Source organism: Xylocopa sonorina, chromosome 10, assembly GCF_050948175.1.
Source record: "Xylocopa sonorina isolate GNS202 chromosome 10, iyXylSono1_principal, whole genome shotgun sequence".
NCBI lineage: Eukaryota > Metazoa > Arthropoda > Insecta > Hymenoptera > Apidae > Xylocopa > Xylocopa sonorina.
Window position 1 is genome coordinate 5,447,059 of NC_135202.1, and position 142,066 is coordinate 5,589,124.

The 142,066-nt window shown below is 44.3% G+C and overlaps 10 protein-coding genes, 1 long non-coding RNA gene and 1 other non-coding gene across 17 annotated transcripts; 6 read left to right on the forward strand and 6 right to left on the reverse strand.

Moving 5' to 3' along the window:
- Positions 1-2,349: 2,349 nt before the first annotated feature.
- On the forward strand, positions 2,350-4,889 carry Hlc (putative ATP-dependent RNA helicase DDX56). Its single transcript, XM_076902542.1, has 6 exons — positions 2,350-2,486; positions 2,621-3,064; positions 3,135-3,394; positions 3,479-3,671; positions 3,771-4,075; positions 4,205-4,889. The coding sequence occupies exons 1-6, from the start codon at positions 2,412-2,414 to the stop codon at positions 4,566-4,568; spliced, it is 1,641 nt and encodes a 546-aa protein (XP_076758657.1). The 5' UTR covers positions 2,350-2,411; the 3' UTR covers positions 4,569-4,889.
- Positions 4,885-6,123, reverse strand: LOC143427996 (protein PBDC1). Its single transcript, XM_076902543.1, has 4 exons — positions 5,910-6,123; positions 5,570-5,635; positions 5,330-5,389; positions 4,885-5,246 (listed from the first exon to the last, which is right to left on the reverse strand). Exons 1-4 carry the CDS (start codon positions 5,928-5,930, stop codon positions 4,887-4,889), a joined length of 507 nt encoding a protein of 168 aa, XP_076758658.1. The 5' UTR covers positions 5,931-6,123; the 3' UTR covers positions 4,885-4,886.
- Positions 6,124-6,891: 768 nt separating this feature from the next.
- Eif2bbeta (eukaryotic translation initiation factor 2B subunit beta) lies at positions 6,892-8,466 on the forward strand. The gene is made up of 6 exons (XM_076903231.1): positions 6,892-7,055; positions 7,118-7,207; positions 7,309-7,590; positions 7,657-7,813; positions 7,889-8,283; positions 8,358-8,466. The coding sequence occupies exons 1-6, from the start codon at positions 6,988-6,990 to the stop codon at positions 8,428-8,430; spliced, it is 1,065 nt and encodes a 354-aa protein (XP_076759346.1). The 5' UTR covers positions 6,892-6,987; the 3' UTR covers positions 8,431-8,466.
- A 427-nt stretch (positions 8,467-8,893) lies between these two features.
- Amrt (TM2 domain-containing protein 2 amaretto) lies at positions 8,894-9,989 on the reverse strand. Its single transcript, XM_076902411.1, has 3 exons — positions 9,818-9,989; positions 9,357-9,444; positions 8,894-9,286 (listed from the first exon to the last, which is right to left on the reverse strand). The coding sequence occupies exons 1-3, from the start codon at positions 9,958-9,960 to the stop codon at positions 8,957-8,959; spliced, it is 561 nt and encodes a 186-aa protein (XP_076758526.1). The 5' UTR covers positions 9,961-9,989; the 3' UTR covers positions 8,894-8,956.
- A 195-nt stretch (positions 9,990-10,184) lies between these two features.
- On the forward strand, positions 10,185-15,054 carry Su(fu) (suppressor of fused). Of its 2 annotated transcripts, XM_076902279.1 has the most exons (8): positions 10,185-10,568; positions 11,319-11,411; positions 12,627-12,936; positions 13,053-13,288; positions 13,366-13,587; positions 13,665-13,872; positions 13,940-14,042; positions 14,918-15,054. In XM_076902279.1, the coding sequence occupies exons 1-7, from the start codon at positions 10,396-10,398 to the stop codon at positions 14,003-14,005; spliced, it is 1,308 nt and encodes a 435-aa protein (XP_076758394.1). In that variant the 5' UTR covers positions 10,185-10,395; the 3' UTR covers positions 14,006-14,042; positions 14,918-15,054. The 2 variants fall into 2 exon arrangements, with proteins under 2 accessions (XP_076758394.1, XP_076758393.1); XM_076902278.1 differs by lacking the exon at positions 14,918-15,054 and having other exon boundaries at positions 10,188-10,568; positions 13,940-14,498.
- Positions 14,457-16,041, reverse strand: LOC143427821 (uncharacterized). The gene is made up of 3 exons (XM_076902287.1): positions 15,700-16,041; positions 14,897-15,090; positions 14,457-14,563 (listed from the first exon to the last, which is right to left on the reverse strand). The coding sequence occupies exons 1-2, from the start codon at positions 16,039-16,041 to the stop codon at positions 14,914-14,916; spliced, it is 519 nt and encodes a 172-aa protein (XP_076758402.1). The 3' UTR covers positions 14,457-14,563; positions 14,897-14,913.
- On the forward strand, positions 15,026-100,137 carry Neur (E3 ubiquitin-protein ligase neur). 5 transcript variants are annotated; one of them, XM_076902267.1, is made up of 5 exons: positions 15,026-15,148; positions 15,234-15,333; positions 95,573-95,739; positions 98,134-98,702; positions 98,892-100,137. In XM_076902267.1, the coding sequence occupies exons 2-5, from the start codon at positions 15,261-15,263 to the stop codon at positions 100,012-100,014; spliced, it is 1,932 nt and encodes a 643-aa protein (XP_076758382.1). In that variant the 5' UTR covers positions 15,026-15,148; positions 15,234-15,260; the 3' UTR covers positions 100,015-100,137. The 5 variants fall into 5 exon arrangements, with proteins under 5 accessions (XP_076758382.1, XP_076758383.1, XP_076758379.1 ...); XM_076902268.1 differs by lacking the exons at positions 15,026-15,148; positions 15,234-15,333 and adding an exon at positions 20,445-20,693; XM_076902264.1 differs by lacking the exons at positions 15,026-15,148; positions 15,234-15,333 and adding an exon at positions 60,799-61,184.
- Positions 16,388-19,414, reverse strand: LOC143427919 (uncharacterized). The gene is made up of 4 exons (XM_076902431.1): positions 19,116-19,414; positions 18,534-18,710; positions 17,770-17,884; positions 16,388-16,960 (listed from the first exon to the last, which is right to left on the reverse strand). Exons 1-4 carry the CDS (start codon positions 19,174-19,176, stop codon positions 16,840-16,842), a joined length of 474 nt encoding a protein of 157 aa, XP_076758546.1. The 5' UTR covers positions 19,177-19,414; the 3' UTR covers positions 16,388-16,839.
- A 3,858-nt stretch (positions 100,138-103,995) lies between the features above and the next one.
- On the forward strand, positions 103,996-105,077 carry LOC143427878 (uncharacterized). The gene is made up of 2 exons (XR_013102375.1): positions 103,996-104,950; positions 105,034-105,077. It is a non-coding gene; the product is annotated as an uncharacterized LOC143427878 (long non-coding RNA).
- Positions 105,078-105,495: 418 nt separating this feature from the next.
- LOC143427812 (tubulin alpha-1 chain) lies at positions 105,496-107,435 on the reverse strand. The gene is made up of 5 exons (XM_076902276.1): positions 107,400-107,435; positions 106,997-107,213; positions 105,953-106,782; positions 105,725-105,888; positions 105,496-105,625 (listed from the first exon to the last, which is right to left on the reverse strand). Exons 1-5 carry the CDS (start codon positions 107,400-107,402, stop codon positions 105,496-105,498), a joined length of 1,344 nt encoding a protein of 447 aa, XP_076758391.1. The 5' UTR covers positions 107,403-107,435.
- Positions 107,436-109,544: 2,109 nt separating this feature from the next.
- Trnas-gcu (transfer RNA serine (anticodon GCU)) lies at positions 109,545-109,626 on the forward strand. The gene has a single exon. It is a non-coding gene; the product is annotated as a tRNA-Ser (tRNA).
- A 493-nt stretch (positions 109,627-110,119) lies between these two features.
- Positions 110,120-113,060, reverse strand: Ics (ras suppressor protein 1). The gene is made up of 8 exons (XM_076902280.1): positions 112,832-113,060; positions 112,270-112,320; positions 112,060-112,180; positions 111,886-112,004; positions 111,720-111,802; positions 111,533-111,647; positions 111,293-111,425; positions 110,120-110,363 (listed from the first exon to the last, which is right to left on the reverse strand). The coding sequence occupies exons 1-8, from the start codon at positions 112,974-112,976 to the stop codon at positions 110,279-110,281; spliced, it is 852 nt and encodes a 283-aa protein (XP_076758395.1). The 5' UTR covers positions 112,977-113,060; the 3' UTR covers positions 110,120-110,278.
- Between the last annotated feature and the right edge of the window lie 29,006 nt (positions 113,061-142,066).

Genomic DNA, 142,066 nt, shown 5'->3' on the forward strand with positions numbered 1-142,066 from the left:
AACCCTTATTGGTACGACTGTATTCTTCCATCTTGCGAACTACGCTACGAAGCAATGCTCTCTCATAGCAATCTCTGTGTTGTTACGTATTAGTGTAATAATTTTGCGTGAATACGATGGATTTTATGTAAATTATACGTTGTTGATTAGTTGCTACACGCGAAGAAACGATAAATCATCGTGCGACATCCGCACGATACATTTGGCAAGTGTTCCAGAGCGGCGGACACTCGCGCGAGTGAATTAAAAAACGAGACAGACTGTGCATCGAACTGCAATGCGTAGACGTCCGGAGAGCACGTTAATTTTCCACGATGTTCTTCGTTTCGTTTATTGATTTCTTTCGATAAGCTTCAGTTGCTCAAAGATTCCCTCTCCGCCACGCTACGGAGACTGTTCTTTCTCTTTTGTTATTACAACGTAGTAATCGAAAAATTTGCCGATCGATCGGTTACTGGTTTAAACGCGCGACGAAGTGAACAGCGGAGTACGCGTGGGGTTCGCGTTTAAACCACCACCCGCGAGTATTGTATACGTATGCGAATTTCGATCACCGTTTTCATCGTAATGGCGGCGCGAAAGGTAAAAGGAGGAAGAAAAGAGAAACGATCGATTCAGGACGATTTCCCGCGTGCAATCGTCGCAACGCGCGTCGTATTTTGCGTTAACGTTTTGTCTTTTGCACGTTCGGTCATGTGTCGGCGGTTGTACATAAATTCTATATGATACGTGCACGCACGAAACTGTAATTTGTCGTCGGTGTTTAAAGAAAAGAAAAGAAAGGAGAGAAGAAGAAAAGAAGTCGAGCGTCAACTAGGACTGCCGAGCGACGAAGGCTACTCGTTCTGACAGATTATACTTGCGGAATATATAATACACGTATTATAACGTATACATATAATATGTATATTATGTATCGTATAAAGGGTTATATAGATATATACCCGCACAGTTAACCACCGACCAAAAAGTGCCGAAACATTGGCGAGAAATCGAGAACGAAACGGGAAGAATATAAGGAGCAGAGAAAATCCATTATATTGTTCCATATCGTGAAATGCACGCACGATCGAGATCGATTAGGTGTCTGCGATCACGCGTGAGCAGAGACACGATGCGTACACCGCGTGTATATGGACAGTACTCGTGTACGCGTACACACAGACACACATAGCCCACAGCCACACACACATAGACACGAATGCATATACATAAAGAAGAAAAGAAAATGAAAGAAAAACACGACAGTTTTCGCATCACTACCAGCAGCAGCTGCACCTCTTTTTTGATTCTCACACGCGCACTCACACACGATCTTGAATCAAATATTCTTTTTTAGCGGTCAGAGAGAGGGATCGCGGATTTACCACCACTCGAATAGAGATTTAATGTTTGTAAGGGCAATAACGATTGTAAATTTTTCGAGTACACTGTATTTGAATGTGTAAGTTGCATAAAAAAGACAGATTTTTTAGATATTGCACTATAATATTTATTATTCTAAGGTAACGAGAGACAGGGTCGCGATTCGCCGCGCTCGCGATACCTCGCTCCCCGTAACCCCCAACCCCCTTATTATTACCCTTGTGAACCCTGGTATGGCCTCGATCGCATCGTGAATCGATGCCCCGGGATCAACAGCGACAAACTATCGATCGCTTTCAGCGATAATTTAGTTTCCCCAACCCTCGCGAAAGTGTTCCGTGCGAGAGATTATGTGTAATTTCATCAGTCGCGATCGACGCCGAGGCGCAAGCGCGGCTGCTTCGCGACGATCATGAATTAATATTAATTAATAAAGAGGCAAAGCGAACGCATTGTTCTTTCCAATAAAAGAAGAAACAAGATTTTTAGTGTTTACACTACAATTGATAAACGATTCTATTATTACATAATATTATATTAATAACAATATTATTACTGTAATGTTTGTTTTTGGTTATTAAAGTGTGTATATAGCAATATATTCTAGAAATGGTCTCCATTGTCGAGTCTCTTTCGCACCTACCTAAAACATTTAGTTTTTAATTAACAAGCCGCACAATTCGCGAGAAAATATTCCTTTTTCCGTATGCTTTATTTATTGGTAATGAAAATATTCTTTTTCCATATGTTTACATTGATTGGTAATAATGTATTTGAAAAGTCCGATTGCGTATATAAATAATTATAAGTCTCAGAGTAATTTTTGTCAAGTTAGAAGTAAAAGATACATTTCGCAAAGTGTTTGCGCGCGAAACAAGTTTTGAAGATCGCGTACAGATCGATAGGTATCCGAGCTTGATCGACTTCTCCCGAGTCGATCCGATTTACGACGACCATCTAACCTCGCGTAAACAGTGTAACCTACGTTGACAGATGCACACGTGCTCTCGAATTTCAACTATATATGCAATATAACTTTGATTAAAATGGATGTGGATGAAGAAAATGATACGAAACCATTAAATTTTCACGAATTAGACTTAGACGACAGAATTTTAAAGGTAACAATCTAAATGTTTGTCATCTTGAAATAAAGAGGTTATATTTCCAACACAAATTTCATTGTTTGTTATCAATGTGTGTGTGCTTTCTCGCATCCTCTTTTTACATTTACTTATATAATTGAATATTCTAGGCTGTTGCGAAATTAGGTTGGTTAGAACCTACATTGGTACAAGAGAAAGCAATACCGTTGATGATGGAAGGAAAGGATATCTTAATTCGGGCTCGGACAGGGTCTGGCAAAACAGCTGCATTTGCTATACCGCTGATTCAAAAAATTTTATTAAATAAACGAACCCAAAGCAAGCAAGAAATCAAAGGTCTAATTGTAGCTCCGAGTAAAGAGCTTTGCAAGCAAATACATGACGTTATAATCAGCTTAACGATCAAGTGTAGCAGGGAAGTAAAGGCTGTTAATGTTAGTCCGCAAGTAGATCTTAGCGCACAAAAACCATTGTTAGCAGAAAACCCTGATATCGTTATTGGCACCCCAAGCAGATTATTGCAACATTTAAAGGCAAAAAATATGAAATTGAAACATTCTCTTGAAACATTAATAATCGACGAAGCTGACTTGGTTAGTGATTTTTATTTAGTTTAATTACTACTGTTATAACATAATGTAATTTTGATATTTCATAATTCAGATATTTTCCTTTGGATACGAGACTGAAGTGAAGAATTTATTGAGTTATTTACCAACAGTATATCAAGCAGCTTTAGCTTCTGCAACATTATCCGAAGATGTGGTAACGCTTAAAAAATTGGTGCTTCGCAATCCAGCAATTTTAAAACTAGAAGAACCTCCGTTAGCTCCATTGTCACAGTTATCGCATTACAGTCTTTCGGCGGAAGAAAATGACAAAGCTGCTATTTTATATGCTCTATTAAAGTTGATGTTAATTAGGTAAGCGTATATATATGTAGTATCATAGAATACGATTAAAAAGAATTAAAATCTAGTAATAATTTATTCGTTACTATTTTTTAGGGGAAAAACTATTATATTTGTAAATACAGTAGATAGATGTTATAAGTTAAAATTGTTTTTAGAGCAGTTTGGTATACCTACCTGTGTATTAAATTCCGAGTTGCCAGCAGTTTCGCGATGTAGAGCAGTCACTCAATTCAATTCAGGAACATATGATATCATAATAGCGTCAGACGAAAAAGCATTAGAAGAAGTAAATATTATGTGTTTCTATCGTTTAGATCTAATATCTAATGCATTCACGACAGTGTTGCGATCTAATATTATCGTAAAACTTATAATTCTATTACAGCCTCATATAATGAAAGTTAAACAAGGAAAACGGAAAAAAGATAAGGAATCCGGTGTAGCGCGTGGCATTGATTTTCAATTTGTGTCTAATGTGATTAATTTCGACTTTCCCCCGGATGTAAATTCTTACATCCACAGAGCTGGACGTACCGCCCGTGGTAAAAATGAAGGAACAGCATTAAGCTTTGTATCAATAAGGGAAAGGCCTCTTCTTGAAGAAATCGAAGCAGAATTAAAACACTGTTACAATCGCAGTGCGTTATTTAAAACTTATCAGTTTAAGTTAGAAGAAGTCGAAGGTTTTCGGTATGTTGAACAAAAATTTTATACCTCGCAGTGATTTTATCTTTAGTTTTAAGGAAGTTTCATTGAAAAGGAAGGTACACAATTTAAGAGTGAAATTTGAACAAATACTACAGCACTTTTTATTTTCAGGTATCGAGCAAAAGACGCTTGGAAAGCGGTAACAAGAATCGCCGTTCGCGAGGCTCGTTTGAAAGAAATAAAACAAGAAGTACTTAATTGCGAGAAATTAAAAAGTTACTTCGAGGATAATCCAAGAGATCTGCAATCGTTGAGGCAAGATAAAGCATTACACATTGTTAAATTACAACCTCACTTAAAAGATGTGCCTGATTATATAGTACCACCGTCGTTGAAAAGACTTGTTAACATCGGAAAGAAAAAACGAAAGTTCGACAAGGAAGCTGTACGATCAAAACCTACTGCTACGCGTTCAAAGTATCGAGCGCGTGCATCAAATCCTTTAGTCAGTTTACAAATACAGAATTCGAAATAAAACTTTTGTACCAACGTTTTTTTAAACTGATTTATTTCATGTTATTGCTCGTTATAAATAACATATTAGATTTTATATATATTGTAAAAAATTGTAGATGAAAAATTACACACTATCCGTATAATTAAAATATCGTTCATTTGTTGCAAAAATAACGTAACCTGCCATTTTTTAATTATTGGTATAGAAAGAACAATTCTCGAGATTTCATCGCGATATTTTTACATAATTAGTTTCTTAAAGTATAATGATTTTTTAATTGTATCATTTTTGCAGCAAATGAAAGATATAACATTAAAATATTATAATTATTGTAACTTATGATTTTTCTGCAGCCTTCTTTGGTTTATATTTTTGTCTAATACCATCGTTGAATCCTTCTCTGTTTCTAGCCAGCTCAATAGCATGAAATTGTATTCTAGCTATGAGTATACTGTTCTCTGCTGAGTAATCACCCTCGCAGTCTGCTCTCAATAGCGTACCAAAACTGTAATCCTCTACAATGTCTTTAAATTGTTCGCAAAATGCTCTCCATTTTATCTTTCCCTCGGGTGATTTCAACTCGTCTTCATTTATTTTATCCACTTTAAGATCAGGAAAAGTGTCTCTAAAGGTTTTGTATATTTGATTGTCATGAGGAGTGAGCTTCAAAAACTTGGGATCAACTGAACATAAAATCTGAAATAGAAACAAAATTTTAAGCTTCGACTATTTTGATGTAGATTTAAAATTGAATCCATAATGTACAAAATTTCTCTTACATTGAAGTAAACTTCGGCATGCTCCATTGCTTTCATCGCCCATACAGCTTCGATAGAAGGCTAGTGAAGAAAAATTGCTAGAATCATTTTTGTAAAATCAATTGATTGAATTAGTAGTTTGACAAAGACCTGTATATCTTAATAATTTTATTTCATCCCAAAAACACAACCACGTTTCGTTTCCCTTTTCAAACTACCAGTTCAATCCAGTTGATTCATTAATTTTCATTTGCAACTTACATCATTTTCGAATTCTTCTGCAGGCCTTGACAATACACTGGTACCAGCCATTAACTGATCTGCAGTCTTAGAATCGTAACAAACCACATCGAATTAATAAATATATAAACGTTTTAATAGAAAGTAAGAGCACCACAAAAATTATCAGAAAAACTACAAGTCAGAATTAAGAACTCTTCAGTTTGGCGATGCAAAGTAATTATTAAGTATATATTCATCGCAAATCAATTATTATAATTTCGATTGAATTGTCCATAAATTTTGCGCGAAAGAATATGCATGACAGGTTAAGGTACATTTCGAGGAAACCATACAAGATCAGAGAATTCACTGGACTTACCACGTTCCCGATGTGTGCCATTTTTCTACCGTTTGAAAAATATATCGGTAACAGTAGATCGACCGCACATACGCACGCAGAAAAATGCTCTCGCTGTCGTCGAGTAATTCGTAACGTAGAGTAAAATGTTAAAAGCTGGAAATTGAACGTAAAGTAATGCACATGTCACGCGAACAAGGTACACGTGCAACGCAACAGACTGAATTTGACAAGGAGAGACAAGTGGAGCCAATCCCTCTAACAACACAACTTTCTCGCAGCAAGAGCACTGTGATGTTACCCGCGCCGCGTGACATCACTTCCATAGCCATCTACATTCGCACTCGTCGATGGTTGTGATGGCACGCGGTAACACCACGCTCTGGGGCACCAGCGTAGTGCCACTAGCGTATCACGCCTGTTAGATGTTCAATCAGGAATTTTTTAATTTTTTAAATTCTTTCTTTATCCTTTTTTAACATGTATTATTTATAAATAATATAAATATATAATGTCACGCGGCGCAAGTGACATCACAGTGCTCTTACTTTGACAAAGTTGTGTTGTTGGCGTGTATATTTCAGTAATTTTATCGTAATTTATTTTATATTTCCCTCTTTAGAGGTAAGAGAGAGAAGGATATATGAAAAAGCTATAAGAAAGAGTGAGACAGATGATATCTACTCTATTCGAGAACTCCTGGCACTATCTCTGCGAAAAGTGCTCAAACTGGTCGCACAGCGATATCGACAGCGAAGTGAACTGCTCAGAACTACTAGCATCATCTCTGCAGAAAGTACTGAAGCTAATACTCAACCAGTTTCAGCGTTATTCCAAGGGATGGTGTCAGTAGTTGTTGAGTACTTTACTTCGTGTCGATAATTGCGTGCGATCCTGATACGCTGATGATTTTTGAAGTGTTAAGTGATTTACTGTGTTGTGTGGGTCGTTGCTCTTGTTTTTGAGCAGATGGTTTATAGTTCGATCTTGTATAATTGCGTCAGTATTGCTTTGTAAGGAATGTCTCAATCTTTTACACCTGCCTGTTAAGAGAAAGTAATATTTAAGAAGAGGAAAGTACGTAATAATTGTTGTTAAAATGGTTAGCACGAAGGAAGAAGATATTAACGAAGGAGTATTAAAATTAATTGATGATATTCATTATGGGTGAGGATTTGGAACTTCTTAACCTTCAACGGGATCGAATTCTTATTTATCTTGTGTTTTAGTGATATCAAAGGTACATACAGAATTGTAGTGGCTACTATATCGGTTTTGAAGGAAATCATAAATAATGATGCAGAATGGACCACTGCTGAGTAAGAGTTGCATTTTTTTTTTCTTCAGATATATCTTATAGAACAGTGAGATTCAGTTAAGAATACGTTGTGTTAATCGTGTACATGTTTCATTTTGAAAGGAACTTGATAAGCATTATAACCAAGAATGGAAAATATTTAGTCGAATCGGTTCCCCTTGAATTTTCCATTGGGAACATGGTCCGTAGGATATTGCAAATAATTAGAGAGGAATACACTTCCGAATTGAAGAATAAAACCGATGAAACGGACACACAAGAGTCATTGCACAAAATCCTCACTGCTGAAGCCGATCAACAAGTTGATTTTAACACTTCCGTGCCTTCTCTGAAGTCAGCTGTTATAGAACATATTAATGAATTCGAGGCAGAGTTAGAAACTTGGTTAGTTCTAATGTGTAAAGAGTTTAATTTATTATCACATTGTAATGATTGTAAATTTTTTTTTAGTGCAGAAAATATTACACGGCAAGCTTCTGAGCATATCCATTCGAATGAAATTATCATGACATTTGGTAAATCAACGTTAGTAGAAGAATTTTTCAAGACAGCTGCGGCAACAAGAGCTTTTGAAGTTATAGTAGCCGAAGGGGGACCATTTCTGAGTGTGTGTAGAAATTTCATATCGTGTTATTAATTTTGACAGATCATATAATTAAACGTTTATGCGTATCAATTTTAGGGCCACGAAATGGCAATAAATCTTGCAAAAGCAAAAATTAAAACTACTTTAATATCGGATGTAGCAATTTTTGCAATGATGTCACGTGTAAACAAAGTGATAATCGGTACGCATACCGTTATGGCAAATGGAGGTTTGAGAGCAATATCAGGATCGCACATAGTTGCCCAAGCTGCGAAACACTACTCTGTTCCAGTAATGGTTTTATTACCACTTTATAAACTTTCTCCATTGTATCTGTACTCGCATGAACAAGAGGGTTTTAACAAATATGTTTCACCATTGAAAGGTGTAATCCACAGTGCAAATGCATCTTTGTTGGAAAGAATTCATGCGTATAATCCAGTGTTTGATTATGTACCACCAGAATTGGTTACGTTATTTATTTCTAACACGTAAGACCAATAGTATTAAGAAATTGTTATTTTATTTAATGAATTAATTACTTAATAATACATTTTTATTTCAGGGGTGGAAACGCACCATCATATGTTTATAGATTGCTTAGCGAGTTGTATCATCCAGATGATTATGAATTATAATGGATAAACAATGGAGAGTATTTATACTTGTATGTTCATAGTCTAACAAATTTTTAAGTAATTTACTGTTCGTTCATTCTTTCCTTTTATAAAAAAAAGAAAACAAACAAAAACAAAATAGTATGACCTAGGAATATTTAAAACCAAATTTTCTTAACAGGAATATTTATTTACACGTTATAATATATACAAGTAAATACAAAATTATTTTACAAAAATCTCGATAATCTCGTAAAACCGAAATTATTAAACGCTGATTTAAAAACGGGTAGTGCGTAAAATATTGAACATTTGTTTAGTATCAAAATTCAGAAGAAAAAACAACAGTCCAGTGAATAGTTGAAGGAAATAATATTGCGCAAAATAAAATTGAGCAATATTATAATTTGTATGGTAAATGAATCAACACGTCAAGAATATTTCCACTGTAAAAGCTTCCGCCTTGCCTATCTTTGGACAGTGTTGTTCTTTCTGCACAGTATAACTGTTTTTATGCAATTTTAACAATCATTTTGTTTTTAGTACACTATACATAAGGATTCCAGTTGCTACCATCTTCGGGTTGTAAAAAACCTGTGACTAACAGAATCACATCAAAAACCCACCACACACCTATCCCGCCTAATGTTAACAACTTGCCAACAGCTGTGCCGTTCTGTCCTAAACAAAACCGGTCCATACCCACGAACCCTAGCAATATGCTATACAGTAAAGTAGTAGTGAAATAATGATCGCTATATTTTATACAAGGAACACCATCGCGACTAAATGTTCTGGGACCGAAGCACTCGATATATGGTAACACAGTGCACGATACTTTAGCCTTTTCCACATCTTCGTACCTGGAGCCTCCAAACTATAAATGAAACTTCCAAAAAATTGCTGCTAGGTTTATAGTATTACAATAATTATAAGTGTAATGTTACCTTTGCGCAACCAAAGCCAATTTCTTCCTTAGCAGTTTTATTACCAAAGAGATCAATTGGTTCGTCACATTCTATAAATTCTTTTGGTCTGCGAAGTGTACATTTAGATTGTAGAAATTGGCAATTTGATATAATGAAATACAGTAGAACTACGTTTATTTGAGCAATAGAATCGTCACATAAATATAATAGAAGCATACTACTAATAAAGTTCAATATAAATTAGTTATTTAACGAAACTATCACAGTAAATGAAGAACGATTAAATGGAATTCTACTGTATTTATATACTGAACCGAGCGTTACTTTTATTCAGATAAGTTGTATAAAGAAATACTTTCTGACGATTATTCCTTCGAGACAAGCACAGTATACAATTCTTTTTATAACGTAAGCAATTTACGAGAAGTTTCGCTTCGCTAGGACCAACAACTGTCAAATCGTGTTAAGCGGATACTCACAGAAATTTGCACATCACTAATGGACCTTCTGGCCTGTACTCCTGCTGAAAGTCTGTGGTATTGTTTATTAATGCGATACCCGAGCATACTTCCAAATCCCACGAGAGGTAAAACAAAAGCAGAACTAAGTATCGTAACCTCATACTGTCGAACTTGCTACGTTTAAAACCCACTTGCGTGGTTCGAAATTAATTAGACAACACGAGTAAAGTGCATTTTCAATCGTGCACGGAAGGCAATGAATGCAGTTGTGTGTACGAGCCATTCCATTGGATGTACCATTCCGTGTCTCCACCGGAAGGACGCAATAGGGGAACACTGTAAACGGCATCGACCAATGAGAGAACGTTTCCTCTCGTTGCTTATTGTGATTTTCTGAGACGCGCAGTGATTTCGGAATCACTCGGTCGTCGGCACTGAAAGAATTTTAGTTTTGTCAAGGATCGTAGGAGACGTATGTTACGTGCTCGACGGAAGGTGAACACAGTGGTTGCGCGATAGTAAACAAAGTGATCGTGCGTCGCATATTCGCAATTATTATCGAGGGAAGACAGTTCGTGGCTGATAGCCCCACGTATATGTACGGAAATATGCGCGAGAGGGAAGAATTTTGTCGAAGTTTTCCACCAGGACAACCTATCCAGGCACCCACGGCACGGGCCCTGGGTCTTGACGCTTTGCACAACCTCTGCAAAGAGATTTATCCGGACCAGAGCAATCCGCTCACTGTCACCGCGGTCGTCAAATACTGGTAAGAATTTTTTTACTCCAACGTGACGACAAAAGCCGATCCCTCTGCGTTAGAGAATTCCGTAAGGTTTAAATACCTTTTCGTGGCTGGTGTTTATGCCAGAGTATAGAAATGCGTTGCATTGTTATTGTATCGAGCGTTTACTTTCTGTTTCTTCTTAGTGTTCTCGAAATATCATTTTTTGCAGGTAGAAAGTATAAATATATTGAAAATAATTGTTATCGTTAATAATTATATTAATTTCTAGTATATTTACGCTTCCTTCGTTCGCAAAAAGGCACGATTATTGGTGTAATTCTTAATATAACAAAGCATTGGAATTTTAAGTAGGTGATACTTTAAGAAATCGATATTTTATTGTATTTCGATCACGTCGAATTGATCTCGCGCTATAATATTCTCCCATAATGTTCGTACAGGTGATGCATACAGCTATCATATTTATAATCCGTTGCAGCAATACAAATGAACCCATTAAATATTTAATATTCGATAATGTTTTATTTATAAGTACTCAATAACAGTTTCGATTAAATATGTTCAATTTTTTTGTTACCTAATCTCCGTATTTTTCGATCGATAAAAAACTATGCAGCTCTTTATCAGAAAGGTGGTTTCTATCGAGTTTGGATACGAAGCTCTTGCTCTTGAAGGGAGAACGACTTATATTTAGCCACCCTTAGTCGTACGTGCATTTAACCGGATGTAAAACCAAATAACTGAGATTTTCTCTGTTCACCTTTTGCCTAGGTTGGGTGGTCCGGATCCTCTCGACTACATAAGCATGTACGAAAATCCTGGCTATCCTGAATTAGGCGTACCACCACATTGGCACTACATCAGGTGAGTCTCGCCATTTTATTATTTATTTAAAGAGATCTCTATCCGTTCGTTCAGGACAAATCGCACCGTATGTCGAAAAGTATATAGATGTTCAGCATCTATTCCATAAATTCGCTTCGGAAAGCGATATTTTTGGTAACGATCTGTCAACGATTATTTTCGCTGCGCACGCGATCGCCCAAGTGGCATTCTGCGGCGCATCGTTCATTCAGAAAAGACAGGCCACGTTTTTTCCTTCCCTTCCGTGGCATGGAAAAGAGGGAAGAATCTGGAGTGTTAGAAAAAGAAGAGGAAAAAAAAACGGGAAGTCGGGTGTACGTCAGTGTCATCCTGTTGAATAGCAGGAGTGTGCCTCCGTTTGATGTGGGCGAATGTTGTTTTTTCAACACACCCTCGATGACACGTGTATAAGCGGCACCCATTTCTGTCACTCGTGAATTTCATTTACCGTTTTGATACATTAAAGCCAGGCACGAACACTTGGACGCGTATTACAGTTAGATTTTCTGACATCGTTCCTTGCATTTCCTGTTCTGTCTAGCGTTATGAGGAATTCTTTTCCCCTCTTTTCTCTGTACACCGTATACTTTATTTTGCAATAACACGGGAAAACATATGGCCGAAGGCTCTCCTCGTTCCACTTAATCGTTATTTCCTGCGTGTATCCTTTATATTATTCGAGCCGTAGAAGAGATCGAATTCTTTCGTTGAATTGGAATATATGGTTAATATAGCAATGCGAGTTGCACACCAGCGGTCGTTTTAAACGATTCACGTTGTCGAAAGACAAATGGACGCTCGTTTCAGGAATTCCTCATTAAAAACTAGGCGCCGAATGACGGATGGTCTACCGCGAAAGGGTGTTCGCCTTTTTTTCTTCTCATTTTGAATGGGTGACCCTTCCTTCTGGAGCAGCTGTTCGAATAGTTCCCTCTTTTTTTCTATATATAGAAAGTATGGGGTACAGGAAGATAAAGTCGTTTGAAGCGCGACGCGTCGGAAATAGCCGCGCGGCTCTTCCCCTTTTCCGTCTGTTCTATCTAAATACGTGCCGCACACCATTGACTGAATCTAGTTTGTTTTTTCCGGATTAAGTCTAGGGCTATTTTAGGGTCCGCGAATGATCCTTGAACGTTCTCCTGTTACTTTCTATTTTGATCTTTCACGTTAACGATACGTCGCCTTTCTTATCATGGAAAAATGTGTTGCTTAAAGTTTTGGCTTGTCGGATCTGCACGGGGACGGAAGGATACATCCGAAGAGCGGTCCAGGCCGTCCAAGCGGCTTTGGGTTTGAATTGACCTTCAGATTAGTCAAGGAGAGGAATGAGATGACTCCACCAACTTGGCCAGCGAATGTGATGCAACAGTTAGCAAAATATGTTTTTAATTCTGGTAACATGTTGCTGCCCGGTGACCATGTCTCATGGCACGCACCTTTGAATAATGGAAACGGTCGTATCACACAGATTTTAATGGGCAGGGATCCACAGTTACCAGCATCTATATCTACGCCACATGGTGATGTACGTACAGCATAATTTATTTTTGGAGAGAGAAAGATTTTGTTTAAATTTAACTCAATTTAATATTTGAATTTGAAGTAAAATATTTTTAACAATGTTCGTGTACAATGTTACAGGTTTCATTTGTTCAAATTGTAGGAGTTACCTCTGAAGAATTACAAGCTGCGCAGCATTGGAACGGCCTGGGTCTTGTAAATTTATTGAAATCTAGTCGGGGTTGTGGGCCGTGGTTGGTAACAGACATGAGAAGAATTCGTTCTGTTATGGAAGACGATCCGTCCATAGCAGAGAAAATACAAACTGGTATAGAGAAGGAGGGTTCTAACTTAAGCGGTGTATCCGCAAAGTGTTGGTAAATGTCTCACACTGATTACTAACGAATTAAACCAAATGTAGAATATCTATTATATTAATATACAACTTGTGTAGGTGGGTCCAAGTTAATAGCGATAAAAGTACAGAGAAATATAGAGAGACAAAAAATGAATCGGATGAAGAAGATGAAGATGTAAAGCCTATCATAAAATCAGAAAGACTGTCCCCTTGTGAGCAAGATACAAGTTTCTCAAATGAAAATTTTATCAAAGTACTACCCGGGCTTCACTTGACTTTTAATCTTGAAGCTGGATCTCTGTTACCATTGGCGATCAAGTAAATACCCTTGAACACTATGTTTGCGTAATCTCTGTTTTAAGAATTGGTATTATTGCATATTTTTATATTTGCAGGGGTCGTGTCATGCACGGAAGGCATTTTACATTTAAATCTATATTGAGTCACACAGCAATTACAATAGTTGCACCTTCGGTTACCGGTACTCTAGTTTCAAGGGAGAAACCATACGTAGTTCAAGGGCCATGGTTACAAGTTTTACTTCCAGAAGATTTGTCAGAAAGGATGGCACAAGAATTTCAAATTTTAAATTCACCTCATCAGGTAAGTTAGATGTATATAATTAATAATATATATAATGAAATTTATTTTTTCCTCGTGCGCGTTACAGATTCAATTGCCAAAGACATTTTCTTGGCCCGAACATAAACTGGTTATTACCGTCGTGAATGACTGAAAGAACGGGCGTAATACTAATTAGGATAAATCGAGACGTAAGCAAAGTATTATCTAATCTTGTTATAAAGCGAGTTTCGGCGGAATTATTTATGATCGAATTGCGCATTGTCGAGCCAACGGCAAAACCATGAGACTTTCCGTATCAATGCGTAAAAGATGAGGCAAGAATTATAACGAATATATTTCTATTTAACAGGGACGAATAAAGCATAGAAATATATTTAGCAAGGGAAAATTTTTGCATGCCTCCCTCTTACAAATTGATACCTGTTAACGATTAATATTTAATTATGTACATAATAGGACACGAATTATAAAGTGTAATTTTGTATTTGATATACGAGTTTACACATTGTTGCTTTGTACGAAACATTTTTGTAAATAGACCTAATCCTAAAATTCTGACATTATCCGTCAGGATTCTGTACCAATTTTTACGAACAAACGAAGAAGAAATCATATTTATAAGTAAATATATTTTATTTTCCATAGTTCTCTTCGTATATAGATTTTACACATTGCATGTGTCATATGTGCAATCATCTCCTTTTTGAATCTGTGAAACAAACAATTTATGAACAATTTTACACAGCAATATTTCGACATCAAATTTGTTTATTAGCGTAATATAACAAAATTAAGTTTATTAAGATGACGATAGATATTAATGTACATTTTTTTTAAAGGAAAGATGTAAAGGTTTTTATTGTACTCTACTATAAACCTTTCCATTATCTACTAATCCTTTAGCTACATGACGGCTCCTAGCGATCACTTAATAGTATCGCTGGAGCATGTTATACATTTGAGTAATGCTCGTTAAAATGGTTTGCTGGTGATAGTAGCTAAAGAATTGGTTTCGCCTTCTTCTCTTGCCAAAGTATTTTACCTCTTTTGTTCTCTTTTCTAGTCGTCAAATTCTTCCTTGACATCAGCACGAGGTCGTTTCCTATTACGTCGATTCATCCTTCTCCCCGTCCTCCTCTGCGGCGGACAAACTCCCAGCCTGAGTTTTTCCAACTTGTTACTGTTTACATTCGAAGCAGCGTCTCGCGGATAAAGGAACGCAGCTAGCCGAGAGTTCTGGGAGATACGTATGACATTGGAACTATCGCACGGATCACAACAACAGCTCTGATTAGTATGCGAATCGCCGCGGTTCTAGAGCTTTTAATTCGTCGATACGATTGCGATTAGTAATTAGCGTTACGCGTTTGGAATCGAAGTGGAGCAGAGAAGCGGATGGACAAAGCATGGTGGCGGAGGTATGGCTGTGTACGAGAGATGGACTTCCGGGAGTCAAAGAAAACAACGCATTTCCCACAGGTATGTTTATATTTAATCTGCCAACATGTATACGTTGCTTTGAGTAATTAGCAAACCGTTAGTTCGAATAATTTCACTTCAATATCTCTATGTTTTAATTGATTATATTAATTAATTCATATAATCAATTATACACATGATTCTTCAATTATCTTAAATACTGTATCGGTATATAAGCAGTTAGATGAAAGTCTGATGTTAGATCAAAAGTCAGATAATATTAAGATTTAGCAAATTTACAATTAGAAAAAAAAACAAAATGAACAACAAATCTTCTAATGTATGAAGTTTCCTGTGTCGAGTGATTTTTCGAGAAGCTTAAATGAACGTTGAAATAAAAAGTCTCGAACACACGATACTTCTTACTTGGAACAAGTTTCTGGCAAGCTTAAATGCCACGAACCAAAGCAGAACTACGATACAAGCGGAGGCGAAATCCTCGACCTCCTCGCAGCTGATATTGCTGACGACGTTAACGATTCCCCGGAAGACGTTCGCGAACGTTTGCATGGCCTCGATCCAGAGGTCCCTTAGGAAACAGATCACCTGGAAAATCAGGTTCATCACCGCTAATATCAGCTCGATTATCCTCGCCAAGAAATCGAGAACGATATCGAGTAACTTTTCGATGGTCTCCCATAGCCAACAGGCGACTCGCGAGAAGAACTCTACGAACTTCTTGGACGCGCTCGACATACGATTTTTCATCGTTAATCGTTCCTCGATTCCTGTCTCGTTTACATAGCTTCTATTTAACCCCTTCGATTTATCCGTCCTTTCATAGCGTATGACAAGATTATCGACCGTTCGATTACAAACAGATTCATGAATTTAATATCGCAAAGCTTTTGTTTTTAATACCTTTAAGACAATTTTCAATACGGAGAACGTTGGATGGGTGAATTGGTCGTGGAATTAATTCTTTTTGAATTAGGAAAGGAAAATACGAAATTGTTTCTTGGTGTTATTTTGAGTTTTATAGCAGGCTTTTTTATCTTAAAATTTCTTTTATTTATTCTTCTACACAGTCTGTGATCTCACGAGTGTGAATCTCACGAGTACACGTTATACATCACTATAATCTCAAGCAATAATTATACTTGACAACAAAAGGAAAATGCTACGCGTAAATATCGGTAAAACGGTAATGGATTACGTTTAATAATTGTAATTATAATGGCAGTTGTTGCTCCCTCTATTCTGCAAACTATCAAATAGTATCAAATAGCGATTCTGTATATACTTCTTCATAATATACCGTCATAAGAAATTCGTTTGGTTAGTCTATTAAAATTCGTTTGATTATTCTAAATTGCTTTGGTATACTGCGATAAATGTCAGAGATCAACTTCTCCTTATGGTACTACTATTTCTTCTTTTCATCTTCTTTGGTCCACTGCTAAATTGGTCAAGTTACTGTTTTAAATTCGAACTGGTCCATTACGTGAGAGGCAATCGTTATTTTTTTCTTTTCTTGATATATATGTACAATGATTACGATTTTAATTAACGCAAATTTAATCCGGCCAAGATCGATAAAGTTAAAAGTAGGAGCGATGGAGCTCGTTGCGTGGATCCATTGCAGGCGTCCGCGTCGTTGCATGATTGTACGCAACCCCGAACGTACCTACGAATTGCAACTTTTAATTGCCAGTCCGTCGTATTTCGATCGAAACGATAATTACATGCTAGGTGAGTTACGTTATCTGAAATTGAAATTTTAGATGGTAAGTGTATCTCGTACACGAAGAATATTTTAGAAGAAAAGAAATTATTATCGTTCAATCGGTATTCAGAAGAAGACAATTTTCTTCGATAAAAGATTTATAAGAAGGGGTGTATCGAATTTACTAAACATTATTAGCAGAGTACTGTATTAAAGTTTAATTGAAATTGTTCAGATGCTTTGTGGGAAAGTGGGTCATATAGTTCCAGGAGCTTTCTCATAAGGGTAGAGCTGGGTTATGGGTTCCCTTGAGAACATTTATAATAGAATTTTTAATCCTTCCTGCGCCTCCCTGTTTTTACGACACTTTAATAATGCACACAGAGCCATTTGGGTCCAATATGCTTATCTTTGATTAAAAATTAATGCGATGTCTAGAAAAGAAACTCACGTAGCTTACTTCAAGTTATAACATAGTACTCATTTAATTATTTAAAAAAAAACGTACGAGTATTTCATATGATATGATTACTTTCCGGTAAATAAAAGAAGTAAAATTGATAATGCGAGCAGATTTAGCCAAGAAGCAAAGTATTGATTAAAATTAACAGAGCAGATTTTTTCTTTCTCTCTCCATCCTTTCTCGCATCTGCAATCGCGACAGAGCTCGCGGCAATTATCGCGAGGGTCAATTTCAGACAGCGTAACTCTAGCAATTAGTGCGCTGCATAAAGTGAGAAGCAAGCCAACTTATGTTCCTTCGCACTCACTTGTCGTCGAAGTAGAATCCTCCGCAGTGAGACATTCTTATGATTTCGGAGTCGGTCGTTAGAGTACCGCTGTCCAGCGCGCAGCTCCTCACCGTCAATGAGATCCCGGACTCGTCTAATTAATCACACGATCTCGTTTTAATTATACGAAATATAGAATTTTCGCTTCTTTTTACTGCGTCAAAAAATCGAGAGCTACAAAAAAGTAAAGGGGTTTCAGTTTCGTCAGTTCGTTCAGTTTCGTTCAGTTCAGACGTCCCGGTTTAGTCGAGGGTGACATTCTTTTTTCTGTTTCGATATCATTAGTTTGTCTGGATAGACTTTAGAGATTCAAATTTCGTCTTCTACATTTGCATGAAATTTTTGCAGCGAAATAAAAAAGTAGGTTAACTCGAGAGAAGGTTTACGACTTCGTTCCCTTCTCGAGCAGGCAGTAATCGAATATCGATTGAAATGATTTAAAAAAAATTCTTAGACATAACGCGTACACAAAATTCTATTGCTCATCGACAAGCATAATTACGATATATCTGACGTTACACAACGAACACAATAAGAAAACGAAAGGGGACAAAGAAAAGAATTGCAGTACGGTAGAACGAATGAAAATTGCTAATTATTTCGAGCAATGCGTCAACTTTTCCACCGCTAAAATCACCGTCAACAAGAGCGAGTGTAGTGTCGGGGGCGTGCTGTGTTCGTTGAACAGACAGCGTCGAAAGGGGTTAAGGGCCACTCGTGATTACAAAAGAGGAAAGTTTTACCATATATGCCCGCTATTTTGATGCACGCTGTCGCGGGGAAAAGACCATCGCGCCCCTTGCGTCCTCCTAAGCAGGGTGACTCCAGGAAGGCGAGGCTTCCGTTGTTGTGGAACGGGTCGTCGCATGGCTTATTGTTACCGTCGATCGACACGCACTTGAAACAATCGATGGCCCAGCCTGGCGGCGATAAAATCGAATTAAAAAGCGGGAAGTTGATCAGGAATCGGGGCTAGAATTCAATATCATGCTTCAGGAGGCCTCTACCAATATAGAAAGCCATAAGTCTACTAGATACGCCACTTGCCACAACTTATATTAAAATTCAAAGCACACAAGAACACGTCGTTCCATTTCGACAAAAGTACTTGTATATTACAAAACTTATAAACAAAGAAAACTGTGTTTTAACTATCTACACAATTCTACATAACCAAACGTGTACAATCACATCGTACCTCTTTAATTAAACAAATTCGCGAATGACAAGACTCGATAACGAAACGAAAACGATCTAGCGTTCCATTGGTACCATCTAAAAGTTAAATAACTACATACTCTATCCATATTTCCATTAAAACTGACCTTTGGACGCGACGAGCGCGATCAAGCCGAGAGCGACGATCCAGGCGAACCTGGCATCCATCTTTGCCCGAGCGTTGAGCGGCTTTCTGCGGATGGAACGATCGCCTGCTCGCCGTCAGCTGCTGATTGCCCCGGGCCTACAGTCGAGCTCCTCCAGAACTGTCATGTCAGACAGAAGAGAAATGAACCGACGTCGGGTTCCACCGGTTATCAACGTCTTCCTGGACGTGAATCGAATCGGACCGAAAAATCCATATATGTAGGCAGAGGAAGGCTGATCCGCGTTACTCGTCCGCTTATATCCCGCCTCGACGCGACGCGGTGTGTTTTGCCTGCTGGTTACCAAGGCGATCGCTCCTCGAAGTCGTCGATTCCGGACACTCTTCCGCGAGGGATCGCCAGGCGATATTTCACGTTGTCCACGCGTTTGCAGAAGCGCCGCGAAGGGACGCCTCAGAGCGTGCTCGTCCGTTTTTCTTTCATCGAGCCGCTTTGGCGACTGAGCTGACCTAGCTGGGACACGGACGGGTGCTCCATGAGCTGGAACAGTTCGTAATTGCGTGATTCTGTTCGTCGTGCGACCAACGATGAAACGCGAGCCCCGGACACGCGAATTCTGGGCGCAGTTAAGGTGATTTGTCTACGCTTATGTAGATGACGCGTTGAATTTGCAACGTGGTTCCACGTGTGCGTGAACTTTCTGTGCGACCCGTGCACTTTTCTCGCGAGATTTTGGTGCCCCGTTTGAGAAGGACAGGTGCGTTATTCGGATACTTGGGAACATCGCTGGTGACCGTGGTAATTGTAACTCGGTTAGACGTGCAGATCGTAATCGCATAATGTGCATCATGGGAACTAGGTACGTACAATATGATTTTGACTTAGGATTCGATCGAATCATTCGTAGAATAGAACACAAAACGTGGAAATCGATGGAAATTGTAATTAATGCACTGAATACGGAAAATATACGAACATAATTGTCCACGTACCAGTTAGATCATTGATACAACGCATGCATGCTGATATTGGATACTTCCATGCAAGGTGCGCTCGAATATAAACGCTACTACGTTTACCAATCACTGTATCGATAAATTTCGTTGGATCTTAAAGTACTTACGCGAACAGAGAAAGGAAGAAATAAGAGTCAGTACGGTTGTGCGTTTAGAGGAAGCTTTTATTTAAATATTCGTTGCGTTACCTTATTTAACAACACGCACCGTGAATAGCAGTGACGATGTATCCGCGAACGGCCCCCAGCGCAGACGATTCGAGTCCGTGGGAACGGGACGATTACGGTGGCGCATTCAAAATTCCGCGGGTCGCGCATGTGCAGTGGCTCGCGGGCCAATCACCTCGCCGCTACGGAGCGGCCGTCCGTCTCTGTCGTAGCGACACTGCGGGTACACACGATGTGATAGTATTTTTCGAAAAATGTGTCGGTCCTTGGCGCACTCATGCGTCCGGTTTTTCACGTGAGCCCGCCGCGATCACCGAGCGTGTTTCATCCCGTGCCTGGCATCGCCGTCGGCTAGATAATAATGGGCCAGTCGTCGAGCAACACCGGACACAGCGGTGAGTGTCGATTTTTACAGCCGTAACCCCGCGAGATCCCGTCCCCTTTGCCTTAGCGACGTTTTTTCGAGCCGCACCGCACCGCTTGACATGTGTCAACTGCGGGGGCTCCTCGACTTCGCTGCTGGCCAGCTCCTGCGCAAGTTTCGCTGACTTTTCCCGTGGCATTGCGTCGTCCGCGACGAGAACCTCCTCGACGTGCTCCTGTTTTCGTCGAGACAACGGTACTCCTCGTCGAGATGCCTCGATCACGCTTTGTTTTGAGGTTATGTTGGTGGTTTGCATCGGTGGAAACGGTGATCGTTGGAATGGTCTCCTTGGTTCGTTTACCGTGTCATCGTGTTGGCCGACGTTTTGTCGTTTGGTAGCGTCTGGTTTCGTTCGTCTTCAGGTCTTCTCGCTCTTTGGATGGTCCCGTTTGGCCATCATCGATTGTCAGTTTGACCGTTGCAGTGGTCGAATCTGCGCAAAACGATCGTTATCGCGATTGCGTGTTCTTTCGAATTCAACCAATCGGTTGATAGTTTGCTCGCCTTCTAAAGACGAACGCATGGCAGCGAAGAATTGTTGGGCGATTGTTTTGTCATTTACGATCTCGCGTTACGCGAGTAAACAGTCACGACGCTTAAAGTGCGTGTGATTTAACAACGAGAGATTGTTTCTGTTGCCTTTGTAACTGCAATGCTCTGTGCACTTGTAGGTAAAGAAAGGAGAGGGAGAAGGAATGTTTGAGACACTCGATGTTAATTGATTCGATAAGTAAAGCAGATTCGTCTTTAGCTTGTTGCTAAGCTTTCGAAATAAAAAAGATACTGCGGCTGCGTCGTCTAATGCGCAGAGTTTCACGTGAACCAATGGATTTTTTTATGTACCAGAAACTGTGGCGCCACAAATGGTCTTTAACGCGCGCCTAGCCTTATCGCTGGACCAATTCTGAAAGTGTGCGTACACGTATCCGTGTCGATGATACGGATTCTGCATCTGTAGTTATTTTCTTCGACATGCTAAAATCGTTCTATTTACGGTGAATTATCTAAATTTGTACGTAATTTTCCATAGATACCGAGTCGTTCGAAGACGATCGAAAACAACGATCAATTCGTTCGTGACTGCTGGTCGTGAATGAATTTTATAATTTTCAAGTCTCTTGCTTTATTCTTAAATAGTAATGTTAGATAATAGAAATTGTAGAACAGAGATATTCTCTGTTAATAACTTGAAAGGTATTAATTCCTCATTTAATATAAGAGGTATTAACATTTGTTCTGCTCTAATGTTATTAATAAGAACGCTATGCTAAGAATAGAAATCCCCTTTGATGTTACTCCAAGTAATTGCGCAACAGCTGATTTTTTAAAGTTCGCACATCATTCTTATAGTTTGGTCGCTACTGCGCTTTCCTTTTTTATCGACGTGTTCATTTGAAACGCTGGATGTAGGCGACATCTGTGGCAAAATGACAGACCCAAATCATCTTGTCGGTAATAATGGTAGCATACATTTTGCCTTAATAAAAGATTTAAATTTATTATATACAGTATGAAAACGTAATATATATTATTATTTTAATAAAATAAATTTCACTATTAGGAAAGAATTATTTGGTTAAATAGAAGTACGTAATCTTTCATTTTTCATGAATAATTTGGCTCCATTAACGAATACATTTAATGATTTTTTAATCTAAAATTACAAGTGAATTTGGTCATCTCATTAACATTAAATTTACTTTTTTTTTATTCAGCATAAGACATTTCTTAGAAAGAAAAAAAAGAACGAACGTTAACATTTACTTGATTTCACGACACGTAGAAGCAACTTCCTGTTCAACTAATTCCTTTTCTCTCTCTCTGTTACTAACTCGATAATTGAATAATTAAGCTTCCTTTATTTGCACGGCACCAGCGACTGTTTGCAAAAAGCTAGCTATCCAAATGTTTACATCGCCCCCAGTAAAGCATTCGTTGAAAAATCAACAACGCGTTGCATCGCTGCTCACTTATCCCAATACCCGTAATGGAACAGATAAACAGTGAAGAACATGTGGTCAAACAAGAAATCGAATAATTCTTTCCACTATACTGCACTTTAGACAGATACGTGTCAAGTAATAAACGCTGCGAAAGTAATCATTAAATAATAATATTATATATACAGAAGACTAAAACCCATCATACATAACTACAATAAAATTATAGAACAACAATGAGAATTAATTAAATTGTAGAATAACATTTAAATTATTCTAACAATAATTTCCTATATTTGTAAACTATTGTAGAATACTTTCATATTTAATTAATATTATTAATAGTCTTACACACGCGTACACAAAAGACAAACGGAAGAGCGGCAAGCATCGAAGCAAAACCTCAAGAGAAGAAGAGACAGGATCGCAGAAAATTAAAAACCGACCAATTTGTGGCGATTTCGGTGATTAAATCGAGTCGTCCCGTCGTTCCGGCTCGCGTGACGACGATTAGATAATGGAACGACGCGCCTGGCCACCGCAACAGGATTTCTGTGGACCTGCAGTCGCGGTTTTACGGCTACGAATCCCGAGGGCCGTGTGTCTGCCATATGACAATAACATCTGTGGCCCACGCCAAGGTACGCGTACCTGCGCTACCACGTACACCATCTTGCAAGCCCGCAACACCGTACGAAATGAAATCGAAAGGTGTTCTCCACGGCGCTTGGGCGGTGTTGCAAAGAAACGCAGCTGGCAAAATATTTGTACGGAAAGGAAACGTCTCGTTTCGCGGTTCTTGATTAATTAGCACGGCTGCTTGATCCCTTTCAGTGGATGATTCGCGAGGATAAGGGCGAGTTTCACCCGTGGGTTGGGCAAAAATTCCCCTGGAGTTCCAGCGGTAGCTTCGACGAGAGTGAATCTTGTTTGCGAAGGACCATGCTTCGGCTTTCCATTCTTTCGCCTCCTTTTTATTACTTTACGGCAGCCTCATATTTTTCGGAACTGTTACCTGTATTGCTTACTTAAGAAATTCTAGTTTCCATAACAAAGTCATTATTATAAATCTTCATATGTGAAACTATGGTAAATTCTTTTTACCATTTTGTTAGTTAAACATCAAACCCACGTTGGTGATTCTTCTCACCACTTCTCTTCGCGAGGTGACAACCATTTAAATAGCAATAATTTCCTGTTTCTCTAATCGCAACACACGTCAGCGTACAGTAAAAGAATAGAAAGGAAATCCTAGAAGACAAGGGAGGAATTCGAACCGCTCCACTCGCCTAGTTACCATAATCGATATCGCGCTCGCGATGGAAAAGGCAGTCGGCTAATTAGCAACGGAAACGTCGGACGTGCACGAGGTCAGAGGTAAGACTTCCGGGGTGCGACGTAGGAAGGCTCGCAGACGATGCAGCGAGTGTGTGGTTCAGGGCAGCGACCCAGTTCTCATATGTATTTATACCAGAAGACGCTATGCCGACTGCGTGTGGCCATTTTGAAGTGGCCAAGACGAAAAGAGACGAGGCGATCTGTCGAAGAGGGACAGGTCGGAAAGAGAACCGTCTCGTGCGTCACGAGACGCGCCACGGGGGCTAATGAATCTGGAAATTTAATTCCGACCGTGCGCGCGTTAAAACCGATCCGACCGAGGGCAGCGACGGTACCGGAAAGTCTCCACCAAGTAATTCCGTCATTTTCGGGTCATTTATTGGTGCTCGGTTTAGCAGTGGGCGAGACGATTTTCAAGGGTTTGGTTGAAACCATGGAAATTTTCATTTCTGCTGTAACAACACCATTTCAGTAATAATTTTCTTGTTTCAGTTATCGCATAATAGAATTTTTCTTTCTCTTTATACAGCGGAAACAATCTTTTTATTGAAAGACTTATTGAGAGTTTTCTTTTGCTTCTCTAAAAGATCTTTCTTAGTGTGGACTTCGAAATGAAGTCCTTTTCTCGTGTCTTCCAAGTTTAATTTTGGAATATCAATATTATTAGATATTCCACATTTCTTGATTATTAATCAGCGATAGGTTCGAGTGATCACGTTGCAAGTGAGTTGGAATTGTATTAGCTAGAATCATTCGTGAGTGCTACTTGGAAAAAGAGGAGGGATAGTTTGGTATTCATGAATTCGGAGTTCCTTATTCCTCGTAGGACTGGTTGTTTTGCTTTTATCGGTTCCCACGTTAATATTCGAGCCATCTTCTCGTTATTCAGCCATTCGCATGCATAAGTCACCAGCGGGACATCAATTTTTCATATCTTCTCGAGCGAACGACCACGGGAGCTCGAAAACTTTCCGAAGGGAAATTAAATGCGCGTCGAAGTTTCGGAAACTTGGTTATTAACCTTGACGAAAAGTTTTCCAGTCGGACGGTAAAGTCGAGGAAACAAACTTTACTCCAGATTCGTGATCGATGGTAGCGCCCTCTCATTCGTGTCGAAATTACTCGTCCACCCTTTCAGAAAATTGGAACGATGCACAGTTCTTCTTAAAATTCCTCTCAAAAATTTCGTCACAAACTTCTTCGTGCATCAGAAAATACGAAACAGCCTTTCATTCCTAGGCTGCGTTAATCCCCTCGTGGTCGACGATTTCGTCGTCACCACGACTCGAGAATGCGTCCATCACAAGTTTTCTACGGTTGCGTTGCACGCGTCAGCAGAAGAAAGAAGATCCATAGATCTCAGGGAGGGACACTCCCACGCTTCTGCCTCGGGACCAGCTGATCTCTCGTCGCAGCTTCGACAACGCGCGAACCGTCTTTAGAGCAGCCCCGCTTTAAACCACCCCTTTGTGCAACGTGGGCAAAGGAGACGTCTGAAAACGGTGCACTCGCGATTTAAAGCCAGGTTGCGTCGAACGCGAAAATGCAGGAAGATCTGTTGTTGCGTGAGAGTCACCTGAGCGACGTCCTTTGTCCAGCTGAGTCGAAGGACAGGATCAGGTAGGGCGTTGCGTAGACCTTGCTGGATGCGATGAAGAATTGAATGTTGCTAGTGACGTGTGCAAATAGTTGAATGAACTGGATGGAAACTCGAGTTGGATGCAACTTTTGCTACAACTGATCGATGTACTCGTTTAAAGTAAAAAAAGGGAAGTAAGTGGGACCTTTAAAAAATTGAAATTCGATGCAATTTACAGGAGCTTTAATTGCGGAAGTATATCAGATAAAAAATAAATTGCTACACTTATCCAAGATAAGAAATTATCTCTGTACTACAAAGGACTTGCGCCACGCTCGAGAGCATCGAATCGAATCGCAATCGTTAAAGATTACGCGAGGACTTAACGATCCCAGACCTCCCTCTGGCCAGCCGGAAGCGTTCTAAATTAACCCCGCGATCGTAAATAAATAAGTCTAGCGGCAGCTCGCGAATGACAGAAGTCGAACCCATAATCGTCCCAGCGGCGTACTCGATTTATTTCTGGTGTGTACGCGCGGCGAGGCGCCGCTCGATCGCGGAGTCATCCGTCAATAAGCTTCACCTGCCTCGCGTGCGCTCGATCCGCGTCAAATGCGCTCCGTTCCTCGATCCTCGAGGCATATAAGATCCGTCGTTTTACGAGACCCAGCAATCCGTTCGCCGCGTTTTACTACCCTTCTCGATGTTCGTTATCGTCACGTCCGCGCGCGCATCTGTCTCTTCCTTTTTTTATTTACGATTCTCGACGATTATAAATTCACCGTCAAAGTGGGTCGCGGTCTTTGGGCTCGCCAGTCGCTGTATTATACTTTTTCGAGGAAGTTGCGTCCTCTTTGTTGCTTCTCCATTCTTGGAGCTGCACACGTTGGCGTAGTCAGCGCTTTCATCTTCGATCGTAAACTTGGGCGTTTCACGCAATGCATACATCTGATTGTCGATTCATAGCTTCGTACGATGCTCGATCGAAGTGCCTCGCGAAGTAAGGGTTAAAACGCGGATGTATTGTCGGTAAGAAAGGTGTCTCGCGTTACCACGTTACGCGAGGAATATCTGTTAGATTAGATAGGCGTACACGTGAGCCAGTCTTTCGTCTAGGAAACCAGACACGTGTGTACGAGACGCGTGCTTCGATAGTCGATGCATATGCCAGCGCGACAGTATTTCCGTGTTCATATGGGCCATCGTCCTCCCAGCTGTTCGCCACTTCCGTCTGCCATCCGCTTTCTTTAACGCGAGTGCTAACATCCTCCGATAACGCGATACGGATGCGGCTACTTGTGAGGCGAGTCGACGACGAAGCAATTAATCAATTTCACGTTCAAAATGCAGTTTAAAAGAGAGTATTTTGATTCGTATCCTTTTATCTTACGAACGGGGGTGGAATCGATGCATTTTGTTACATTGGTCGACATTGAGAACACAACTGCAGACCACTCACTTTTATCTCTGTCTCTGGTTAATTAAATGGAGCGACGGATAAAGTGATTACGCTTCGAGCGAAATTAGGTTGAGTGGTAGAAACTTTTTAGCGAATTGCACGGGAGCGAGGTCGATAATGTCTCTGAGGGCGGGATCGTAACTTCAGAGTCAGCTTCCGTGCGTCGAACAAAAATCGAGGCTACCCTCGCAAAAAAGAAGATCTCACCTCGATATTACCTGCATTTTTTAAAACTGGGAGCAAAGTAAAATTTTCATCTCCCAATGGCCTTTAATTCAAACATGCTCCACTAAAACTTTAACTCCGAGATTTCACCCTTAAAATGCCCTCTAAACAGTGATCGAACACCCACGTGATAAATCTTTTCCCAAAAAGGAATCACCCCGTCGAGTGAAATTTTCGGATATCGTAGAAACGAAACGAAAGGCGGACGAACAAGAGAAAACCTTAAAAGCCAACCCTTAGACGAACGCGCGGCGACAAATAAAAATGAAAGAAATCGTCGCGTCGCGCGTTCAGTCTGGGAACGGGTGGCTGTAAAGAATCCCAGTGGCGTTAGAGTTCTGCTGTACGTCGTCCCGTCGAGGCGTACCGCAAAACACGGATATATAGTCACGATAGCGGGCCGTTAATTCAGCCCTGGCCACCGGCTATTCCTAGTGCAGAACGTTGCAACACACGGGCCGAAAGTAATCCCGCCACGCTGTATTCTTAACCCGTTGCACCGCCGTTGGCGGAGCCAGCGCGGACGAAAGGGGAAGGAAAAAAGGGCAAAAGAGTGCGTCTATGACGTCAATTGGAAAAGGTTCCTCTCGTGCCACGGGGCGCGAACCGCGTCTACTCTGATCGGGGCCCCCCCGTGTTCGGTGACGGCTGCCGTCGATTCGTAGCCAGTTTCCGTTTTACACACCGCGGACACTGGCATGGGATCAGCTTTTAATCGGCTATCGTTCGCCCGTCTCGATTTGTTTCGTTTATTAGGCGGGGTTGGGCTTCGTTTTCGACGCGCGCAACATGGAGATCCGCGAATACGCGGATGACAAATGTAAAATGAAATAACGATGAAATGGTACTTTCTACGTAGGTAGATTTAAGGGATCGTTTCTGTGAACTGATACTTTGAATGATCTTGTATGATTTGGTATCGATTTGTAGTGGCGGCGTTAGAGTGTGAGGAAGAGGGTGGTTTTCGATGTTCCTTCGTATTCAGTGGAGTAATTGGCATGGGTTATACATTAGCGAGATGAGATTTCGTGGAGCTTTATTAGAAGTTGATCTTTTGCGAAGAATGGTCAACATTTGCCAACTTGTTGTGACCTTTATTTTGCTTCAACTCGCTTTCTTATGTAACTTTTTTCTGGTGAATTTTCTTGTCTATTCAATAATAGTTGTAGAGTAATTAAAAGGTTTTATTAATTTGTGACGTTTCAAGTCATCCTTTAATCAGGCCATTGAGTGGAGAATTAGCGTGGTAATAATTATAGAATAATATATAATCTCATCGTTAAGACGGTCACAATAAATGTGTAATTAAAACATCAATCAAATCGATTCATTAATCATTTGTATGATACGAAATTCGATGGATCCTACTGGGGGAAACAAAGTGTCTGGTGAAAGTTATTTGAATTGTTCTCAGTAATTTTCTGGGCTATTTAAAACCGGACTATGCTTCAAATTCTTAGCCAGCACGTTCTCCACGTACCGCCTTCGCATTTCTCACCTTGTGTACTTTATCTCTTTGATTGTTGCTTCAACTTTGTTACATTTACTTCTCAACCACGATCGTTTTATTTCATCCGTGACAATAATCCATCAAACCCACTGTCCACATATGAAATATTTTAATTACAAAAAACAATTTCTACGACATTACTCTTTTTCGTATAATATTGCAATACAAAATAAAAAATGTTGTATAATATACATTAATACCTAAAGAGAGAAATATTGTCAATTAATAAAAAATTGAAATAGCGCTAGCAAGGATAACTCACGTATCCCCTTCGCGGTCAGTTTTCGATCAATCAAATTTGCCAGCGTGTAATTACGCGAAATAAATTCTGCGAAGAAATTGGAGGAACGAGGAGAAAGACACTTGCAAGAGAAAATTCGTTTCTATACCACTGGCCGCCCTGTCTGTCTGCGTTTCTTTCTTCTCGTTTCCTCTTCTCCGTCTTCTCCTCGTTAGAATAGGCGAAAGTACGCAGGGAGTGGCATCCACGCGATTCGCGCGAGAGAATTGGCCGCTAGTCAAAGAGGCTATTTGCAACCCTCGCGGATTAATTTTAAGAGGGAACGACGGTTTGGGAACCTCCCCCTCCCCGTGGCTGGCCGCCGTTTCGCGGCTGTCTACGTTCGCGGTTTCCGTTTTTAATGGTCGCGGGAACGCGCCACCCTGGACCAACCGGGTATTCCGGAATTCTGTTTCAATTATTCCACGATAATCACTGTCGAGGATATCTCAACCCTGATGCGCGAAGATTCCTCGTTCTTTCTCTCGAGTTGTTCAAAAAGAATCTCCACGAGCATTTCGTAAATTTTTGCTCTAATTATTTAATTCCAGAGAATTTAATTGCCATTGGATTTTGGAGGATGGGTCTCAATAAATGCTCGTTTATTTATGAACAGAATCGAAGTTGGAGAAGGTTAGCTATACGGTTAAATTCCATAAGAAGAATGTTAAAGTTCATCCCTCTTAATCCATATTTCATCTACCACAGCTTTATTAAATTGCTCGGTCTTGACCTCGGAATACTAATGGGCGTAATATTCACGCGTATAAGTGACGCTCTCATAAAACCCAAAATAAGATTTCTATCAAATTTAACCGAATTTTAATTCTACATTAAAGCTAGAAAGAGTCAGGCACATGCACCCTTTAAATGTCGATAAAAAAAAATATAAGTAAATATATTCCAGAAGAGTGCTATATAATTAAAACAACCTACCCTTTATCGAGTTACCATCTGAACACAGTGTATACGAGATAAAAACAAGTCTCGTTACGTAATCAGAAAGGAAATTTATTAAAACATTCAGCGAGTCCTTGGAATCCCCGCAGCTCCTTTGAAACGGATCGATCCAGCGCGCCCCCGAAGTTCGAGGCGAGCCAACCGGGTCCTTTATTCCAGCCTGCGATTAATTATGCGGGGGACCACCCTTTGGCGCAATTAAGCCGCCAGTTTCCACCGTTCGGCTGACGCGTAAATGTCAAGGCCCGACGCACATTCTCGTCCTCGAAAGGAAGCGAAACACACCCGCGTCGTCGGAGAGACTTTTATCCCTCGTTAAGGGAGGACGATGGGTAACCCTCGCAATTATAGAAACCACCCTTCGACAAACTTGACGGGGGGGTTAGTCAGCCGCGGAGCCCTCGCTGGGACGTTCAGGGGCGGGGAATTAAGCTTTACCGCGTTATCAAAGGATTCAGACGCGTGGGTCTCGTCTGAACGGGGCTGTGGTTCCTCTCCATGCGGTATTCACCCCGGAAGACGCACCGCGAACCTGCATTCGACGGACTCCTGTATGCGATCGTTGTTTCGCTCGATTTTATGGACGAAGTTTCGATTGTGCGGAGAATTCTTTCTTCTCTTTGATTTGGTGCGCTTGGATCCCTTTGGGTGGTTGTTTGTCGTTCCTTTTTCTAACGTTGATATCTCTTCGTGTGATGTATATGATACTAGGGGTGGTTTTTTGAGAGTAACTCTGTTGCAGAGGAATTTATGAGCGAGATTGTCGCATGATTGTGTGGTTTTTTGATAAATTACGTCTTCGAGCTGTTTTCTTGAAATTATTTTTATCGTTGTATATTTTCTTTTAAGAAGGAAATGGACATTGGTTAATTATTGGAGTAAATTGATTATATAATATGGACAAGAAGAATAAAGGTAGAAATGTAAAGGATTGTGGATACATCTTTCCACATCGCGCTTCATCCAGTTATTACCATATTGTAAGACAACTCTATATAGAATTAGGATTTTATCTCTACGTAATTACTTGTGACACTTCCATTAAGCTTACAAGTGTATTACACAGTTATTGATCCTCGTCTTCGCTGAGAACCGCACCCAGATGTCCACGGTGTACTTAGGGCGCAACGTTCACTTCTCATACGTTTTTTGCCACCATTTTTTGCGAAAGTATCACCCTTCGGGAAGGGTTGCAACTCGGCTGAATGCGTCGGCGCATTCGAAACGTCATAACTCATCGAGTCAGCAAAGTTCGCCGGAACAAACAGTGGGAAATTTAGCACTTGCCCCTCGGACAAGTACTAATGGCTCGAATTAACCCCTTGATCGTTGTCGCCGCGTACGTTTCCACCCCAGACGACACTCCCACTCGATGAGCGAAGTATAATCGCGAATTCCGTTTCACTCCTTCGCGCAGGATTAAACACCAATACCTGTACTAAAATAACGTTACACAGATGCAAACTCTCAACTTTTACTCGAGCAAAATATCCATCGCAAACAATTTAATGGCGATCATTAATTACATACTATTGTTCGATCATTTTCTTTTACCTTTAGTAACAAGAATAATTTTTATAGATAATATTGTATTGTAATAGCGTATCAGTTAACTGCAACGTCACTGGTACATCAGAATCGCTGTTTATTACTGACAATTCGATCCATCACAGCCAGTTTCCACATTTTATCCGCACGGTACAAGCCAACGCTCGATCGTTTCCAGTATTGTTCGTTGCGGAAGCGAAGCATGGGACAAGGGGTGCGCGGAGCCCGGTGGACGTCCGCTTATTGTCCCGCGAAAGGGTGCATCGGCCCAGATCGCGTCGAATTTCGCATTCATCCGCAATAATAAGGATTCGCCGGCGTTTTCTTTTTCTTTCTTCAGGAAGAAACCGCGCCAGGGTCCCCTCGCTAAGGCCAGACGGCTTCTGCGCCACGAACGAGCTCTCCGGAACAGTTCGCAGGCGGATAGATATCAGATGGCAATTTGCCATTTCTAGTTCTTCAAATGTCCACGATTATCGTTAGAACGATCCCTCGCAAATTGGCGTCGAGGATTTGAGACTGGCACAGTTAAGAGGCTCGCTTTGGGTAGAGGGTTGTTAGATGAAGGGAATGGTTCGTGTTTGGGGTTAGACTTTGCGAGATAATTTGAAATTTAGTGGTCGGTTCGAATTGATTTTGTTGATCTTCTGTTCTCGAAAACTAGTATAAGTCGACGTGGAAGTGTCTTACTTTTCTTGTTGCATCCGCAATCTACCAAAAATCGTTTTATATCAATCCTTTTACGTAAGGTAGTCAAGCCAGTGTTCGACGAAGTAACTATCAGTATAGTTGCTTGTACCAATTCTTTAGTTAATTACAAAAGTGATAAGAAATAATCCAATAAGTGTCTCTCGACGAGCACTTCCTATCCTGGAAAACGCACGTCCTTCGACGCGCAGGTGAACGCGCGCAGTTAATTATAATCGCGTTTAAAAATGCCATCGGAGGACAGGCGGCGGCGCGACGTGTCATTTTCGACGCGTGCGCTGACATAATTTCCGGCTGGTGCAATCGATGCATCGATAATTTACGAGGATCGTAATTTCGTCCTCAGCTAGCATCATCGCGGAAAGCGAGCGGTCCTCGATATTGGACCATCGTTGGCCAAGGACTGTGAAATCGATCGGCACCTGCTTCGTTGCGAACACACAAGCCCCGTTGCTTCGCGAGCCTCTTCTCTCTATCATCTCTCTCTCTCTCTCTCGTTGCATCGCCTGCATACCTCGAATGACTCGTGGTGAAACGTTTTTTCCAACCACCTGTTCACTGTCCAATGTGTAATAACAAAGTATCTGCGCTTAATTCGCTCGGGGTTGCGACATGCGATACAAAGTCGCTTATCGATCGATGCCACTGTATCTGGGCTGTGATTAGTGTTATCGCGATGATCGGGACGAGATTCGTCATTGATTTTTGGGACCAGCGATCGTTGGGGCGATTATTCCGGGAGTTTTTAATAAGCAGAGTGATTGAAGGGACAGAAAGGAGCCTTTTAAAAGCGAGATAGAGCGATCTGATTGAGCAATTATCTTTATAATCATACAAGCCTGATTCAGCTGATCTTAGATTTTCCACGTTACAAGATTTAACAATAAAAATATTGTGATATCTGTTTTGCAATATTCTGTCAATTTCTACGCTCTTTCGACACCCCGATGGAATACTAAAAATTCCTATGCTAGTTACACAAAAACTTATCGATACTCTCTCATATTTACGATCGATACTTCGCGTTTGAACGATCGCGAGTCACCCACCCAGGGTACGTCCAGCGTGCGCCAGCCGCCGCTGGTCCCAGCCGACGAGGAGACGTCTGGCCGCGGCTGGGGTAATTTAAATGATTGATAATTACAAGCCGCGGCGTCCTTTCGATCGTTTTGCACGGCACACGACATCTCGTCCATGGCGTGATGGGAACGGTGACGCGCGGCTGCTCGCGGTATTGTCGCGTGGCCCGTCCGCTTAAACGCGGCCCGCCGTCCAGACCGAAAGCTGCCGCGACGAAGAAGGGAAACGGGGTCGCGCGCGACGAGACGAACGAGGACGCGGCGAGGCATCGCCACGATCGCGAGCGAGAGAACACCGCCTGAGCAGGAGAGGAGCGGATAAGTCGCCACCTGCCACGAGCGGGCAGATGTGCCGCGACCATCGTCCTCGAATCGCCTCCTGGTCCCGGCCAGGGATCAAGCGAGAGGTCCACGCGGAAGAGGAACACCTATCCTGCCAATTAAGTGATAGTACCGGGAAAAGTCGCGGGTTGGACGTCTTGAAAAGAGCTCGCGAGATGGTTAGATGTTTCCGTAGGGGTGAATGACGAGATCGGAGTCGCTTGGGTGGTTATGGAATTTGTTGGCGAACGTTGGAGAGTTTGGAGGGTTGAAGAGTCCTTGCGATTCAGAAGTCGAGGAATTATTTGTTTTTAATACTTACATTGGTCATTTTTACAGTATCTTAAATATTAGAGTGTGTAGATTTAATGTTTAGTTCGTTTTCACGTGCTACCAGAGGATATCGATCTACGACAATCTTCGATAAAAATATCGAGGAACGAGAGGTGTTCGATATGCGGGCACCCTTAGGCTAGACACTGACTTGCAATTTTCAGTTATACAACAGTTTAATTGACTGAGTAACCGTCGAGGAAAGGACACATATTCGACCAATATGCAGCCGCGTGTACGCACCTAAAACACCTGCTAGTCGTATAAACGAGTGAACTTATTGCAAAGCGGACAGGTTAACGTTTAACCGTGCAATTATATCGGAATACAGTATTTCGACCCGGTTTCTAAATCTCCCGCAGAATCTGTCGCATCTGGCGACGTTGCTTAGAGCCTCGAATCACGACGCGAGCGACGCTCGAGCATCGTTTCCCCAGCTTCCTATTTCTCAATGTGTCGCGATGCATAATTCAGGAGTCCAGCGAACTATCCGACGAGCTGACATACGAATTCTCGGTCGAGCGAGAGCGAGACTGGCAGACACTGATCCTTTATACACCAGACACCGATTCCTGTGCAACCAGGAATGGTAGCGGACTTACAAACGTACGAAGTCCGCGCGACTAATTGAAAATCGTCAAAGATAAACAGAATGGAGTCTCAAGTACTCTAATACGTTTCTAGACTCAGACGCACATTAATTTCTCACACGGGGTGAAGGTATAAGACTCTCTAGCCCCCAATGCAATGTCCGTGGAGTGGTTTTAAAGATACTTAAGCGTGTTTCTCGCACGACTGGCCGTACGCAGCACTGACTTCAATGCAACGTCTGCAAGGTGCTTTTCAAATTACTCAAATACTCGCTACTTGCTTTCAAACTCGAATACGCGCTACTTTCTCACATGGACTAGGCGCGCAAGACCCTAACTCCAGTGCAGTGTCTATAGAATGCTTCTGAAAGTATACGCTTAAACGCGTTCCTAGATTTCTTGTAAATACTACTATTTCCTTACGCGAACTGAACATACAAGATGGTCCAACCCCAATAAAGTGTCTACAGGGTGTTTCTGAGAAGCTCACCGTACTTTATCATATGTTACAACAGCACTCAAGACGTGATTTGAGCAATGCAAGCGATCGTGTCGAAATACAGTTGCTTGAATTACAAATTGTTCGCGAAGACAATAGTTCAGGGGTATTAACGCGTCTAGAATAAACTCGTCCATGTTGCTGCCCCTTTTTGACCGTCCTCCGTATCCATAGCCAGAGGATCCTGGGATCTCGGGATCACAGGAAGCAGCCGAGGAACGGGGATGCCGTTGTTACCAAGTGAACGTATTAAGGGGTGGAAGGAGGCACGACAGATGTTGAAAATTTCAGCCTCAGAGAGAAGGACCGCGGAGCGAAAGAAAGAGGATGATGACTGGGGAGCATAGAAGGGAGAAAGAGAGAGGGATGAAGAGAAGAACGAAGAGGGAGAGACTGTTGGTGAGAAGACAATGGGGCATGGTGGCGCGTGGCTGTCCAGTCGCCGTGGTGGGGATAAATACGGGGTGTAGGAGACACTTAAGACGATGATGACGATGACGGGAGGAAGAAGAGAGAGATTGAGGCGAGCTTTTGAAACCGGGGAGCATTGAACTGCGCGTTACCCCTTATCTTTCGCGGAGTATCATTTCAGAAATGAGGAAAAGTCGCCCACCGTTTTCTGTTTACGTCCACTCGCGTAATCGAGGAAATATTGCCTCCCTTGAGAGGATGAATGTTTTGCAATCACGTTTTTATTCAGTGCTCGGTTTGGTCAAGTTTGTTAACTCGACATATCCAAGTAATTTTTACGTAATTTTGCGAATTTTATTATCTTATTCGAAAAGACGATTCTACGTACAAAATACTTCACCAGTGTTTTTTGTTGAGGATAGAAAAATTCTGAAAGCAATTGTTCAATTGTATCATGGGTTTCGAAACGTGAACAAAACTCGAAGAGATCGTATAGAACACGAAACACCCTATTCCGCACGCGTTTCCAAGGTGTAACCAGACATCGATGCTCTCGATCTCCTTTCGGTGCTCGGAATCCCTTTCACCGCTCGGTAGTCGCCAACAACGTTTTCGAAATACCACGAGATATTGTCTCGAGATAAAAAGCTGTCGAACGCGTATGGGTACCGTTCGCCGATGATCATCACCAGCTGACTCGGTTTTGGCGCGTGCCGTGTTCCGGGCCAGCGGTACGACCAAGTCGCCTCGCCTCCTTTCCACTTTATTAAACGGAGCCATGCTACGCGACCACGTGTTCTCCGCGACGCGATAAAAATCGTAATCGACCTGCGCGGAGCGGTGGAAAAAGGGAATGGGAAAAAAAAAAATGGGAGAAAAAGCGTGCGGGCTCCTCGTGAACGCAATTTGCCCGGCGATAGATCGAGTCGACGCTCGGATGATCCGCCATTGTATCCTGGCCCAGGCAAGACAATGGGGGTTGCTCGTTCAGAGGTACCAAGTGTCCGTTGACCAATGTCCATTGTAGCGATCTGTTTGCTCCCAAAGTCGTAAACATTCGGCACAATCGATCTTAACGATCCGCTGATTTTATGGTCCCGCGGCAATCGTTGATACACCGTTCGAATTGGCCGACGCGAGTGGACGCTGCGACCGGGAGATCGTAGATGGCACGGTTCCTGGGATCGTTCGGTTAGATTTGTGGACGTCGTTGCAGGGTAAAGCGAGACGAGAGGTCAGCCTGGCTCTATGGATGGGTGGGATTTGTCGAGATCTGTTGCAATGGGAGGTCGTGGTGCACGGCGCTTTTATCGTGGTATCAAACGGATATCGAGTTACACTTTTTCTCTCTCGTACACCGCGTATAAATATCGTCCGCGTTTATCTCTTCCATCGTATCCAGGTCGATACATGAAACGCGACGATTTGTCGGAGTGTAATTAATTGAAAGGAAAAATGGTCAGAACGTCAGGGTACCTCGACGACGAGGAGCTGGAGAAAGAGAAAGCAGGTAGTAGATCGCCATTGAACCTGCGACGTATACCTGGAGCGTCTTGTAGGTGGCTTGCACCGGCTCCGTCCTCTCTTCAGAGATCTGAGAGCGTGTCTAGCGTCCGCAAGCTTTTTGTTCGACAGAAGGAGCCGAAATCTGTGCACCACGTGTCTCGAAGATCTTCGAGTCAATGAAGCGAGAGGAGCCGAGGGCACGATCCTGACATTTTTCAGGTAACGAGAGAGCCGGTGCTTTTACACGTTGTCTGGGAACCGCGAAGGCTGTTGCGTAGCTTCTGCTCTCTTTAGAATTCAGCCCTTATGGGATCCTTGCTTCCACGATTCATAGTCTTTGTCTGTAGCTTGTGCGTATCTTTCTTGGACCTTCTTGCGGATGGTAAGAGTGGATTTAGTCGATTGCATCGCTGAATAAAAAATAGTGTCTTTGCTCTTTTGTCGTATCGAAAGAATTTACCCTTCACCCCTGTTCTTGATTATGAAGATTTTTTGGGGTTCGTTCATTCATTGAAGGAGAACAAAAATTTCGCATATTTCCGTGCTCCAGCCGCGAATGAGGGAAAAAAAGGATGGAGAGAGAGAAAAGGAGAAGGGGTTTGCCGAAGAGGGTGACGGCTTCTTCCGCAGAGCGAACGGACACGCCGTTTTCTTCATCCTCCTCGGTTGACCCCTGTTCTCTTCCTCCGCCCTCCCCCTTTATCCGCCGCGGGGGTGGGCAACGGGGGTAATATAAAGTGGGTGGATGAAATGAATGGGATATGTTGTGAGCGGTTCGGTTCAGTATTGTTGATCGAACAATGCCGTCTGGCTTGTACACGCCGGGAGAGACCCCAGGAGGCAGCTGACATTCTCTGACTGCGAGGAAGAGCACCTCCGCCTGGCAACAACCGCTTAATACAATTATCTTGGACGGATGGAGCGATTCCTGATGGCTCTTTGCGATGTTTCCTGCGACTCGCTGCCGCGGTTTCGTCAACTTCTGCCTGTGATAGTAATTGGGAATGCGCGATGCGCGCTCGAAGGGTAATCAAACGAAAGGGAACACGGGTGGAGTCTCTTTGTGGTTGTTTAGTAAGGCGTTGGTCGATTTAGCGAACATTTAAGCTGTTCAAACTTTGTATCGGGTTTGTAAGAGTTAATAGGGAATTATTCGTGTTAATCGATCGCTTAGATTTTATCTTTACTTATCTCCATGGCTGAGTAATTAAGGGTGTCAAAAAAAGCGTAAAAATAATAAACCCTATATGGAGCGTTTCTAATGAAAGAAAAAGAACTTCGCTTAAACGAGGAGGTAAAATGATTCCTGGCGACACGAAGCCCTAAAAGAATAGCCGACTTGTCGAACTGGGTTATCGCCTTAATTACACGATTATGCAAATTGCACGAGCAGGGTTGGAACTGGGCGAGAAGAGTGGAAGAGAGAGAGAGAGAAAAGAAAAAGGCTAGACACCCTTCGCTCGAATTAAGGATCCTCCCTCGAAGGAGAACCCTCGAACTTCTTAATTATGTATTACCAACGGCGCTCTGGTCGTATCCTCTGCAACCTGTTACTCCTGTGCAACCTTTTACCAGCTATCGTCTGACAAAGGAGACGTGCCACGCAGCATGGCCCTCTTTAAAAATTAAATAGAAGGCGGGGTCGTCGACTGTTTCACCGCGCCTCGTGTCTGCCAATGAAATCCGCAATTTAGCGGACGTCGATCCTATAATGATGATGCATCGCACCTAGGGCTTTGTGTTCAGGGTTCATCGATCGGGTTTTGCTCGATTTTTAATAGACCCTCGGTAGATTCTGCTAATTTAGAGACGGTTTCTTCCATTTTTTTACTCGACGATTCGACAGATTAACTCTGCGCTATTGTCCTCGGAATTATTTTTTGTTGGTGGGAATTTTTGCGAAATTTATGAAAACCTTTGTTTATTAGCACGCGAGACGAACTCGTTTCCCATTTTTCGCAATTTATTCCTCGAGGTTTGCTCGATAGAGAAACCATTTTCCCCCCGTGGCCCTCTCAGCTGTCCATCGAACCCCCGTTTCCTCGCACAGAGCAACTGCTACCAAAGAGTTTGCAGAGTAACCGAGTAGCCACGTGGCGTATCAACAGGAAATAGGGCTTTTTACGGACCATCCTGCATGACGAAGTTCCGAAATTCGATACATTAACGGGCGCTTAAACATTTCGAGATGATCGATAGATCCGTCTCTTGTGATACGCTTTTTGGGACGTTTGAGGGTGGAACATATGGAGAAGAAGAACGATTGCAGTAGTAGTTAATGTGTTCTTTTAATATTTTTCAATTTTTTTATGAAACGTTTAGCAAATTCCGCAGAATTCGATCAGCAAATCGATTTAAAAGAGAGAACGTCGAATTTATTAGAAAGACACGTGCGAAATCAGTACGCAAAAGTATTCGCCCCGTTTGCCTCCCGAGTTTGTCCACGTCCGACTTCTGGCACGCAGCTGTGTTCCTCCTGTGTGATCAACGCTCGCCAAAATCAATGGGTTTCGATCCTGGATCTATTGAAACCACGCTCGGGCATCGACGGACGTCCTCAAGCACCTGGGTTTTTCACGGGTAGCTTCTAAGGCTAAATTGGCACCTGGGTGCCACATGCTGAAATCCCGATGCATGGACACGAGCCCTTTTCATTTTCCTGTTTACGACTACCGTCCATTTTCTTAGTTACTGGAAAGCCTTCAATTTCTCCGTCGATTTTTAGAAAAAATATTCTTCATTCGTTAACCTACAGATAAATTTCCTTGTGTTTCATCGCCATAATATTTTTATCTCTTCAGCCATGCAAATTGTCTGCATAAGTTCACGAGTTCATCGAATCGACAAAACATAATACCACGCTATTGATTCTTCTTCGCACCTTTGTCGCAGCCCTTCAAATCACCTCCCCATTCATTATCTTCCTAAAAATCCCCAAATCCTCGATCCTCGCCCACCTCGAAACAAAAGAACCCCATCGCGTGGTGTTCAGTCGAAAGAAGAAGGACAGATGAAAACTCCAACGCGATACACCACCACTTCTATTATCGCGAGCGCGCGAAGAGGAGCGTAAACCCATCGACCCTCCTCGCCAGCCCCATCATTAACGCGAGCGAAAAATAATGACGAATCAGTCGTGAATCCGGTATTCATCCGACCAGTCGAGGGATGACCCACCCTGGTTTCGTCTGCGAATTACAATCGATCGTGCGCCCATTGTACTCGGATCGAGAGCATCGAGTTGGTATCCTGTGACGTCCGTGGGGTGGCTGGGGTGAACAGGAGGGTTTCAGCTGGTCTCCTCTACTTAGGGGAGGATGCAGAAATTGTAAGGGGGACGCGACGCGCGCGTTCCGCCACACCTTTGGTTTTATTCAAATATGTATCTCGCAGCATTCACCCTCTCCCGTACGGGATTCCGATACAGTGCGCGCGGAGCCACCCTTGGCGCCAGATGTGTTTCCACCTTTTCAAACCGGTACATCGCCTGTTGCACGTGGATTTTTTGATCGCGCAGGGCTCGCGTGTCCCCCCGCGAAAATTGCCTGCGCTTCAGGTTCGAACTCGGCGTTGTTTCGAGGGGGTTGGAGCTGGATACGTGCGAACGAGGAACGACGGGGTCCTGTTGGAACGTTTCGAGGGGTTGTAGAGAAGTCGAGCTGGTTTCTCGAATAATTTTCTATCTAATTCGAAAGAAAATACATTCTTAATTTTATGTTATATATTTTACTGTACTAATCTGAGTATTTCTTTTTTCTGTTTCAGGTGAGTGCTGCGATTTTTACTTTATATATGAGTGAGATACTCTGCGAGGATGTAAATGATGATTTGCATTATCGTCATTGAAAATAAAATACATCCTCCGATGCTGTAAGTTACTTGTAATTTGATATTGGCAATAGAATGAATTTTCAAGAACCCACCCCCAAGGCGCACCGAATTAATCACCACGAAACTTCCTCACCAGCTTCCTTTGAAAGTTCGATATCGAATTAAAGGACGTCGGATAATCCTGTGCCAAGCAGAAGGGAGCACATTGAAGGGCGCTTAACGAAAGAAAAACTCAAATCCCTCCTCCTCACCCCTTGCTTTTCTCTGTGCGCGCCTACATTTTTTTTTCATCTGGTCCCACTCGAAACTTCGTTTCACCTCTTCGATCCACTCGATGAAACGTCTGCGAAGCGTAGGTACCCACGCATTGAAACAGTTTCACTTTGATCTGCGGCCTGTGGAAATCGCGCGTTTCCCAGCGCGCTCGAAGCCTGTTGCGTCGGCTGGCGCAGGGTGTTCGCGGCCAAACGATCCGTGTTTAGGCGAACTTGACAGCTTTCCCTCAATTTCTGTGGAAATTCGGTTCTCATTGCGAAGCTTGTGCCTCGTTTTCAAGGACTCGCGAATTAAGAAATCATTTTTATCCCTGTGCGGTGGGGATCAGAATACACCCACAGTATCCCCTGCTTGTCGTAAGAGGCGACTAATAGGGGCAAGAAAGGGTTAACGAAGATATAGAAAAGAGTAACGAATTTTAGTTAAGAGAAAGAATAACGTATGCAAAGATATTAAATGCGAAAAGTATGCAAAAAGAACCCATGGACTGAGTATTAAATCGTGAACCGTAAGAATTATTTCTTTAACCTAAATTAATACTTCTGCTATTTTATTCTGAATCATCGAAGGGGTTGAAAAGTGGTCATTGCTACTAAATTCGTAATAGAAAACGAAACATATCCTTTCTTCTAAAATAGTATTCATTGCTTCAAATATGATTACAATTTGAAGTTCAATGACAAAGTGGGACGAGTAGATCGTTTCTGATCAGCGAACAACGAGAGGGTTGAAAGATCGAAAACTGTCCGAATGAATCACGCGGATTTCCTCTCGCGATTCCTCCGGTTTTCCGCGCGCACGCGTCCCGCTCCACTCCCGATACTCTCTAATAATACGCCTCGCGTTCACGGTCGTTTTTCCCTCCCGTTCGGCCACGTTCCTTCCGTGGAAGCCCGATTAAATGCTGGTCTTGCCGGCTTACCGTGAATACTACAGGTTCGCCACCCCGTGAATACGAAACGAGCCGCTCGTTTAGGAGCTGGGAACGACCGTGCGCGACACAGACGTGACTCAACCGACTCCTTTGTGGATGAGCATCCACCACCTCGGCTACGGAGGTAATGAACTTTGCTTAAAACGGCCGCCACGTTCGGCGAAGCTGGCACGGAGGCAACCGGCACGTGCCCACGTTCTTCCTCCTTTCGTTGTTTGTTATCGAGCACTGCGAGATACTCTCACCTCCTCCAGTGTAATCGCGTCGTTTTTCGAGCTGAGCTTGCTTCGCGAATCGCAAAGCTCGCATCTCGCTTCGCGTTGTTTTTTAACGTCTCGATTAATCGTTGATATAGCTTGATATAGGGTGTCTCTATATATGTGATCGTTGATTAAAATGACCAAGTGTAAGAGTAATCGAGCTAGTCTTCCATTGCGTTTATGATTGCAACGATTCGATAATTGGTATTTTATGAACACTGCTGGTTAATTAAATTTTTGTTTCTCTTATCTCGACAAGTCAGTAGTTGAATTTTACATATACCAGTTTGTTGTCCAATTAAGCGTTTCTGACTTACGCACGTTCGTACCGATTTCCTCAATTAAAGGATTGAAATTGCAACATGTTAGCCGTTGCTCGCGTGCAAACGTACGTATTATCGGGGACAGTGTGGGTAATTTATTTAAATTGCAAGAAAAAAACGCGGGACCACCAGATGCCCCGATAAATTTCGTCGCTGGCCGATTCTTCCTCGGCTACCCTCTCGAGTCTATAATTTTTTGCCGTTGCACCTCGCCCCGTTGCTTCCTGTCGCACTCCAGCAGCAATATGTCCCCGATCTTCGTTACTTCTCTAAAGCAGCCGCGTTGCGAATTTCGAAATTGTTCTTTTCTTTTTCTTTTTTATCGCGAACCGATCAGCGGGGCCGATGAAACAGCTGCGAAGTCCAGAATGAGAGTCGGTTGCAACCAAGTGTCTCGCAGCGAACCGCCTTGCAATGGGGCAAAAACGTGTGCCGCGTAGACCGAGACTGCGAAACGTCTTTCTTTTTTTCCCGATTCGAGTGAATTACGAAGCGATACTCGTTTCGTAAATCGATCGCAATGACGATCGAGATGGAGCTCTCGCTGCGGACCTCGACTTCCGTTCTAGCGACGGGTATTTATGGAATCTTTTAATTAGATCTTTAAGAAAATTAGGGTTTCGAATATTCTCTATGGAAAGATTGAGAAGCCATTTATTTATTACATATTTTCATTAGTACGTTTACTGTAACTTGTACAATTTTTGTAAATTTTTTAAATGTTGTAATTGTGGTTTGTTTAAAATACGAAGATTCATGAGCTGATCAAATCTGACAATCTTATTTAAATTATCTCTCAGATCTTTGTCGCAAGTTGCACTCCGATTGCCTGGAAGATACTTGCGTCTACCTGTTGGCGACTTCACTTGCCACCCCTACGAATTAGTAAAACGATCGTCGCGTGTATCAGGTGGACGATAACGACTAGCGTTCCCGTTTACCGATCGATACCTGTCGATTGACCAGGCTCGCATTTCACCTGTCGGATTCGCGGACTCGATTTCCTTTATGGCTATCGCTTGGTCGCTTCACGCGAACTCGCAATACGTACACCGTGCCCTGTAGAAAGTCGATCTTGCTCCGTCTACGTTCGTTTTTCATCGTTTCTTGCTAAACTTCTCTCGCACAGATGTCCCTTGCCTCTCAAACAAATTCCAATCCACTCGATTACATACGAGGAATTAACTATCCCTCATTCACTTATAATCATGCCTTTTTAAAAGCTCTGTAAAATTTGAAGATGATATTTTAGTATTTTAGAAAATTACCAATTGCAAAAACTAAAATAACATATCATTGCTGCTTTTTTTATCAAGTAACTAAATATATATACACGTAATCATTACGTATCCACAACAAGATCGAACTGAAACACTTTCCAGCGACCAGTTCCAAAGACCAAAGTACAAAAGGTCCGTCCACGATCAGACTAGCAAACAGCGAACGCCTCTGTCACCCATGACTAACAACCCCGTGCACTTAGTCAGCCATTACTTAGGGGTACACACTACTTAACGGTCATCTAGAGAGGAACAAAAATAGTTTCTATCAGCGTTCCCTTATCGCGTCCTCGCGCGACGCAGCCAAACGCATTCGAACGCGAACCGCCGCGGTGCATCGCGACTCTGGCGCGCAATCAAATTACCGTTCCGCATAATTCGCCTCGCGGAGACGCGTGGCCCACATAGTGGTGGCTGGCAATTAATTGAACCTCGCGTCGTTCCTTCGCCCCTCGTACGGTGCAAGAGACGTCCACGAGGAAACGTAACAGGGGAATTCTGTCAATGGGATCTCGAGACGGGGCCCGCGCAAGGTGCACACCGCGTCCGTTCGCCTTCCCGTCTATCTCTCTCTCTCTCTCTCTCTACCTGGCCGCATTCATCTACCCCTCGTCCGTTCGTTGGAACTCTCGCGGCCGGTGGAGGCCCAATGGCGGGCGTCCATTGGACGACGGGCACGCGTACGCACCTGCCACGCATCTTTTTCGAGCCGCCTTTGTCGAGCCGGCTACCAGAACAAAACGCGCGCTGGCCACAGCCAAGAAAGTTCCGCCCCGGTGTATAATGGGCCCTCGAGTGACGGAAATGCGTCCCGGTGAACGAGGACAAAAGGGGTTGCGCGGGACCGCCGGCGATTAATCGCGTAAATTATTAATCGACCCCCCTCGTCGGCCCCTCGTTCTTACGGGCCCGCTGCACGCCGACCAGGGTTGCTGGCCCCGTCTTCTATGCCGCGCGTATGCGCGACGGAACGTCTCTGCTAATGAATGAACGCGCAATTTTTTTTCTACCTCCGCGGCCTCGTTCCTTCCTTCCCTTTTTTTGGGGGGAGGCTGGTTTCTTTGGTTCCGTTTTTTGGACGGTTTTTTTCTTCTCTTTTCTCATTCTGATTTTCGTTCTCTCTTGGCCTCTCTCGCGATCGAGAACGAATATTTGTCGCGTCTGATAGGGTGGTGTAGTGGAAGTGGTCGTTGCATCATGTAGTTCGACTCTGTTTCGGTTCTGCGTTACTATGCTGTGGACAGAAGTTTTATGGAGTCTTCTTTCTGTTTAAATAGAATATTGTAAGATTATATTGTAAGGGCAATTTGTCTTTCTTCGATTTTGATTAGAATTAGCGCTATGAGAATGACTCGTTATTGGAGGAAACAAGGGTTTAACAAAAAGTTTATCAAATTTGACAAATCAATTTCTTTTTTCTTGTTGATTCGATATAACGTCACAATTGTAGCAGTTTCTTCCTTGAAACGCGTTGCAGAAAAATTGCGAGAGACTCGAGGTCCAGACCCGACGACTTTAAAGGGAAACGGCGTGATTTTTAAAAGGAAACACCGAATGGCTCAGCTGGATCTGTTTTTCCTGTCCTCCGGCTGATTTCTAAAGTACTACGGTACCTCTCCTCGACTTCTTACCTGCCCGATGATTTAAAGTCGGGAACAGGTCGAAATTCAGCTGTTCTTCGAAGATATATGGAAAAGTGTTGCGTAGACGTCGGTTGCATAGAATGGGACGTTTAAAAGGCTTCTTCGTGCCTTGCCTTACATAGAACCTTTGTTCCCAGCGGGCTGACCTTTCGAAATTTCAGAGTTTCTTTCCGAGCATTCCAAATATCCACGATATTCGTTGGGTAATATCGAGATACCTCTGATACCAATAGTTATTCGTAATAATAATTCGTTGTAGCGTTTCTAAGTGTAAATAATTTTAGAATTTATTTAAAAATATCGTTTTATAATCTCTACGATCTTTTTTAATAAGCACGATTGCACGATGCTCATTTTTTATATCTTTCATCTCGCATCGTGGATGTATCTTGAAATTACGTCGGCAGAGTATAGCGAGCTTACCGAAGTTATATTTCTTCCCTCAGAAAGGAGCAGTGATCCCTTGGGATCACGCCTTTCGCCGTTTCCTTTACAGGAACACTCCACAAAAGGACCTTCCTCATTTGAAAGTATTTCAAGAACCATTACTCGAAGAATTTTCACATCCACCGTCTTTAATAAGGGTAACAATGTCGTTGTTAAGAGTGACAATGAATGGCGAGGGAAATTCAATGGGACAGCGAAGGTTTTGCTTAAATAATAGACGAACAAATATTGAAACGTGGAAATGGGAGGAAAAAATGGAAATGCCTCTCTGTCCAACGACTACTCGATCCCTGTTTCGCATTAATGCCTCAAACTTCGCAAATAAAAGATTCTGAGCCTCGAGAATGTCCCTCGTTCCCATTATCATTAGTCGTTCCAATTCATTTAACATCTCCACACGCGAGAAAGAGAAACGAATTCCTCCTCGGTCTCGAGAATTTCCGAATCGTCGAATCTCTCGAATCATAAAATCCCATCTGATCGTCCTGATTTTTTTTTTTTTATCAAAATTAGCAGAACATCGCGTAGCTTGCGAACCAGCTGATTTGCATGGATCGAACGATCGGCCACCCTGGGGAACGCTCACTCTAAACACCGACCAAGAACCGTGAAACCAACCGATATCCTTCCATTTACTTTCCCGACGCGTCGTTAAATCCGCCTCGTGCTCCGGGCGCGCGGGCACCTTTTAAAAACCTCCGTGGTCGCAACACTCTTCACCTTTCTCGAAGTGGATTTTTTCACGCGCACCTGTTCCTCCTAAGAGCATTTTTTTCAGGGGATGGAAGTCTGCCTCTATCTGCCGTGATCAAACATCTGCCCCGCGCAACAACACCCGAGGTGAATCTAATTTGAGAATGCCGCGCAACCGCGACGCGGTTAATAAATAATACCGCGAACCGTTTATGGGCTGATTAAAAAACATTCGCGAACCGCCACCAAGGGGCTGGTAACAGTGTGGTAAAGAAGGGGAAAGCGACTCGACGACTGCGCTCTCGTCTCCTCGAAATTATGCTCGTTACAGGCTCTTCTCTTTAAATAAATTCGTCGTTACACGAGTCTGTCATCAAAAAAATTGCAGCTAAAGTATAATGTGAACTTCGTGATTAGGTGTTTCGATATTGTTGCACCCTTCGTGAATTTTTGCTCTTTTTTTTTTACTGTCTCGAGCGAAAGAAGGGGAACGCGTGTTCGTTTATGGTCGCGAGGCACGTTTCGCTGCCTCTTCTTAGAGGCAAATTGACCCGGCGACTTTTCTTTCGACTCTGCTAGATTCCTGCGACACCGGAAGCGACGCGACCGAATTTTTAGCGCCCGTAACGGTTCCAGCCACGCGCACCTGATCCACTTTTCATCGCGAAAACAGACGCGCCGTTTATCGAGCGCGGTACGCGTGCAATTCGCACGTACACGGTTCTTCTTTTCTTTTTTGCTTTCTCCGCTTTTGGAAATTGTCGCGTGCGTCGAGCGAGTTGGAAACGGCTCGTTTATACGCAAACCGGGTAATTTTATGGACAATTAAATCGTCTACCGTGTATCAAAGACTTTTTGTTTTAATTGTACAGGAATTTTAAACATTTTGTGAGTTGTAGAGAAACGGATCGTCAAGGTTGTCTTTTCTTTAAAGGTGTTTTAAATTTCGATTCTACGAGGCCAAGCTGGTTTAATGGATTAGAAGGAATCAGGCGTAGTTCGAAGATGAATGCCACCTTTGCAGTAGCTTGTAGTCCAATCGCAGCCAGTGATAACCGGTTTATTTGAGTAACAAGATAATGGGCTTCTTTGTCGCTACCAAAAAGCCGATTATACCATGATTGTCCTTTGACCAGCGACCCTGTCCTCGCACGTTTCGCTCCGGAAAATCTTCCTCGTCTCACGCGAAGCATTACTCCAGGTTTGCCACAGAAATTATTCTTTTTTGCGGAAATTGTAATTTCTCGTGAGCAACGATGGCAGAAAATGAGCTGGTTTCATTTCTTAGTCGGAAAAGTCGCATGAGAATATATTCCTTTGAAGTATTAATTAGCAAAGAAGGCAGGAAATAAAGGCGTACTGTCAATGAATTATTAACTTGACGTCATTGGCACATAGGCACACAAGAAAGAAATCATAACCACGCTATATAAGCATAACTGTGCCCCCTTAAAACGTTAGAGATAATTCAGTGGCGTTTAGTCTCTTCAGGGTCGAATTCCTTAGAACAACCAACCGATCACCGAGTGCAAAATAAGAACAACGAATTATCATTACTCTGGTACGATAATATTTTTATTTTCCACGCGCAGAAATTCCTTAACGAACAATTATCACTCCAGCAGACTGCGAGTGTTCGCGTCTACAATTATTCCCCGTGTATGCGATAAAATGGGCGCTCCAAGCATTTGTCCTCTTTAATCGAGCAATGAAAACGCAGTTTCATCCCTCGTTGGCGAGCAAACGAGAGGAAGCGGACGAGATGGAACGCGAAGCGATCGTCGGCGAACGCCACGATAAAATGGCAGAGTTATATGCAATCGGCTTGGATATCCCACGAAAGGGTTCGGTTGATAATAGCGGAGAAAAGTAACGACCCGCATCGGCTGCAGAGACGCGGATCCTCGCCGTTCCGTGGAACATTCGGAGCTCCTCCGCGTCTCTCATAGAGACAGGTGTTGTTGGTATTGTCCATAACTACGCCCCGGAGTGAATATCGTCTTGAGCCGCTACGGTAACAGCTGAATGATCGCGAGATGTTGCGCGAGAGATGACGCCCGTATGCAGCTGTTGGCGTCCGCCGGTTTTAATTGCTACGCCTTTACCGCGCTCTACCGTCCCGCTGGATCGAACGATCGATCGCGTTAGAAGATCTGCGAATCCGTCAACCTTCCTTTTGCAGTCCGAGTAACCGCCGAAGACGAAATTGTTAGATCGTACGGGCCATTTTTATGGCGCTCGATTTACGCTTGGAGTCGTTGTGCGCGAGCTGGGAATTTTTAGGATCGGAAGAAGGAAGATTTTCTTTTCGATTTTTTCTTGAAACGAGATCGAATTCTTGAGAGATGACACTAAATTTGATGACGAAGTCTGCTTTATTGTGATAGCGTAGCTTTGTAGAAGTGATTGTAGCTGAGGTGATTCCTGCCACTTGTGACTAATGTTATTTAAGCAAGATAGTCGGTTGATGAGATAGAGTTATGGAATGCGAGCAAGAGTTTGCGACTCGCTTTATTTGTTCACGGTGAAATTAAGAAAAGTATTAATAACAGCTTTTTATAGGTTTTAGTATTAGAATATAGAAATAAAAGATACAATAAATATAGTAACGTGGGTGTAGAGTTCCAGGAAACTGGTGAAAGTGAATTATATTAGTCGCATGGTCGGTCAAGGAATAGATCTATTAATAGCCTCTAAAAATACTGCACATCTGTCGAAATTCCTCGTTTCACTGCGTGCTCCTGAAACAGGAAAAGGGATTAAGGCGATTTCGATGATCTAGCACGTTCGAAACATCGAGAGAAGAAGCAGTATAATTTAATAATCGTCATTTATGTCCCTGAAAGAGGCACACTTCGATCGTCACCATTAATCTCGATTTTATTATCAAATCTTTGAATTCATTTTTATCCGCGCAGCACTTTGCGCAGCCGAGTTCGTTCCTCTTACGCGTGTAATGGCCCTGTCTAACTGTTCACGCGCGTTCGTGTGCCAGAGAATTGAATGATAATGAAATGATTACGGTACAACGAGGTCAACTTCGTTTAGAGGTCCGTGTCTTCAGTGGCTTAAGACCTTTCGAGGGTACGCCTCGCGCCTCGTTGCGAACGAACAACCGTTCAATTCTTTTTCAACCAACACACCCTATAGAACTTCCATTCGTATTAATAGATCTGATTAAGGATGATGAAATTTACCATTTTTGTGTAACGAATGGAACGATCACTGTCCTGAGTGATGATTTCGAAAAATCAGAACCCAGCGCGAGCGATGATCGAAAATTTGATTGCACTTTCGCTACTTTCCTTATCGAAACGCGAATAGAAAGGGTGAAACGGAGATCGCAGGAATTCGAGTCGAAACCTGGCTCTGTTCACGGTGAACAACTCCGCATCCTGCGTGAACCCCAAAATCCTTCGAACCGGCTCGCTTCGACGTCGAAGCCGATTCCGCTTTCGACTCGCGGACCGTATCTCCGCTTCCTTGCTCGAGGTTGCCACGCTGGCCTACCTTCCTGGAGGTGTCGCGTATTTCAAAGTCGTCTCATCGCGAGAATTCGGCTAGCAAGTCAATTTCTGTACCATCGTCCACGAAAGCATCGAGTCCAGCGAATTCTTCGTTCACAGTTCGCCATTTATCGATCATTAAAAATGTTTATAATCAACGTTGTCTTCCCTGCTCACCCCAATAATCGCGTGACCGTGAAATCCGATGCACATGCACCTTCCCTTCTCTCGCCTCGACGATCCTGCGCGTAATGCACTTTTTACGTCTCTGAACGCTTTCTAGTCGCAGAAGAACGACACCAACGACATCGAATCGACCACAGAGTCACGTCTAACGGAATGGTAGAAAAGTTCTGTCGAATCACCTACATTCTGTCATCCTCTATGCACGATCTTTTCAATTGAAAAGATTTAACGCTATGTGGTATTAAAATTGTTACTAATAAACTGTTCAGTGTGATAGTAGAGTGATAAGTAAGTAATATAATGAGGGAGAACAAACGAGTGTGCAACAGCGTTGGTTCCTCGAGGGTCGCCTAATTGTCTGTCCAGCAGAGAAGGCTCTCCCTCCGCTCGTTCCTCCCTCTCTGTCCATCCTTCTCGTCTGGCAGTCCGTCTGTCCTCCTGAAACGAGAACCGGGGTAAAAGATTGTATTTTCGGTCAATGCCTCTGTCAGATGTGCTCTCCCCGGCCGAAGAAGGGGCGGCTGGGCCTCGAATGGATTGCAAGGGGTGTTCGACGAAACTGGTTCTCATTTCGCGACCGTAAGAAGCCTGCGCGGAGCGTGTCGAGCGGAGGATCTTAATTTTCATCGCGACACTTTGACCGATGTCCTGATAATTACATCGTCGCGTAACTTTTTTACGATCAAAGCGAGGAACGCGATGGAGGAGCGTGATCACAGGCCGGCTGCGAGGGAAGAAATTCATAAAGGAAAGTGGAAAATCCCATTTCCCAGTAACGATGATAATTTCATTTCGGTGAGTGGTGAGAAAAGTAGGCTAACGCGATCAAAGTGTATAATCGCTGGATGTAGAATAGATATTAAGAATATGGGATCTTGAATTCCTCAAATGACACTCGATTATTCGAGTAATAAAAGATTACGAAGAACTCAGATGAAAAAGTATAACGAACCACACGCTATATAAATTAACAAAACACTATAATCAGAGTAGTTTAATTATATAAAATGAGAATTGCAGTTTAAAAAGGATCGAAACACTCTCCGTCCCTCTGTTCATTCTACACGCACCTATCTCCACCCCAGTTCGTCTCGCGCGATTCATTTTCTAATCTCGATCGGTGGAAGGAACGATTCCTCCCAGAGGCGGCGAATAAAACGAGGAAAAGTGGGAAGTTGACAACCGCCCGGGGATCCCTCCCATCTCTCGTTCAGGCCCATAGTAATCCGAGCCGACAATACACTTCTGAAATGCCTGCGTCTTCTATATTTTCATGGGGGGTGCGCACGCGCCAGTCTCTCCGACTTCCTGCCATCCGCCGCTCGCTTCCGCTATTTCACATTATGCTGTATGCACGCATCCCCCGCCCGTAGACGGGGTTGGCCCGTAGGAAACGCATCTGCACGCTCTCGTACGTATCCGCGCACGGGGGCACACCGTGGCCGAGGTCGAGACGCCCCGCGAGACAGATGCCGAGTCCTTGAACCCGTCCACACGTTTAAGGCTCGATGCGATTCGCGCTCCTACTTGTGCGGAGGATTTTTTCAAAATCTGCTCCTTTCAGCTCGCTTTATTAATTCGACTGGTATCGCTATAACGTTCTTTAACAAAATTTCTCTGTTAGACGCAGCGATCAGAATTAGCGAGGGTGCTATACAGTTCTAGTACAAAGATTTTTGTATCTTTTTCTTAGTCAGAATTAGCGAGGGTGCTACACAGTTCCAGTACAAAGATTATTTTGTATCCTTTTCTTAAACTGGAGATGCTTACTGAGATTAAGATTAAGGACTATATATTGCACAAATATATAGGAAGAATTAAAGAAAGAAAGGCTCGTTATGTTAAATGTTGTCGATAATACTGTTTAGATGGAATATTAAGTATAGAATGGAGTTTTGTATCGCTATACCGTTTTTTAACAGAATTTCTCTGTTAGACGCAGTGATCAGAATTAGCGAGGGTGCTGCACAGTTCCAGTACAAAGATTTTTGTATCTTTTTCTTAATCAGAATTAGCGAGGGTGCTACACAGTTCCAGTACAAACATTTTTGTATCGTTCTCGTAAACTGGGGATGATTAACTGAGATTAAGATTAAGGATTATATATTGTACAAGTATACAGAAAGAATTAAAGAAAGACAGACTCGTTATGTTAAATGTTGTCGATAATACTGGTTAGATAGAATATTAAATATAGAATGGAGTATTCATAGATTGGGTTAACTTGAATTTTTATATGTTCCTTAAGGAAGTTTTGTTAAAATAATGTCTCATAGATTTTATTGAAACTTCATTGTTGGATGTACAGAAGAGAGATTGTTTTAAATAATTGAGACATTTTAAAGAAGTCTCGTTCCAACAGTTCCATCGCTAATCGAATATTTGAAAACGGATTCCTAAGTCCTCTATCGAGAGGAGATACGACGTTCGTAAATCCTCCGTACAGAGATAAAAGATTAGTTAATCGCTGGAACAATACGATTCCTACAAACAAGAGCATTTAGAACCGTCGATACTTCCATTTACCTTCCAGGCCACGTTTATTTGCCGACGCAGCCACGAAACACACGGTCGAGGCACATCCTCGACCCGCTGCTTCGAGACAACGACAATGTTCGAAATAACTGGAGGAATCTTCGCGCGATCTACAGTATCAACAGTTTTATCCGTGTTATCTCGATCTTTTAAGAAAACGGACGCGGGGGACCGATCCGCTCGCTGTTGATTCGCGCGTCGCTGGCAGATGCGAGGGACTGTTAGCGTTCGAAGGGTACAGGATGTCTTTCGAAGTCGCGCGGATAGTCGCTCGACGGAATGCGGCACTAATTAAGCGGCTACGCGTGAAACGAGACGCGCGCTGCCGCGTCGATTCGCGAAGACACCTACGTGCAATTACGCCTGAGAATATGGTGCACGCGCACTTAATATAACGATCGCTTTATGGAGCCAGGTTTTAATGCGGTTTGATCATAAACCGCACAATGCTGGTAGCGAGGGAAGCGTAACGGTGATTCCGTGAACCTTGCGACCGTCTTAGCCGTTTTTGCTCGACGCTGTTCCTTACTGTTGATCCGCGGAGGGTGGAGAAAATGTTCGCACGCTGCGCGTCTTTTAGCTTCGCTCGAAATTTATTCTCTCGAGCCAAGTTTGAATATATTTAGAGCGCGATGGTATCTTGAGGGTTGAGTTTAAAGTTCGTTTGACTTTCGAGCACGGTGCGCGATGGTGGAAGTCTTTTGGTTTTATTTTTTACAGAATTTAGACACGATTTCATGCGTGCGATAGGTTCATGTGATGCTGCGGGATGAATTGAATGGAACAAAGTGGTTTTATCGAGAGCCTCAAAGATTAAAGGTACACTTAACGTAGAGAAAGGTAACGACTCGAATAACGCATATTTTAATGAGATAACAATTTCCTTGGGAACGTTAAATAAATTTTCTTCGTATCAAGTACTTGTTTCATTCACAGTGACATATCCAACCATTTTTCTTCCAACTCTTCTGTTTTTGACGATTAATATTTATGTTCTAAATAATTTATTGGAAGTATTAGTTTATTTTTAGTGCCGTTCTAGTACGTATACGTTCGATGGGAATTTTTGAATTAAAATAAAGGAAATGGACCATATGGAATCGAGGCATCGCGAATCGATCGAGTTCGCTTTCGTTTGCATTCACGACGCAGGATGTCATGCATCTTTAGATGCATCCTGTGGTGCATTTCACGCACAGCCGTACACAACGGCACACGTAGAAACAATGGGAGGCATAATTCAAACAGCGGTTCCCTATCGAAGCAAAGAGAGAAAAAATAAAAGCGAACGCACCCTTTCGTAACGTGGCGTTCGCTTATCCGTGCACGCTTTTGTGCTTGACAGCTTTTCCCACGCGGTGTTAGAAATCGTACGGTCGCCTCTTGATCGAGCCTCTTTTCATTAGGAATTTTACCAAGTAATGGTAATAAATTGCTCGCTTTCACGGTGGAACGGAGCTCGAGATTAACGAATACAATTCTAAAGAAATGCTCAATTTTTCTCTCGAGATGACGCGAGTACGAATCCTTCGAAAATACAAATTAGATAACTGTCAAATCGAGAGGAGAACCGCGTCAGCGTTGCGCAATTAACGCTGGCTAACTCGTATAATATTAATTTACGCTTCACCCGTCGCGCCCTTATGTTTTATTTAAATCCGCGGCGCGAGGAGTGCGATTGCACAAAAAGTGGACTGACGCGCAGTAGAAGACTAAGGCTCGGGTATGAAAATTCATGAGTGAATTATTGTTGAAGAGCGTACACAGTTACGCGGTCGGGTTAATGGGCACGCGTTCGCCGGTGTTCACGTGCATAGAACAATGGCACCGTTTTCAATGTTCGTGCACGCGTACGGCTGGAAACGCGATAATGGCCAGCCACGGGAAAACAGCTGGTTCGAACGAATTACCAGCCACTACACCGCTGTTTTATGCAATTATTCCGTAATTTCTTTTGCGCTGGCATTAGCTCTTAACCAGCCACTGTATTCTAATTGGACTTTTGCGATTAAACAGTCTGTCGTCGTGGCGAGCTGAAAGTACGCAACGCCGTGCCACGCTCGTTTGGAAGATGAGGTTTTAATTGATCCATCGTCGGCGTCTGTCGTATTGTAGTTAAGGAAGTGACTCGTTTAGAACAAAAATCTGAATTTCTATATCAATTTTCTATCTCCAGAGCTCATTTTCTATTTCTCAATATACATATTTCAAAATTCGAAGTCAATGGAAAACGTATTTTAGTACCAATAAGCGCTTCACTTACAGTTTCACGTTGCAATATGGCGTTCGTATGAAATTAAAATCATGCTGATCTTCCAAGAAAACATAATTTTTTATTTCCACCATCGTTTCAGCAAATTTGTGATAGTTTCGAATGAAAAATATTTTAATGAGTAATCGCGTGCACACCTGATTCAAGTAAATAATAAGAACGAGGAAAAAGGATCGTGGAAGTGTTTCGTGCGGTAGCTGGAAGAATCAGAGCGTTCCGAACAGGAAGTCGGTCCCGGTGGACGGCGATCGGGACGATCGAAAGTAAGTTCGACGTGGACCGGACAAACGGTTTCCGTTAGTCCACGTACGATCGTTACGCAAGAGGAACACCGGCCCGGATGAGAAGGATGTGCGAAAGGAAGCCGTAGCCACGCTGCTGTGAGCATATTTCCCATCCCCGGAGAACCTGACTCTTTGCTCGCTTCCTACTCCTCTCGCTACCATTTTGCCTTGCTGTTCCTCTGCGACTGATCGACAGTTACGTAAGGAACGAGCTTCGTTAATTGTTCAGGAACGAGCATCAAGAAACGCATTTAAAGATTCTTCTTTTTTTCTTTTAATTAATTTTGCTGTTCGAAGTTTCGATCATCGTGATATAAATCGTGTCTGTGGAATGCTTTTTGCTTTTATTGTCAAACGTTGAGGCGTCAGCACTCCGCTACAAAATTTAGGAAGATTTATAGGGACAGAAGTAATTTATTCTTTTAGTTTGATGCGTTACAAGGTTCGTTTCGATTCTTCTAAAAAATGCAACGTTGAGTAATATTTATATAACGGTTAAGTAATCGATGCATCCATCATTTTAATTAAACAACTTTATTTAATAAGTCCCATTAGAGTAGCTGAAAACTAGAAAATAATCAGGTTAGGTAACGATTATCTTGCCCGAGGGATCTTTTACTAACCCCTCTTCCCAATTTATATAACAGTCGATCCTCTCTAACTGTGTTTAATAATACGTCTCGAAAAGTCGTGGAAAGGTAACAGACGGATTAGAATTTGCTCTTGATGAATATTCATACGATTTCACGGTGGTATCTTCGGTGTAAATCACTGGCAGAGTGCGTAATATAATATTCGGCACGCACCTTGCACGCTCAACCTGTTTTCTTCCCATCCTCGAAGCTGGAAGGGGCGAGGGCCCGGGGTTTAAGGATCGGTAGACATCTTCTAAAGTGGCTGTACCGTGAAAACGAATGGGGTGAAAGCGTTGCTCGCGCGTTGATAGTCGCAGCCAGAAGGGGATGGTGGCCACCCCTCGTTAATGATGATCTAAAAATGGCTTCGATAAACACTGCCCCACGATGACCTCGCACGCGGAACGTTTCCCCCTTGCGGGTTTTTGATTTAACCTGTTGCTGTGTGAAAAGCAGGCCGTGCAAAAGAATTCCGCTGACGTGCCTACGGATAATTGCTATTTTCGATCCCACCTTGATACAACTAATTCCACGCTCGCCATCATTTTCTTCATTTGTGACAAAAAGAAAAAAAGGACGCGATCAAAATTATCCTGATTTTGTCCCAGTTAATGCTACTCTGTTTTAGTCGTCGTATTAAATGTACCATCGAGTTCCATACCGATAACCATCGATCCCGTTGAAGCGTGTCAACCTTGAGCCACGCTTCTTCGACCTCGACGCGTGCGAGCACGTCGAAGACGTGGCGCTCGACGACGTATCGGTTTCGAATAGGCAATTCTTGACGTCGATCGATCACACGCCGCTTTTCAATCGTTGTCGATCCAATTCCCGTCCTTAACGTCGTTTCCTCGTCGTCGTCGCCGGCTGGAAGCTGCACGCGCGTTCTCCCGATGTCGCGTCTTCATCCAGCGTCGCTGAGTGGCTCGCAAATTGAGTTTTCCGCCGGCTGGAGGCGTACAAGGACTCTCAGGACTGCAATGCGGCTTCCTGCGTGCAGCCTCACGCCGTGCGAGCCTCGCCTCCACCGTTTCCACCGTGTCCATCGACTTTAGCCACCTTCTCGCGTCTGTGCTGTGTAACTTCGTTTCAGATCATTACTGTCCACCGTTGTTGTTCTCCGTGGCCACGAATTCGATTTCTGGGTTGTCCTCGATGCTTTCGTGCGGACGCACTCCTTTTTCTATTACATCGTAGCTGTGTAATTAATCTATAGAGAAGGTGCGATTGGTTATATTCGATGAATAATAAAATATCGCGTGTTATTCGGAAAATTTGATCACGTGGGACGATATGTTTTGATTTGAATCATATGGGACACGTCGTGCGTGGAAATCACGATTCTTGATTGCTAGAAACGAATTGGAGGCTGCACCCTGGGATATTCTTTGGGAAAATTGGTAGAACGACGCGGAGAACGTGGGATACAAATAGCTGTGTTATTGTACGGATCCACAGCCCGCATTGACGTCATTTAGAGCAGATCTGGACATGCCATACAGCTTGGATAATTGAAATTTATATAACGAAAGGTATTACGAAAGGTAGCGTCTCTATAAGGGTACCTGTATACGATTGAGAAAGGCTACATTCAAATCTGACTAGAACCCCGATGATGCTCCCGCGTTCATTCAGACCACGTGGAACGTGTTTCAATGACATGATTAACGAGGTTTTTTTCCTGAAGCGAGAGGATCGACAGAAGAAAAGGGAAAGCGTCGTACGTAAAATGGCACTCTGATATCTCGCGATATTAAATTCAACGCGCGATACGTGATTGAAACTAAAGAAACTGGCTCTATCAAAAATAATAAAAACGAATTCGCACATTTTCTTACCCCTTCAATGCGAAGAAATGGTTCTCCAAGGATTATGGGACGCGTGGAGAGCCAGTTAGGAGCGAGAAATTGGAATTCGAAATACGGAGAATCAGCTGTACGCATAAATAAATCACGTTCCAAATGAGATATAAAAATGAACGGAATCGTTGGAGAACGTTCGCGATAACCATCAATGAGATCATCGACTCAGGCGGAACGTGCAATCACCGAAATCTTGCCCGTTTCTTGTCCAATTTCCTGTATCTCTTAACAACATCGTTGCTGCTCTGTCATGGGACCAGAAACGCGTCTCGAATCCCATGGAAACACGATATTTCTACGGTCGTACTCCGATCCTGTAACTCGAAATGGCAGGCCAAAACAAGCCGCGGCCGTCACGGTGAACAGCTCGAGTGCTCATTGCCTCGCTGATTCGAGCCAAGTGCGAATCATATTAATTGTATTGCAGGATGGGACTCCGTCGATTATCTACGTTTCGAAGTGGTAGTATCACTCTGAATTTAACTGGCAAAATAATAAAACTGGGGTAACCATTTTTTAAATAATTGCAACAAACATTCCACATTCCAAGTTTATTTAATTCTACACTACATTTGTGGACACTTTTCATGAATTTTTATAGAAATGGATAGGTCTTCAATTTAAAAAATTTTTCAAACGCATATCATTTTTAACTTTCATTTATTTACTGTTTCCTTTGTATACAAATAGTACAGGTACATTAATGACGGCGAATTTTAATCTTCGGTTGATCCATGTAATTAGATAATTATATAACCGCGCGTGTAATTATAGCGCGCAATCAGCATAAATTACTCGAAAAACGAAGGTTATTAATCACAAAGCGGTAATTAAACGGGAACAGGAGGAACAAGAATAAAACAGGTTACAACCAACTTTTACCTCATAAACCGCCCATAATTCTCGTAATATCTCGTATTATCTCGTTTCAACGTATAATAATTGAGTGCTAATGATCAGTGGCGGCATCCATTACGGCGTACCAGGGAAGAAAGTTTATTAAAGGGGAGGCTAAAGAAGGAGGGGGAGTGAAAAAAAAGGAATTGACGCCTTTATTTGGCCCGGCGTTTAATGACTCTCTTTAATCAGGAACAATTCGGCGGGTGCCAGGTCGCATCTGGTCCCTCGCGGCCGCTTTATCGAGGAGCCTCTGAATTCTACTTGCGATATCTCCCGCGCGCGCACTTCCTGCGCGATCTGCATTATTCATGATCGCGAGCCGTTGCCATTTGGACCGTTTTCAACGCGGAATGCCCGGCCCATGCTTCACCCGCGATGCTCCTACGGACTCTATTTACATATTTCCGTATCACTGGGGCGGATCGTAAGTTCCGCGGTATCACCGTGCTCCAGTTTCCTTCTCCCCGCCACGATGATGGATCGTCGAAACGTGAATAACCCGCGGAGCCATTCAACGACCGAGGACACGGTATAAAATCCGCGATCTATGCTGCCAATGCGTCATTCTTAACGCGGAATTGCGTGTCTGGAATTCTGCCCCGTCGTTAGCCGGTCTGCTCCGTTTTGTCTGTGCCATCGCGTTTGCCATTGAAGGGATTTAAACTGGACGATTCAAGCTATTGTCTTTTCTCCTATTTTTTCTCTGATATTAAATATCGAGCATTGAAGTGTATACAAAGTTATTTCAAAAGGAAATGGAACGATAAGTACACGAGCAACCCTTATTGGCATTCTTCGATTAGATAAAAGCGTTTCTACCAAATCTTCAAAGGTCTAACGTTTGCATAAGAATAATCTGAAATACACACGTGAGTTATATTAAAACACTTGCAAATATCCGTCAGAAGTCTGTATTACGCGCGCCCCACGTAACACCCGTACGAGTCATCGACACCAGGAAAAATCCATACCGCAGCGCGTCGCTCCGTCTGAACCGAAACCCGTGGTCGTGTGTCCGGCTCTCGAAAAACGGCTCTTCCTCCCCGATATGTCCAGAAGCGTGTGGGGTGGAAACAGGCAAAGAGAGAGAGAGAGAGAGAGAAAGAAGGAACGAACGAACGAAAGAAAAAAAAAAAAAAAACAAAGTAATCGCGTCTAGCAGGATCAATGCTCGGCGCAGTCGGCTCGCAGTTCGAATTTCCAACCCCGCGCGCGCGTCTCTCGGATCGAAAAGGCGGCAGAGTTCACCCTGGCCTCCCCGCGTTGGCGCACGGGGTGGCCCGGTGTGTCGCGGCCAGGTAAGGGGCAGCTGTCCACCAGGTGCCACTCTCCCCACTGTTCGTAGCCGCTGTCGCGAGGCGGACGACAGTGGGGGTAGCAGCGTCGCGATTGGCTGGTGGCTCGCGCGCGGCTCGGCGATACTCTGCCGCTCGCTCGACAAACAGTCAGTCGTCCCTGGCCGCTCGAGGGGTACGTAGGCGCCTCGTAGTCGCGCGTCGTCGCTTACGTCTGCCGTCTTCGTGTCACGCGGTTAGCGAGTCCTTCACCCTCCGTAACGGCAACATTCAGTCTCCCTCTGTTTCCCGTTCGAGATCGATAGAAGTGTGTGCCGACAGAAACAAGAATCCGCGAGTCGTATCTTCGTATCGTTCTCCTCACTCGCTTCGATATACACGTACACGCACCAAATATCGTCTCCCTTCGCATAAACGTGTACACCCTCGACTCTCGTTTACTACCCCGTGGCTGGACCGTATATACGTACAATCATAGACGTATAGAGCCACATCGTCCGCGGCAGTATACAGAATAACATCACAGTGTGCTCGATGTGCGACCAGTGAATCAGCCGGTGTTCCGTTCGCAACCACGCGAGATTCCGTCCGCCCCTCTGTCTAGCCGGGTACCGTTCCTCCCTCTCACCCACCGGGATCCTCACGGCTGCTCTCGTCACCTCGAGAGCACCACGGCTACATTTATGGGGGCGTCGTGCGCGGTCAAGGGCAGCAAGAGCCACCCCTGTCACTGCTGCAGCCACCTCGCCAGTCCCGGCGCGAGCGTGCAACAGCAGCAGCACCACCACCACCACCAACAGCCGCAGCAGCAGCAGCAGCAGCAGCATCACCACCACCGCCATCACCACCATCATCACGAGACGCACCACCAGCACCATCATCACCACCACCCCGCCGGGAAGCAACCGACCGGCGAGCTGCAGCCGCAGAACAACAACGGGGACTGCAACATACTGGCACCGCTGCGCAGCAAGATGAAGGTGTTGAAGAAGCTGAAACGCAAGATGGGCCTAGGTGAGCCACACCCCCTCCCCCACACGTTTTTACTTGTTATACGTAACGCACTGTTGCCTCGTTCTACGCTCTGTGTTTCTTTCTCCCGTTTTCCATCCCCATTTTCCGCGTAGTCCGCGCACGTTGCTCCACCGCGACTCAACCGGGCGAACGCTTTGCGATTGTGCGGTTGCTAGGCGGCCTATGCGCGACTCTGTCCAGCCCCGTGTTTTCACGGTTCGAACTGTCGATGTTTCTTGCGAGGATTTGTGTTTTCATTTTTGGGCTGGTTTGCTTGGCATTTTATTTGGGGGAGATCGATGCTAGATTTCTATCTTGTCTCTGATTTTTTTGGGGGGTTGATGGTTCGTTTGGATTTTGGAAAATTGCGCGTTTCGTTCCTGCTATGTTTACGTTGAGCGTAACGTTACGATGCTTGAATTTTAAATTAGTACACGGCGGATGTAATGTTATGGAAGTTGGTGTTGAAAGGTTAAGTGTATCGCGATAGAAAATTGCTTTTCCTCGTGTAGTACAGTAATTTGTTTCGTGTTGCTTTCAAAATTGTTCTCGACCGGTATTTTTCTAGAGTAATTTCGCTAAAAGGTTGTTAAGTAAGGCAGTCGCACGACTTAAATCGCAGAGCTTAAAGAACTGTCTCTCGTTGAAATTTGTAACATTCGTAAGTGGCAACGGAGATCAATAATAGTCGGATGTATATACGTTCACCAGAAGTTTTGTAATTGTTCCTCGTTCATTTTCATCGATACTAGTCCAGCGCCAAGTTCGAAGCATAAATATTTACTGTTTCTTAGAAATTTGGTAGGACTGATAACCTTCTTAAGCGAGTCGTCAATGTTCGTTTCAGTGCTTTGCAAAACTCTTTGGTACGTTACGAGATCAGGAATACAATTATTATATTCAAGATATAGTCTCTCAGAAAAGATATTTACTTTCGTCTCAATGCATAAATATCTCTTTTTACATTACGATATACTCGTATCTTTAACTTTGGAAAACGCTTGAATACCTTCCAAATTCATAATTACATTCCCTCCCCCAATATCCTCTATCTTGCCTCTATCATCTAATTTGTAACATTACATTATCTACCTGCGAACAATATTAACGCTTTTACACCCACCACGCTATTAACTCATCGTGGATATCATCTACGAGCGGATACATTCGCTCCAGTGATAATAACCAGGATAATTGCAAGCATATTACCAGTAACAATACAAACGGGTTAAAAACGCAACGAATCAAATTGCTACAACAAACACCAAACCGTACGAAACTGTAAGAAATCCGCTTTCTTCAAGTTTTTACTTCTCGATAAAAGTTAATAAGGTTAACACTCGCTAATTAGGATACCCACCGAAGCTACGCGAGGTTTCGAACTCGCGTTTCCTAAAAAAAAAAAAAAAATTCTTTGTTTCCACGAGAGAGCTACAAAAGTTTGAAGAACTCGTCGACGCACGTAAAATCCTCCCTCCGCATGTCGAACACGGCTATTGACCCATTACACGTCCGAGGCACACACGCTCGAGGGCCCATGCATCATCCTTACCGTAAGCAACGTTGACACAACTCGCGCAACCGAGGTCCACCGGTGAAATTAAGCTGGCCAGTAATTTCCTTATGGAGCCGGTCCTCGGCTCGTTCGGCTGGACACGAGGGGTGGCTTTTGTCGCTGCGCTAAAGGGAACGATGTTGTAACAGCGGCCACGAGTCTCACGCGTCTAACGTTCCTGTGTGGGTGCGCACCACCCTGCCCTCCGCTGCAAGTGCATCGCGCCACGAATAACGCCCACGCAACGGGGCTCGCGAGCAATTTTGCGCGATTCTCTCGTAAACCGTTGCAGGGGTAGCGACAGCCAACGGGGCGAGGAAAATTCACGGTGGACAGAGTCGATAGGGGGAGGAAAATGGGGTGCATAGAGGAAGGGTTGAACGGAGATTTCTCGATAAAAATAATACGAGCATTGCGTATGCCACAAAAGAAATTTTGTATAATTTTTTCTACCTATATGTTGTTATATATTTCGGATTTTTTTTTCAAAGCTGGCTGGAAAATGGAATTTTTCATTACTCTTGTGGAAGATTTGTATGGAAATCAATTGTTGGGGTCTTTTCTATAGCGCTGAAGCGATCGAATTTTTTTACTGCTCTCGTATAGGTTCTTTTATGTTTGAGAAATAGTTGAATGAGGAATTGTATATTTTTATTATGCGGTTAGGTAGATGGAATTTTGCATTGATTTTGCTAAAGTTTTATTTTGCGGTTTTTGTGAAAGGTTTTTCATGTTTGGTGTAGTGTTGAATAAAGCAAGTGCTGTGTTTTAAATTCTTTTGTTTTTTTGCAATGAAGAGAACGGAACTTTCTGGTATTTTTTTGAAGCTTTTGTATTGGGGATGGAGAAATCAAATGAAGATTACTGAAATGACGTGTACGTAAGATAAGATAATTTTCTGAAAATTCTAAGTTTGTGAAATAGTATTATAAAAGTAGTATTGTGAGGCTTCTATTGATTAGAGAAGTATGAAACATTTTACGTCCAACAATCATTGGGTTTTTCGAATCGTTGCTGTTATCATTTGTTTGCGATTCCGAATCTATATTCATCTAAGCCTTTTATCTTTACCAACGCCAACTCAGCAAAGTTTGCTTTCTCGTTTCGTAAAATCAAAGCCCAACTCGAATCAATCATGATAATTGAACAAAAAGTGGTCTCCTGTTTTTAATTAAACGTATGCATTCCTACCAGCAATTTTTTACGGAGCGTCCAACTTCAGTATCAATAACGCTTATTGCATAAGCGTTTTCATAAAACAACTGCGACCCAGTTTTCCGTGTGCACAGCAGTCGAGTTCGTTGGTCGTCGGAACATCTTCAAAGAAAAACGCGCGTTATTCTCGAGATGATATACAACTTTCTGTCTGCGATAAATTAAAAGCCTCCTCCTAAAATCGTTTGTCGGAACTCGCGTCACGCTTGTTACAGTTTAAATACATTTCGCTGTGCTTTTTACAATGTTCCTCCGCGCGTGCACGCGTCCTTCAATCAGAGTACATTGAACCAGCTGAAAAAATTGGGAATTGAAAACAAAAATTCTGATCGTTCCACTTCGAAATCTTCGTTGCAAATTTAGAAAAAATGCAAATGATTCTTTTTATAGTATCGTATTATAATTTTTTTTCAAACACATCTCTGTTATTTCGACTCGACGACGCAGCTGGGGGTGGTTTCTCTAATAAGCAGGCGGTTATTGTGCGTCGAACGCGTGAACGAGCTGCGATCAAAGGGGAGGGTTGAATAAGCGCGCGAATCACGCGCCACGAGATGAATAATTTAATTCGACCCGTTGATGACGACGCCTCGGAAGGTCGTTAGAAGGCTGGATGGCAGAAGAGGATCTCGCCTACAGGATCGTTAGCGGGCCAGCGCTGCTTCCTTTATTTTTAATCGCGGTTTTCCCACGTAACGTCGCGCGCGCGAAGTGAAAGGTTCCTCGTGATAGAATAAAAACACCGGTGACGCAGCGTCGAGCTACGAGCTACGCGTTTACTTAACTTAAGTAGCCAGCCAAGTTCGTTATCCTTGTGCCTTGTACCGTGCCAGTTGCGAGATATCGTTGTTGGCTTCCGCTCGATTTTTGGTGGACACTGCTGCTATCAAATTTGATATCGATAACACGACACCTTGATAGAAACAGAGAGTGTATTTGTGGTTCTATCGTGATTCGATGTCTTTACGTTTCGATAATTCACGAATAGCCCCTGATACTTTGCAATTTTGTATATTTGTTTTAGAAATTTAAAACAAATACAGTTGCTATGATATTTAATAACACGTGTCTTGCAATGTATAGTATGCAAGATATGGTTGCATCGTATGATTATTCGCGGATGTTGCAACGAGAATCGCAACAGAGTGCAACGCCCTTGGTCGCGTAATTCTGTCCCATGTCCTTTAACTTGAAACTGGAAAATCGAACTCGGTCAGACGACGGAAGCTTCGTAGCTGACTACGTGCCTTCTATTCTCGTCCTTCCACTTTCCCTTCCCTAATTTCGAGTTCAGCTCAGGGACACCTCGTCGTTCGTCGTGCATTCAGAGATATCGAAAAGGGGGAGGAACGCCGCGGGATACATCGAATAGAGAGTGAATCGTGTATTCTTAGCGGCTTTCACGATCCACTTTCGCATCTCGAGGACGTTAAAGATTGTCGGCTATTTCCGGAAAATCCGATAACCTATATGCTAGCTCGCTGTAAATACTCTGCCCGCTAATCACACCAAGGATGGATGCTTTATTAATACCTTCGTCCATTATCGGTGCATCAGAAGTATTCCACGCTTTCTTCGCTTTCTCCTTCTTCCTTTTTCGTTCACGAATCGCGACGGTCATCTCTTTTACTTCACGCGACATTGTTGTATATTTTAACAATTTAACAATTTAATTTCCACTATTTTAATTCATATCTGCATGTATAATTATTCGTACGAAATACGAACGCATTGGAAAATGTTGAATACTCGTATTGAATACCAGTCGTCGAAATCGATGTTCACTTTAAAACAAGAGACCTTTCCAGCATCGAGAACTCCTTGCTCGACCGTTTTGCGATACATCACAGGGACAGAGAAGTTCCTCAGCAACCCCAATATTAATATTCCATTACGATGGTCTCTGCTTCCGTCGAAGCAGAAGCGCAGGACCGCTTGGGACAATGGAACTGGGTCGTTGAAAGAGAGTCCTCCGGCTGGAGTCGTCATTTCCTCCGTTATTTTCGCGCACAACCGCCGTTCATCCCTCCCCTATTCCGTTTCCGTCGTTGCTCGACGAACAACGGGCCAGGTATCGCGCTTATCCGCGGCTCTGTCGACGACGGCCCTCGGATTTGTATCGTTTCGCCGTTGACCGACTTTCCCCCTCAATGGGTGATTTGCCAGTCGGACGAGAGACAAAACCAAAGGGACCCCGGCTTGGGCCTCGCTCGCGGTCCTCCTCCACCCTTCCGCCGTTTAATTTAAAGCCCCATTCTCTCTGCGCCGTGAAAAAAAAAACGATACTTGTTTGGAATACGCTCGTCGAGGCGATTTTGCTCTTTAAATAGAAATAATTTTGGGGTTTCCGGTGATTTTTCGTACTTTTTGTAGCTTGTTATATATTTTATACGTTGGAGATTATAAATCGTAAAGATTAGAAGGTGTGAGTTCTTTCGTGAGCAGGAATTAATTTAATATAATCACTCCATCGTTCATCGATCAAACTCGCGAATCAATTCGATAACGTTAATTACATAACGTCGCGATTCGACAGACTCATAGATCACCGCGTCTATCTAGCTCTCTGGAGCACCGCGATTGCACAAGCGTTTCGCGTCGATCAATTGCAACGAGTCCGAGCCGCAGACAACGGAACCGTAAAATCCGTCCCGGATACACAGAACAGCCCTTCGACTCGGCAACCGTGCAGGAATTAAGCAAGGACGCCTCAAAGAACCGTCTTCCCGCAACAGAACAGCAAAGACCGCGCGCGCTTCGTCCTCAGGCGTCGTCATCCCCAGTTATTTTCCAGCCGTCTGCTCCACTCTCCGTCGCGTTTATCCGCACGACTCCGTCACTGGATCCGTATCGTCGCGTTCCTCGTTGACCTCGTTTCCTCTCAATGGATGATTTGCCAGCGAGGAGGACGGAGACGGTCGCGCAGGCACAGAGCGAAGAGAATCAGCGCCCCTGGTACCCCTTTCGCGCCCGTCACCCTTCAACGTTTCCCTGGCGAGCACCCCGTTCTCATCAGATATCCGTTGTTCCCGGGGTCCGCGCGACGAGCCCTTTTCTAAGAACGCGCCCGCCCCCATTGTCGGCGACAGCTTTCGCCAAGTGGAAACTCTCGTCTCTCTCTCTCTCTCTGTCTTGGTCGTTCGTGCACGTCGACTGCCACCACCTTCTTTTTTTTTCCCTCCCAGCCAACTTTTGTCTTCTATCAGACCAGTCAGACGTCCCGCACCACCCCTGGTCCGTCGAGCGTGCCGCGCCACCGAATCTTTCACGAATTTCAGATGTAACAATGCACCCAAGGCGGACAAAGCCTGCGTCGGAGTCTGGGTCGCGGACGATTATTCGAGAAATCTCTCTCACTCTCTCCTTCTCTCCAGGTTGCAAACTGCGAACGAGCTCTCTCTCTCTTTCTCTGGTCTATGTTTTCGTCTGTTGTTTCGTGTTTTTTTCGTCTTTTTTTTGTGTTCTGTGGGTCATGTTGCGAGAGAGGCTGTCATGGATGGGGTTAGTTGCAAGGGTTGCGTTGTCGATGGGGTGAGGTGGTTCGAAATTTGTTTTTGGGTTATTAGCTTGACGCGTAGTCATTGTTAGGGGTGTCTTTTGGAAGATGTGTCCTGATGTTTCGTGAACAGTTTGTTCTTTTTTTTTTTTTTGTGCTTTGTGGATCGTGTTTGGGAAATGCTTCGACGATGCTTGGATTGTAAGGGTTGGATTATTAATAGAGCGACGAGATTTGAAATTTGTTTTGGGGTTATTGAGCTTGTATGCAATTTTTTTTTAAGTGTCATAAATAAAGGTATTAATGTTTGTATGAGAAATCAGGAATATAAAATGTTCCACGAACGTGATTTATGATTCGAGAACTGTAAACCGTTAGGTCGCCCCGTGATTTAGGTTGTATTTACAAAGGAGCCTTTATCCTACCTCATTACTCATTCACATTCCGTTCTAATCAATCGATCGAAATCTAGAACTATTTCCTCGATGATTCTTCAACCTCAGTGTTCCTCAACTTGTTTAATCAGAATGTTGTTCTAAAGAAATCTATCAAGATCAAAAATGGGTTAACGTTTATCGCACAATTTAGTGTACATATGTAAATTAATTAAAAATTAAGACAGCAACAAAGAATCGTCAACTCTCTATTTTTGTTCAGTTACAGAGGAAAGTGAAATGTAGACAGATTTCTCTTTTTGGTATAATTTTAGTATCAAACATTTGATCGAGATGAACTTTAATTTGAGGATCTCTGCAACGGACAGAGTAGTTTGCATATCACCGTTAGAATCTAAAAACTCCACGATCCTTCGATTCACAGCCGGGTTAAAGGTCGCAGCTGTTCCATTTTTCATCTCCTTTTTTTCCTTGCTCGAATGCGCGCCTCTACGTGTCAACAAGTTTTCCCTGACGGAGGGTGTTGAAGAGACCAACGCTGCGCGAGCGCCTTTTCGCGCGACACTTTGTGGGAGGTCTTTGAACCGTATTCCTTTAAACATTTTCAATCTAACGGACCCTGTTCACGTACATTCCACGATACATTACTCCCGTGCTTTTTCCTGCTCTTTTTTTTTTGAACCCACCTTTCTTGGTCGTATCGAAAAAAATCTGTTTCATTTGATGCTTCGTCACGGAACGAGGAAAAGTTTTTTGCCCTCCTCTCTGCATCAAGTTCGAGGAACGAGATTCTATTTTCATCCGTTGCCGGATCTGCGAACACTTTAAATCAATGTAGCTTAAAAATCAATAGAAACAGCTCACTTTTTATACAACATCGTATGATAGTTCTTCGTTTAAACTGTTGACTGAATTCAGAATTATCCTATATATAATATTATTTCATACTACAGAAGAATGAAGTGCTCTCTAAGACACCTGCACCTGCACAAAAGGCAGGCGTCTGCATCTCAGGGCGCAGCAAAGAATGCAGCCGGCGAAAATACCGAAAATTAACGCGGAGCCGTCCGGTCCGGTGACTCGAACGCCTGCACAGGCGGTGTCGCCGTCACCGAAAACTATGCTCCTCGATATACGTACACGTTCACGCGGACGGAACGCGATCGTCTGACGGAATTCGCGTCCGTCTCGACATCATTCTTCGTGGCTGGGCAGCTGTGCTGCCCGTGTACAGCCTCTCTGCCCCTCGTTCTTCTGCTGCTGCTGCTGTTGCTGTTACCCGTGCGAAACGGAGACGGACAAAAGGCGTACGGGTTCTCGTTTTTGCGCCCGTGCAAAGGGACTCTTCCGTGGCCCGCTCGAACAGCTGACGGAGCCTTTAAATTTTCGGCGCTAGGCCCTGGCTTTTTACCTGGGCTCACGTTGCGCTCACGATTCGCACGGCGCGGTCATTAGCCGGACAATAAACCCCGTGGAACGGGCTTACTTTCGATTTGGCTCGAGACGCGGGTGAATAGAAGTTGCGCGGTGGAAGAAAGAAAACCGTAGTCGACGGGGTGGACGTCGGAGGGGCGGATTCTCGATGCTGCGAGGGGATGCGAGAGATTTAGGATTCGACGAAACGGACGCAGGTCTCTTTTTTGCACGAGGTTGATTCAGACGCTGCTCGGTCGCGACTTTTCCTCTACCGTTTCGTCAGGATGGAATTTTTATGCGTCGTCCAATCCTGCGCTGACATTTGCAGACTGATTCATTCCGTGATTCAGTTGAGTCATATTTAAGGAAAAAAGGAGTCGGGTTTCTTATCCAGGTTTTAACCTCGTGTATCATATTTGCATTCTGGGTTATCTGCATCGTTAAGAAGTAACAATTAACATATCTATCGCATCGCATTGTTAGATAATACAATAGCAGACAAAATTATATAATTAAATATCGACATTAGACTCTCGATGTTGACAAATTCTATAAGAGCCAGTTAATATCGCTCGCATTTAACAAACGAGTACAAATTTGCACTGCGTGTCGATAAATTGGCTCGAATCATCCGTATCATCGCCGTCTTCGAGCAGAAATAAACAATTCGGGCATCCGAGAGGCGCATCAAGGTCCAAGCGCGCGGCTGAGCCAGTCCCTAGCTCTCGTCCCTCTTAAAACACGAGGAGGAACACGGTTCCCGGGATACCCGACGGGTTGTTCCACGCTCGTTCGCGGTTTCTCCTCCTCTTTTTGCCACGGTGAATCACTCGTCTACGGCAGAGATTCTCAGTTGGCGAGGGAGAACGCAGGTGGAGAGACGCGGATCGCAACACGTGCCCCGCGAACGGTCTCCTCTTTCGCGAGACGAGGAAAAAGGCCCCCGCGACTGCCGCGCAAGTGACTCACGGCGCCGTTTAAGGCCGAACCGGTGAGCTGTCCAGCGCCCTCCGCTCGTGACGAAATTCCAACGGACAACGAACGATCGTTGCGTAACCTCGAGTGTCGAACGAATCGATTTCGATTTAACAATAACCTGCCACAGCTCGAGCCGTGACTCTTGTTCGAGGCGCTCCAGTTTTTCTTCCATCCGCGCTGATGCTCTCACGAAATGGCTCTTCGAGGAGAGCTCGCGATTTTTTGCTTTGAATACGTTTCAACGTGGATGTCTGATTGTAATAGCGATTTTGACACGTTTGGCGGTTGTTCGTCGTTTCCTTTCTATTTAGATTCGATTTGACAGTTGTTAGTTAAAGATACAGCGGGTGTACCGTTAAATTCTGGCGATTTTTCGGTCACACTATTGAGCTTCGATCGTAAAATGTGTCGTACGGAGATAAGTATTGGCAAGAAGAGTGCGTGATATATGATATGAAACAAAATATGTAGTTTCGTTTAAAGAATACGGTGGTGGGATACGTATGCAGGGGGTAATGATGGGTTTCTTCGTGTAGTAAATTATTACGACAGCCTGAACGGGAAGTTCAACACGGGTCACAAGGCACTCAACGTGTTAAATGATAAAATACAAGCTCCTTTCATTTGTTTGGTCGATAAAAAACTTGACTCTTCGAGGCAGGTGACTACTGGTTGCTGCTGGAGTGCTATTCGCAGGAATTGATCCTCTGTTTACTCAATCGACACGTCTGAAGTTTTCATTGCCTCCGCCTCGCCATGAAAATTTGAAACGTCTCAGACAAGCAGAAAATCAATTCCTCCTCCCATGTTTCGATTCGCAAACAACAAAAATCTACAATACTACTTATTGCACTGTTGAACACTCGTTGCAACATTCTGAAGCCTTGGAACATCCAAAATAATTCCAATTCAAATTGAGGTAAAAAGAAAAGAAGAGATACGCCCAATTTCATCTACCACAATCAAAACTAAAGGAGGGAACGCATTTTCGCGAGCGTTTTCACAAGCTCATCACGAGCCACAGCCATCAGGGCCTCGGCAATCCCATCGCGAAGGATCTTTGCCTGCGTCACGAGGAACGAGAAAAAGAAGAAGAAGAAGAAGAAGAAGCCAGCCAGCCAGCTTCCTCGAGCAGCCCGATCACTGACCGTCCTCACTGACTGGGCCCAGCGTTAGTGTGCGCTCGCACCCATCCACCCACTTTCCGCTCTACCAGTGACGTCACGGCACCGCGAATGAAACCCGTCTTTGTTCCCACAAGCGTTTCGCGAACCGGTTTGCCGATGGTTCCGCGTGCCCCGTCAGCTGGCAGGACCGTTTAATCGGTCAGGACCATTCTCATTTTAAAGGATCGCCAGTTCCCGTATTCTTAGCCTAGAGGCGTCCATTCATGGCGTCGAAACGGTCTCTGAAGCTTCCTGTCGCGGATCTAGATAAGGACGAGCTGTAATTGCTGGCTATTCGTTGACTAAAGTTTGGGTTTTAGATGGATTTGCGGATCTGTAGGAGGAAGTACGGTTGTAGATATAGCGAAGTTAAATTTTAATCACGCGCGATGCACACTCGTTTGTTTCGATGGATTTGCGAATCTGTAGGAAGAAGTACGATTGTAAAGATAGCGAAGTTAAATTTGAATAATGCACGATGCACGTTTTATATTCTTATGCATATTTCTGTACGCGTGAATGGAAAAACATTTCTTGGAACCAGAGATATCGTTTTTTAAGGAACGCTGTCTTCTCGAATTTAAGTCGAAGAATTATCGGTTACGATCTAATCCAATTTCGAAAGTTCTAGCGTTGTGCACAGAATGTACCGTACGGTGGTTTGTCAGTTTTTCGAGCTCCCTGCGCGGGAGATACGCAGACCGGAAACGAGACTGAATCACAGGCCGGAAACTCGCGTCATCTGCGCAACCTACCTGAACCATATCGCGGAAGAGGTTTTCACGAACGATCTGCCAGCTTTTCTTCCTGCTTTCCTTTGTCTGGAACTCGCATGCGAGAAACAGTCTGCCACGTTGGTTTACTCGAACGCAGCTGCGATATTATCAAATTCCGTTCATTGCACACCGTTATCACGTAAACTGCTTGCACTTATGCAAATTCCGATTTACGCTGTTTAAAATGTGAAATGCAAATTGCAATTTCGTTGCACGCTTTACATACTTTGTATACTCTTGCACACGAAAATGCGAGCTCTAATTACCACGCGCTAAAAGCTACTTAGATAACGATATTCAACATGCTGAACGATCGATACACAGAAGGACACTGAAAATGAAAGTTTACGTACACGTGCGCTGAAATTCATCGGCACGAAGAACTCGTTCATCCGCCATTGAGAATACACGCGTCATAGAATCACCTAGAATCGAAGAAAAGAAGAGGAAGAACGCGAGGGAGATTGCACGCGATATCCAAGGAAGCCCCTGAATCGAGAGTGGCCACGGAAACAAGGCGCGTGAACACCCCAGCACGTGCAGGTTCGACGAGGTGGCGCAGCCGGAAGTCGTGGCCACTTAATGGCCTGCGACTCGCTGATACCAGCGAGCCTCGTACGCGCACTTGCCTACGCACGTGCCCGTGGAAATTCGTGAGTTCACCCAGACGAGACGCGCTCACCTCGATTCGAGCTTTTTATACTCACGATCCACCTGAAAATCTCTTAATCGTCTCTGTGTCTAGCCTTCGAAGCTGAAACTTCGAAGACTTTCGAACGAAGCTGAAGAAATTTATTCTGAATTGCTGCTTTCTGAGAACGTGGATCTGGATTGCAATTCTTTAGTGCAAACTGCAGCGCGGTTGATTAAAGATTTTCGTACGTAGAAGTGTCCGAGAGCTTCTAAAAGAGAAAGAAGAGCTGTTAAAGGGCGTCTATTTAATCCTGCTGTCGTTCGAACGCGTTCCTCCGTCGTGCAAAATGAATTTCGATCGTCGAAACGGGTCGACAGCTGACTCGGAGGGCGGCAGCCTCCGTTCGAACATCTGTCGTCGATGGAAGTGCTTCCAGAAGAAACGAGGAACGAGCCGGGAGAGCTTTCGAGTAGTTCATTCGGTAACGATTAGTAACCCCCGTTTCTCGGCGGACCCTTCAGCCGAAGGGGTGGAACGATCTCGAGTCCTCGAGGAATATATTTATTCCGTCGAGGAACTCGCTCCTCCTTTGGGAAAGCGGAAGCAGCTTGTTAATATTCCTGACAGATTAGTTTGGTCATCAATTCGAGGGAATTTACGGTGAAACAAATATAAAAGGAAATTCAAATTTTCTAAATCACAAGATAGAAATTATAAAATAATTTCTAAGTTCCTCTAAAAACTAAATTATCTAGTAAATCAAAGTAATAGCAACAGCAGTGCTTCGAAAGTACTTCCGACTAACCTCTATTATAAAATCGTACACTGCAAAATAAACAGTGCGAATTAATTCTACGTACTCGGAACGAACAACTGCTAAAGAAGAAAAAAAAAAAAAAATGAAGACACGGGAAAACGAGAGTTTCGCAACAAAACCGTGGCGAGAGAGCAGGATTACAAAGGCTGTGCCACGGATCCATTTGATCGCGAGCGTTTCCCTAAGAACGCACTCTCCTCCCTCTCGTCATCTCGGTTGTCTGAGGGGACGGAGAACCCTCGTCGAGATTTATCGAGGCTGCCCCTTTAAGGTTTCCTTTTTCTCCGCGGATGCTCCACTGCGCCCGGGAGCATTCGCCGCGCTTTTAATGGAACAAACGCCGAGAGACACCGAGGCGAAGCCATTTCTCAACCCGCGAGTACCCCGTCTGGTAGCTACCGGGCTTCTGCCTATCAATTCCCACAATGCCGTTGTTCCGCGATAAATTCGTGTCAGACGATGCCCTCTTCTTCGACGCGGAATAATTTTGCAGTCCAGCCGCGGAGACGCGCGGCGTCGACTCGCTTTGCTCGCCATCAGCCAACGCTAATCTCCTCTCGAACGATCGAAGTGATAAAACACCGACTAATCGAATTTAGCCCCGTTTATTTGTTCGAGAAACGAGGGGGCGCGTCGAACCTGGTTTCTGTCCCGCGAAGTGGGTTTAAAGAAGCAATACCCTCGCGCTTGGTCGAGAATGAGTTTGAGGAAAGGTTGATGAACAGTTCAGTCGACGCAGACGCGAGACGAATCGCGCGAGGGTTCCCCAGTTCGCCTCGCTCTTTCTTGGTCTTCGTCCAATTTATTCCGACAATTTGTTCTGTTCTACGTTCGTACAGTGGATATAAGTTGTCGCAATTTTTCTTACCGCATCGATCGTGCTTAAAAAATTCGTTGGATATTCTAAACTTTTTTCGTTCAAATCGCTTTAGAGATCATACATTCTCAGCTTACAAAATTCGCGAAATCTTGATGGTTTGAATAATTATCTTCCATTGTTGTTCGTTCGTCGAGCGACAAATTTATTTTCGAACCCTTGCTCGACTCGTTGGAGGACCAGCCGGGATGAATCACTTCTTCCGCGCGAAGTTAGTTACCACTGGGGACAATGGTCCTTTCAACCCTCGATTCTGACTTTTTTTAAGGGATGTCCCTTCGCGTATTACTCCAGGGAACGCCACAACGGAGCCTCTAGACTTTAATGGAACAAATGTTGCGAAACCGCAGATCGAAGTCGTGGCTCGCGAGCGGGGAGCCAGTCGAACGGTGACGGCGGTTTTTTTTTTTACAGCTCGCCAGATCTGGATGGCCTCTTCGAGAGCACTCCCTTTCTGTTTGTCCGCCGTTCTGTGCGAGCTGTTGCAGAGGAAGAATGGGACCGTCCGTGTAGTTGTTTCAGCGGCTATAATTAAATTTATCGGAGTAGAAAATATGTAATCGGTTCGAGACCGCGGAGTTTGAACGGGGGAGTTATTTTAAGCTCGTCGAGGTTTTGTTCTTCTTTTTTTCAGGACGATAAGGGGTGGAAAATGTCGGTTCGTTGTTCGAGCTGTTCCTATTTATTTCTGACGTATTTTTAATGGCTCCTCGATATTAAAATTTGTTACTCGGAATGCAATATTTTGCAAACGAAGCTAGATTTCTCGATTTACATGTTTCTTAATTGAGAATTCGAAGAGTTCTGAACTAGATTCGAATGGTTTCGTCTGCTTCGAATTTCACTTTTATATTACTTTCTCGAGCTGACTAGATTCTTCATTTGGAAAGTCGTGCATACATATCGCGAGGTACACCTTGAAATTTGTCTGCGAGTGAGTTTCAGCTTGGATTCTCGATTAAAATCTGATCAGCGACGAGCGTTAATTATGTAGCTTAAGTTGCCAGTCCTGCAGATGCTTCAAAGATACGCAGAAGCACGAGTATATTTATTGTATCACGCGTATGGTACGCGGTTATGTTGAATTATTCATTCCATCAGATTAAAAACGGTAGGTGTGTGCATACAGCGGATCCAAGTACCTTCGAGAGCATCGCGCGGTTTTCCATATGTACAGGAAAAGCCGATGCTATCGACCGGTTAGAAACCTTCAGATTTTCCGCATGCGTGCCTTCACAATGGACCATTAAAAACAAAAAATGGAGTTTGCTCCGTTGCGCTGTTCCTTCTTGCGAATACACAAAAACCAGATGAAAGATTAGAACGTACTCCATATTCAAATTTCGTACACGAACTAAGTAACAATATAATCATCCCTCGAAGTTACGACCAGTACTCAAACACATTACACGCACCTATATTTCTTCCTTATCAAAAAAAATTAATCAAAGTAACTACTAACTATTTAAAAAACAACTTCCATCAGAATACAAGAAAAGATAAATTCCCATTCGAATGTGTAACATGCATGCAAGTATTTAAAAAAAAAAACGAATAAGTAACAATGTAATCATCCCTCGAAGTTACGACCAGTACTCAAACACATTACACGTACCTATATTTCTTTTTTATCAAGAAAGATAAATCAAAGTAGCTATTAATAATTTAAAAAACAACTTCCATCAGAGTACAAAAAAAGATAAATTCCCATTCGAGTGTGTGACATACATGCAAGTATCTCAAAAAAAACGAACGTCAGACGATTACACGATAATTACAATTAAAAGTAGACGAAGCAAGGGTCCTTCTTCGACGCTGATCACCGGAAGTGACTCGAATTCTGAGACAGCTTCCCATTACCCATGTCTCGCCCACCTCGCGAAACATTGGTACGGGCGAAACGTCGCAGCCCACGCTCAATTGGGCCCCTCGTGGCGCCTGGCCCGACGGCCAGCGTCCACCAACGGGCAGATGATTTAATTGTCGCGTGTCAGGGTTCAAACGTCGGCGAACGTGCGATCGGTGGCTACTGTGCGCACTCCTCTGCTGGCCAACCCGCCCACGCCGACGACGGGGTCACCGTCGTCGACGTTATCGTTTCTAATCGCAGGAAGCTCGCGGGAACGGCTGTAATTGCGGCAATTAGCCAGGCCCCGGTGCCGAGGAACCTCGCTAATTGCTAATTGCATCGCGAGAATTAGCGACTTCTTGCGCGCCACTGCTTCTCGCTCGCGTTTGCTCGATGACGAATGGACTGCTTGGTCGGGGTTCTTTGGTGGCTGTGGGGGTTGGTTCGAAGAGGTGTGAAGGATGGCTGGTGAACAAGTTATGGTGCTCGATTGTTACCACTGTGGGGTGGTAGGGTCGGGTGCGGACGAAATGGGGTATGTGGTTGGTGTTATTGTAGCGTTAGCTGTGCAAAGTGCCATTGTTATCGTGTAAACACTGTTTTCTTTCCTTGTTTTTATCTAGTAAAGAAAGAGATATTCCACAATATGTTAAATTTTTAAGTATTATATTTAACATACGAACGGTGTATTTCTAATTTTTCGTTGGTTTGCATTTACCTTGACGAACATTGGGTAATAAATTTCTCTGCAATTACGATAAACGAAAATTAGAGTTTCTTGAAACTTTTTTATCTCAGTTTATGTAATTATTGTATATCGACAGGGGAATGAATTACACTGGGAGAAATGAAGGGAAAGGTGCGGATAGAAAGCAGTTTCGTGGTTGAATGGAAGCGATAGGGAGTTATAAATCGGCATCCGTGAATCGTTGTACACAAATCGAGCGTAATCTTCAGAAATAACTCACCCCCCGTGCTGAGTATTTATTTTCGCTTATATTGGCCAGAAAAGTCACGTCAGACTCGTTCTCGGACAGCAATATCTACCCGATTTGCTTTTGCTCGAAGACAAGTTTCCTGTTTTCGATGGCTGCTGGAAGCTGTTCGATTTCGGATCGGGAATTTATTCACCGTCCATGACGATAGACGGTTCGAGTAACACGGTTCGTGTACAGATCATCGGAATTCCAAAATATTCTAGCGCACCGTGTATTTTGATAACGCTCAAGGCTGCGGTTTATGGACAGCTGGTTACGTTTGTACGAATGTACCTTCGTTCGCTATGAATAAGAAATTTAACCGAATTCGCACGAAGTACGCGAAATCCACTGATTCACGTTGAAAAAGAATTGTAACACTGCTTACGGAAAAGTATAAATTCGTAGATAAAAATTATTATTGGTTTCAGTTTCGATTCTTTCACGCGATATTTAAATGAACAGCAATAAATAATTAGTGCACCCAGAGATACGATTTACTAACTGTTAGCTTTGAAAGCGTAAACGGATTTGACGGTGAAATGAACCAGCGTTACGGATCTATTCGCAGTCCATTAGCTTGTGCTTCAAAAGCACGCTTGATTGCTGAAAAATAAACATGAAGCACTGTCAAAAATTCAGCCACTATTTTTAATCGTTTTAATATCGTTTATTAACACCTTGCAAAATTAATCATTAGAAAACCGTGTATTTCTTCGATCATCCAACTAATCTTTCGACTTCGCAACTCCAGCATGCTTAAAAAATGCATAACCTTAAAGATCGATGTTTGATATTTAAAAATACGAACTCGTATCAATATTCGCGGTGTAGAGATGAATGTTCGAGGTAGTCGAAGCAAGTAGCCCAGCCAGAGAGGCTGAGAACCACGGTGAACCATTGACCCCCGCGTAAACCGAGAAAGTTCCCCGTTGAACACGGCACAACGAGAGCAATAGACGTTGGATGAGTAAAAGACGTTAAGGCGGCCGTCTTAATCCGCTCATGTACACCGTTGCCCCTTGGCTCTGCTTTTTGTCCTCCAATTATACCTTAACCAGCTTTCCGCCGCGACGTGGAAACTCGCTGCGAGCGAGCCACGAGACGAGCAGGTACGCCGATAGGATCAAAAAGCCGGCTTGCGCGAGCGACGACAGCTCGTATCGTTCGCCGTGATTAAATTGTCCTTGTTAATCGCTCGACGAGCGCTATGGAAATTAGGCTACTCGAGTACCACCACTGCTGCGTGCAATTCGCGATCCTTTCCCTCGTTTCACGTTGGAGGACCCGTCAGCGTCTTGGGACACTCGAGCTGGGTTCGCAGTGGAAATTAATTGGTTGCGCGATCAACCCTTATAAGTACAATAGCGTAATATTTATTTGTTGCGTTACTGATTGAATTTTCTGTATTTTGAACGATGCTTGCGCATTTTTGGGCACGTCGATCGTTCGTGCAAGCATTTTGGGGCAACTCGATTCGCGATCCTTTCCCTCGTTTCACGTTGGAGGACCCGTCAGCGTCTTGGGACACTCGAGTTGGGTTCGCAGTGGAAATTAATTGGTTGCGCGATCAACCCTTATAAGTAAAATAGCGTAATGTTTATTTGTTGCGTTACTGATTGAATTTTCTGTATTTTGAACGATGCTTGCGCATTTTTGGGCACGTCGATCGTTCGTGCAAACATTTTGGGGCAACACGATTGTACATGCGGATTTATTAGGAACTTAAGAGGATAAGCTTCGCGGCCCATCTGCCGCAATATCCTGAGGGGAAGTCTCTGCTCTCTCTCTCTCTCTCTCTTTCTCTCGAATGGCTTCCCCTTGTGGTAGATCCCTTCTTTTCCTGCTTCCTTCCTTCCTTCCTCCTTTTCTGCCCGCGGAAAGAAAGCCGAACCTTGCAAAAAAATAGGCCGTCTATATACGTCGAGCTCGTGGGAATGCAAATCCTGATGACAAGCTGCCTTTTCCTTTCACGAAGCACGCGCAGAACCGACCATCTGTCCGCAGGTATGGAAATTCGACGCGTTTCATCGTCGACGGGTTTCGATGAAATTTCATGACACCACTTTGTTTCTCGTTTCGTCATAGCTCGCGATAGATATACGTTTAATGACTCCATTTTTTTTTTTTAATATGTAACATGTATGCTAACCTATGCAATTAATTTCGAAGAGAATGCGCGAAGTGGTACATTATAAAGAAATTTTTAATGCCAGTTAAGTTCGATTGATTTGTAACCGCAGGAAGAGTAAATTGAACGCAGTGAAACGTGTTATTTGTTGAATAAATAGTAGCGAGAAATTTTCAATAAAATATAGATACCACGAGGCGAACGTCCCGAGTTGTGAAAAAAGTCGAGTAACTCGTCCAAATTTTATTTCCGGTAAATAATCGAAGTGGTGATTAAAAAAAAATTCATTTTCATCCTCTGGCGCGACGTCGAGTGGTTCATTTCAATTTCTGCCCGATTTTCCAACCTCTATCGTCCGTCGATCTGCCGACAAACGTTAATGGGAAAGTGCTCGAGATAAATCGACAGAACACTCTAAAAGCCATCGAAGCCACGCTTATCGATCCGCGCCCACGCCAGGAACGCTCTTCCGCGTTTCACATTTTCCCAAAGTAATTTCCTTCTTGGTCACGCACTTCATCGAGTAATTTCGAGTGACTGCTTTGGAAAGAAAATAAACAGTCGCACATACTTTTATGCCCCATCGAAGAGAGTTTGAGTTTTCGAGAACAGTGGACGATTGTCCTTCAACCGATGGAGAATAGCTCTTTCGCGACGAGCTCGTAAATTTTCCGTAGTCGATCACCAATAGAGACCAAAATAAATTTGCCTTTCGTCGCCTATTCCTGGGTTTCAGGTTCCTCCGTAATTTCGACGGGAACAAATATTGTTTCCGCTCGTTCATCTTCTGGGAATGGTTCTTATCAATCAAATTTGTTGTCGATTGGATGCTCTCGAATTTATCGTTCCCGGAGGAAATTATACGTTCTACAGTTTTGATTTAGCAGGAGGTCCCAGATCTCAATTTGTTGAAGCTTGGAACAACAAATTCACACACACACTTAAAATAACATATTAATTCATTCACTCTTTAAATAGAAAATTTTCTAAAAGCAGACAAAAATATCAGTCATTTATTCATTAAAACCAATTATATTTCATCCCTTATCCATCTATTCACAATAATTCATTCTCTTCCTCAACAAACTAATTAAATTAGTAAATCAATAACAACCCTTAGCTGAAATAATATTCTTTATCAAAAAAATCGTCCGTCTCGCCAATACTTTATCGCGAACCCTCGTACCCGCTCCACCGTCGTGGAAGAGGGTTAACCCGTTCGAAATCACGGCGAATCGTTTCGACGAAAAATGGCCGAGGCCGTGGTGGCGGAGGCTGAAAGCGCCGCGGAGCTTTTAACGGCGCTGTGTCTATAGAGCTTGCATATCGTTATCAACCCCCTGACAACAGCCGGTCTCGTGTCGAGCCCAGGATCGATACAGCTTCTATTGCGATATCAACGCGCAAACCCCATGGCTGTGTGGGCGGAGGGGTTGCGCAACCTACCCCCTACGCCTTCCCTGTAGCCAGCCGTTGTGGGGGCTCTATAGAAATCGCGCGTCGCCTCGCGACGGCTTAACCCGTTCATTCTGTTCAATTCACGGAAATTAAGCCCGGGATCCTGATCACGGAAACCGTATCTTACTCCAGCAGGGATAACTTCGATGTTCCTCGCGCGAGTCCTCAGTTTTCGACCATTGTTGGGTTACATTCTTGTTACTGTTTCTTCAGACTTCAGAAATTCTGCGATAGACGTACAGTGTCATTCGTAATTTTCATTCAGCTGGGGAATATGAAAATTCGTGGAAAGATGCTGAGGAAATTATTTCTTGAAGCTTGCTTCGCGCTTCAACCCTTCCAATAGAAATCTGAGTTTTTACGTTTCGAATTCATTTCAGAAGTGATTCCTTTCTTCTTTTTTTATTTTATATTTTTATGTAGATAGTGTGATAAGTAAAATAAATGTGCGTAGAGATGGAGGGTATTATCCAGTTCGAGGATAAAAGGGAGGGTGTACGGACGTGGTCGTGGTGCGATCGTTTCTATTAAGCAGTGGTAGGCGAACGTCTGTTACGGTTCCCGCTACCCTTAATCCGATCGTGACTTATTATACCCGAGACTATTAATGCGATCAAGTATGGTAATGCCCCGTGAAAGTTATCGGCTCGTAAAGCGGGAAAATTTGGTGTGTTGCGTCATTTGTCGTGGATTCGACGTAATGAAACGTGGCCCATCTATCAATAAACCTATTCGGTTCCATCGATGCATAAGAAATCAACTTGCGAAGCGTATCGAGTAATCTTGTATTCACATAATAACCAGAAATATTGTATTATTATACTCCACGTGCGAATTGTCAGCCATTGTGTCCACATCTTTCAGAAATGTGTAGGGATTCAAGAATTGATTCTCTCGATAAGAATTCTCCCAGGCTTTCGACCATCGTTTCGTTCACCACACTTCTTTCAGTTTCCTGTTTTACAACTTAGTCGTTCATTGACATTTACTAGATATTTAAATTATGATTAATGGCTCCTTTCGAGTACGAGAATAGATTTAGCGAGGAGAACTTCGAGGAACGATTTTGGACATGTGACGAATAATGTACAGATGTGGGCTCGAAGTTGAACTCACAGAAGTGAACGTGCCAACCCGAAAAAGAAAATTAAAACACCGTTTCGACGACACCCAGGGTTATTTATAAACGTTACGATATTGCACAAAGAATGAGCGCGTCTATGCCACGCGAAACAAGCTACTGTTTCCAGTAACGTTCAGCATCCAGACTATTTTTTATATTTTTAAATCGTACAAAACATTAACGCCATTAGCAAGGACCAGTTGCATCCCCTCTTACAAACGCCAGGTTACATCCTCTAAGCGCGATCGATCGGTTTTTACAAGGTCCCAGGACCGTACCGGAAAGTGCCGGAATTTTGAAAGTCGCCGCTCTATTGTGCCCCTATTTCGTTCCCCCCTTTTTTTCCGGTCATTCGTCTACCAAGCAGAGTCTACGCCACTGCCAAGGCCCGGTGCTGGCTTCCTGAGGCCAGGTGGTGCGCAACCGTTTGCCATCCCCAAAGCCCCGTGTTCCGTTCCTGCAGGCAGCTGCAGCTGCGTCGTACACGCTCCTCCTCGCACGCTTGCACACGACGCCTGGTTAAAATACACGTACGTGCACACGACTTGCCCGCAACGGAGATCGTTATTGAATCGCCCGGATTTGGGTCAAGAAAGACACGAATCCTCGACGCTTTTCTTTTAACGCCGTCTGGCTTTCCTTCGCGAGAGCATCGCCTCGCTTCGCTTTCCTAAGTCACTGATCAGATCTCGAAACAGTATCGCTTTCATACCCAACACTAAATTGCTACTAATTCAAATCAGTTCATCCTTTCAATATTCCCGCCTTAAAGCTAAGTATTCTAAATTTGAAAAACATGAGGTATATCCTAGAATAAAAATTTAAATAATCATTACTCAAGTAATTCGCTAATCAATATCGATAATTATTCATTCAATTTACGAATTATTCATATTTTGTCCACGTTCCTCCTAATAAGATCATTTTCGCGTGGCGTCAGAGGTCGAGTTACCAACCGTCGACCCTCGCAAAGGCGCGTGCCAAACTCCCGCAGCTTATCGTTATCATTTCGACCGTGGCGGTCGTCAACGATAGATAAAGGCCACGTATTTATCGACGCAGATATCCGTAAGCAAGGTGAGATCCGGTGCGAAGATACAATAGCGTCTGATTCCGACAGAAACCTTTCCGCTCGGTGTGGTTAGAACGTCCGCCACGCACGAATTGCTCGGGTGTGCAACGGTGTGCACATACACGCGCACAGACAGGGGCGTGCTCTTACGTACACAGCCGCGTAATGACAGCAGGGAGTTGGGGCAGCAACGAGCAGAGAGCAGATGGGGAGTTTGCCTCTGCAACGAAAGCCAGTCGTTGTAGCGGCGTGGTTCAAGCTGCCCGCCTTTTCCCGGCTTCTCCGCGTGAATCCGCGCTCCTTTATCCGCGGTCCTCCTCTCGTCCCTCTTCTCCTTTGTCGCTTTTCTTCCGCCTCGATTCGAGGGAAAAGCCCAGCCGACAGGTATGGCGCGGTCGCGTGCCTCTCCTTCCTCCTCGCTTCCGTTTTCCGCGCAGCGCCATCTTCGTATTTGAACCGTCTTCTTCGAGATCTCGAGCTGGGCCCGCGACATTGGAAAAATCGATATTTCGGAATCTTCGATCGATATTTCGAGCAGTGAGTTTGGTAGAATGGAATTGGATCGTTGTTCGAGGGTAAACTTTGTAAGTATTTCGCGAGTAATCTCGTTTCCTTTTTTTAAAATGCAGAATATTAATTGTATTATCGTTGTCCATCGAGTTAATGTGATATAAAGTCGAAATTGATATAGTCGAGTATTTAGAAATTGTATCGCGAAGTTTGTTTAGGTTATGTGCGTCGTAAAGTGTTAACTGGCGTTCGTTAATCGCGATTGGTAATGAGTTTCGATATCGTGGGATATAGAAAATTGGCACAGCTCGAGGTACTCAGAGAGGCTCGCTCCCCGTCGTTCGATCTTCATCCGAGGAGGCAATTCTAAAAGGAGCGTTCCGTCGTCGTTTCTTCTTCGAAGTACGCGGGCCTCTCTCGAATTTCAATAACGTGCGCTCGGTAACCATTCACGATGGCTCTGGCTTTGTCTTCCCAACGTCCGCGGAGACCGTTAACCGTCAATAGGGCCACCAGGGTGGCGCGTTTGAGACTCCTAGGAAATGTTTTCGGTGAGTACAAGATATATCCGTACAGTTCTTACTTTTTTTCTTTTTCGTTTTTTGTTTTAACCTCCCACCTCTGTTGTAAACGATCCCTCCCGCCAAGGTTTAGGGTACTTTTACGGGGTACCCCACATGTGTCGCCACGCGAGGACCGCGTTTATAAATACATTAACGGTTGTACATGGTGTCTCAAGATGCGAACACGAAATACTCAATTTATTACAGATGTTGTCAACTTTGTCTTGTGTTTTAGTAGCAGTTTAACTTCTGAATTAACTTTTTTAGAGATTAACGTTAAATTTACAAGTATCTGCAGATGATTACGTGCGATGTGAATTGTTTAATGAAAACTTCAGTAGTAAATCGAGTTATGAATAATGTTATTACTAATTATTTTTCGCTGCGAACGACTAATTTTTAAATATACGCGAGTTCTACCAAAGTATTAAATTAAATACGTAATCCAGTAGTCTTATGGTTGTACACTTATGCTCGTTATATTCCATACTTTATCTTATCGTGCAAACTTAGTTCCACATCGATTTCAAGATATAATTTCACAGGCCAATACAGATATCGTCACAAAAAAAATAGATAGAAGATTAATTTATTTTCGAATGAATAGAAAAATGAAAGCAGTCCACGCATAGGGCCGCTTTATGAAGTTCCATCGGTCTTAAATTCACAATTACCTCCGCGAGCCCCCAGTCAACGTCCACGTTCAATTCAATTCACCATTCTTTCGTCAACAAGAATAGAAAACGGTGTTTAGTCTGTTCCCAGCCGGTCCGTAAGTCGGCAAAAGACATTGTACCAGTGAATCACGGCTTTCTTTAGCAACTCTCAGCCCCATGAGAAGTTTTTTTAAACTATAGGCGACGATCGACCAGGGTCTTTCTTGCGTCCCCGTAAAAAGAGGTCGAACATATCGTTCCCTTGGACGACTATCGACCTGGTGGATCCGCTCGTCGACCGGATAGCTCGAAGAAAATTAGCGCACAAGGCACGACTCCTCGCGACAACGGAGAGGACGCGACGCGCGCTTCTTTGTCGCGCGAGGAAATGGAATTTCATTAGCCCCGCGCGCGTCTGAGTCACCGTTCACCAACACGTTACGAATTGTTTGGATCTGGCGTGAACCTAGTTAACGATCGCGTTAACTGCGATATCGTTTCTTCTCTTCATCGTTCCGCTTTTAATTCGTTCGTTTATGCGATCTTGCTGCTCTCAGTAGCAAGCGTTTCAACAGAACAAAGTTTTGCATGGTTACAATTTTTATGGTTTGGTGATGTTTTATTTTTTCATCGCGTTTATACGAATATTATGAATATTTATATCTTGCGACTGGTAAAAGTCGCAGAATTTTACTGTTGCGAGAGTTAGAGAAATTCGATGATTTAAAGATCGCTCCGTTTAATAATTAACTCAGTGGTGGATAGCTCGGAAAGTTTTCAGATCGCAGTTTAACGATTAATAAGTGATATTAGAAATTTACGCTCGTGGATATCGAAGACTCGCGAGGCTAATGGAGAACGCGCGAGATACACTTGCGTTCGAATTAATGAGTGGCGAACGGTTGGTAATTAGCTTGTTCGCAAGTTAATTAGTTCGTTGAACGCGCGTACAAATGAAATATTCATTCTCCGCGGTGCCAGCGCGTAAAGAATACAATTACCAACGATACGTTATCAGGATACAGTCCAGTTCGACGGAAGAAACGAATTAAGTGTCTTTGAAGAACGTTGTTACAATGGCGGGCACGATTTCTTGCAAAAATTACTGCTCACCTTAACGTTGTGTTTAGTTAATGATGTAATGATATGATTCATCGATAACGTCGAGTCTTCACGGATTATCTGCTAGGCTCAACATCGTCCTAAAATATTTCCACATTTTTTCCATGAAAATTATCGAGTTTACCGTAAAGGTCTGCTCTCCTAGATCGTAGACCGATAAAATGTTCCCAGATATCCGTATTCCATGTTAGATAATAACCCGTGTATCTCTGTACTTTATAGCAGATAAGCTGATACTACGTTTAGAACTTCAATTTCGAGTTATTATAGTTCGTTAGGTGTAATTTCTGAGATTGAACGGCTCGAGATCACTATTTGGTACATACCATCATACATAGTTAATATTTTGTAAAAATAATTAATACATTGTGTTCAAAATTGGTGGTATTAAATTTTCTATACCACTTCGATGCTACGATCGATGCTCGAGTAATACAACTGCACGGTTTGCCGTTTGTAAGCTCTAAAGAGCTTACATCTTTCGATCGGCATTTACTAAACTTAAACGGTTCGATAATCCTCTAATAGGCTTCTAAAACTGATCCTTGATCCGATATCTTGCGAGAAAATCGCATCATCATTTACGGACCATCAGCCACCCTCGAAAACTGCCTAGGCACCCTTCGAACTTCATTTTTGCGTCACACAAAAATTAACCCTCCTCGATGAAGAATTTTACTCAGTGAAGAAATATAGAGAAATCTATAGCAAAATCTCTACAAAATTCTGATCAACATTGTAATCAGCAGCTATTTCAAAAACTTCAACAGCACTTCAACTTAATTGCTTCAGAAACAATCACAACAACCCAGTAATCAAATAATCTATAAGTGCCTTTGAGAATCTACCATTTCCACTTGAAATTCAGCAAAAATAAATCCCTGGAAACAGCAGCCTCAATAAACTCCAGGAAATTAACCCCGATCCTCCATCTGGAAGTAAACTCGCGCCATTATTAACCGTTCACCAGCTGCCCCTCGATAGCCGCGCTTTGGACCCCTTTGAACTCTGTTTCTGGGCCGTCTGCGGCCGTTAATCTCGCTGTCAGCTCGAAAAGCTCGCGTTTGTTTTCCTTCCGTCTGAAACGACACCCGCGCAGACGTCTCCGCGAGCCTCCGCGTGCGAAACGCGGCAGATGCGAGGCGGAGGGCGCGGGCCACCCTATCGTTTAACTTCGTTAATCCGATTGTTCGTTGGCCAGCGGCTACGGCCGCGTTAAAAGCGCCGCGATGGGAATATGCACTTGTCGTCCTGGGGCATTTCGCGCGCGGATTCCTGGGGGCACGAGGAGGCTCCGGGTCTCTGGGGTGGGGCGCTTCTGAACACCTTTGTGCGGCAACATTTGGTCGTCGTGGGGGGTGGACAGTGAAAGAACGAAGAGGCAATAGGGGCGCATTGTGGAGCACGCAAGTTTTGGAATTTTCAAAGAGTTCTCCCTCTTTTGTATCACATTTAATTGCCGTACGTGTACGCGTGTTATTGTTCTTGCGCAAGCTTCGCGAACTTGCTTGTTAATTATCGTTTCGATTTAATTCGTTGCAAATTAACTCGTGTCAGTTTATGCAAGGAAAGAAGTGTATTAATTTCATTGTTCCACTGTCGACAATTTCACAGAATGCAAATAACAGTACCGGTGTCGTTAAAAGTGATTCTCATTCAATTTTATCTGGAGTTTCATCGCTTTGAATTAAATTTACTCCGGTTGTGTTAAACTTTCGCAAGCTTTGGAGAGATTTAATTAAACAGGAGTTAACTCGCTCTGTAGAAGCGCTATGTGACTGGAAAGTTACACGTCTGTATAAATCTATATTGAACAAAATAATAATAACTGTGAATATTCTGAATATTGAAACAGTACGACTGTGCGACATTAATTTATGGAATTATGATCGTTTCCCAGGATCGATCGATAAAATCCACTCCTCCAGTATGCAAATCAGTCGGCAGTCGTGAGCCAGGTATATAGTCCGCGATTCGCGATTACATTGATCGGATGTGTACATACACCGATTTTCCCGGCATTCCACCGATTCCCGAAGAGTTCGAAGACCCTGCACGCTTCTAATCATCCCGACATATATTTACATTCGCGTGCGGATGCTGGCTTAATGCGCCGATTGTTTACGATCACGTGCATCACGTGCACGCGATGCAGCCTCCTCCACCTTCCCCCTCTGATTAGTTTAATCCCGTGTATCTTCCACCGTTGTTTGTACGCTTCCCTCCCGCTCCTCTCCGCTCTCTACGACTCCAGTACGACTCCGTTCTTCGCGGACGATTGCGTCTGCACGCGTAGCTCTTTGCATCCGCGGTCTTCCTCTTTACGTACAAAAAAATAAGGAAACCACGTTCCAACGATCGATGTATTTCGAAAACACGCATCAAGAATCGTTCTTCTTCATTTCTATCCTTTTTGCTGTTTTACCTCGAAGGAATCTTGTACAATCATCGCATTGCTATATCGTGGTTACATCTTACACTACTTTGCACTGCCATTTTGATCGTCCCAAAGAAATTCTTTTTCATTCGAATTAAAAAAAAAAACAGCGCGTCTAAATAATAATTCCGATGAAAGCTCAGCGAGCATTAAAAAGATCCTCGTATACGCATCTTCAGCGGATAACAGAGGTAACCAGAGTGTCCTTCATCCGCGAACACCCTCGAGGGTTCTGATAGCAAGCCTCCTCCGCTTTGCGCCACGCCACCCCGTTACTCCCGTTCCCGTTCACCGCCTCCTTTGCACACAGCCACGCTCGCGTCCGTGCACGTACACGCGTTGTTATTACCCGCTCGCGCGTTTCCACCTTACGTAACCCACATAGCCGGCGTCGCGGGGCAAGAAAAGCGGTATCCTCCGGTCCCAGGACAGCGACAGGAGCCAAGCGAGAGGCGCAGCGCGCGTGGAACAGAAACGGACTGCTCACCTTTCGGTGAGTCAGGCAGCGGAACGACCATACAGATCTCCATAGAGGCAGAGAGAGAGGGAGAGAGTGACTCGTTCTAGCGGAGGACTAAGTAGCTCGGCAAAGATCACGGCGTCGGGCGTGGGAACAAGGCCCCTCCTGGCGCTCTGTGTATTTATACGTGTACGCTGCACTCGACACGCGGCGCTGGGGCACTGCTGGGACTTCCTCGGCGTGGCAGCGCTGTTTAACAGTACCTGGAGTGGCCGATTCGAGCGGGTCGCGGCGCCCGCCTTCCTCGAAACCACCGCGTCCTCAGCAGGGAGACGCGTAACTCGGCTGTTCGATGCTCCCTGCGCGGTTTTTTCCTCTTTGCCTCGAGGCAGTGCGCCTGCCAGGTTTGGATGCGGTTCTTGGGTCGACGGTATGAAATGGCACCGCGTAATGGCGCTATGGTAAACGATGGAGAAGGCACGCGAAATACGTACCTTGGATGGTCGCAGTAGGATACGGTGCTGAAGTTTTCGTATTGGTACGTATTTGGCTCGTGCGAATCGTTTTTGCGAGGGAGGTTGGGATGGAACGGAGATAGCGGAGACGATGACGTGGTTTTAGTCAATTAGTGGTCCCAGAATGGAAGCCAGAAACAAGACGCATGGGAAAGAGGAAGTGCTTGCCTACTTCGTAGCTTGGAGACTAAAAACACTTAAACCTTTAACCTCGCGTCGCTTGGTTTAAAGTGCCGTGCCATGCTTCAACGCTGTGTCACTCAGAAATTGTACGAGCGCGCGTGTGTTCGTGCGACTTGAGTCTTCTGTCAGTCGTCCGTCCGCGAGGCCTCTGAATTTAGCTTGACGCGATTAGGATGCTTGTGAATCGTACGTTTACTCGAAGAGTGGTGATCGATTCAAATATTTTCTGTGATAAATTAAGAAAATTCTCTTTGTACAAGATTCAACCATACAATACTCGTCCATGTTAAATCGTGTACCAACACGAAGCGAGGCGTCGTTTACGAGGCACTTTTCTTATCACGCCAATTATGCTTCGCCATCGAGAGGGTTCGCCAGACCCTTCGTCGAGCAGGGTGCACCGATCAATCGCACTCGGCTGCGATTTGTTATCGGCGATTTCTCGCGTGCTGGTCCCAGAGATAAGAAGTTATTGGAGTCAATGGGTGCGAGAGGGTGCTAGCTCGGTCAAGGCTCCGTTTATTTACATCGCGCAAAGGACATCGCGTTCACATCGCGGAGGCGGCGGTGCATTGTTACATTGGCGCCCCAGCTCCCCTATGCAACAAATTACTTTCACTTTGCCGCGGTGATAATGGTAGGTGTAACGTGGCGTGCTCGAATGAAATTGCCGTTCGAGTGTTCCTACGTCACAAATGAAACGTTTAGGGTCATTTGTCCCTGTTGAGGGAAGTCGAAGCTGTTACTTGAGGCGAGAGAGTTAAGGTGTACGCGAACGATAGTGTACAGCATCCTGATGCTCAGGACTAAGCGTAACAGTCTACAGATTAGAATTATTAAGACAGTGGACAGTTGAATCGGCACGTTTTACTTAATTTTAGAGGATTACCAAAACTTCAGGCAAGAAAGAGGATCGTTTAAGTCGAATTGAATTAGGTCAAGCTTGGTTTCAATCTCAACGAGCAATTGTTGATCAAATTCGAGCGAGGTTTTAAGTGTTACAAGCTTAGCAAAAAGGAGTCTCTATTTCCGTTGCTAACATTGTTTCACGCTTGTGATACGAAATGTATTGTGGACCCGCGTATTTACTCCTAGTTTCACTTTTAAAGGCCCACTTTCCCTCGCAGTGTAACACTTCAGTAATTGGTTAAATATAGCGAGAAATGGAGCAATATCGAACTCATTTACACTAGTAATTTTCACTTGAGACAAGGATCTGGACACGAGATACGTTACTTAAAATTGGCTCTTTTATTCAAATAAAAATACATCAATTATAAATGTTACACGTACAAACGATTATTGGCTCCACTCCAATGTTGCAAATTAGAGATAGTTATTCGAGATAGCGATATTAAAACAGTTGGTAGGCATAGCCGGTTGGTAGCGAGGAGTTTTCCTCGATTCAGCTGCAAAATCGCAGGGTCTTGGAACACGCGCGCGCGCAGTGTACACGTCAGTTGCAAGGATCTCCACGAGAGGTACACTTCCGTGCAAATGTGTGTCACGAGTTTCCCACGAGATGAACCGGCGAATGGCAACATAGGCGCGGGCATAGACCAATTACTAGCGCGCAATCCCATTGACTCGCGATTTTACGCGATCGATCGATCGATCCCGGCGAAACGCGCCAGCGATTTAAACCACGACGTCAACGCACGTGTTACAATTTTCATTCCTCAACGTGTTTCCTCGAAAAATTCATTCGCAATTCATTTAAATAATTATCAATACTCATCGAATTTATTGGGTTCAAAAAGTAATACTTCCATTACAGAACGCTATGATTAAATACGTCGCTGTTAATTACCTAGACAACATCCGATTCGTTTCGCACACGTGGACACATTAAAACGCCTCCTGAGCGTGCGAGACGCTTATTAACGATGTTCACGTTCCCGCGTCGATCCTCGAGGATCGATAGGGTCGAGGTCAGGAGGGCAGATTCGCGACGATCGTGGATGACCCTCGGCGCGATCGTCAAAGAGAGCTCAGCTGATCGATGATCCATTTCGAGATCGATTTACGAACCATCGAGGCGTACACTCGCTACCGCGAGAGAGAGAGAGAGAGAGAGGTCATTGCAGTAACCAAAGAGCAATTTCCTTCGTTTCATTCGATTACAGTTAATACCCATTCGTTTCTCTTTCATTTCGCAATTCTCTTTCAAGTTTAATTTGTGTCGCTGTCCTACGTAGATCGTTCGCCTGCTCTCTTAACCCTTTGCACTCGCGCGTCCCCGCACAGAGGATATCAGAATTGATTTAACGAATCACGAAGGTTGAACCAATCTCACCGTAACTTTCTCAGAAATGCATGCTTCCCTCGAGAATTTCTATCGCTGGTAGGCTGGAACGTCTAAGAAGGCGCCCAGTGCGAACGGTTTGAAAATACTAATTAGAAATCCCATTACGCGAGACATGCTTTTTATACGCGTCGATTCAGAGTTGAGTTGGTGCAAGTGCGTTCAGTTAGTAAAACGTTTCACAAGCGATTCTGTGTATCCTCTATCGTCCTGTCGAGCTGCTCGAGCGAGACTGCTCGAAAGCGGCGGCACCTCAGACAGGAAGGAAGCGCGGCGTGTTCCATTCGCGGTGACCACACGCGTTCGCCACTGGGCGACGATTACCCAGAACCAAATGGAATCACGGCTCGTTTGCCAGGACAACGAACGAGAACGACGACGCAACGGAGGCTCAACGGTACCTGTCTTTAGATTCCCACGGTGAATTGCGCCTAGGACTCTCGCGACTAGGAAACCGCGTCGAGGAAACACGCCTCGGCGTGGATAATCGTCCGGGAACTCGCAACGACCGCGCGTCCCGTTTCGTTTGAACCCTCGACTTGGTTCCCGCCGTGAAATCGACCGATCGTCGCGCGCCAACTGTCGCCTCGATTCGTGGAACTCTTCTCAACGATTGCGACAACGATGCGATCGATTTTGTCCCGTTTAAATCGATTGGCATTCGTTAAGAGATAATCGCAGCGTTGCTTCGAGCAGTTCACTCTCGCTCTCGAAAAACTTGGATCTCAGCGGTTGAACGAACCGACGTCGATGTTCCTCAGAGAAAAAGCCACGAAAACAAACACGAGAGCCGCCAAAATAAACTGAACCGTCTCAACCGTTCCTCTCGTTTCCCACGAAAAACCGAGTTCCTTAATAACCTCGCTAAAACGCAATTTCTCGAGCAGCCATTGAATGTCCGGAGAAAAAGCGGAACGCCCTGTGCTCGATGATCGTTCGCACGCGATCGTTTCCTCCGTTCGACGACGGATATTCCTTTTGCAGTCCAGAAACGCGCAGGAAGCGAGTTATCAGGATTTGTGACATTTATTGAAAGTGTACGAACGAACAAGTTGTTCGATGTGTAATCGCGTATCCAGCGAGTTACGCTGGCATTAGCTCGAGTCGCGATTAATCCGTTAACGAACCGAAACCTCGACCCAAAGCACCTTCGGATCCAGCAAAGGCGGTCACGATCCATGGATCACCGGTGTGGCAAAACTAACATTCGAACCAACGCCGGTTTCTCACGGTCCGGCTAAGACGCGTAATACGAACCAGTCGAGTAGATCGTAATTTCTAATTCCCCCTGACATCCTCGCGCTAGCGTTTTCGTTTTTATCCCAGTTACTGTTATCTTATGAATATGCAACGCTGAAAGCTTTTAATTGGAGCACACGCTTTTTCTACTGTTTGTTATTACAAAGAGTTTCACGCTGGTATAAAGAACCACACACTAACCACACAAAAAAAAAGAATAACCAAACAACCAATTAAAATGCAAACATATTCTACGCGTGTGTATAAATCTACCTTCATTTAAATAACGGAATACAATTAGAAAAAGAGAAGCACTTTTAAAAAACATAGGAAACAACCAAAAGTCTACGGATGTTCGTTCTCATTTTTCGAGGGCGATTAAAGGCAGACGGTAACCGCGAGACGCGTATCTGACGGGTTTCGCAAGAATCAGAATGTGCCTGGTCCGGTGGGAAACGGCGGAAGCCCGCAAAAGTCGCGTCGCAGCGCGCGTTTCCTGTTGGCCAGGCCATTGTTAACGGCGCTTTTAGGCGCGCATCCGGCCGCGGAGAAAGCGTATCGTCCGATGCTCCTTGGCGCTCCCGTGGCCGCTTCCGCTCTCTGGTACCGTGCGGTTTCCGGTGCGTGGCGCGCGTACGATATCGGACGCGATATGTATACGACCGCCCTCCGTGCGCGCGTATCGATAGTCAGTCGGAACTGGGCTGCCGTTCGTGACGGTTGCGGTCCACGTTTGTTTCCGTGACCCTTTTTCTTTTCCATTTCGGTTCTTCTTCCTTTGCTGGTGTTGCTTTGCTCGATTGTTATCATCCTCGCGAGAGATAGCGTGGGGATTACTTTCTCTGGGAATTGTATAACATGCGATATTAATTGTCGGGTTTATGTATAGCGCATACGTTGTGTTGCTTTCGTTTGGAATTATCTTCGCACCTTTTGTAAAAATTATTCAGTGATTCGTTGCTATTTTTTTTTTTTTGTTGATTGTGAGATGGAATTTGGAACTGTGCTGGACGTAGTCGAACAGTGAAAAGATCTGAGCAGTTTTTGTAGCTTCAGTGTTTGATTGTTTTATGGTTGTATATTATCATTTAATTAAGCCAAACTGCGAACGAAGCTTCTTCGTAGTTATCGCTCCTAATTAGTTGTATCGTGAACGAAATAGATAAACTATCGTGCACGTCTCGTACAGGACGTCACGTAGTGTAAGTTGTGACATTAAATTGGCATGCAACGTCGATTTAATTGCTGTTAATTTCCAAACATCTGAAAATGCATAGTTAAGCGTGTTTTACACTCGATAGCAATTTTTGAGTGCGTTATCAATCTTCAACTGAAACTTTGTACCGACTAGTGAACTTAACTAGTCTAGATATGGCAATAAAAAATTTCCATGAAAACAGCACACGTACCACCACTTAGTTAGAAACAAAATTAGGCTAGAACAGATCGGCTGACCAAACTCGACGATAGCAACTGAGAAAGGAAGTGCCCTACTTCTGCGATTATCTTCTTCCTTTGTAATTATCAGACCAAAGGAAAATTGATATTAGTCAACGTAAGAGAAACAAAATTTATTGAATAAAATTTCTTTAATCCTTATTCAACAATTATCACCAGCAAAGGGGAACAAAGTTATCGGAATATTAGTATACAACGTTAATAGTTAAAAAAGAAGTCAAGACACCTGTGAAAGTGAGAAGTTGCTGACCAATCACGGCGCTGGGAAACCCCGATCGATAGTCGATCTTGCATGGACCATTTGGAATGGCGGAGTTTCCCGTCACCGGGTGGGAATATCCTGAACGCAGCCTGGGAATATCCTGGCAGAACACCCGCATTCCGGATCGCCGAGTCGGAGTTATGAAATGCCGAAGTGGAAACGGTCGAGCTGCCGCGCGAGGTGGTTTTGCATTTCAGTTTCTCGATCGAATTCCACCTCTATCCTCGTCCTCCTTCCGCCGCGGTGCTTTCTCTCCTTAGCCGCTTTTGTTCCATGCAAATGCGGCTGCCTGCAAGGAATTTCCCGCTCGTCGTAACAATTTTCACTCGACGAGTTCGTAATCACTCGCGATTAGTCATTAATGGGCACAGAGAACGAATTTCATCGACGAGAAACCCACCTGCGCCACATTTTTTAATGATCCATGAAACGTACCCAACGCTTCGATCGAGTTCTTTGAAAAGTCGAAGGAAATTGGAATTTATTTCGATAAATTATTGGTTCCTGCGTGGAGGATCGATTATTTCAGAGGAATTTCATTGGGAAATCTAATTCGATTTAAACCCTTATTGGGAACGTCGAGCGACCTCTGATCCCTCCTTTGGCGGTCCTCCCGTAGAGTTCCTCGAACCTGGTTCGAAGGTCTTCAATTTAAATGTGCTCCACGTGAAAGCGGATCGAGCGAGCCTTTTAGTTGTTTCGTAATATCTGTCTAACGTGTGGCGTTAATTTTATTGTTACAGCACCGAGATCGTCCAGTGCAGGCACCAACAATCTGCCACCATTGACGTTCCATCAAGTTCACGGTGAGAACATCAGACTCTGCAATGGCGGGACCATCGCCAGAAGATACGAGAGTTTCTGCAGGGGCATCACGTTCAGTGCTCGTCCTATTCGTGTCGGAGAAAAGGTAAATGTCACTGAAAATTATTATAAAATATCCCATTACATATAAAAAAACTAGTTTCAATCAGTGACAATTTAACAAATAGATTGTTCAATAACTTTTCGCATCTTACAATGACAAATAATGCAATCTTCAATCGAAATGAAAATGCACAAATAACAATTGTTTATTAAAACTCGATCGATTCGAGTTGATGTTATTAGAGCCGTTAGACAAGCGCAAAAATAACGCTCCCGGAAAACGCGGTTCGAACGATGACGTTAGAACGGTGACGCGGACAAGTCCTCGAGGTCGACGCAATTAATCGATTCGAACGGCAGATTTTTCCCCACGGTGGAAAACGCCGTTTTTCCCGCGTTTCCTCGTTCCCTCGCGGTAAATCGTATACGGGAGAGCCGTCGTTAATTGTGAGAATCGGGTGACTGTTGTTCCGCTCGACGGCACTCGTCGTTTGCATTTTCTCCGTCTGTCGAACCGACCCTGAACAGAAAGACCCGAGCAATTTCACGTGGGCGACGATTTAGTCGTCGACGTCCTTTCAAAACGCTGAATACTTAGTCCATACACGTTTAGAATATTGCTCTTAATTGGTAATTAAAATTTCCACGTTTCCAGTGAAACAATCGATACTTTATTCGAGTTTTACCAGTTTGAAAAAATATTTTAAAATTAATACATAATGAGGAAGAGAATTATGTTTCGTTTCAACGTTCAAAAAATGGCTGCGCGTAATCGAAATGTGAAGCTTCACTATTTTATTCTAATTTTATCGTGAATCGCGCAGTGCTTGATTCAGTCGAATTCACGTGTGACTGACACTTGCAATGCAGATTATTTATACAACGTTTAAGAATTTCTCGGGTCGTTCGAATAGTTGCGAAGCACCAAGTGTAATCGCGTAACAGTTCGCCAGCTGATTCGCGTCCGTGGAACCGAAATGGAAGCGCGTGGCAACAAAAGTACTTTACTTGCTTCGCGTACCCGTTCTCCTTTCATCCTTCGCTCGTCTCCGCCAGGTAGGAGATTGGCGGAGAGCGTGGGCGAGCCACTCGAAGGCTCTTCGTCAATTTCACTAAACACCTTGGGATATATCGGATTTTCACCGTTGCTAGAGATGTATATACGCGCGTTTCAATTTGTTTCGCGAAAGTTCGCCAATTTCTTTCCTATTCACCAACTAATTACGAGACACTCTGTCTATCACGTATTTTGCTGGAAATATACTTGTATTGTACGCTGACATATTTTATCGAATAATAAACGCTGAAATGAACCACTTTATTTTTTAATACATCGATGAAGATGTTCGTAGATTCATGACAATGACGATCAAAGAATGTTCTCTTGAGGACTTTAGAAGATTGCTGTTGCCAAGCTTAGAAGTTTAGAATTTGAAAGTTGAAGGAAGTGATAAAGTGCGTACAAATTATTCAAAGGTATTCGCGTGGGTTCGTTACTGTTGGCGATTGTATTTTAATTGGATTTTAGCAGGGAAATCGAAATGTTTTCATTTAATTCCTGTTTAAATTACCTGCAATTGAAATCTATTTTCTATCATGTGCTAAAAATGTTTGTCCCTCTTGCGAATATCGTATCGCATTGTCGTTAATAATTTTTTTAATCGCGATGGAGAATCGTGACGGAAAGGTGTGTTAAAAGACGAAGGCAAAGACACATTCGATTCTAGGAAAAAGAACATCGACTCGAGCTCGATATTTCGTAACTGTTTCCCCCCGTTAACTATCGCCTTTGGGATTTTCGTCACGTTCAGCCTCGTGACATAACGTGGCCGAACTTGGTAGCGAAAAAGTATCGTCGACGAAATCTGTACGCGTCTAAAAGTCCCTCGATCGTCTATAAACCACGAGCCTCTCGCCAAGACCACCGAAATAATTCGACAATCAAAAGAAATCATCGCGTTCCGTTGTTCAAACGGAATCTACATATATAGACACGTCGAAAGTGCATGTTCGAGGTAAGAGAATTCCTGAGAGCATAAGGTCAACGCGTTCAGGTAGCTACGGCCTATTAAAACCATTCTCATGGTCAATTTGTAGGCCAATAATTTGGTGTTCCCCTTCCAACAGAATGCCCACTGATCCCAAAAGAAATCGCTGGGGTTTAAATATTTTAATTAACCTGAATTCCGTTCAATCCTGCACAGCGACGATGGAGTCTCTCAATAGTACGTAAATGGTATCAAAGAGTAATTACGCCAAAATTCCTTTTATGTTCCTTGGAATTTCGTAGATCAACAGTTCCCCAGCAATTATACCGAATTATTAAACCATCGAATGGTCGTTTTCCAAAATACAATTATGCAATCAACAGTTCCAACATTAACACAATAGAAACACAGCAGTTCCCAAAAAAACAATCGTTCCTTTTCGATCGCAGGTGTGCGTGAAGTTCCTCGAGATCTCCGACAACTGGAGCGGGGTGATCCGTTTCGGATTCACCAGCAATGACCCCATCAACCTGCGAAATGGACTGCCAAGGTACGCCTGCCCAGACCTGACGAACAAACCCGGTTACTGGGCGAAGGCCATGGCCGAGCGGTTCGCCGAAAGGGACACGGTCCTCTTCTACTACGTCACGTCCGCCGGGGACGTGCACTTCGGCGTGAACGGCGAGGAGAAGGGCGTGTTCTTCAGCGGCGTGGAGACGCGGGGCCCGTTGTGGGCTATCATCGACGTGTACGGGAACAGCACGGCGATCGAGTTCGTCGATCCCAACAGGCAACACTTCAACAACATCAGGCGAGGCGCCGAGCATAGCAACGAGGACAACGCGCAGCACAGCAGGCACTCTGCCATGGACGACGCGAGCAACGCGAGCAGGGACGTCGAGAGGATCATCGTACCGACCATGCAGACCATGCAGATCCATCACGAGCCCGACGTCGAGCTGCCCGGACTCAGGTTTCAGCCAGCCGGTGTCATCTTCACGCCGTTACCCTTCCACTCGTGAGTATCCTTTGGGGAGACCCTTTGTTTCGTTAATCCCTCGAACCCTTTTGCAATCTATCGTTGCGAATTCGAACCTTCGAAGGTACCAGGCAACGTGACAATCTCGATTTTAAGTATACGCGATGGAATGGATGATATTTACTCGTGTAATGACTCTAATGGTTTTTTCGTTTCTCGATGTTCCAGGACCCGAGGCAGGAACATTCGCTTCAGCAATCAACAGTGCGTGGCGACGCGGACAGACACGGAATTCTGTCACGGCTACGCGTTCACGAGTCGACCATTGGTGTTAGGAGAACGGCTGGTAGTGCAGATCCTAGCCACAGAGCCGATGTACGTGGGCGCCCTTGCCCTGGGCCTCACCTCCTGCGATCCGGATAGAATCGCCGCGGAGGACCTGCCAGACGACAGCGACCTCCTCCTCGATCGACCAGAGTATTGGGTAGTCTCGAAGGACGTGGCGTCAAGTCCTGAACCCGGTGACGAGATCGCCTTCACGGTGACCCACTTCGGGGAGGTTCAAATGAGCAAGAACGGCGGGCCAGCCAACGTGGTGATGCACGTGGACCAAAGCCTTCAGCTGTGGGCGTTCTTCGACGTATACGGCAGCACGCAACGAGTCAGGATGCTGGCAGAGAGGCCCACGTCGCCGCCGCGACAACGCCAAAGCAATCCCTCGCCCGCGGCGATGTTGCAACAGCAACAGCAGCAGCAACAACAGCAGCACTGCAATCACAGTAACGCAGCCACGGAACTGTCCAGATTCTCCGAGATGGTTCAATTCAAGCCAGCCATAGGCGGTGGAACCGTGCTGGTTGTCAACCTTCCGCCTCAGACAGGCTACGTAGCACCGTCCTCGTCGACTCCGCAACCCACATACGCGTCCGCCGGCCACAGGAATCAACACGTCCATCTACCGCAGGCTGCATCAGCAGCGACGACATCGACGGCGTCCACGTCGAACCCAGGATCCTCCAGACAGTCCTCGCCACCTCTGACAGGCACCATGGCCAGTACAGGATCGTCCACTTACGTGGAGCCGGTGAATTATCAAAGCCTCGACGGCACTCTCACCTCTCAGGCATCTTCCCACCTGCAGCAGTGGAGCGAAGGGCTTCAACCCACACCTGGACAGCCGAACGAGTGCTCGGTTTGCTACGAGAGAAGCATCGACAGCGTGTTGTACATGTGCGGCCATATGTGCATGTGCTATCCATGCGCCATCCAACAGTGGTGCGGCAAAGGCGGCGGCCATTGTCCGCTCTGTCGAGCGACGATCAGGGACGTGATCCGTATCTACAGATCCTGAACAGCGGCGCAACTGCACCGCGTAAGGAACGGTTCCAGGCGTTGATTCGTCTCCTCGTAACAGGCGAACGCCCGTCTCCGTCTACTGGTGGGGTCTCTCTCGGTGTTCTCGTCTCTGGACAAACTATGCTCAGGATACACGGAATCTTCGGATAGCGCACTCTTCGTAGAAGCGTCGAACGGTAGCTTCGTCGACTTCCCTGCAGATTTGGCCCTGTAGCGACGTAGTTGTTCGATTCTGATTGGGTTTCTTGGGACACTTTGGGACGCGGCTGAGGGAACGCGGAACCGATGCTCGAGACGAGGTGAGGAGAGATTAACAGAGGCGGTCATCGCCGTCGAATCGACGCGACAGCGAGAGACGGGAACACGAGAAGCATCTCCGTTGGACCATAACGAGTTACAGAGTACATCGCGACGGTTTCGCCGTCCTCGTGACGCCAGTGGGATTCGCAGAGTGTCGCTAAACTGTACGTCGGTTTCGAAACGAGTTACGAAATCTCAAGTTACGAATCTCGAGTCCTCGAGATTCGACGGTGGACGATGGGAACGCGTGTGCTCGAATGAATGTTGGAGAAGCGGATGCGTTACGAGACGAGTAGAAAGGAAAGGGAGTAAAATTGATCTTAGATATTTTCACAATCGACATCATATATATATATATAAATATTATTGCTACCGTTACTATCATTACCACATACTGCTGCTACTATTCTTAGCCTTTAGTTTATTATTCTTATTTGTACGACTAGTAATGTTATTCATCATACTACGTGATAATAGGCGGTCGTTATGTTGTTCTTACGATGGTGATAATAGCTCTATAGGCGAGTACCATTTATTTTTTTGTCGTCGCGGACAGGCCAGACCATCGTCTCGACGCGAGCGCCATCTGGATTGCATTTTAGTCGAGATCGATCGTAGTGTGAGTTTATTTTTATTTAATTATCAAAGGGAGTACGCTCGTGTGATTACGTAGAGAAAGGAATCTTTGTAAGGCAAGCGCCTAGCGCGCGTGTAGGTTAGGTTTATGTCGCTTTTATAACGCCCTCTACTGGGCTCTATATGTTCTACTCGTTTTTAATTCCTCCGCCTTCTGATTTGCTCTCGCAGAACGACTTGTTGGAACGACCGCGTCGTAACCGTGTCCTCGAGCTTCCTCGTTTGTTACTTTCGACAATAATATGCTTGAATATATGTGTGCACGAATCGAAGTCACAAGCGGTTCGAGCGACCATTAAACCAGCCGTCGTGTGTATGTAGAAACACGATCGCCAGGTACATATTACGTCGTATGTATTACCAAAGAAACAACGCGACACGTATGATTCCTCATCGCTCTTGCGTACGTTTCGAACGAGCTCGCACGCACTCCTCCACGCAGCCAGCCTTAAAAGGACGATGATTTTTTTATACGTTTTAGAACTTAACGTTACCGTTTTCTACCAAGTTCGCGCGAACCCCACCCCTAAATGCTACACGGAGAAAAAGAAACGTAGGCTCCATCCTGTTCAGATGCAGTCCGCAGATCGTAGCCATTGAAATGCGGTTCGCTTAAAGAGATCACTGTGTTAGTGGTCGACTCTGATTAACGCTGGTACCGAGAAAGACACACGGGTCCCGCACATTCTGAAGCTTGGCACGCTAAAACCCAAGCGGCAACGAATGCCTGGAATCATCCATATAGTTTCATTGATCGTGGAAACGGCTCAGCGAGACGCTAAACATATCTTTAACCGCAGACCTCCGCGCTGTATTCCTATCTTTATCTACGACAAAAGTACAAGCGAAGTTACTATACACTAGATTGCGTAGCGTTCTAAGGGACAATGTTTAGAGGCTTTTATCAGTGTTGAAGACTAAAAGGGGATTATTTGAGAAGCTCGATAGCCAAGCAGACGTTAGCGCGTAGAATTTTGAGCGAACTCGGAGCACCCTGAATCCTACGCCGGCTAAATCAACGTTCAAGTATCTTTTTAACTTCTGACCACGACTCAACTTCTCTGGGCCGTCGAGTTTCCCACTTGTTATGGACTAAAAGCGATTTATAGAACCTAGCGGCGTCTCGTCTGACCGTCCCCGTCGATGCCCAACGACTCTTCTAGGTGCGTTTTGCGATTGCAATCTGTCCAGGCGAGCAATCACTGCCTGCGCCAGTACGCGTTCCCTTGAACGCGAATAGAAAACCAAGTCTCGACCGACCCTGGAACGACAGCAGCCGATCTCGTCGCACGGTCGGTCGAGCACACGAGGATCATCTTCTCCGCGTGAGATCGCTTTATTTTCGTACAGTAGCGAGACGCGCCAAGGGCGGCGACGTTTCTCTCCTCCATCCGGCCCTCGGACGCTAAAACGACGAAGAAAAAAAAAGAGAAAGCACGCAGGTTTGGCTTAAGGAATTTCGGGACCTTCTGCGAACGTCAAGTTTGGGATTCCCCGCGTCTCGAGAACCATATTGGACCCCGTTCGCTTGTAGGAAATTCGACTAGCTTTACTGGTGGTTTTGAGTAATAAAGGAACATGACATACACTATTCGACGAAGATATTTATTTGTACAAACGAATCTGTATTAGCAACTTCACGATTCTCCCGCAACTTCTCCAGAAGAGACCAACCATCCCTCGCGGTTGTCTCTTCCTTTATAGGATAACGGGGTCCAATGGATGGCGTTTGGTACGCCAGTTGAGTTTCTGGTACCAAGCGAAACCGGAGGACGTAAGAACCGAAAAATCTCTCTGCAGTTATACAATTGTGGCCTTGAACTGGCCGTGAAAAAGGCGGAATCCTAACGATGACGAGAGACGAGCGTCCTCGAGGCCGTGCCTTATATAGACATTTTACCGACAGCCAGTATCTCGCGTCGTGTGACTCGCGTTGCTCGCTTGAGCTTCCTCCTATCGATCGACGGAGATCCACCTGGCCAGAAGTTCGTCTCCCGGTCAACTCGTCCCCGTGATCCCTGCTCCAAGCCACCGCTGACTATTTTAAAGGGCGTTTAAGCGAGGGAGAATGAAAAAGGGAGAGAAATGGAGTAAAACATTCACGAACAATCATTCGCTGGAGAGAGAAAGAAAGAGATGGAGACGGTTTGAGAAGACAGAAGAGAAGAGGAGAGGAGAGAGATCATATTGGGATTGCGGTTCCTAGCCGTTCCCGGAGATGCGAGAGCAAAGCGACATAGGGAATGAGAGAGAAAGAGAGAGATTTAGAGACGCAAAAAGATTGTGAGAAGAACATTGTCGTCGAACAACGGATGCGCAATACAGCAGTAGTGAAATCTCTAGTCCAGCGAGCGGCAGCTTTAACTCGCCTGCCAATCCAAAAAAGAAATGAGATGATAATGATGATGATGATGATGATGATGATGATGCTGATGGTATGAGTAGAGAATCGATTTAACTATTTGGAGCACAGTAATCCTAGAGAGTCGTATTCCAATCGAACGTTTCTATCGCGTGTCTTAAATGGCGTGTCTTGATTAATTCCTAATTTCCTTTGCTGTAAAAGAAAATACCGTGGTGATGGTTCACGCAGGTACCACCGCGGTGGGAAGACCACTGTGCTCCCAAAAGTTAGAAACTGAAAGTGGGCAGACATTAAAATGAAAGAAACAGTCGAGTGTGAGAGGGAAGAAGTAAGAAACAAAATAGTTATGAGTAGGATCGTATGCGTGTGTTTGTGTGGGTGAACAGAAATTTTATAAAATACAAAGTTTAAAAGAGGAGAAAAAAGAAACGAAAGAATTTGCTAATTATCGCGCGTGACGTATGAGAAGGTCACGCGCAACGAGGATCTTTTCTTTCTCTTTGTTAGGGATACTCTATTTACGATAGAATTTAATAGTCGTAATCGCGTTCGACTTCGATCAGAGGTGTCTAAGGCGAAAAATTGTGCCGTTCCGCGCGTTCAATCCGCGCACTTCCTGTTACTCGCGTTCTGTACCAGAAATTTCTATGAAAGGAAAAGACGTTGGAAAAAAGAGACGAAGTTCCGCCGTTGAACGCGAACCTGCGAAAAAGAACTCCTTTTTGTTTTCTTTTCTTCAAAGACAGATATTCTAGATAGAAATATTAATATATTGATCAGTATCCTAAGGCTCGAATGCAATGCCGCTCTCGTTGATGTCACCGAGTCATTGTCGTCGTGTGAACATTTATTACCACTCGGACTGCGGATGTTTATAAAAAATGTCTAATTTTACAATCAAACCGAAGACCTCGAACGTCTGGTAGAAAGTTGTATGTTTTAGTCTCGATAAAATTATGCCAGCCACTACGTTGGTTTAACTGTTTCGTATACGTTCTTGCATATTAATTTTTCTTTCTTGTTTGCAAATTTTATTTCCCTACACGTGCATAAACATACGCAGTCTGTTCATCGTAATTGTATATCGATTTATCGATTAATCAATGTTTTTTACTTTGGTCATCGTCGTTGTGGCTCTCCTCACATACCCGCTATCTATCAATCCCTCGCCACTTTTGTGACGAACAGATCGCGTTCTTTTTATAATAATGGACAAACTCGATCGGAGAGTTGAGATTTTCCTTTTTTCGATTGTCACGCGAGGACACTTTTTTTTCTAGGTCTCTTTTATTTCTATCATTTTTATTATTATACTATTACTATTACTATTGATATTAATATCATTATTATTATTGTAATTATTCTTAATATTATCAGTTTCATTTTTGTACCGCTCGGCGAGATACGCACAAAGGAAAGAAATGAAAAAAAAAAGAAAGAAAGAAAGAAGAAGTTTCGGAGCGTATGCCAGAAAAATGGAAACACGATGTTGTGTGGTCGCACACGCGCGTTTCCGTATCATCTTGAACCGAGTGGCGGTGTCCGTTAAAACGTCGCAAGTTTTTTGAGACGTACAAAGAATTGATAAGAAAAGATGTCGCCCTGTGTCCTTCCCCTCGAGAATTGAAAGGTGATTCTATGTGCGATAAGAGTTCTCTGTAACTGTAAAGCTGCCGATTACGAATTTATACATATGTAATATAATTCGTGTAGCCGCGTGCTGTCCTACACAATAAAAAGCCTGTAATATCTATGAACCGATGTCGTCCCGTCGAAATTGCCATCCTCTTTTTCTCGGCTGAACGCAGCTACGGATTCTCCTGAACACGTCAATTTCCACGCAGATGGTAATACAAAAGAAAAACCTTCAATCTCCATGGAAATACTTTCGAACTCTTCCTTTTCTCTGTTAAAGATATGTGTTCTCCAATAAAATGAACAAACAGTAAATTAATATAGAAAAATAAACTTTTATTCATAATATAAAAGTTTCTAAATGTGCCTACAGAAATATATATATTCTATCAAATTAAAACTAGCTATTAAAACAATGTACAGGACGAGTACAAACAAAACAGACGAAAACAGTGTATAGTTTGTACAAAATGAATGATCTGTCCGTTCTCCAATGCGTCATCCGCGACGAAACCATCGTCACAGAAGATGGATGGCTCTTTAATTTTCATCCTCACCTTCGCCAGCGTCCGTCGAGTCCATGCCAACTTCTTCGTAATCCTTCTCCAAGGCAGCCAGATCTTCCCTGGCCTCGTTGAACTCGCTTTCGTCCATGCTTTCAGCCACGTACCTGGACGATTTCATTAGTAAGCAAAAATTAGTCGTTCCTTAAGAATTTGAACGAAACAAGTACAACAATTCATCTTCTCTATTAGCAACGATAATTTACCAGTGAACGAACGCCCGTTTTCCGAACATCAGATCAAACTTCCTGTTCAATCTCGTCCACGCCTCAGCGATCGCTGTGGTATTCGCAAGCATGGCCATCGCTCGTTGCACTTTAGCGAGATCACCGCCAGGTACCACAGTGGGTGGCTGATAATTAATGCCTACCTGAACATTAAAAGATGAACGTTCTCAATTAATTGTTACATCTGGAGAAATAAGAATGCTGTACCTTGAACCCAGTGGGACACCAATCAACGAACTGTATCGCCCTCTTGGTCTTAATGGTCGCAATGGACGCGTTTACATCCTTGGGTACCACATCGCCCCTGTACAGCAGGCAACAAGCCATGTATTTGCCCCTCTGTGGGTTACACTTGACCATTTGCATGGCAGGTTCAAAGCAGGACGACGTCAACTCCATCACCGTCAGCTGTTCATGGTAAGCCTTCTCGATGGAGACGATGGGCGCGTACGTGGCCAATGGAAAGTGAATCCTTGGATAAGGAACCAGATTCGTTTGGAACTCTGTTAGATCAACGTTCAAAGCCCCGTCGAACCTCAACGAGGCTGTGATGGACGACACTATCTGTCCTATCAGTCTGTTCAGATTGGTGTACGTGGGCCGTTCGATGTCCAAGTTCCTCCTGCAAATATCGTAGATCGCCTCGTTATCGACGAGGAACGCGCAGTCAGAGTGTTCCAGGGTCGTGTGCGTGGTCAGAATCGCGTTGTAGGGCTCCACTACAGCGGTGGAGATCTGTGGCGAAGGGTAAATCGCGAACTCCAGCTTGGCCTTCTTGCCATAGTCCATCGAGAGACGCTCCATCAGGAGACTGGTGAACCCTGAACCTGTACCACCGCCGAATGCATGGAAAATTAGGAAACCTTGAAGTCCTGTGCACATGTCAGCGATTTTGCGGATCCTGTCGAGCACCAGGTCGATTATCTCTTTCCCTAGAGTATAGTGGCCTCGAGCGTAATTGTTCGCCGCGTCCTCTTTGCCAGAGATTAATTGCTCTGGATGGAACAGTTGATGGTAGGTTCCTGTTCGAACTTCGTCTGAAAATAAAGAGTAATTGGGAGTTTTATAGTTGCATTTACATAGAATGCTTTTACAAATTGGGATAATAATGTCGCATAACTAGGGATGTTAATGTATATTATAAATTGCTAAAACTTATGGAAATTGCGACAGATAGGATATGAGATTAGATTTTGTTTGTACAGTCAATATTAATTTTTGTAAGTATGTTATGGGTAATTTAAGTGTTACCTATTACTGTGGGTTCGAGGTCCAGAAATACAGCTCGTGGAACGTATTTTCCACCGCCAGTCTCACTGAAGAAAGTTTGAAAACCTTCGTCGTTGGTGCAGCTCTGAGGGGGAAGCATGCCATCGGGTTGTATGCCGTGTTCCAGGCAATATAATTCCCAACAGGCATTCCCCATTTGGACGCCGCCTTGGCCAATGTGGACTGACAGTACTTCACGCTGGAAAATATAATAATTTCCACCCCAAGTAATTTACTTATGCGGAAATTGTCTAATTTATCTACGCTCTTGGGTGTAGTTACGTATATATTTATTATTCTGCGAAGTTAGTAGTTTTCTTTGGAAAATTACTATCTAAGTATATGATTATATATACGAACAGACAGGACTTAAAAGGATAATTACCATGGTGGAGGATTTTTAATAATTCGATCTAAAAAGGTGAGATGACTCTTCCCAGTATGAACGTCCAGATTCAATTGAATAAATGTGAATTATTCTCTTAGAGAATTTTGTTTTCGTTGCTATGGAGTAATATAGCAATTTTAATTAACTACTGGGTGGATTCTTGAGACATCAAGGTGATTAAAAGTACATCTGATGGAATAATATGTATACGAGATTAACAGAATAGCTGCAAATATTATAATGAACTTCTACAGATACTTTACCCATTCCCATGATAGTTATAGTTAGCTTCTATCGATTTTCTTTCTTAAATCATTTTTGTCATATTTATAGTAACAGTGGCTGTTACTTCCGTGAAGAGGCAAAGGCAACGGATTAATCAACAGTACTTCCTGTTTCACTACTGCAGCAACACTTCAGCAATTAAAAGGACTACGTATTCCAGAAACAACGATCACATCACTAATTAGAATAAGAAGACACTTCAGAATACTTTAAAATCACTATTACACACTGTTCTATACATTTATAACAATTACAATTGTATATTTTAAGAGATTCAATAAACCAACATTATCGCTTACAATTAATTGTTTAATTCATTAATAACACGTCCAGCACTCCTAGAAATAACCCAACCGAATCCTTAGACGAGACAAACTCGTAAAAATGATCCTGGTCATGATAAAATTGAAAACTTGGCGCTAATTTAGTTTATATACCGCAAATTCCTGGAATTTGACGTCACTTCCAAGAATAGCCAAAATTCCAGGAATTTTCGATGACGTCATTTCCAAGAAGTGGCACTATTCGAATACCTCCTATGACGTCATGTTCTCCTGATACAAAGTCCGATTTTCGAGTTTCGATCCGAAAAATCGGAAATGTATCAGGAGAACATAAGTGGTGAGGAGGTATGCCAGCCACTTCCAGGAAAATGACGTCACTTCCAGGAATCGCCGAAATTCCTGGAATTTTCGATGACGTCATTTCCAAGAAGTGGCACTATTCGGATACCTCCTATGACGTCATGTTCTCCTGATACAAAGTCGGATTTTCAAGATTTTGTTCGAAAAATCGGCAATGTATCAGGAGAACATGACGTCATAGGAGGTATCCGAATAGTGCCACTTCTTGGAAATGACGTCATCGAAAATTCCTGGAATTTCGGCGATTCTTGGAAGTGACGTCATTTTCCTGGAAGTGGCAGGCATACCTCCTATGACGTCATGTTCTCCTGATACAAAGTCGGATTTTCAAGATTTTGTTCGAAAAATCGGCAATGTATCAGGAGAACATGACGTCATAGGAGGTATCCGAATAGTGCCACTTCTTGGAAATGACGTCATCGAAAATTCCTGGAATTTCGGCGATTCTTGGAAGTGACGTCATTTTCCTGGAAGTGGCAGGCATACCTCCTATGACGTCATGTTCTCCTGATACAAAGTCGGATTTTCAAGATTTTGTTCGAAAAATCGGCAATGTATCAGGAGAACATGACGTCATAGGAGGTATTCGAATAGTGCCACTTCTTGGAAATGACGTCATCGAAAATTCCGAGAATTTCAGCGATTCTTGGAAGTGACGTCATTTTCCAGGAATCGCCAGTTTTCTTACATTTTTCAAACGAAACCCCGACTTTCGGACTTTGTATTAGGAGAACATGATGTGTGAGGAGGTAATTTTCATGAAATCGTGGAGTTAAAAGGATTGCGAGGGCAGGAAAATGATAACGCTAGTCGTATTCGTCTTAAGTAACCAATTTATTTAAACAAATTAGTAAATAATACAGTAAATGACAATTACATTCTATTATATAATGATACTTGTACAATACTTGTACTGTATTATATTTTGTATCTACGATGAGAATTATATGTAGTGTGGCACGTGGTATCTTCTTTTCTTCTTTTATTTTTGGTCCATTTCTTCAGTCTTCTTTGCCTCCTGAATGTAGGGTAGTGGTTTCAATCATTTTATATCGAACAATGTGAGGGAACAGCCTTTTAAATGAAGATGGGAATGTACTATCCTTATTGCGTTATACGTTGCGACCTAATTGATATTGTCAAGTAAAGTATAATTTAACGCAAAGGGGTGAAATCATCCCTTGGGGTGACATTTTTTCAGGATGTACAAGAAGACGAGGTGGCCGAGAGGTTAAGGCGTTGGACTGCTAATCCAATGTGCTCTGCACGCGTGGGTTCGAATCCCATCCTCGTCGATTGATTTTTGCTTTTTATTCATCTTGTTATGCAGGATCCGTAGTTGTTTATTTATTTGCCAGAGATTTCGAACTTATATTAAATACTTAAGTGCTAGGATTAGCTAAAAACTGATACGAATGGGAGAGTAACGTCTGCACTCAACGAGAAAGCTTCGACTGAATGAAAATTTTTGTTAGAATGCGTGTCAGTTATTGGTTGCGAGTCAATCGGTAATGAAACGTGAGTAGATCGCATGCAAGTACGAAAACGGATAAATTAACTGTAATATAAAAGCAAATAATATCTTAAGAAAAGTAAGCGTTGCAAACAGAAACCACTTCGCGAGGGATTTCTATCTTTTACCAAAGAACTCCTAACTTACATCCTATGGCGCAATTTATTACATCGATCATTGTATTAATCATTAAGTTCGGACGATATAAAAATACATTGTACAGTACATGATTTATACGGTATACGTGTTACATTTATAGATCGAAAACCGGAACGCACAGTAGAAATGTATCTCTCTGTGTTAATTTAATCGAGGCACCGATTTGATGGCAAGTATGTTACAGTTACGAGATTACTGGCAGTGAGTGAAGAAGAGTTGTTAGTTTAAAAGTATTTTTCGAATCGATACTCATATAAATCGTTCCTTGTTCCATTTTAACGCATCCGGGATATCTTCTTACTCTTGTCGTTTTCGATTGGCGGTGGAGGTCCTTTGGCACTTTGCTGTCTGTTATACACGCTGAAAATAAAAGTTCGTACACATTTCTGAATACAAGAATACACCTAGACAATATAGCAAATCACGTAACGCTTCAAAAAACACCAGCGTATCATGGCAGCTCCAGGTTTTGTAACACCACAGGGGTATCACCAGGATTACACATACCGAGATGCACCAGAACTGCACGCGGTGATGTTCCATCCACATTATAAAAATTATAAAACTAAAGCTTATTCAATTTAATTCTATAAATAATATAAATAATAAATATCACATATTGTGCAATTTTAATAAGAAAAGAGCTTTTCAACCTCTATTGTATATCATCGTATTATATATCATTTTTATGACTTAAACAAATATATATATGGCTTTCAGTACCTATAATTGTTGGCTCACAAGAACCAAAATGTCTATCAATACTAAATATTTAAAACATCTCCCCAGATCTGATGGTTTTGCGATTTACTTGATATTTCCCGCTTTAGGGGTGGTAAGGGTGAGAGAAGGATGTATAAAAAAGTTATAAGAAAGAGTGAGACAGTTGTTACCTACCCTATTCAAGAACTACTAGCGCCATCTCTGCAGAAAGTACTGAAACTAATGCCCAAGCAGTTTCAACGCTCTTCTAAGAGATGGCACTAGTAGTTCTTGAGTAGTTCACTTCGCTGTCGATAACGCTGTGCGACCAGTTTGAGCACTTTTTGTAGAGATGACGCCACAGGTTCTAAAGTAGAGTCAGTAATATCTGTCTCACTCTTTCCTATAGCTTTCTTATATATCTTTCTCTCTCTCTCTCTTACCTCTGAAGCGGAAAATATAGAATAAATTGCAATAAAACTGCTAAAGTGTACAATAAATTACAATGAACTATTGAAATATAGATCCTGAAAACACAACTCTGTCACAGTAAGAGTAGCTAAGATACGAAATACGTAATTACTTACTATCTATAAGTTTCCGAACGAATGTAATCCATCACGTGGGATATTCCTACTTGCAATTGATCGCCGATTGGAGTCACCCATGGATTAAATTCCATTCTAAATACTGCTTTGTTACTTACTAGGTCGAGATTTCCTGAAATAATTTAATATTAAAATTGATGACTATCAACTTTTAAGCTTGGAAGTTTAAAAATTAATTTTATGCAGGAAAATGGAGCTGATTTTAAGACTAGCACGTACCTAGTTCCGGAGGTAGAACCGTCAATCGATTGCCTTGAATGTGTAACTCCCGCAACCGCGTTAACTCTCCAATTTCTTTTGGTAATTCGATCAAGTCGTTCTCCCTTAGTACCAGCTTGAATGAAGATAAAAATAAATAAAAATAATAAAGCAGTTAAGGTCTTGTTTCGTACATCGCATCGCTTACAATTTGCAAATTTTTCAATTGACCGATCTCTGGAGGCAAATACTCGAAATCGTTATCAGCTAAGTAAAGCGCTCTTAATGTCTCTGTAAAGAACAGCCATGTTTACGCATTTCGCTTATTACTTAAAATTATTATTATTATTTAAAAATATTAGATACACACTAACCCATCATGAAAAAATTTCCTGGTAAATTCTTCTCGCTCAAATTATTGTACGTCAGGTCCAGAACTTCCAACACCGGAAATGCACCGAAACCACGCGGAAGCACGTCCAATCTGTTCATCCTGGAAATGTTTAAATAAATATTTGCAACATTTCTTGGAGGGAAAGGAAGCTTACCCCACGTTAAGAATACGTAGCTTCGGCATTTGCGATAACGAAACTGGTAGCTCGGTAATGTGATTGTTGAAGAGATTCAGTATTTCAAGGTTCACCAAATTTGCAAGGCCTGGTGGTACAGCTGTAAAATAAAAATGCATAACTCTGTAGCACATATCTCTACCTCTCGTTTCTCAGGGGTAAAATATTAAGAAAGCATTACGAACTTACCTTGAATTTTATTGTGACTCAAAGTGAGTCTGGTAATATTGATCATATTAACTGAAAGAGATAAGAATGCGAATATTAATTTTCAGGTACATATCTTCGATGCAATACAGTGTGAAATGTTGCGATAGTATTCTTATAACAGTTTCTACATAGCAGAACTTACGAACCAACCCTTCTATAACACTGTTTTCAAACAACATCGATGAAAATCATGTTACTGAAGGGTTTACTAGTTTTACAAGTTTGTACTTTAAGAAATTTAATTGTATTTGTTAAATTAGTCGTAAAAAGAGCATAAAACCAAATGCTGTTTTTGCACGAGGCAGAACGTAATAAAGTACAACGAAATTCCTTAAATATTAACGATTTTCAACAACTTTTCATTGACGATTTCGTATTGCCGCGTGCTCGAGATGATCTCGAGCGCACGCGCCGACACGCCCACCGCGCTGGTAAGCGGCAAATGGCCGCCCTGGATCCCCATCCGCTCCAAAAAACCAGTCAAGACAAGTTGCCTAATTTGGCGAACGGAACGAGGCCCACGAGGATATGGTGGACTCACGTAAGCCTGGCATCTCCTCGAACGTCGAGACACCCTTGTCCGCGAGATCCAGCTCCGGATTTTGGATCTCGCGGGCCTCGTCGAGCACCTTCTTCGCCTTTGACATCTTCCCGGCTGGAATACACGACACTGGTGCCTGATTCATTGCGCGCGCAATTGTACACACACGTCAGTAAACTTTAAATAAACATGCGCTCAACTTCCCCTCACTCGACACGCGACTCACTGGCTTCATTTTATCTTGCGCGTACGATCGTGACGAGCCTTCGTCAACAGATGGCGCGCGAGAAGTCGAAGAATTTTGGACTTAAACCGAGGCGACTGGGGATTTCCCTGGATTTTCTTCCTTCCCTTTGGATACGGCTGGATGAAAAGTCTGTGAATTTAATCGATAACCGTCTCTCTGTTTGACTAAGGGAATTTATTTGAGAAATGCAGCGGAAATTAAAGTCAAACTGAAAATAAGAACTTACATCGCGAGACTTAAATACTGCACACAAGATGGTCACGGTTATTTTATATCCTTTGCAATCAATTTCATATATTCGACTATTTCGAATATACTTTCCCGCTTTTTCGAATTTAAATATTAGAACTCCCAAAACGAGTTTTATACACTTACCATTTGAGAGGCATTTCTCGACTAGTTTCACCGATCCATCCTCAGGTTGCAGCACAAGTACAATTTCAAAAAACCAATTTCGTTTCATCCGTATATTTCTTCAATCGCACATCGCATTTCTTCCACGCAATAAATACTGTTTCACTTGAAAAGTAAGAACATTTGATTTATGATTCTACGCAGGAGGGAGGGCTATGAAATTTCGAATTATCACCAAAGTATTACAATCGAAACGATCATTCGAACCACCAGAGCAGCATAATCAGGCGATTTTATAATAGCAGCGTCGATACGCGCGTGTGCGGCTAATTAACGGGCGATGAGAAAAAAAGGCGCTTTACGTAATTGCCTGTTCGTAATTACGAGCCGGGTATCCAGGCGGACGATGCGATAACCTCATCGGTTTCAGTAATGTTAAGAATTTTTGCCCGGTCGAATTGCGGTTGAAATCGGAGCGGCTCGCATTCCACGATGGGTTTCAGTGGAACACCGATGTGCGATCAGTGATATTAATGATAATAAGAACAGCTGAAAAAAACGAGATTTTACTCGCGGCTCTTAAAAGGGAACGAGATCAAGGACCGAGGACGCACACCTTCCGGCTGTTGATTGACACCGATTCATTTTCCTTCTGTTCCCGCTGGCACGCCTTAAACCGACACTCCCAGAGACATTACACATTTTTAACTCGAAACTTGAATCGCAATTAAATAATCTCTATCTCAGAGATTATGAACATTGGAAAATTCATTGCTCCTCGACTTGTACTTTATTCTCTTTACAATCGGTCCCCGCTAAATTACGACGAAGACTTACAATTAGAGAGTATTTAAAATAAATGTCCAACTAATTCCTAATACACGTCCAATGTTTTTTACGCCATTCGCAAACGACCATCGAGAATTTTTCATCTTCATTTCCCATAGCGCGTAAATAGGATGCCAGGTCGTTAAAACGCAGAGAGCTCTCCGGTTTTTACTGGTTAACGTTAAGTCCACGCGTAATCCTCGAATATACAGTACCCACTAATTTATTTATCGCTGTACAGCGGATACGTATATAAAAATCGTCGTGCACCTCGTACACGACCATTAGAACATTTTTCGCACGTCTCACCAGCGACGCTCTACCCAAACCACCCATTCCTAATCATCCAGCGTCTCAACAAGAACAGCTCGACGCTAATCGATGCTCTTACACGCGTCACGAAAAGGAAAACTCGATGACACAATTTCCATCGTCCACACACGAATACCAACCTAACCAACGAAGAACAACCATCCTAAACATCTCTCAGGATCTTCCCTCGCAAATGCTCGATGTCGTAACCCGTCTCGTTTCCCGCTCGCGCCATCATTTCCCGCCTAAATTGCTCTCGTTCGACAAAAAACGCGGGGGTCGACCTGCTCGCGAGGCAGCGACCAACAATACCGACATTAATCACGCGCGCGCATCAGCAGCGATAGCACTTAACCTAACAACGAGAAAATGAATGAAATTGGCCTGATAGCCGCGGATAATCGTCGTTCTCGAGCGGACGGCCGCCATCGATCGCTATCGACGCGTATCCCCCTTCGACCATCCCTCGCGGTGTAAATCCTTAGACGCTTCCTCGCCCCTCTGCCACCCCAACCTCGCCCAACGATGGATTCTAATCCAGAAGAATCGCGGCTCCGTGGCGCGGGCGCGGCGTTTTCTGCGCTTGGGCCGAGTTGAGAGCACAGGCGCGCTGAGCGTGGCGCCAAAGAGTACCCGAGGGCTCGCGAGTAAGGTTAGCGACCTTGGCGCACACGGTAAAAGGACAGGCGAGCCGGTCGAGGGGCGCCCCCCGTGCATCCATCATTGCTATCCAGCAATCAGTGCCAAGCAACATTATCGGTCAATTTACCGTCGCCGTGACCGGTCTCGCTAGCGTGAAAAACCGAGTCCTCTCTCTCTCTCTCTCTCTCTCTCTCTGTCTCTCTTTCTCGCTCTCGCAGACTGCGCTGGGCGAAAAAACCGCCTCGAATCGGACGCGATCGAACGTCGCCACGTTTCTTCTCCTATTGTACGCGTAATGGCGGCAATTATCCATGGGCAGCAGGGATCGAGCGTGCTCGAGCGTTGCGTTAAATAGCGCTCGCTGATTTCCCTCGAGTCGGTTGCGTCTGGTTTTTGAGCTTCTTCCGAGGGCGCGTTTAACTTTGCTCTTCTTTTGACGGGTTGTTATCGTAAGTCACGCGTAATCGTTAATCCTTTCGCTGGTAACTGTGGCCGTAGTCACGCAGCGATTGGTGCTCGCTGTACTATGACTTTCGTTGCACATTAAATTTTACATTTATTTGTAACATTCGTAGAGTAGAATGTATTTGTTGTTTTTCTAATTTAAGCGTGTCTGCGTTAGGCTGCACCCTTCTAGGATACCGCAATTGCAGACAAGTTCGTCGTAACGAGAAGGTAAAAGAAGATACTTGGGCGTGATTTGTAAATAGGCAGGGTTTATTGTCAGGATCAAGTTTGCAAGCATCGTTCCTACGTGTTTCGCACGGTCCAAGAACGTGAATTTCAAGCACCGTTAGAACTCCTCAGGATTTACATCGCAGTCTCCAGCGTGGAATATCCGAAAGACATATTTGGGACGTCTTATAGAGTCCTTAAGTCGACACGATCGTCTGGAACGGCCTTTAACACGTCCATAAGTTTATACGCGCCGGACTCTAAGCGAGCGCGAGGCAATTTTCAATGGTTATTAACGTCGAGGGTTGCGTAAAGCGTCAGAATTGAAATATATCTGCCCCTTTTCGAGGACACACCTGGATTTGCCTCAAATCAACAAGTGCCAATCAGATCCTCTTCAAAGCAGTCGCACGGTTAGACTTAACTGAATGGAAAGACAGTCGCGTGACTCGATTACGCGCGCGTCGAGCTCGTTCGAGCGATCGAATCGAACGCGAGGACCCGTCGATGGCGGCTCGCGGATCGATAACTGCGAAAAGGGGACCGCGGATCGTTTGCTGGCCGCGTATTATAATCTCCCATCAAATAATGCCGTTCGCCAGGCCGCTCGTGGGTTTTATAACATCGGCGGCAGGTAACGTATAAATTACATGCGCAGCGTTTATAACTTATACGACCGCCAGTGTAAGTTATAACGCGTCGTAACAGCCGGTGAATTATAACTGCCGCGATGATAATTTATAAGTAACAACTGTCGAAGTTAGAACGCCCGAGGTGGAGAACGGAGACGAGGCAAGCACCGACGCGAGCGTCCCCGTCCCGCGACGGATGCGAATCGAACGTAAATTTTCACGGCCAGGGATGCGGGGGACTTTTAGAGTCGCCGTGGTTCACGGAAAGCTTGCGCCTGGGAGGTCATCGGGAGGATAGGTGCGATGGTTGGATGGGTTATCATCTAATTTTTATAATTAGGGATAGTTGATAAATAGTACTGATCCTTCGTCTCGCGACAGATGCGAATCGAACGTAAATTTTCATGGCCAGGGATTGCGGGGGACTTTTAGAGTCGCCGTGGTTCACGGAAAGCTTGCGCCTGGGAAGTCATCAGGAGGATAGGTGCGATAGTCGATTCGTTATCACGCTTTGGATGGGGTATCATCTAATTTTTATAATTAGGGATAGTTGATAGATAGTACTGATCAGTGACGGTTCGTGGGCAAAGGATTCTGTATCTGTTTCATAAGCTGCGAGATGGCTACTAGCATTAAGTTTGAGGATTAAAGAAAGGGAAGGACAGAGTATAAAGTCTCATTATATTAAGTGTTATCATTAATATCAAATGGAAATAGGAGTTCTGCAGTTCTACAGTGTCTATACGCGAGTCTTCGTAGGATCGATTGCATCTAATGTTGATAATGCAATTTGCTTAGAGAGTGCATTGCACAAATCAGTAATTCCAAAGAAGCATATCATGGTACCATCGTTGCATCGTCCCGTATTACCGCACAAAGCATTGTAACATAATTCTTTCCTCATTGGCAAACCATTTAACAAACTACAGATACAACTGAGCAAGTGCCTCTACACTTTCGATCGATCAGAACCAGAATCCAACGCTTTCCATCGACCATCTCGGAGACATCGAGACCATCGATGATAGAAACAAATGCAGGCAACCTTTTTCGTGGCGATCAGCGCGAAATGTGTTTAAGACCGGAGTCAACCGCAGCGCGACCGGAAAAGCGGTGGATCCGCGCGCTCGCTCGCTCGCTCGCTCGACTTTTACACGCGCGGGGACTTACGACCGTGCATAAATCTCGGTGCGTTCCTCGTCGAGGCAGCCGCACGTGCGTTCGCACGCGTGTACGCGAGAGGAGACCTCCGCGGACACCGGTGGAGCCCGCGAAGGAACGGCCGGATCCAGCGAGAGGGTGAACCGCCGCGGGTGAAGCGGGGCGAGCGGAGCGGTGCCCACGTGGAATATCCAGTGCAGCATGTAAAAGCCCGTTATGCTCGGGTCTCGGCGGTGTTTGCGTGCCGCACAGCCGCGTACGCGTGTGCGTTTGTACGGCGTACGCTATAAATAGATGTAGCAGACCGCAGAAAGATCCGAACCACCCCGCCCTCCCTCTCGCTATATCAGAATGCGCTTGCTAGTAGCGAAACTAAGCGCACCCTGGCTTTTCCTCGAGTCTCTGCGAAAGAAGCGTTCGTCGATCGCGATTGGAAGGTTCTTTTCCCCTGTGCGCTGGTAGAGTAACTTTTCTTCGGGTATGGTGTTTGTTTTTAGAGTGTTTGGAAGACGAGGGATTTACTTGAGCTTTTTTTAAACGATATTTGTGTTCCTAGATATTCGAGGTATTAAATAATTGGTCCACTTTTGAAACTGTACTAATGGTAGTACTGAGAAGTTGCACTCTTCACGCAAACAATTCCTATTTAACTCTTGCGCTGTGCAGTGACAGACTTTGGTCACTCGTTAAATTTACATTTTTATTTGTAACGTTGATAGAGCAGAATATATCTGTCATTTCTTTAAATGCATCAGTGTTAGGATAAAATTCTATCGAGAAGAAAAAAAGAAATGACGAGACGAGTATTTCCTTGACTACGTAGGCAGTATTGGAGCAAAGGGTGCTACCAAAATACAACTGTGTCTCAAGTCTACGCTGCTCGCGCCGCTTCCGAGAAATCTGGCCCGCGCCATCGAATCGAACCTGTCCCAGAGCGTTAATAAGGCGTCGATGTAACGCCAGCGTGCAATTTAAAATACCATTTTTCGCGGCGCAGGCCGTTATGAGGTACCGGTACACAGGGCCGATCCGTGCACAAGCAGCTTCTGTTTTCGGCAATGAGGATGTCAGACAAGTTACGACACGGCCAGCAGGTGTTACAGCCGGAGGAGCCAGTCTCGAGGGATCCGGTGCTTCCTCTTTTTTCTCTATCCCCCTCTCCCTCTCTCTCTCTCTCTCTCTCTCTCTCGCCCTCTCTTTCACCGTCTCCCTTCCTTTTCCTCCATTTTTCATTTTCCATCGATCCGGTTGCAGCCGGACAGCCGAACGCGGCTACTGTTTAACCCTTGTCGCGTGTATCGTGCTATCGCCGATCGACTTTCGGACTCCAATTACGTTGATGTCAGCGGTGCTGACGTGGAAGGGCACGGCGGCGAAGGTGGTTGCAGTAATTAAAGGGGCTCTGTCCTTTTGATCTCGCTGCACTCGGTAAACTGACACTGGTTATTCCGCAGATTAATGGTAATTGGTAATTCGATGGTAATTGTACAGCTCGACCGGGGTTTGATTAGAAAACGTAGCGGGATGGGTAATCTTCTGCTCGATTTTCAGGTTCAGATGTTGCGAGTTAAAGATGCGCTCTAATTATGAACATTATGGGAGGATAAAGACTTCAATGCGGTTCACAGCAGTCCACGATCGATCTTCTATAATGTACCTACGTGGATTCCCCAAAATTAAATTTGTCAGGGCTTCCATTATGGGAGAATAGAAAGTTCAAAGCGATTCAAAGTACTCCACAGTCAATTTTTCATAATGTATCTACGTGGATCCTCAAAATGAAATTTGTTAGGGCTTCCACGAAGCTACGACGCGTAGCTGGTAGCAGTGGATGTTATCGAACGTAGATTTAGATTTGTCAGGGCTTCCATTATGAACATTATGGAAGAATAGAAAGTTCAAAGCGGTTTAAAGCAGTCCACGATCAATTTTTCATAATATATCTACGTGGATCCTCAAAATGAAATTTGTCAAGGGCTTCCACGAAGCTACGACGAATAGCTGGTAGCGGTGGATGTTATCGAACGTAGATGTCCGGTGAAAGAGGGATGAAAGGGTGTGGATCGTTGCATAATCGTGTCACGTTATTCCAGGAATCGGTGCTCGGAAGGCACACGTTGCTTAGTCTTTTGTGCGAAAACCGCTGGCGAGGTGGATTCCAACGTGACACAGGCACGAGCCAACAGCCTCCGTTTTTGCACGAGACCGCGCGTTTATTTCCCGCGCGCGTCCACCGTTTCCACCCTGTCTGCGCACGAGCGTCCTTGCTGGCGGCTCCGAAAAGAACGGAGCTTTCCGTTTTTCGCTTTGTCCGCGTGCCCTTCCATGCTTTTCCCTCTTCTTTACTTTATTTCTCGGGTCGTGTTCCCTTTGAAGTTTCCCTCGCGTTTCGCTGACGCTATTTTCGACACTATTTGTCTCTCAATGGTAATATTTGAAATAATTCCTTTGGTAATTTTGGGTGTTACTGTCCAAGTAAGCTCAAATAAAGAATTAATTCGATGAACTATCAGGGCCACTACTTTTGTACAGTCTTCTAACTGTGTTTCCTTGACAATATAATCCCTTTTACGCCACGTTTGCCCGCTCTTCGACGTTTAAATAGGCCTCAAAGGGAAGCTAAAATTGATGGCCAGTAGTGTAAGCTATAGCAGAGCTCATTACACCGCGCGATGTTCTTTTTGCGTGGCGCTACACTGTAAATCGATGTTTCTAAACGTTCATTGTAGCTTTTGTTACCTTTATACGCATCTCCGCGGATAGATTTGGACGGCATCAAAGCAGAATTTGCCCGTAATTGCGGAAGAGATGAGAACAAAGTAGAATAAGATCACTGGGTTCCTACGATAGCGTATATAACGTTCTGTGTTTGTCTGTTCGGATAACTGCTGTTCTTCCCGTCTGATTTACGCGCTCAGCCGTCCCGTTGCGTCTACATTTAGGTAGACTGGCAGCAGACACTCCAGCAAAAGCGATAGAAACAAACAGGAACAATGTTGCTACCAGGGATCGTCATTTTTGAAGGCAACTGTAGCCGCAATCTATCATAAACTCTCAATCCTCCCCACCCTGTCTCGTCTATACATATTCCTATCCATGAACTTTGCTAGAATCACGCGTAAAATTCCCCAAAAAATTGTAACACCATAATAACAACGTTCCAACGCGCTCTTCCAACATTACTTCGTGCATTTATCCATATGCACACACGTTACCAGTCCCATAGCATTCGCGGACTGCCGAGCATGCAGATTGAAAGAAGCATAGAGACCTCAGATGCCTCCTATTATCCAGTAAACAAGTTTCTCACTAAATAAAAAAAAACCAACGTACTGCACGCATTCCTGCACGACGCTGTAGTTTCAATTCAGAAAACTCTAACAGCGATGTCAGCCGTCAACAGTGAGTGGCACCATAGAAATACTCCGCTTCTAAGAATGCAGAAGGGAAGACTTTCAACGAAATCCAACAGTCTAACCGTGTATAGAGGACCAGCGAGAGGACATTGAAACGCGGCAAGCAGCGATCTTGAACGATCCTGTAGCCCCAACCCAGCTCGCCCGGTTCTGGCTTCGTACGCGCGCGTTCCTGCGTGCAAGTTCACGTTTACGCTCGCGAGGAGGATGCGCACGATAACTATTCGCAGCCGGTCCGTTCGTCGTTCATCAATCGGCCGCCGCCCGGATGGCATTCCAATTACAGACGATCACGATCCCGCTCCACGGCGTCATCCTAGTTTCGCCGCGGTCCGCGCAACCAGCGCCCGGCGTAAATCGACCGCTCGATTTTATTCCATTGCTCGCCCTCCGCCGCGGTTCTTTTTCACCGGCTGCGCAAGAAACGTCCACCGCCACAGGTCTCGCGCTATGTGGAGCAGACGGAATCGAACTGCGATTTTATTGGGCCCCCGATCGTGCTGTTCGCGTGATGCGTCCTCGCGGCCCCGACGACTCCTCGGACTCGATCCGCGTGCTCTTTTCGCCGGCGGGAGAGGATGCGGATGTTTTGTTCGGTAATTTAATTACTGGGATCCTCCTTTTTGTTGTTTCTTTTTTGGTTTTTTTGTTGCTTTTTTTGCTTTTGACCGCTGGAGAACCGGCTCCCGTGGGCAGAGAGGCAAAAAATATGGTAATTATAGTTGACGATTCCTCGCGGGACGTGGATCGCGAGGGCTGCGCGCGAGAGCGCCCCGCGCGGCAACCAAAGTTGGCATTCTCTGCTCCTACGTCGTCTCGTTTCGACGTCTGCGAGAATTTTGTGCTGTAGTCGGGTCCATGGGTTTTGGTACAGTGGTTGTATTGGGCAGGTGAATTGAGTGAATCGAACTGCGTGACGATTTGAATACTTTTGATACGATTAAAGTGGAGAGATTTCTGGATATTTGTATAGTTGAAACTGAGTAACGATAACGTCTATCTTAGTGTTTTTTATGTAACATAGAAATTGAAAATAGTTCTGTGCTCGCGCGAGCGAAACCGTGAATTGTTTCGTAACGCGAAACGATTACACGCGGTCGTTCGATTTTTCGCGTGAGTCGAACGCAAAGATGAATCGTTCGTTTCGAAGATATGGATTGAACGAGTACGTCGATTCGATCGTGTATTATGATAAATATACATTGCTCCAACTCGACTTCTTTTTCAATCGACAATATCTACACGCACATAGTGATCGAATCGCGGTTATTTTCAATCGTCGAATAAACTCGAAAGTGGTCGCAATTAAAAGCAAAAAAAAAAAAACGAGAAAAAGAAAGAGAAAAAAAGGAAAATGGGGTGCGATGCGAAAAGTGCGACGCGTGAAATTGAAAATTGCCTCGAAACGCAGGAGGCGTCACGCACGGGCGGCGCGGAGTTTCCGCGCGGCCCGATCTCGAAGACAGATCGTTCCTGGCGCCGGTTTTTGCGCGGGCACCGTTTCCTGGTGCGCCAGGCGTCGCGTACGTCGCGCTGTCGATCGTACACGTCCGAGCGATTAAACGATAGAGGCGATTAGGCGGCTGCGCGAGCGCGCATGCCTTCGCAACGGCTACCTACTATGAAATTATTATATCGCGCTGGCGCCAGTTATCTCGCCTCTCTCTTTCCATCTATCCCGCTATCCAGCCATCTATCTTTCCCGCCACCTTTTTTCCCAGTCCCAACCCTCCCTTTCTCTGGCGCGCGCGTCGAGGAAACGCCATCGGCGTCCCAGCGCGCCTCACCCACGTTTCTTTTCTCCCTCCGCGGTGGAAACGGAGCAACCTCGAGCGTTCGAGGAATCCATCGCCCCGCGGTGGAACCGGATGACCTTTCCTTTTTGCGATTTCGCAGGAGAATTAGAGCTTTTCGAATATTCCTTGGAATTTCTGGGACTTTATTGAAGAGTTTGCGAAGAGTTTGAGAGATGGAATATTTGATGTAATAACGTTTTCTAGTTGAAGGAGATGTTATTAATGTATTCTTTGTACTGAAATTGCTTCGAGTAGGGCGCAATTAATTATATAGTAACATATTAAAATAAAAAATTACAAACTAATACTTTTCATAGGCTATACTATGATGCAGGACTTAGAAGAGACACCTTATATACTCGAATAGCATTTCTCCAATAAACTTCTCAACCCCAACGACCTTCCCACTCGCTGCATAACTATATTAATAATTAACAGAAGCTTTCTTTGCCACGCCCCCGAACACGGTCCACAGACGCTTTTTCCGTCGTTTTTCCATCGACCTTACCATTTCATTTCTACGGGGAAAAGCGACGTTAATATTCGAGAAGCGAGCCAACGTTTGAGAGCAGCGTGAACCATGTCTGAAAATTTTTACAAGAATTTTTGCGAGCGTGTACGTCAGTAAATTTCACGGTCGTCGTCGATGTTTCGACCCTTTCACGTCTCATGCCACGCGTGTCCGTGGCATTGCATTTAAAATCGCGATTAGTTGCGCCAATCGAGCGCAGTTTTTCATCGATAGAACTGGTTAGATTGTATTGCTGGTAACCCGTAAATGGAATAGATTTTTCAGCAGATTTCAGAACAAATAAGTGGCGATCGCGGAAACGATCTCTCCCTCGAACCCCAGAGATATTTAAACCCGAAAGAATTAATTTACACGCGGATCGAGGGCGTCGCCGCTGAATTTCCATAGCCGCCGCAGGAATTCCGTGTTTCGTCGCGTGGTTGCTCGCAAATCTTGCTAATGGAACGCTAATGGAACGTGAACGTGATTTTCGGCGTTTTCACGGCCATTCTTGGCGCGACGCCAGCCTGCAGAAAAATAAAACCGTCGAGACGATTGCCGGCGGTGCTTTCTGTTTACGCTCCGCTTTTTTTCTCCCCCGCTACGTTTTCCTTCCCGCCTTTTCCCTTTAGCAAAACTTCGCGGTAATGTTTTGATTAGAGAGTGGTAGACGAGGTTCGTTCGCGTGCAGCTTTTAATAATCTGTTGAGTAATAAGATCTTTCCGCGAGCGTTTCTGCAGTTTTTATCCCCACGACTTTACGCTCGAATCGCTTTCCGCGTGCTCCATTTTTAGACGGAAACTATCATTATTATAAATCTTAATTGCATTGTTTGTTTTACGGTAATCTGTCCGTGGACGATATTCGATATTAATTAGCGAGGGAAAAGAAGTTCTCGTTGATGCGCGCACGTGCAGGTACATGGACGCGTTTCGAAGAAAAATAACGGAACGCTTTAATGGAGGAAGCCACCCGTTCCTCCCTCCATTTTTAATTACTCGCCTCTAATGCTCTCGAAAATGATAGTCATCGGGCGCCTTCAATTCCTCGCGACTGACAACATTATTAATCCCCGTACTATTTCATGGTTCTACTTCGCATTAAATTAGACGTCACAGAAAGAAATTGGAACGCCGTGTAAAAAGCGACGGAAATCTCGTCCATCTTCCCGCGCGCGGCCATTAACCGTTGCGACGCAAAAACCGTGATCGAATGATTAATTCTTTTTTCGCGCACGGGCCCTGATATTCGCCCGACAACTTCTTCAGAGTCACCTCTTTCAGTTACCGTTCGCGACTACTCCCACTTTCTATTTCAACCTTTAGGCTGATGCTTTCTGCCAATCTTTAAGCTAACGCTTCGTCTAACACGAATTTGACACACCATATAAATCCCTCTCGTGGATCGAAATTGTCTGAGAAATCTCTTTGCTCGTTTCTACGACCATTCAAAGTTAGAATTAGAAGCAAAAACTGCAATGAGCTTTGGTTTTTAAATTTCTGAGCCTCTATTTCACGTCTATCCTTTGCACAAGTCTTTCTTCCTCTAAACGATTTACTCTAAAGAATTTCTGCGCTACTATTTAATTAAATACCACTTCTCTGTTATTGCTACATTCCACAACCTCGTCACGAACGACTCTTCACCCAGTTCCGCCCCACCAGGAGGAACAGCAAAATGGAGGCCCAGAACGCGATTCCCGAATCTCACCCACAGTGATTACGTCAACCATGACTCTCGATTCTACTGGCTAGCTCGTCGAAATCGTATCGCGGACCAGCGGATTCGCTTTCATCGTTTCGTTTCACCCCGCGTCACACCGGGCGCCCATTCGTGGCCCATCAGTGGGTGCCAGAGCGGTCGAAACAGCGGCGCGGTTGTTCGACGGCTAGAGAAAGTTGTCCCAATGGCAAAAAACCGGGCACACCGAAATCGAATGAAAAAAAAGAGAAACAAAGAAAATAAAGAAGGGGACCGTCAATTGACAGAAACAATTTAAACGGTTCTTTGTTTGCGCGCGCACCAAGCAGCGTTTGGAGCGACGGTTCGAGCGGCTCGAGCTACGAATTCGTCAGCGTCGATAATAAACGATTTCGATCGGAAGAGAAACCAAAGGCGCCGATTAATCGATCGTTACCAGCCCCGTGGTTTCGTTAATTGCGTCAGCATTGTGTGCCTCGTAATTGCTTTCACCGGGGTAATCTCAAACCGATTGTTCCTGATCGTTGGACATTTAATATCGAGGAATCGGTGCGCGCGATTCTACAGTAAATCGAAATTCTATTATTAGCCTGTCTAACTTGAGTGTTCTATGTGAAACACTGTTTGAAATTCGATTTACAGGATCCATAAACAATATTTTCTCTCGTACATTTTATCGCGATACGTAATAATTGAATCGGCTGTAGTAAAATGTGTAATATCTGTGCATAAATCCGTTCCATTTTCTCGTCGCAATTCTCCGATCGTGTTACAACCAGAACTATATATTTATGCCACCGAACCAGCCTGCACGACCAAAACCATATGTTAATCCGTACCTGTCAGTCCAACAATTTGCTATCCCGTATCACCCCGCAATCATTTAAAACACCTAACTTCAGGAGAGGGGTATACATATTCATTTGTAATTCCATAGCGATAAACAAAGTGTCTAAGAAAGAAAAACGGTTACAAGAATGTTAGCTCTGCTCGTAGTTCGCAAGAATCTTTCTAAATAAAAATAATTAAATATAGATTATCATTGATAAAGTGATACGAAGTTGCTCGAATTTTCGAAATTTTATCGAGCAGAGCCACAAGCTTAAGCTTAACGCTTGAGAGAAAGGGAGAGGAGGGCACGTTTCAGCACCGATTCGCAGCTTGCGACACTGCGCCATCGCGCCCTGCAACTCGCTCGATGGCGTCGATAGTCGTCCCGGCCGCTGCGTTTTAATTAACAATTACCGTAACCCGCAATTACCACGGACACGCGCAGCACATCCCCCAGCGTCGACCGCGCGCGGACCATTCGAACAGCGGGACGAATTAAAACGGTCGACTGCACGCGACGAAAGGAATCGTTTCCACGTTGCTCGGTATCGAGGACTCGCACCGATCGAGAGCGCGTCTCTGGGATCGGAACGCGCACGCCGCTCGTCCCCCGTCGACGATCATCGATCACTTCCGATCGATTAACCATTCCTTCTAACCGTGGACGTGGACGCGATCGAATCGTGAAACCTACCGATATCTCAATGTGTCCGATACAAAATGTCGTGTTAACGCATCGCTGCGTGCGAAAAGACGAGCCCCGAAACGACCGGTTATGTCGTTCTGCCCCTCTTCGTCCGTTTCTGGCTCGAGATTCTTCGCGAAAAATCACTGGTATTATATCGGGTGTTCGACGACCGTTGGTAGAAAATTGACAGAACTGTTCTGTAAGATAAAATAAGAGGAAAATGAAGAATAACGAAGTCGCGTGCGTGGCTTCGTTTCGAAGAAAAATGGGTTTGAAGAGTCGTTGGATGTGGCTGCGACTTAAGCGCCCGCCATCGCGCTCGCAGCAGGCTGTTGAGGAATTGGATGGCTCGCCTGTCTTTGCGGATCTTCAAAGTCTTTTCGTTCAGAAATGGGGATTTGGATGTGATTTTGTTACTTCTGATCACCGCCTTATTTTTATCCGCTGAATCATCCCTTGACAAGTTTATCCATGGTTGTCGAACACCCGGTACGCCTTCGGGGGGATGATGAGTAAAAGGAGCGTGAAGTTTCTCTCGTGAGAGATGTTTGCACTGTTCCAGACGATCCTTCGTTCGCCAGTGAAAGTTTTAATTGATCGAGGATCGATCAGAGCCCAGATTGGGTGAAGGTGTAATTTTTATCTCGTGGTTTGGTTATTTGGAAAGTAAGGTGCGAGGAAAACTTTGATTGATGAGATGCGTATTTTTACCGCACTTAATTATAGTTACCGGCAAAAATGTTTATGTTTATAGAGTAGATGTTGAGAAATTGCTAATGCACGCGGGCGCCCAGGGAAGAAAAAGAACGTACAACAAGTCGATGTCTGAAGGATCCAGTGGTCCCATTTCGTAGTCGCGTGGAGCATTGACTTAGACTACTTGCGTCGCGTCGAGCGACGGAAAAATTCGTGGAAAAAATGGACGAGCTGACGTCGATTGCAAAAGCGCAGATTTGTTGCACAGCCAGCGGTTGACTTTGACGACGAACATTAATGCAACGGCGCGGTTATAATTGCTCCCGTCTCTCCCTCGACCTCGCGTCCCTGGTACCGCGGTCTTTCGAAACCGCTGGCGGGAAAAAATGGCGCCGTTCAAACGCGGGAGAGGTTTAAGTGAGACGTTCGCCGCGTCGCCAGCCGCAATTATTATGTCTTTAACGCTGTCTAATTTAATAACAGACCGTTAGAATCGTGCGTGCCTTTCCTCTCCGCCTTTGTTTCATGCGTTCCTGGACATTCTAGGTACCTGTTCGTTCCGTGATTTATAGTTTAACCGTGCACAAGGTGTGCTGGGAGTAAATGTCACTTGTGTTCCAAGGTAATTCCGAGTGATAAATGCCGCACCGGCGCGTGCTTGATTTGTATTAATTATCGAAACGCGGTGTTCGTTTTCTCGAACAAACGAAAGAACGTGCAACGATATTTTGTAACGATTGTTTAGTTAATATAAAACAAGATACCTCTGTCATCGAACTGTGCAATTTTTGCTAACAATATCACAAAAACATACACTCTCACGACGCAGTAATATTCTTCTAGAAGGAGAAAAATAACTTCCTCCTCCTCTGGCAATAAATAACACCGTGAATTTTCAACTCGCCTCCCTAATGGCACCTTAAATACTTTCAACGCAGGGGCCAAGGCAAATAAAAAGAGCATAAATTAGCCGCGATCGCGCACAAAACGGTTTCGACAAATCCTTAACGAACTACAACGCACGATCTTTCTCCTGCGACGAGAGTTTCCCTTCCCGTCTGTTGAGTAACGCTTTCAATCATCGGATATGTATTCACTTTTCCCCTCCGCCCCGGATCGGTGGCCGTAATCTGTTAATTTACATTACCGAACGGAGCGGAGGATCTGCGGGCGAGCAACGCCGGGTAATTGTTAATTGCGCAACGCGTCGTCTATCATCGGCTAATGATACATCCAGTGGCGCGGTGTTATTACATTTCGGATGGGCTAATCGCTAATAAGAATTTATGGGCTTCGTGCGCGAGCACGGCAGAATGTGAAAGTCTCCCGGGCGACAAGGGTGCGAATAAATCGTGCTGCGCCAGGCGAAAGTCGAGTGGAAGGAAGGGTGCTCACCTTTAATTTCTGACATGCTCGTCTCGATATCCTTTAAAACAGTGCGCGTATCAGGAGCGAATTTTGCAGGACAAAATAATGTATACACTAATTAAATCACATACAACATTACACGTAGCAGTGATAAACGAAGACAGAAGAATTAGCCTGAAAATTTGAATTATTAAAATTGCTCGAATCATCTGAGAAAACCCTATTATATCTACACGATCGACTACCTCTTACGTACATAAAAAAAAAAATGAGATCCAATCAACAGAGGGATCACAAGAGTGGCACCTTTTTCCTTGTAAATCAACACTGAATCTCTGCTCGCGAGATCCACGTGAAACCACGTTGAACGTGAAAATGTATCTCCGCTCGTACCCCTTTCTCTTCGTTACACGAATCTCTCGTGCGTGCGCGAGCGAGCGAGCGAAGCAATTATTAATGAATCCGCCGGTCGAGACGCGACACGCTTCGGCTGACCTTTTTCTCGCAACGGCAGCGGTACAAGCTGACGGACCCGCTCGAAATTAATATATTCAGAGACCGTCGGTTCGCCTGTCCCGTGGTACAAGGAATCGCAGAATTTCGGCACGGTGTTAGGAGATAAGCTTTCTCGAAAACGATGTCGTAGCTGCTTGCTCCGTTTCTTCTCTTTTTTTTTTTTCTACCTTGTTCCTCGACTCCTCTCTCCCTCGCCTGTGCCCTCTCCTTTTCTTTTCCATTGGACGAGAGAGTCCGTTAGGGGCCTAATGGATTAAGATGCACGCTCGCGGAGATATAATGGGATGTATCGTCCTTTTTTCGCCGCTGCTCTTGATTTATATGCGTGTTATCGATCGGGAGTTCGGCTCGTTTTGTTGCGATTTTATTAGTGCCACCGCGATCCTTTTTTTCACCAAGAGGGACTCTCGCACTGGAGACTCTGATGTGATTTATCGTTTGCAGATACGATTGATAACGATGCCTTTTTAAATATCGATCCGATAATTGTCTGAGAACACGTTCGTCTCCGAGTCTGACGAGCTGACATACAGAGCTGTTATTAAATTAAGCATCTTATTGATGTCCAACTAAATTTCGTTGGTTCATCAACGATTCAGTTCGAGTCGTAAAGCAGATGATCTGGCCAGGACGAGAGATAAGCGTCGATAAGGGTTTACAATCGAGCGGGCAACGGATCCCTGTCCTCCGCTCGTGCGACAAAAATCCTGTTCTCCTTTCGAGGCCGTGCTCGCGTTTATAACGTCGCGGAGTCCTTAACCCCGTTCCGTCGATGCGACTCGACTGCTCGAATGTCCAAGGAGTCGATGATCGAACGCGACGCGCGCCAGGACACGCGGCCATTGAGCAACGATGATGGATAGACGAATGGAAATCGTAATCGCTCGAATACGCTGATTTCTCGGTCTGCTCTGCCACGTGGAGACAATCGAGTCGTATATGCAACTTGAACAAGTGTCTACTGAACGATGCTTTCCAGCTCCGTTGCGATCGAGACCAGAAACACCTATTATCTCGCGAAATAAATAATTTCGTATCGTAATTATAAATATATATTGGCCAGGTTTCAGATTTATGAAAAACTTTAAAACACACAGCATAAACGTTCGAGGTTAATTTGCATAATTATAGACAACAGCAGACTTGTGGAACATTTAAATAAAAAGTAGAATATGCATGAGATATAATCGTTTAGATCGAGACGAGAACATTTCCCGCATTCGATTTATCCAGTATCCACTGGTATCGTGTGAAATGATCTTAATTACTCTACAATTACTTTTAACAAACTGGCACGAGCAACAAATCAACCCCAGTCTGGTCACAATACAGGTAACCGCGTTACTGCAGGTGGTTGTACCGCAACTTTCCCAGCAATACTTTTAACACGCTCGCCAATGTATATTATTATCCGTAAACCGTACCAACAAGTGTGTTAAAATAAATGACATCAAAAAACCACGACACTTTAAATTTTTCTATATGTACAAGCGCACCTAATTTGATTCTACGTAGCGATTAACAGCTTTCAACGCTGCGTCGTACGACTAAACACGCTTCTATCTTAAATGGCGTCCTATCAGAGTACGATTCTCACGCGTAATCGAAAGAAACGAGTCGATACGTGCGAGGAACGCGGCGGTGCTCTTTTTACGGGCCGTTTTCCGGCTGTGAACGAAAGAAAGGGAGGATACATCGAGCGGGGGGCCTTGACTCCTAATTCCACGGACGCTAAGGCGCTCCTCAATTAACGTCACGGCGCTAACTTTCACCGCGAGGCAAAAGCCGCTTCGGTTACGCCCCATTATCTCGTTGCTCGTGTTGCACGCGTGCCCGGCCGCCTCGACAGTGCTTCGCGTGCACACGCGTGAGTGCGTGCGCGTGAAAAGGCGCCCTAAGGCGCCACCGACCCGGCTACCGATCCGTCGATCGCGATAGAAACGCGAAAAAACCGGAGCGGACGCTCGCGAGGTCGATCGCACGACGATGCTTCCGTTTCGAAATTGTTACCATTTTTCCGTCCGTCGACTTAACATCACCCTTATCATATTATTTCCGTTGCAGGTGGATTGTCAGTGGCAAATGGGATACTCGAGGGATCTGAAAACCACCCCCCTTTTCTGTGAAATCGTCGCGTATCTGTCTTGATGCGAATTGATTGGCTTGGAGGAAGACTTTAATCGCAATACTCGAATATTTTTCAACGGTGTGTATTAAGAAAAATTTCGACAACCCTTTCAAACATCAACCCCTTGTTTTAATCAGATTCAATTAACGTTAGATTTATACACGAGTTCTTGCGCACTTTTTATAGTAATCTCATGCGTCCCCAAAATGTCGTAGAAATTATGGAAAGAAAGCTAATTGGAAAGAACGACGAGGACTCGAGCTGTTCCATCGTTAAGCGCAACCCGTTCGACCCGACCGTTTTCGAGTGGATGCATTATATGCATTCTAATAACAGGGTGATTTTGGCACAGTTGTAGAGTACAGGAGGAACATTTAGACCCCTGAACGGTCTCCATGCTCTTGTTCGAGCCCTCGACATTAGTTACGCGTGAAAAATGAGTTACAAGCGAGCCGCGCCAGCAGCGAAGGGTCTGATCGTTCTAATTATTCAAAATTAACGCGTCCAATCTCGCGACGCTGCGCAGGTCCCGAATCGCCCGTTGTTGCTAATAAATATCGCGGCTGGTAATTAATTTCGAACACCTTGTTCGATCCGTCTGATCATCGATAAATAAATTGCCCCGTGTCCGAACATGCGCGGCGGATGTTTTACAAAGTAGCCCTATGGAACATTGTACCAGTTCGTTTGAAGGATGACCCGACACACACGGCTTGGAATACTCTAAGCCAGTGACGAGCAACTCGAGCCGCCTGCGAGCGTTTTACGCCAGCCCTGTTAATTGGTTAACGTGATCGATTTTTGCGCTGGCCACGGTACGCGAGCGCGAACGATTGGGAATTTTGAAAAATGGCACCTCATTTTTTAGCACCAGCGTGGAACGTGGTACGAAAATAATTGATGTATCGGCGGAGCGGCGGGAAAAGGGTTGCTCGTCACTGTTCTAAACGAATCTGCACTCTGATGCATTCTAAGAGGCTGTTATTATGAGATGAGAAATATTGTACTTTAGCTTGTACGGAATTCTGTTAATATTCATCGAGTCAGAGGGGTGGCTTTCTTAAAATGGACGACTGCTGGAATTTATGGGCGCATTAAAAGCTCATCAATTATTTCGAATAACTTATTTCTGGCTATAATCATTCTCGTATCGCTTTTTGCTCGGATTTGGTATCATTTTTCTCCGCTATCGAAAATATAACCTCGTGGAACTTTCTCCGAGAGTTTCAGAGCTGAGAAAGGCGTCAACTATTCGACCACGTCGTATGAATTGCACAAAAGGATACACGGAAGTCTGGTCTGAAAATTGCGATTACCATTTATTGCTCGAGCGTCTCGAAAATCGTCTAATAAGACCGCGAAGGTAAACGAGGAAAGACAACGAGGAAGGGTACGGAAGGGAGGAAAGGTCAACAACTCTATTGTGGTTCATTCGAGCACCTGTGTTAATTAGATGTTACAAGTGTACTCTCCTGTACTCGTCTAAATTTTTTAACCCTTCTTCGTAAATCACTTAGTAGGTACGTCTTTGTTTATCCCGTTCGTTATCCGAATGTACTCTGTTCACGAAGAGAGTTATGACAGTGGGAGCTTTAGGTATGATTAACGTTCCCAACCAGCTCGAGCTTCGTTTCTCCGCATTGTTCGCTTCGAGAGCTTTCCCTCGTTCCTTATTCGCTGGTTAACGACAGCCTGTTTCACGTTTCTAATTTCTTATCAACGGCAAACAACGCAGACTCGACTCGAAATTAACTAAGCGCACGTGTCTCATTCTACTCCTCGATAATTGCACGCGTCCAGTTTTCAAGACACTTCCAATCGCTAAGGGCTTCGCCATCGTTAAATTCCATCCTTGGAACGTTCTAACAGCGCACGTATGACGCATATATACGCATACATCCGGATATCAGTTCACCAGGTAATCGAACACTCACTAATTAGCCATCCTGATCGGCTAATCTTCCGGTCGTAATCGAAGCGTCGCACTTTCACCGTTTCCTGGTGTCGTTCCACAGCGTTCGTTGCACCTGCGCGAAAACGGACCCACGATTGGCACTGTCCACGCTAGAACGGCCTTGTCGTGGCTTAATGAGCGAGCCTGCGCGCTGATCGATCTTGACGGCGACTTTTCAATGAGCGATCGAACCTGCCGCGGCCGGAAAATCGACGAGCGCGACGGAAACGCGGAGGAACCGATGGTGGTACGTTGCTGATGGACTCCTAGCGTCTTGTAAAATATAACAAACATTTCACACTATTTTTCGCAGCCGTATCTATACGATTCTAGAGATAACGTAACAATGGATGAAAATAATTATGAAGATATCAGGATCCTCGATTTAAATTTAATATATAAAAACTAAAAACCATCGACGAGCAAGATGGAAACGCGGTGGACTAAAATATAAGAAGTTGACTGTTTTTTACAGTCGTATGTATACAATTCTAGAAATAACGTAACAGTGGATACGAATGATTACGAAGATATCAGAAACCTCGATTTAAATTCAATAAACAAAACCTAGAAACAGTGAGCTAATTTAGAAGAAGTCCGAAGGAAGATTTAAAAGACTGAGATAAATGGGTGCTTAAGTTACCACCCTCTAGTAATATCCACGGGAATACGGATTCGCATAAACATCCTACGCTCCAGCACTAAAGCCTTCCACGGCGAGGATTAATAAGACAAGAAAAAGGGAAAGAAAGCGAGCCCCGACGTTATTAAACGGTGGAAATTAAAACGTCCTGGTGAACCCTCTCGCCAGAGCCCTCGCGAAAATCGTTACTCTTCCGCGGAGGCGAAAAGGAAAGCGAAGGAGGGACACGAGAGCCGAGGGGACGGTACCCTAATCGCGTGTCTAGACGCCATCCTAGCCCCACGACTCGGTTGAATTAGGCGGACAATTAGCTGGGCCGGGGCACCGGCTAACAGGGTGATCGGTGGTACTGCGATCTTCGAACAGCCGCGTTCGCCCGCTGGGATTGCATTAATCTCCTTCCAGGAGCGGTACATTCAATTGATACTATCTGGCGAATCGCGGTAATAAACAACGACATGTTCGCGCAACGGACGGCCGAAGGAGAAACGCTTCCATCGGGGCCCGTTCCACCTTCTCGTCCTTCTCGTCCTACATCTTCTTCGCCTTCTATACGACGTTGCCCCGAGAGAGCGACTTTTTTCCCGCGTGATTCTGTCGGATGCAACTCCGAGTCGTGCCCTTTCGAGATAACACCGAAGATCTCCTTCTGCGTTAGGGTACGTGCACACTGAACACCTTTTTATGTGGCGACTGAACGGGTACACTTTTAAAATTAGTCGAGTCTTCAAATTTATCTGAGATGCGTTAGCCTGCGCAAGCTGTAGAATTTATTATCGCTTCGTTTCGTTGGAGCCACGATCGAAGATATCGCGCGAGTTGTCTTCGTGCTTCTCAATTTTGAGCTGCAATTACTCGTACATGTTCCATCGGTGCGTCGAAGCTGTGTTTAAGTAGAGTCGGACAGACCAGACTGTTTAAATAGCCCCAGACAGACTCGGTCTGTTCAAGTGGTATAAGACAGACCACTCTGTTTAAGCGTTGTACATCCACCGCCTAGTCCGCAGTGGTGCACAACACCTTACCTCACCGACTTTGTTAGCCGATGCTACTTTTCAGATATGCAACGCTGCATTCAGCGCGATGCTGCAGGCGGTTTTGTATGCAACAGCCGCGTCCCGTGTGCACGAGGCATGCAATTTGCCGAAATTCCATCGAACCCGCTTGCATCCGCTCGAATCTTCCGCGTGTGGTCTTCGCAGCGCCATTTTGTGCCTCGAGTCGCACACGCTTCCCGCGGTCTGCACACGAGGGTCGCTCGAAACGAACCTTCCACTTTACTTAACTCGATACGGCGTTCGGATAGCAGCAGAATCCGCGGTGATTCAATTTTACTCGCAGAGGTAGAACCGAGATACCGGTATCGGGGCTGAAAGAAACTGTTCTCGAGAGTCCCTCTCGAGCGGCCTGGGATCCTCGAGGCAGCGTCACGTGCACTGAATCGACGATGACATTTCTCGCGGACTGGTCTCGCGCGCCGCGTGAGCGACGATCACACGATAGACACACACCGTGGGGGATATACACTTTCCGCGGTGAACTTTTCGAGTGAGATCTAATCTTGGTCCGGAGATAGGGCGTAGGTGGTGAGACGAGAAAAGAAGGAGTCAGGGGACGAGGGAGCCGCGCGCGCGGTTGTATTAATACGAGCGTCGGTTGATCGTATCGCGTTTTGACTATGCGTAGGTACGCGACTATAAATTATATAGGGGCGAGAACGAGCCGCGCTCCTTTTAATGACAAAGTTCGCGGAACGAACCGACGTCGGGGGGAGTCGACGCACGACACGGAGATCGCCGGATAAACGACGCGCGACTGGCGTACGTGTTGAATGAGTCCGCCGCTTTTCGAATCGACTGCGGATTAATGGAACGCATTTTTTCTTTCTCTGTAAGAGACAAATGTAGGAGACGTTCAGGAGGACATTTGTAAAGTCGATCTTAACCAGTTAAGTGCGTTCGACGTGTATACAACGTCGGACCAAATCTCTACTGTGGTGCGTTTCACGTGTATACTTTGTCGCGTAAAATGAAGAATTACCATTCACTATAAAAACTCGAAATCTCAATAAAATGTAACAAAAACATTATTTGGCGGTATGTTCCCTTTATACACATAGCTTGAAATTTTGTAAACTATTTTCTTATTTTTCTTATTTATGTATCTTATTATTTTTTGACAATTTTCAAGATTTTAGTAAGAATAACGTATACAGAAACGAATCGTTAGTTTCTTTGACGAATAAAAATGTAATCTTTCCTCGCTTTTCGTGCAATGTACAATGGTATCATTTCCCCTGCGTTCGACGTGTATACACGTCGTTGCTTGTTTTTAATTCCGCACCCTGTGGTGATCTTTTGAAACTAAATTCCACAGTTAACTGGTTAAATCTAGACGGACGATATGTTACTGTAATTTGATGCAATCAAATTTCTTGAACCAAGAAACGCACGTGGGCGATTGAAACTTGATTTTGGATCGCGGAAGAGCAGATGTTCGTCTGGCGAGGCAGCAGGACGATTACCGCAGCGATTCCAGTAAAGGCACAGATTTGACAAAAGCACTTTTCCAGCGCGATCGCGATAAGATTGTCGTCCCAAGGCAAGAGGGCAATTACACCGCTCGTTTCGCAGCGGCGAGGGGGAGGCCCGCGGCGGGACGAAGGCGTCCCCGTGGAAAATTAATTAGCGCCAGCGAGATAGCGTTTACCGGGGCCCGGATCTAGATTGCCATAATTTTCACCGGCGAGCATTCGTTCCGCCGGGCCCCTCTGACAGATCTTTACACAAATCTAGACCGCTAACTGCGAAACCCGATCCGCGTTCAACGCTCGTATTCGCGTGCGTCGTTTCTCCTCGCGAACGACCACGGCGGTGTTAACGGTCCCGCGTTTCTAATTTTTAACCCCTGGGACCATGGACGCAACGGAAGGAGCGATGGAGATCCAAGCAGAGCGGAATTGATCCACAGGTTGAAGACCTGTGACTTTATTCGCGTGGATACGAGAAGCACTGAACGATCTTCAAAGATTCGTCTCGAAAAAGAATAACAGCTTGTAGGATTTTAATAGAAAGAGTTGATGCTAAAGAGACTGCGTTACGTGAACTTGCATGTGGATAGAAAATTGCAATATCAACGTATAAAGATTCTTTCGCGAAGGATCAGCGGTGCAACGTGGATGAATCGTAGGCAAAGTCGAGAGGAAAAATGGACAACGATTTTCGCGGATTTTCGTGGAACCGGAGCGCGGGAATTAAACAGCGTTACGTGAACTTGCATGTAGATAGAAAATTGCAATATCAACGTATAAAGATTCCTTCGCGAAGGATCAGCAGTGCAACGTGGATGAATCGTAAGCAAAGTCGAGAGGAAAAATGGACAACGATTTTCGTGGAACCGGAGCGCGGGAATTAAACAGCGCTACGTGGACTTGCATGTGGATAGAAAATTGCAATATCAACGTGTAAAGACGTCTTTGCGAAGGATCAGCGGTGCGATGTGGGTGAATCGTAGGCAAAGTCGAGAACGATTTTCGCGGATTTTCGTGGAACCAGAGCGCGGGAATTAAATTTAAACTCGAGCCACGGTTCGATTGTCGAGCGCGTGTTATATCACCGTGGATTCCGGCGAGTCGTGTCCCCCGGCGGTTCGTGGCGCATTAACTTTTAACCCATTTCCATGAATCATCGCGACCATTCGTCTCTGCCGCGGGGCCGGTGCCAAGAATTTGGCAAGAGCCCGCCTGCGCGGCTGCTCAATTTGCGTCCAGCGAGCGCGCGATCGCTCCCGTCCGGCCGCGCGGCGTCCACTGTTCGTGCTCTCGCGGACGGGACATTATGAACTCGAATAAAACGTTCCCGTGCCGCTCGTAAATCTCGGCCAGATTGGATTAGAACGTTTGTAAACATTCGCGGCAAGTTAGGTTCGCAAGCAGCCGAGTAATTTGATTATCCACCGCGCGCAGGGAATTTCGTACGCGCGCACACGCTCTTGGACGTTTTCTCTAACGCTGATAGTAGCAGCAAACACGCGATTTATAAACTGATCTAAGGTTGTTCATCTTGTCGCGTTTATAGTTGTTAATAGAGGGACGCAGATGATAGAATTATTATAGCGATTATCGCTAAATTTATTTTTTATAGAATTTAACTTTGAGTATTTTTAAAGTTATTAGAAATTTAATGTTTGTGGTGTGGATAACAATTTTGATGTGTGATTACTGATGAATAAAAAAAGAGGATCGATAGGTTTTTCAGTTTGCAGCGACCGCAATTTCTCTCACGGCATTCTGTGAGCGGAGTACGAGCAGATTAAAGTACGACAAGCGCAATCAGAACGTCGAGTTAACTCGTTTCTGGCCAATCAACAGGTCAAATCTCCTCCTTCGCGCAGCACGAAACCACGGCGTGATTCTTCCTTAATCAAAACCCGATCCGTTCTCACAGTCGCGGACGAGACAATTTCAGCTAGCTATGAAAAGAATCCGCGCGTGCATCGTCCAGGTGGATCACTCGGACCGGCCGCTCGGTTTCTGCAATTAACGGACCGTGTCTAATGGCGTGCTGGTACCGACTGACTAATGACACGATTTCCACCCACGCATGAAGCGGCCTATCTCGATATCTCGGGCGTAATTATGTCCATGCGCGACATTAGCGTACAATGTTCCATTGTTGGCCATGCCCGTGTTTCCAACGGATTTCTAAGCGATTCTCCCCTGCCGTAACGCCTTCCACCGCGTCGGCTTCTTTCGCTCGCGCGGATCCCCGCGTTCCGCCATTTTTCGCGCCTACGAACTCGACGATTTTTGGATGAATCACGCGTTACGGCCGCGGTTCAGACCTACTTGGTAGGAAATGTAAGTCACGCTGCTCTCCTGACCCCTTTACATGTGATATTCTCGTCTAAAACGATGCAACGGGAATCGCAACAAGTGTCGCGAAGCGCTTCTCAATGTAGATCGAGGACTACGTTTCGTATCTTCGTGGTGCTTTATTTCTATCGAATTAAACATCATCGATGCTTCTCAATTTTCTGTTGAAAACTAGATGAAGAATTTTAGTTGAACAGAGTGAATCCAGTGTTCTGATCGATCGAAGGTAAATTATACGAGGGGTGTAAAAAGGATTTAGCGTAGTCGCGACTTTGGAAAAACTCGTGTAGGAGTTTAAGTGTAACCAGATGAATTTTTATGGAATAATTGCGATGGCAGGCGAATGAATTTATGTCCCTTCGATGAGCAATGCCTGGTCGTTCGAGTACCCGCTACTTACTCTATCGTAAAGCGACGCACGCGCCAGCCGCGTGATACGCAACGGCGGTATTTAAAAATCCCCCGACGATTCCGTCGTTGGTAAGACGATCCAGCCACGCGAAGGTCGTCTGGTTATTAAAACCAGTTAATAAAACGCGCGTCTACGCGTAGCGGGAAGCCAGGCGTCGCGCATCAACCCTCGTTCGAGGAGTCCCAGAGGAACGACGGACGGATTGGAAGTGGCAAGTGGCCAGAGCGAGCGTGCATCCCCGCGATGACCTTTCCTCGTTCGAGTGGCCAGACAGCAATACGCGCCCGGGCAGTTTTACGGCCGTCTGGCGAAATTAAACTGCCACCCTCAAAGCTGCCCGCCGTCGGCTGGCCCCCTCGTCCGCGGACAAAGAGGAACCCGTGCTTTCGTTAGGCAGGACGCGATGAAATTCGCGCCTCTTTGAGCCGCTCCGTCCGCGCGGCCCGCCGAAAGGAATATTTAAACTGTCCCTTTTTTCATGTGTGACTCAGACGGAAGCTAAACCGATCAACTGCATGAAAGTTTGCCACGTTCGTTGACCTGTGCATCGTGAACGCGGTTTCGGGGTCCACGCGAGCGACAGGAAGGAGTGTTTCTGCATCGCGCGTGTGGATTCGGGGTCTACATGACTCGTGGAAAGGAACAGTGGCGAGTGGAGAGTTCGATTCGTTTATTCGTGCGAAATTTAAGTGATTGCGTTGTTAAACGTACTCCTGTTTGGTTCTTTTTAGTTAATCCACTGTAGATTGTTGGTTGAATGCGAAAAATTGTGGACTGTGGGAAGAATTAGTGAACTTCTATACTGTCGGTTCTGAAGACGAATGCAAATCATGTAACAACTATCCTGTGACTCGTGCTGTTGCTAAGTGTGCGCAAAAATGTGCATTTTACTTTAGAAAAACGCTCGAGTAATGGCTTACGACGCAAATATCTGTGATTATCATAACGCACGTTATCGAACGCGCATTACTGCATTAAAATAATGGGAGAACGGTTCTAGGACACAACGAAGAAGTCCATACATCGTACGGGCCGTGAGTTACGAACTGGTACGAGCAAGACGTAACGAGCTGCTTGCTTAGAAAAATGTTTTTCGCTCGAAGCGTATGGTAATAACAACGAGGAATAAACTATGGAATAGAGATATCAGTGAAAGCTGATCGGTTGCCAATGCGTTTCGATTCGATAATTATTGTTCCTGCAACGTCCGACCATCGAGGATGCATTGTGCATTTTTTCGAGTTACCCCAATCATTCAAAACTGTTCTGAAACGTTGCTACACATCTCGCAAGATTTCACCTTTGTTCTCGCGGAAAAATTTCTGGAAAATGGAGTGTCGAGTGGAATAAAACATTTATCATCTCGTGTTTGAAATTTCTCTTTCTTTTTGCGACACGGATACTAAGCATTGGAGATGCAACAGAATGAAACGATTCGTGCAAGTCACTGCCATTCGAACTTCGCGAAAACCAACATTTCACGTACAGACATCAACTTAATATTTGCAGACCTAACCAAGCGCGCAAAACGAATCGTACGAATCATCAGCGTTGAACAATCCTCCTCGAAAAGCAGCGAACGAGCAACATTCTAGCGTCCACTTTCTCGTCCGGAAAAATGACATCGCCCTCGGCGAGCAATAATAGGAACGGGGCGAACCGTTCTGGCCGCTTCGATATCAGTGAAAGCAGATCGGCTGAGCGATCATTGTTCGAGCATCAACGTTATCCGTAGTCATTGTTTTCGCAACGTGTAATCGCGGGAGCGAAAAATCCCCGATCCATTCTCTCTCTTTCTCCCCCTCTCTCTCTCTCTCTCTCTCTCTCAGTCTCACCAGGGTGATCCATGCTCGAGCGACTCTCAATTGGGAAACCTCGCCCGTTCTCCAGGGATTATCGAGAGGGGTATCCAGCTGGGCGATTCTTCGCGTTTCACCCAACTAAAAAGAGTGACATAACTCCCAATGCATCTTGCTCGATAGTAGTGTTCTTCGTCTGAGATTTCGTAGACAACGTTTAAATCCGTCGAAACGTCTGAGTTACACTTTCGACTGATCGTTGCGACACGACGAAAGGTGGCTACGGATGACCGCGTCGAAGGTTCACCGCGAAGCGTATCGAGAGTGGCAAGGTCTCCTGACGCAGTTCGTCAAAGGCGACGCAGCTGCTCGAAGGGAGGCGAAGAAGCCCATCAGAAGGCACCTTTATCTATCGCACTTGATATATCTCAAGGTAGCCCAGTTTCATACGTTCGATAAACAAGAATCGCAAACGTGTCAATGCCAGGCTGAACGAAACGCCACTTCTGACAGCGGAGCTCGGACCACGTGTGCATCCTCAACGCCTTCGTCCCAGATCGCTGCCTGTTGCACCAATGCTGTCCGTTTTTAGGCTACGGACGTTACGGAGTCTCTGTTAGTCGTGCAGACCGTTCGAATCTTGCTTTATACGTATCGTTACCGCTTTGTATCGACGAAGAGTTCGTATTTAATACGCTGCTCGTTTTCGATATTCCATTGTAGGCGGTAAAAACTGAACTCAAAGTGGTTTCGATTCGATCTTGACCGTCGGGACGAGATGAAAGTACAACTATTACCAGTGCCTATTCATTATGGAACGTATGTATAATTAATCGACAATCTTGATTAAAGAGAGGGATAAGTAAAAGAAGATTTACGGGGGATCATCTAAAAGCGTAGATTTATCTGCGTGGCTATTAATTTCCCTTGATAACCGATAGCGTGTGCGATCGCGAAAAATTGCTCGAGCTTATAAAATCAGCCGGATGGTACGCTCACGATGATAATTCGATGAGGCTGGCTCGATACAGCCGATATCTTGTGAAACTAA

Excerpts from the sequence above, each read along its gene's own strand:
- Hlc (XM_076902542.1), top strand. The coding sequence starts at position 2,412 with ATGGATGTGGATGAAGAAAATGATACGAAACCATTAAATTTTCACGAA. Across the intron at positions 3,672-3,770 it reads ACGAAAAAGCATTAGAAGAA|CCTCATATAATGAAAGTTAA; the intron begins GTAAATATTATG and ends ATTCTATTACAG. Across the intron at positions 4,076-4,204 it reads GAAGAAGTCGAAGGTTTTCG|GTATCGAGCAAAAGACGCTT; the intron begins GTATGTTGAACA and ends TTTTATTTTCAG.
- LOC143427996 (XM_076902543.1), bottom strand. The coding sequence starts at position 5,930 with ATGGCACACATCGGGAACGTG. Across the intron at positions 5,636-5,909 it reads TGGCACACATCGGGAACGTG|ACTGCAGATCAGTTAATGGC; the intron begins GTAAGTCCAGTG and ends TACGATTCTAAG. Across the intron at positions 5,390-5,569 it reads CAGAAGAATTCGAAAATGAT|CCTTCTATCGAAGCTGTATG; the intron begins GTAAGTTGCAAA and ends TTTCTTCACTAG.
- Eif2bbeta (XM_076903231.1), top strand. The coding sequence starts at position 6,988 with ATGGTTAGCACGAAGGAAGAAGATATTAACGAAGGAGTATTAAAATTA. Across the intron at positions 7,591-7,656 it reads GAGGCAGAGTTAGAAACTTG|TGCAGAAAATATTACACGGC; the intron begins GTTAGTTCTAAT and ends ATTTTTTTTTAG. Across the intron at positions 7,814-7,888 it reads AAGGGGGACCATTTCTGAGT|GGCCACGAAATGGCAATAAA; the intron begins GTGTGTAGAAAT and ends TATCAATTTTAG.
- Amrt (XM_076902411.1), bottom strand. The coding sequence starts at position 9,960 with ATGAGGTTACGATACTTAGTTCTGCTTTTGTTTTACCTCTCGTGGGAT. Across the intron at positions 9,445-9,817 it reads TTAGTGATGTGCAAATTTCT|ACCAAAAGAATTTATAGAAT; the intron begins GTGAGTATCCGC and ends TACACTTCGCAG. Across the intron at positions 9,287-9,356 it reads TTGGCTTTGGTTGCGCAAAG|TTTGGAGGCTCCAGGTACGA; the intron begins GTAACATTACAC and ends TTTCATTTATAG.
- LOC143427821 (XM_076902287.1), bottom strand. The coding sequence starts at position 16,041 with ATGAAAAATCGTATGTCGAGCGCGTCCAAGAAGTTCGTAGAGTTCTTC. Across the intron at positions 15,091-15,699 it reads TTGCCAGAAACTTGTTCCAA|AACTCTCGGCTAGCTGCGTT; the intron begins GTAAGAAGTATC and ends CGTATCTCCCAG.
- LOC143427919 (XM_076902431.1), bottom strand. The coding sequence starts at position 19,176 with ATGGATGCCAGGTTCGCCTGGATCGTCGCTCTCGGCTTGATCGCGCTC. Across the intron at positions 17,885-18,533 it reads CAAAATAGCGGGCATATATG|ACGAGTCCGGGATCTCATTG; the intron begins GTAAAACTTTCC and ends GTGATTAATTAG. Across the intron at positions 16,961-17,769 it reads GGATTCTACTTCGACGACAA|GTACGTTCGGGGTTGCGTAC; the intron begins GTGAGTGCGAAG and ends TGCAATTCGTAG.
- Neur (XM_076902264.1), top strand. The coding sequence starts at position 60,854 with ATGGGGGCGTCGTGCGCGGTCAAGGGCAGCAAGAGCCACCCCTGTCAC. Across the intron at positions 61,185-95,572 it reads GAAACGCAAGATGGGCCTAG|CACCGAGATCGTCCAGTGCA; the intron begins GTGAGCCACACC and ends TTATTGTTACAG. Across the intron at positions 95,740-98,133 it reads CTATTCGTGTCGGAGAAAAG|GTGTGCGTGAAGTTCCTCGA; the intron begins GTAAATGTCACT and ends TTTCGATCGCAG.
- LOC143427812 (XM_076902276.1), bottom strand. Across the intron at positions 106,783-106,996 it reads CCTCGAACCCACAGTAATAG|ACGAAGTTCGAACAGGAACC; the intron begins GTAACACTTAAA and ends CTTTATTTTCAG. Across the intron at positions 105,626-105,724 it reads AAACGGGCGTTCGTTCACTG|GTACGTGGCTGAAAGCATGG; the intron begins GTAAATTATCGT and ends GAAATCGTCCAG.
- Ics (XM_076902280.1), bottom strand. The coding sequence starts at position 112,976 with ATGAATCAGGCACCAGTGTCGTGTATTCCAGCCGGGAAGATGTCAAAG. Across the intron at positions 112,321-112,831 it reads CGAGGAGATGCCAGGCTTAC|TTAATATGATCAATATTACC; the intron begins GTGAGTCCACCA and ends TATCTCTTTCAG. Across the intron at positions 111,426-111,532 it reads GGTTCTACCTCCGGAACTAG|GAAATCTCGACCTAGTAAGT; the intron begins GTACGTGCTAGT and ends AAATTATTTCAG.